General features: G+C 40.3%; 1 protein-coding gene and 2 long non-coding RNA genes across 7 annotated transcripts; 2 read left to right on the plus strand and 1 right to left on the minus strand.

Moving 5' to 3' along the window:
- Nucleotides 1–14,293: 14,293 nt before the first annotated feature.
- LOC131832811 (uncharacterized) lies at nucleotides 14,294–17,793 on the plus strand. Its single transcript, XR_009354180.1, has 3 exons — nucleotides 14,294–14,519; nucleotides 15,539–15,676; nucleotides 17,583–17,793. It is a non-coding gene; the product is annotated as an uncharacterized LOC131832811 (long non-coding RNA).
- A 10,008-nt stretch (nucleotides 17,794–27,801) lies between these two features.
- On the minus strand, nucleotides 27,802–99,505 carry SMAD1 (SMAD family member 1). 5 transcript variants are annotated; one of them, XM_059176131.1, is made up of 9 exons: nucleotides 98,360–99,103; nucleotides 97,890–98,104; nucleotides 95,584–95,638; nucleotides 69,809–70,391; nucleotides 44,598–44,855; nucleotides 41,833–41,949; nucleotides 38,614–38,835; nucleotides 32,862–33,118; nucleotides 27,802–29,149 (listed from the first exon to the last, which is right to left on the minus strand). In XM_059176131.1, the coding sequence occupies exons 4-9, from the start codon at nucleotides 70,206–70,208 to the stop codon at nucleotides 29,006–29,008; spliced, it is 1,398 nt and encodes a 465-aa protein (XP_059032114.1). In that variant the 5' UTR covers nucleotides 70,209–70,391; nucleotides 95,584–95,638; nucleotides 97,890–98,104; nucleotides 98,360–99,103; the 3' UTR covers nucleotides 27,802–29,005. The 5 variants fall into 5 exon arrangements, with proteins under 5 accessions (XP_059032114.1, XP_059032118.1, XP_059032113.1 ...); XM_059176135.1 differs by lacking the exons at nucleotides 95,584–95,638; nucleotides 97,890–98,104; nucleotides 98,360–99,103 and adding an exon at nucleotides 99,490–99,505; XM_059176130.1 differs by lacking the exons at nucleotides 95,584–95,638; nucleotides 97,890–98,104; nucleotides 98,360–99,103 and adding an exon at nucleotides 99,194–99,458.
- A 14,158-nt stretch (nucleotides 99,506–113,663) lies between these two features.
- Nucleotides 113,664–114,513, plus strand: LOC131819975 (uncharacterized). Its single transcript, XR_009349432.1, has 2 exons — nucleotides 113,664–114,051; nucleotides 114,388–114,513. It is a non-coding gene; the product is annotated as an uncharacterized LOC131819975 (long non-coding RNA).
- The last annotated feature ends 29,666 nt before the right edge of the window (nucleotides 114,514–144,179 follow it).

The raw sequence follows: 144,179 nt of genomic DNA on the forward strand, positions 1-144,179 counted from the left end.
ATGCCTGTGACCGGAATGCCAACTTATTGATTGGTTATAAAAATATAACATGTACTTGTCAACCATTCTCTCTAGAGGCCTATTTCCAGTTGAGGCCAGATTTCAATCAGAAGAGGAGCAAGGTGGTTTTAGTAGTCGGTGTCATTGATCTATATCACCTGATATACCAGCTCCGGTTTAGAGTTTTATCTCCTACATTGCTGATCACCAGTTTTGATGGATACATACATTTTTTTTTTCCTTTTTACATATATCCAAACCTTCAGCTGGATGACAGCGGAGTGTTGTTTTTGGGCAAGAGAACTTTTCTTTATCCCCATGGTGAGCTTGTGTTCCTGACGAAATGATGCTTCCTAAGTTTTTTAATGGCTTCCTCCAGAGTTTAGTCATATTTTTCTCTTTTCATATTCTGAGAAGCATCTCAACAATGAACAGAAGCTGCACGAGAACAGAACTCTTGTCTGTCTCGGTCACCAATATACTTCCAGAGTCTAGAACAGTGCCCATAACATAAACACTAATAATAATAGTAATAGAACGAAGGAATAAACACTGTCTTCAGTTATTTTTAATTACACAAATGTTATTAGAAAGAAATAACATGTCCTAACTACCCGTGGATTATTCATCTTTGAGGATTTCAAAGGAAATAGCTCACACAGTACTTGCCTTTGGCCCATCAATTTAAATTAGACCTTCCCATCCTTACCCACCACTTTCTTATTCCCTCTCATCTTTTTTTTTCCTTCAGCACTTACCACAGTCAGTAGCTTTTAGTTTATTTGTGCTTATTTATTTAAGATCTGAATCATAAGTTCTGGAAAGTGAAGACTGTTTGATATATATAGTCTATGTCTGTAGCCTACCTTTATGCTATGGGCTTCATGATATTTAATAAAAATCCCTTGATTTGGGTGCCTGGGTGGCTCAGTTGGTTAAGTATCTGCCTTTGGCTCAGGTCATGATCTCAGGGTCCTGGGATCAAGTCCTACATTGGGCTCCCTGCTCAGCAGGGAGTCTGTTCTCCCTCTGCCCACCCTACTCCTCCTCTCACTCACTCTCTCTCTCTCAAAAATAAATAAAATCTTTTTAAAAAACCTACTTGATCTATCTTGAAGTCATCAGAGGAATAACAAATGACTTGGGGTTTTGGATATCAGGCTAGTTGGATGATGAGCTATTTTGGCAGTAAGTACTGCTCACAGGCAAACCGTGGATCATTGGTGTTCTCCCACCTGTGTATAGAAGGAAAGAGCAAGAAAATAATTTCATGTTCATTTTGTAAATTTGAAGATTAAGATTAATTTATTATATTTTCTAGAAATTGTAGTTGCATACCTAATCATTATGTTCCTAGAAGTTGTTCATCCCAGCTATTATTCTGTTAATGGTGCCCTTTGCCTTGACCATTGAATTTTATATATTGAAGTGATATTTACATCTGTTAATTTTACATGTGTTATTGCATGTTATGATGTCCAAGTGCTTAACGGTCTAAGAGTCATATTGCAATGACAATATCAACATAACAGAGCCACTGTAAACAGTGAACAGGAGTCCAATGCAAATATCGAATGTGAAACCGTGTGTGCTAGAACAAGGGAATCTTGATGAATATGTGAAAATTGGATTTTATCAGACTAGCAATCAATTTGCCTCTAGTTTCTATTGCATTGTCTGTTACAAAACTTTGTTAAGGAATGGCAAGAAGCCACAGAAGCTTTTGCATTGCTTTCAAAGTACCGTGACCTTTCTGATAAACCGATTGAGTTTTTCCTGAACAAGCACAAAATAATGCTTTCTAATATGAAATTGATAAATTTTGTCATTTAAAGGTGAAAAGACCCAACCTAAAGAAACATTATTTGAAATTGTACACCGAAGACCAACCACCACCAACAACAAATAGGAAGCCACATTGTTGCTGAGAAGTTTATAAATCCAGCTGTAAGGCTAATGATAATTACCATGCCCAGGAAGAAACTTAAATTAGCTACTGGGAATTTCATAATCAAAGAGGGCCATTGTATATCATCTAATATTCATGGTATAGAGCACAGAAGGGCAATGTCTATCGTTGAGTGCCTGCTAGTAGACATTTGGCTTACATTTGGGAAGAATCACAGATGTGCAGAGTATCAATCAACACTTGGCAGAAATGTCCAGAAATGTAGAGAAAGGAGGTGCTCGGGGGCTCACTGGTGAGTTTAGTACTCCACACTCGTGCTGGAGGAGATCATCTCAAGCAGTTGGCAATTATTTCGTGAGCCATGGTGCAGGCTGGAAAGAGACTCACAGCACCAGTCCTGTTTTCAACAAGGAAGTACTTGCCTATTGGAGAAATTGTCCCTTTACCTATTGCTTCATCTCAGAACATGATTGGTGAACATAGTTAATGTGTTCAAACTGTGGTTACTGAATGTTTACCTTTGAAGCCTGCTTTGTGAAGAAACTGGCAGTCAGTACAGGCCTACTTTTCCACACAGAAGTAAACTGTTTATCAAGGTGAAAGTGTTTAGACGAGCTTTTGATTGGGGTTGAGATAAAAAAATTTCCTCATGACACTAGTAATGGCAATTTTTTTTTTAAAGTGGTTTTTTCAACTGGTACATTTCAATGCTATATTCTGTGTTTTGCTTTTGTTTTAAATAGCCTCAGGCTATCATGCCAGAGTGTAAATTTTCTCATTTTAAATATTGTTACTATCAGGATTTCCTAAGAAGACCAAACTATAGTTTGGTCTATTAAATGGTCTATTTACTGGTCTATTAAAACCTTTTAATCAGCAAGTTTGATTTTAATCCTTGATTTTTTTCATTCACTGGGAAATCCAGGACAGCATGTGATGACATCCTTAAATGTCATCTTCTCCAAAAATAAGATAATAAAAAAAAAAGCAATCCAAATGTTTTTCCCAAACTAAAAGAACACTTTTTAGAGCCAAAGGAAATCAAAGTGGAGTAGGATTCCATTTATCATAATCTCTAAGGTTGAAGTCAAACATTTCAAGTATTAGATACAGGCCTCCTTTTTTTTTTTTTATGTTTCACATAGCATTTTGTGGGACCTGTGGTCTGGGAAGCACACTTCGGGAAAGGCCACACTACAGAATTGTGATCTTGTGATCTATAAGAAACACGTATGTGGTCTTCATCCCCATTTCTGGCACAGAGTTCCCAAAACTCTTGGAATTTCCTAAGTGATAAGAACAATAAAACAAACCCGTTTCAACCTCACCTGAATTTATGTTAATAAGGTAACTTCCGGAAAGTATCTAAAGCTGGCTGGCTGCCAGGGGAATCAACCAGTTGATAAGAGGGTTGATAAGAGGGTTAAAACTTCCTGTTCAACCTCTCTGACCTTGGAGATGGGTGAGGAACTGGAGGTTGTTGAATCAGTTGCCAATGGCTCATGATTTAAACCAATCATGTCTATATAATGAAACCTCCATAAAAACCACCAAAAGATGGGGTTTGGAGTTTCTGGGTTGCTGAACATTTGCAGGCGCTGGGAGAAAGGCGTGTTCACAGAGGATGGAAGTTCTGCCTTTTCCCCCATACCTAGCCCTATGCATCTTTCCAGCTGGTCCTTGAGTTATATCGTTTTGTAATAAATCAGTGATCTATTAAGTAAAATGGTTCTCTGAGTGCTGTGAGCTGCTCCAGCAAATTAACCAAGCCCTCTGATCTATAGCTGGTGGGTTGGAAGCCCAGGTGACAGTCTGACTTGCATCTGGCATCTGAAACTGTGTGTGGGGGGCAGGGGAGGGATGTCATAGGACTGAATCCTGACCCCATGGGATCTGAGGTGATCTTGTAGATAGTGTCAGAATTGAATTGAACTGAATTGTAGGACACCCAGGTAGTGTTGGAGAATTGCTTGGTAGTAGGGAAAAAACCCACACATTGAAATTGGTGTCAGAATGAAAGGACTTGTTATGGAACCTGGACTGGATCCTGGCAGAAGAACCAAGCAGCTCTCAGAGACTCTGGAGGATGGGAGGTTTATTTAACACCAGCGGGCTCGGTGGTGAGTGCTCTCTAAAGGTCTGAGTCCCAAGCACAAGCAGGGAGGGTAATTTATACTCTAATATCCGCATACTTGATACTTTTGGCACATGCGGGACACGGGGCAGGAAAGAAGAACCCGGAAGGGCTTTGAGACAGGGACTGGAATTCCCTTGCTGGGTTGGTCAGCCAGCTTAGAGTACAGTTTTTCCCTTATCAGAATCATTTATATTACCATTTCTTTGCTTTTCACCCCTGTTTTATGTGATCACTGCAGATTATCTGTGGCTTAGTCACTGTCAAATGATCTTAATGCTTTCTGTTATACAGTATGTTTAAATGACGTTAATCTTTTTTTCTTATTAGAAAAGCAATGCAATCTTATGGAAATCTTATCTGTGTTAGAAAACACAGATCAGCAAAAGGACTAAAACACCCATGATCCCACTATTTGGGAGTCATCTCTATTAACAATTTCTAGGTATCAGTTCAGGCCTCTTCTTATTATAAATATTCACATTTATATACTACAGGAAGACCATTCTGTACACACTTAATTTAAACATCAGTTTCCAGAAGTATGTACAGAATAGTCTTACTGTCCACAGTATCATTTTTAAGTGGCTAAAAAATTCCACATTTATAAATACATAAATATAATATTAAAATGTAGGTCTGAACCATTGGCACAGACTTCATAGATTCAGGAAATACATAAACACCTTCATACATTTTATCTCTTCTGGGTTGCATTATAATGCCTTTTTTTTTTTTTTTTTTTTAGGAATAGCTTTTTTTTTGAAAGATTTTATTCATTTATTTGACAGAGAGAGAGAGATCACAAGCAGGCAGAGAGGCAGAGAGAGAGGAGGAAGCAGGCTCCTCGCCAAGCAGAAAGCCCAATGTGGGGCTCGATCCCAGGAACTTAGATCATGACCCAAGCTGAAGGCAGAGGCTTTAACCCACTGAGTCACCCAGGTGCCCCTTTAATGCCATTTTTAAGGACAGAATCGGTCAGCTTTTCCTGATCCCTCCACAGCTGCATTTGACTAGTTAGGTAGAGCCACAGCTGATCAACGTGATGTGTGTCTCTAACATAATTGCCTATAACCTAGTTCTTAGATGGATCCTGAAAAGTGACCATAAGGTCGAGAGACACCTGTTAGCAATTCACGTATATTTATCTGTGCGTTGGTTGTCCTCCCCTGCATACTCTGGACGACCAATGGTGGTTAGCAATAGAAACGCCAAGTTCAGGGGAGAAAATGGGAAAAATGCAAACCATCTTCCAGCAAAGAAATTTGACTTTTGAATTGAAATCTGTAGAAATCATCATCTTTTCCAAAGATGATGCTCCCTAAGTATTTCCATGTGCCACCCAAAACCTTATGTGTAATTATGTTCCTATTTCAAAGTCCCTTGGAGATCAAAAGAGATTGAAGACTGCCTGCTGCTGGGGGAACCACTGTTTCCAGGAAGGAAAGGCTGTGTTGGTGAAACCAGAGTCTTTTTTAAGGACTCCAGTGTGGGACCTCCCCCGCCCTTGTCATCATGTCTCCTCCTTTCTCACCACCTTAATACTCCCCACAGAAGTCTTGGTACAACAAGGTACTTCTGTTAGTTTAGCTACACTGCAACTGAGTTCTCACTCTGCGAGTAGAGGGACCATTCCTCTGGTTAAATAGCAAATTCTCTTAAATTTGAGGACCCTCTAGGTCACCAGCTTGAAGCTCCCAAAGGCTAGAGGATTTACTCCAAAGTAGGAATCAAGGGGCCCTTGGGTGGCTCAGTTGGTTAAGCATTAAGCTTCTGTCTTCGGCTCAGGTAAGGATCCCAGCAGAGCCCTTGGATGGAGCCCCGCATTTAGCTCCCTGCTCAGGAGCAGTCTTCTTCCCCCTCTCCTCCCCGCTTGTGCTCTCCCTCACTGTCTCTGTCACTATCTGTCTCCCTCTCTCAAATAAGTAAATAAAATCTTAACAAAAACAAACAATGATAATAACAAAAATAAAGTAGGAATTAAAAGTAGGGAACACTATCAGGCATACTTTGAAATTAATTTCAAAGATGGAAGTGTGTATCTTTATTTTTTTAAATATATGGGCAGTTTATTCACTTAGGGATATCATTGTTTCCAAAGCATAAACATTTCTGATCAAGTATAAGAATAAGCACAAACTAATAGAGGATTAAAGATCATGCACTTCAAGAACACAGAACTTGCCTAATTCTAAAATCTCTTTTGGTTTATTGGTCACATGGAAGTATTCTCTTTCAATTTGCCAAATCACTTGGGCCCATTTCTAAGGATGTTTCTATGGACTTAGAAAATAGATCTTGTGGGACGCCTGGGTGGCTCAGTCGGTTAAGCGGCTGCCTTCGGCTCAGGTCATGATCCCAGCATCCTGGGATTGAGTCCCACATCCTTGCTCCGCGGGGAGCCTGCATCTCCCTCTGCCTGCCACTCTGCCTGCCTGTACTCTCTCTGAACAAATAAATAAAATCTTTAAAAAATTTAAAAAAAAAGAAAGAAAGAAAGAAAGTAGATCTTGTGTTTCTGCCAAGGAGTGCTTTTTTTGCCAATAAATAAACTCTATACAAACACACACATGCACATAGACACAAGCTTCCATCTAGTTTCATGAATAATATTTCAAGAGTAGTCGATACTATCATATGTTAATATTTTAGGAACTTTTACAATTTAAAATGAAGCCAGGAGCAAAAGTCCCAAAGGAATACTTAATTAATGCTCAAAAAATAGTTGTTGCTTAAAACTCTGTTCAGTCAACACGTCTCCAAGAAAGAAAATATGTATTTGTAGGGCGCCTAGGTGGCTCAGTGGGTTATGCCTCTGCCTTTGGCTCAGGTCATGTTCTCAGGGTCCTGGGATTGAGCCCTGCATTGGGCTGTCTGCTCAGCAGGGAGTCTGCTTCCCCCCCCCTCTCTGCCTGCCTCTCTGCCTACTTGTGATCTTTGTCTGTCAAATAAATAAATAAAATCCTTAAAAAAATAAGTATTTGTGACATAGAGATATATTTCTACTTTCACTTAAAATGGCTCATCTTACTCACATTTGCTCAGTCGTTCTCTTGTCTCTCTTTACACGCTCATGCAATTAGATAATAAGCACTTGAAAGATATTTCTTGAACAAACGATCCTTAGTATTGCAAAGTACATGTACATGACCCAACCAGAATTATTTCTTAAGTCAAGATACTTAAGGGAGACAAAACTCCTAATAAAATGTACATATTTTGAGAGACTTTTAGATCAGAAAATGACCCAACAGATTGTTTGACCCAACCCCTTTATTTTATAGATAAAAGGACTCCTGCCCTGGGGTAGTGAAATCTAGTTGTCCAAGACCAGAGAGCCATCCATTGACAAAGTTGAAACTCAAAGACTCCGGGACTCTCAGGTCTCCTGACACTTAGGCTGAACACTTTTCACTCCTGCTCTACCATTTCTCACATGGTGTGTGTTTGAGGAAATTCAAATATGCAATAATATAATATACATACATGCTTATAAAATATATACTGGTACATATTGAAAGTTATGCTACTCCTGAGTCAGTTCCTCCCAGAAACCTTCACCTATCCCTCAGTTTTGGTCAGCAAGCCTCCCGTTCACTCTTGTAGACTAATGTCCCAGTCATTCAAAGCACTATCCTGGGCATAATTTTACATTTACTTGTGTGATCACAAGAGTGTTAACTCTGTGAGGACAGGAAGCATAACTGTTTTTGCTCAGTATTATATTGAAAGCATCTAGGACAGCATCTAGCACTAAACAGATGATTTTTTTTTTTTAAAGATTTATTTATCTGAGAGGGAGAGAATGTGTGTGAACAGGGGGAGGGACAGAGGGCAAAAAGAAAGAGAAAGAGAATCTCCAGCAGACTCCCCACTGAGCACAGACCCTGACTCGTGGGCTCCATCTCACAACCCTGAGATCATGAGCTGAGGCGAAATCCGGAGTTGGACACTTAACTGACCGAGCTACCCAGGCTTCCCTAAACAGATGCTCTTAATAAACCATTTATTGAATGAATGGTGGTCTCTAGTGTTAATGACTGAAAAAAATGTGAGTTAAGGTATATAAACACACACAATTATATATCTATATTTATATGTTTATTGTAGGAATTGGTTCACGTATCGTGGAGGTTGAGAAGACAGATGCAAGAGGGAGAATAGGAAAGCCAAGGGTATACTTTGATCTAAATCCAAAAGTCTGAGAACCAGGAGCACCCAAGTTAGGCAGGAGAAGATGGAGATCCTAGCTCAAGCAAAACAAGCAAATTCACCTTCCTCTGCTTTTTTGTTCTATTTTGGTCCTCACTATACTGGATGGTGCCCACCCACATTGGTGAGGATGACCTTCTTTACTCAGTTATTTCAGGGTGTGTTTGTGCAGAAGTTTCCAGAAGAGATTAGCATTCAAGTCTATCTCTATACTTTGAAACATTTTAATCAGGAACGGATGCTGGATTTTGTCAAATGCTTTTTCTGCATCAATTGAGAGGACCATGTGGTTCTTCTCTCTTCTCATATTAATTTATTCTATCGCATTGATTGATTTGCAAATGTTGTAGCGCATCCTTGTAGCCCAGGGATGAATCCCACCTGGTCATGGTGGATAATCTTTTTAATGTGCTGTTGGATCCTGTTTGCTAGGATCTTATTAAGAATCTTAGCATCCATATTCATCAGTGATATTGTTCTGAAATTCTCCTTTTTGGTAGGGTCTTTGCCTGGTTTGGGGATCAGGGTAATGCTTGCTTCATAGAAAGAGTCTAGAAGTTTTCCTTCTGCTTCAATTTTTTGAAACAGCTTCAGAATAGGTGTTATTTCTTTGAAAGTTTGGTAGAATTCCCCAGGAAATCCATCAGGTCCTGGGTTCTTGTTTTTTTGGGAGGTTTTGATCACTGCTTCAATCTTGTTACTAGATATCGGTCTATTCAGGTTGTCAATTTCTTCAGACAAAAGGTTGATATCCAGGATCTATAAAGAACTCCTCAAACTCAACACACACAAAACAGACAATCATATCAAAAAATGGGCAGAAGATATGAACAGACACTTCTCCAATGAAGACATACAAATAGCTATCAGACACATGAAAAAATGTTCATCATCACTAGCCCTCAGGGAGATTCAAATTAAAATCAATTTGAGATATTACCTTAGGGGCGCCTGGGTGGCTCAGTGGGTTAAGCCGCTGCCTTCGGCTCAGGTCATGATCTCAGGGTCCTGGGATCGAGCCCCACATCGGGTTCTCTGCTCAGCAGGGAGCCTGCTTCCTCCTCTCTCTCTGCCTGCCTCTCTGCCTACTTGTGATCTGTCTATCGAATAAATAAAAAATTAAAAAAAAAAAAAAAAAAAGAGATATTACCTTAGACCAGTTAGAATGGCCAACATTAGCAAGACAGGAAACAACATGTGTTGGAGGGGATGTGGAGAAAGGGGAACCCTCTTACACTGTTGGTGGAAATGCAAGTTGGTGCAGCCTCTTTGGAGAACAGTGTGGAGATTCCTCAAGAAATTAAAAATAGAACTTCCCTATGACCCTGCCATTGCACTACTGGGTATTTACCCCAAAGATATAGATGTAGTGAAAAGAAAGGCCATCTGTACACCAATGTTTATAGCAGCAATGGCCATGGTCGCCAAACTGTGGAAAGAATCAAGATGCCCTTCAACGGATGAATTGATAAGGAAGATGTGGTCCATATACACTATGGAGTATTATGCCTCTATCAGAAAGGATGAATACCCAACTTTTGTAGCAACATGGACGGGACTGGAGGAGATTATGCTGAGTGAAATAAGTCAAGCAGAGAGAGTCAATTATCATATGGTCTCACTTATTTGTGGAGCATAGCAGATAGCATGGAGGACATGGGGAGTTAGAGAAGAGAAGGGAGTTGGGGGAAATTGGAAGAGAGGGTGAACCATGAGAGACTATGGACTCTGAAAAACAATCTGAGGCGTTTGAAGTGGCGGGGGGGGGGGTGGGAGGTTGGGGTACCAGGTGGTGGGTATTATGGAGGGCACGGATTGCATGGAGCACTGGGTGTGGTGCAAAAATAATGAATACTGTTATGCTGAAAATAAATAAATAAATTTAAAAAAATCATTACAATGATGCATGTCAACACTGGAGGTGCTTCTGACTGCCTCTGTCATTTATGGACCACTTAAAACTGTCATATATATACATATACATATATATATATATATATAACCTCATGTTATTTTGTCTGTGGTTGTATTTCCTGTCCTTCAAGGCACAATCAAGCCCATCTGCCTCAAGAGGGACTTTTTTGGATTTTCCTTTGACCACATTCTGGCCCACGTTTTTGCTGTTTCAGAATTCCAGAGGAGACCTTATTTAAGATGGCAGTCCAAAGTGCACACATAGAGCTCCATTATCCCTTTAGTATTATATTATACTTAAGTAACTTAAAGTTAAAACAAACAAAAAAACACAAATCTCAGCAATTAAAAAAACTCAAGGGATCCATCGGGCAGGTAAGAGAGCTTAACACATTTCTGGAATTTGTGAAGAGGATGGTGAGTGTTGATGGTGAGGCACACCGGAAGCAGCATCTGACTAGAACATGAGGTGAGAGCTACAGCTGTGGGATGGGACTGGCAATGACAGACATCACAGCACAGAACACAGCACAGCACAGAGAACACAGCACAGGAACACAGCACAGCACAGAGAACAGAAAGACTAATATTTAGAAGCATTCTCTCATCCCCCTCTCTAGCTTTTGCTTGCAGAACTGCTCCAGCCTGGCAATTACTCCAAGACAAAGAAATTGGAGGATTCTTCCCCCGGCAAACTCTCTGCGAAGAACTAGGCAGCCACCATGGGTCTTGGACTCCAAGAATAAAACCCTGCTCCTTTGGCATTTAGGATGCCCCTAACATAATGGCCATGAAGGGACCCCTGCTGGTTGGCAAGCCCCTTGCTGACACTCAAGAAGGTATTAGGCTTCTAAGGGGCCTTTTAATTGCTTGTTTCTTCAGGATGAATGGAGAATAGTAGTTGAACAGACATTTGAGAAAAGCAAGCACCATGATGTAGAAAGTCCAAGATTAAAAATCAACAACAACAACAAAAACCCAGAAAAATCTGTAGCAGAGGAAGAAAAAAAATTAGAAGATATTTCCAAAAATTTCAGGAAAAAAAATTAGAAAATAAAGGATATTTCAAATTCGCTTTGAGATACTCTGTCTGAAAGAAGATATATGCCTATGAAATATATACTATATCCATAAAACAAGAACTGGATCTTGTAGAAGAGAAACAATCCAGTAATAAAAGGTCTTAGAAATGAAATATATATCTGAAATAAAGCAATCAGCTGAAGGGCTGGATGACAAAGATGAGTAAATCTCTTGGGTTTCATATTATTGGTTTCATATTATTGCTATAACAAATTGCCACAAATTCAGTGGCTTAAAACCACACAAATGTATTATCCTACAAGTCTGGAGGTCAGAAGTTTAAAATGGATTGTCTTGGGCTACACTCAAGGGGTGGGCAGGTCTATGTTCCATCTGGAGTTTCTAAAGGAGGATCAAGGAAGTTTCCTTGGGTTTTCCAGCTTCTTAAGGCTTGTCTGCATTCCTTAACTTGTGGCTCCTTCCCTTGCTTTGAAAGCCAGCAGCACCGTGTCTTCCATTTGACCACTCTCTCTCATGTCTCTTTCCTAGTCCCAGTTTCTTCTTTGATTCTGACTCTCCAGCTTCCCTCCCTCCCTTATAATAAGAACATCTGTGATTTCCCTTGGCCCATCTGAAGATCTTCAACTCACATCTACAACGTTCCTTTTACCATGCAAGGTAACATGTTCACAGATTCTAGGGATTAGGCTATCCCTAGCCAAACTGATGACATAATTTTAATAACAGCTAGAACTATAATTGTGACTTTTAACATGACAAAGAAGGAAGAGATCCCACAAGCTTTCCTTGGAAAAAGAGATCCTCTAAAAAAGACTGATAAGCAATCTGGTGGCATCAGCTTCTCACCAACAATCCTAGATAGCAAGGAAAAACTCTTAACAATGCCTTCAAAGCTCTTTGGGGGAAATATTTTCAGCTTGCAATTCTGTTACCCAAATTTTCCATCAAGGGGGAGAGTGAAATGTAAGACATTTTCTCAAAGTTGGCCTTTATTTATTTATTTATTTTTAAGGAAATAACTTTTAGCTGAACTCCCAACAGAATTAGGAAGTAAGACAACAAAGAGGATGATACGGAATCCAGGAACTTTAAGTTCAACCTGGGACAACCATGAAGGGAAGTCCTGAGAAAGCAGCCGTCCAGGTCTGGGTTGACTTACATAGAATGCAGGGCCAGGGAGACAGTTCCAGGAGGAAGGGCTCTGGAAAAAAGGGGAGGGCATTTGGTAGACTAAATAATATTATGAAGACTTTGGTAAAACTTGAAGATGTAACAAAGGACCAGAAATGTTCAAGGAGAAAAGAAATAGAAACAATAGAAGATTGATAGATAATAGATTAGATGTAGGGATAGTTAAATGAGAGAGGGGTCGATAGAGAGAGAGATTTGCTCGCACAACTGTGGGGCCCGGCTCTACAAGTCTGAAATCCATAGGCCAGATTATCAAAAAGGAAGATGACAACAGGTTGAAACCATGGTACAGGGTGAAAGCTGGTGTCCACAGGAGGAATTTCTTCTTTTTCTCTAAGGGAAATTTCAGCCTACCACTTTAATCTCCCTCACTTAGAATCAACTGACTGGGGGCTTCAACTGAATCTTCAAAATCTCTTCATGGCAACACCTAGGTTGGAGTTTGAATGACAATATCAAAAACCTATGACACGCAGGTAAAAGAAAAGAAAAAAATCAGTAACTCTAAGAAAAACAAGACAAAACAAAAAATCCCATCATTAGAAAGTTACGGTCCAGGGGCACCTGGGTGGCTCAGTTGGTTAAGCATCTGCCTGTGGCTCAGGTTATGGTCTCAGGGTTCCGGGATGGAGCCCTGCATTGGGGCTCCCTGCTCAGTGGGGAGTCTGCTTCTCCTGCTCCCTCTGTCCCTTCCTCCACTCCCTATCCCGGCTCATGCGTACTCTCTCTGTCTCTCTCTCTGTCTCAAATAAATAAAATCTTAAAAAAAATAGTTATGGTCCAAATAAAAAGCAAACTGCACTCAAATGTTATTTTGAGTACATGGGAGAACACAGGAAAGGAAAACCCATTTGAAGTTCCCTCCAGAAACATTTCCCTTTGAGGGATCCTGTTGTCCTGTTGTTATTAGAACCATAGAGTTTCTTGCCTCTAGCTGGATGCTACTGACATAGATATGATAATGCCAATGAAGTTTACTAGCCTGGAACATTTAGAATCAACCTGTGGGTGAATCTCAGGAGACTTGACTCTGTTTAGGGAACATGGTGTAAATGTTGTCAACTCCAACTTTGTGCAAATAGAGGTTCAGGTTACAAGGTTGAGAGGAGAAGCTGAGGGCAAAGTGAAGGAAACAAGAATCATGAAACTGCTATACCGAGCGGGAGCCACGGAGGCTAGCGGAGTCGTCTGTCATGGGGAGGGGATCAATAAACAAGGTCTAGAGTCGATAAATCAAGAAACAAAAGCAGGAGTTTATTTAGAGCTCTGGAGATGGCAAGCAAAAGAAAAACAGGGACGGGGTGCCTGGGTGGCTCAGTGGGTTAAGCCTCTGCCTTCTGCTCAGGTCATGATCTCCAGATCCTGGGATCGAGCCTGGCATTGGGCTCTCTGCTCAGCAGGGAGCCTGCTTCTCCGCCTCTCTCTCTCTGCCCGCCTCTCTGCCCACTTGTGATCTCTGTCTGTCAAATAAATAAATAAAAATCTTAAAAAAAAAAAAAGTAAAAAGAAAAACAGTAACAGATGACAGTGGTGGCCTCAGGGCAGCAAAATTAAGAAAGGGGAGAGCAGAGTCTGGCACTGTCGCTTTGCAAGAGTCCCTCTGTGCCGTTCCTTAATGAATCACAGGCATGCTACCTGAATGAAAAATGTGTTTACATTTTGTGTTTGTAAACAAAAATCTCAAACCCAAACAGAAGGCTCTGTGAGAGAAGGAAAAGAAGAAAGTTCGAGAACACTGTAGTAATCACCGTATTTACAGGGGAAATCCAGCATTACCATCCAATCCCGTCTTCCCTCTCTGTCCCCATCCCCATTGAAGTCCCCCGTGATTGGTTTTTGGGAGTCAACATTCAGAACTAGGCACACAGCTGGCCTGGGGTTTGGGGAAGAATGCCACAGGCCAAATGAAGTACCACATAATAACAATGAAACATCCGACCCCTAATCAATATCACAGGGCATTTCTCCAACCGCCAGCTTCTCAGGCCATCTGCCTTTCGGCCACTCCCAGGCACCGTCAGTTCTGATCAAACGGCCACTTGGGAAAGAACCCAGAGAGAGGAGACTGCTCTGCCAGTGACCCCAGTTCTACGAGAGGCTCCCTACACGCTGCAGGTGAGTAAGCCTGTTGTTGGAACAGTGCCAGGCTTGACTTCCTCATGGCCATTTCCCCGCAGCTGTGTTCCAAGGCGAGATGAAATCTTGACTCTTACCAGAAGCCGCTCTCAATAAACATTTGCTGAATAAATGCTTGCATACATGAATGAATGATTAGAAGCTAGAGGAAAAAAGCCTCCAAGACAGGCTTGGAAGGGAAGCAGGGCGGCAAGCGGGCAGTGCTATCTTTGTAGGTGGGACAGCAGGGTGGGCGCGAGGAGAGATGTGGGAGACATGGGGGGAGGGCAGACTGTGGAGAGCTGGCCTTTCTGATCAATCTTCTCTTTGTGCTCTCCAGTCCGAACTCTTCCTTCTCTCCTGCCCTTTGCCGCTTGGCCCCGGGCCATGGCTCTCCTGCCTCTTCCCAGCCACCCCTCCCTTCTGCTCCGCACCTGCAATGGGCAAAACAGTTGTCCCTCCCATGCACCCAATTCTAATGCTTGGCTCCTCCACATTCACAGAATGTTCCTATCCTTTCCCTCCTGGCCTGTCTTCCTCCATACCATCTAGTCTTTTCTAGGCGCTCAGAGAGAGGGAGCCACACACGGACCCCCCCCCCCCCCCCCCGCTGACCGTCTCATGAGAGCGACATACCTCATGGAGTTGTTCTGCAATTGGGCTTGGGCGCTCTCCCCCCGTCTCTGCCCCCACGAGAGCACCTCCGGAGCGAGACTTTTTCAGTCACAGCTCCAAGCTCAAGTAGAACCCCCAGAGGCAACTGCGGCGGAACCCGGAACTGCCGCCCTTCAGTGGTGGTTCAAAGCTGGGAAAATGGCTACGCCGTCGCCGACCGACCTTGCCACTCTCCACGGCCACTACATCGAGGCTGTGATTCTGGAGAGGGGTGCGTTGCATGAGAGAAGAAGAACCTCGTTTTTACCATTCCAGACCAAAGGGCGGTGAGGCTTCTCTTTCTAAAAGCAGAAAAAAGGAGCTGGAACAAGAACGCTCAGGAGAACTTCTGTCATTCCCTATAGAGAAAACGAAGGAGCAAAATGCAGAGTCCCTTCAAAGAAGATACATCGCTTGGCCCAGGTAGACGTAAAGCAAGTCGTCATCGCGTCAGAAACCGAGAGCTTACGAACAGGCACTTTTAAGAGCTCCAGCACAGCTCGGTAATTTTATTACAGATTTTGCGTTCGGACCTGCTGTACACATTTAAGCGAAACTTCGAAGTATCTCCCAAAACCGTGTGTGAGTGAGGGCGGGGAGTTGGGGGAAACCAACCAAAGTCCAAAGAGCGCTCAGTCCTAGTAGTACAGGGACGGAATCTGGTGTCAAGCGGAGATCAAGTGCAAGTCAGCAAGCGGGCACCTTCGCCCCACTTTTAAAGTGGTACCCTCTGATATTATATTCAACCGGTTTAAGAAGCCTTTCATTCTTTCTTTTAAAAAATCTTATTTATTTATTTGACAGAGATCACAAGTAGGCCCAGAGGCAGACAGAGGGAGAGGGGGAGGCAGGCTTCCTGCTGAGCAGAAATTCCCAATGCGGGGCTCGATCCTAGGACCCTGGGATCATGACCCGAGCTGAAGGCAGAGGCTTAACCCACTGAACCACCCAGGCGCCCCTTAAGAAGCCTTTCTAAGAAAACTGCCGGAAGCGTCAGGCTTCCCTGACGGGAAGGCAAGACCCGCGGGCAAGCGGCGGAAAGATCCCTGGAGACTGGCTTCCAGACAGCACGCTGAGGTGCGGCGTGGCCGTGGGACAGCTGCCGCAGCCCGCCGGGACGGAGCTTGCTTCCTCGAGGGAGGGAAGTCAATATGGGGCGAGATCTTAACCTTTTATCAGTCACAGATGGTTTTGAGAATTTAATGGAAGCTGGGGGCTCATTCACTTGCAGGGAAAATACATCTCAATACGAGCACAAAATATTTTACCTGCAGTTTCAGGGACTCATCATATCCCCCCCACCCCCCCACCCCCACCCCACCACGTGGATATCTGAGGGCTTGTGGGCTACCAGCTCTCCCTGGTTCTTCAAGCTCTCTCCTTCTGTGACTGTCTGCTGGGCCACTTCAGCTCAGTACTGCATCAGGCCCGACCACATCCTCCACTCTTGGGAACCCCCCCTGCCCCCCCAATATAGCCTTCCAGTCACAAATGCCTTCCATGAAAGCTTGTTGAATTAAACCTTCGCAAATATTCACCTGGCTTCACGCATCTTCTGTATTTGTACTCAACACTCTTCTGAAGAAGTAGAACATGAGAATCCCAAGGAAAGGCTGCTTAGACTTCCCCATGGAAAAAGCAAATTGTGTTCAAGGGTGAAAGGACAAAAATCATGTTTAGAAAATCAGTTTCCAGGATATCAGTTTACTCCAGTAAAAGAATCTAAGTGTCTAGTAAATACATTTTTTTCACTCAGACAAGCATTCACTGAGTACCTATTGTATTCTGAACCTCGCATAACACTCCAGACCCTAAGATAGATGAGATACAGACCCTAGATAGTGTTCAAACAGCAGCTCCTTGAGTGGAGGACTACGAGGAGACAATTACACTAGGAGTGTCCGTTGCTTACAGTGAGACTATGTCCAGTGTGTTATGATAACATAATGGAGGGGGGTCCAACACTGTCCGAGACAGCTGCAGGGAGGCCCCAAATGCTTCTTGATAATGCGTTGGAATTTTCTGGGCAGAAGGACCTTTCAGACAGAGGCTGTGTGAAGGCAAGTGGTCATCAAGGGTGAGGAGAACAAATTTTCCAGAGTCACTGGAGGTTAGGGCCTATGTGGGGACATACCAAGAGGTGGGAACAGCCAGACTGTGCTCGGCAGGAGGGTGGCCCTTCCTGGTCTCATTATTTTACATGTCATATATGGTGATAAGGACTAAACTGAAGGATTTTCAACGGAGTAGAGTGATAACACTGGTATTTTAGAAAGAGCGTGTAGAGGATGGATTGAAGATAGGGGCGCCTGAAGGCAGGCTCATTAACACTTTTTTTTCTTTTTTTTTTTTTTCTGTTAACACTCTTTACACACATCTCTCTCTCTCTCTTTTTTTTTTTTTTTTAAGATTTTATTTATTTATTGAGAGAGAGACAGTGAGAGAGAGAGCATGAGCAAGGAGAAGGTCAGAGGGAGAAGCAGACTCCACATGAAGCTGGGAGCCCGATGCAGGACTCGATCCCAGGACTCTGGAATCATGACCTGAGCCGAAGGCAGTTGTCCAACCAACTGAGTCACCCAGGCGTCCCTACACACATTTCTCTTTGTATGCTCTCTTAATAAACGTTTTATTCACCTAAGCACTATGCTTATGCCAGTTTTTGACAAATATTTCTCTTTGCTTAATTGGTGCTCAAGGTTTGCTGGGAGACATTTGACCTCATATTCATCCATTGTAATTTTGTTTTTAACCCCAGTTTGAACGAGAAGTCATTTATATGATACTTTATACCCTGTATATGTGGCCGCAAATATATTTTAACTAAGAAATACCACACCTAATTGGAAAAAAGAGCTTGCAAATTGATCGTGAATGTATGTTCAGTTAGCTCTAATTTGTCATCTACAAAATGGTGAGCATGAGTGCCATTGATGCCACCATACTGTTTCAAATGTCTTCACATTTTATTTTGTATTGCAAGCATTTGCAGTTTGTATGTTACAGAACTACGAATGCTATTTGTATGTTACCACCAAGATGCTTTACCTCGCCTCACATTATTCATTCTTCAATCCCACCAACATGTCCTGGGCCCCTACCATATTCCCAGGCAATGTTCTGTGTTCTTTTGTGTAAGGCAGAGAAGATCCCTGAGTAGGTGATGACCACTGGTGATGTGATGGAGGGTGCCTTTGGGGCCACTACTGCCAGAGAGGTCAGCAAGGACCGAAAGAAGTAATACTCAAGGAGGAGCCATCATCCGAACAGCAGGGCAAGAGCCTTAGAGGAAGGGGGAATTAATAGCTGGTGCAGAGGTGCTCAGGTGGGAATAAACCTCATATGTTCAAGAATTTGGACTGGGGTGGGATGAAGCCAGGTAGGAAAGATACTTTAGAACCAGAGCACACAAGACACTAAATCTCGAACCTGAGACCCACTGCCTCTTTAAAAAGAATTGCAGTGCTGCTCCTACTGCTCAAAATAAAATTCCTATATGTGTTAATTTCACCTTCACTGTCTTAAAATTGAACCACGTATCAAGAGGACAAAAGCTATCTAATTCCTCTAGGAAAGATAAGAATGGTATTAGACCATAAATTTCTGCTCCTCTTTGTAGGTGGCCAAGAAATTGACAGACCTCATCTGCAATTTTTCCCGTGAAAGGAGTAAGACGTGTCCAACATGACCCATGTTGATTATTGCTTATTTTGTTATAAGATTGTTATGATAACCATAGTCTATGCATTGGGAAATAATTCATGCTTCACATATCATCTCATCTCTCAATGGATGAATAGAATTAGACCAAAATTTTTGCTGATGAGCCCAAACTGGTATCATCAATCAGCCATTACTTCTTGTTAAGGGAGTAAGTTTAAAAAAGCAATTTATAATGAAATATTTTGTATTTCAACATGTAAATGCTTAGGCATGACTCTGCTAGAAGACACATGTGAGCGCATAACAGCCCAGTTGGGTGGAACTGATGTGCATGTGAAGGGAGGCTGCAATAGTGACTCCAACACAGCCAGTGGCTTCTTCAGCAGGAAGAGGATTTTCTGAAATGGGGGACAGTTCGGGAGAAAATTTGGTACAAAGCACAGCACATCCTTTTCTACTTTGCATTTAATAGATGGTATTGAGTCCGGACCCAGGCTCCGTTAATGATCAATAGGCAGAATGAAGGCCCACCCTGCCACTGTAGGACATCTAGCATTCCTCACCCTGCCCACTAAAGGCCAGTTGCAGCACCAGCTCTCAAACAGAGTGACAATCCCAATGCGCCCATCAAACTCTAATTCTCCCCAGCCATGAGCATCACCGAGGCAGGGCCTCACAGGCCATGGGAAGGAGTGTGGATTTGACTCTAAGCACCTATGGGAACTCAATGAAAGGTTTTGTGCTGGGAAGTAACATAAAATAAACACATTTTTAAAGGATTTCCCTGGGTGCCATGTGGAGAATCAATCGTAGCAAGAGCAAGACTGGTGATAAGGAGATGAGCCAGAAAGTGATGGTTGGAATCCAGGTGAGAAATGATAATGCCTTAGGCTATGATGGAAGGAATAGAAGTGGAAAGAAATGGATAGAAATGTGTTTTGAGGGTCTACTAATGGAATGGATTGGGATAAGAAAAGATCTTTGGCTTTAGCAACTGGAGGAATGATGGTGGTCTTTGCCAAGAAGGGGAAGAGCCCATAGGGGAGCGGCATGGGATCAGGAGCTCAGTTTTGGCTGTGTGAAGTCTGAGATGACACCATGTGCAGATGTCAAGCAGGCAGGTAGATGTCTGAATTCCTGGCGGATGCTCTGGCGGGAGACACACTGTGAGTCAATGGTATATAAAAGGCCACCCCAACCATGGGATTGGAGAGTAGAGGAGGTCACCTTGGGAGAGTGGGGGTATGAAGGAGAGAAATACAGCCAGGACAGAGCCTTGGGGTCCTCCAACACCATTAAATGGGACCTCTATTAATTATTCCATTAAGAGAAACACCGGCGTTTTTACATCAGTCTTAATGGGACTATTTAATGATTAATGATACCAGCTTTGGCTTATGAACAAAAATTTTGGAACTAATTATACTCATTTATCAAAGCCCAAAGATGTACTTCTTCATGAATTTCAAATTATTTCCCAATGCAGAGAGTGTGATTATCCTAAAAATCTTATGATACAAAGGTAGTAATTAATGTTTGAATCAAGGGCAGTCTACATAAGGAAAAACTTGGGCTTGTGTTCTCATGAAAAACTATAGATGAGCCTATTAATCAATATTTATCGGTCCCCTACAGAATAGGCACTGAGATTTTTCAGCTGAAAAATCACTTTTATATTTTCTAAGGGATTTTGATAGATTCTATTTTCTAAATTTAAAAAATCTTTCTTTGGGGAACCTGGGTGGCTCAGAGGATTAAGCCTCTGCCTTCAGCTCAGGTCATGGTCTTAGGGTCCTAGGATCGAGCCTCACATCGGGCTCCCTGCTCAGCAGGAAGCCTGCTTCCCCCTTTCTCTCTGTCTGCCTCTCTGCCTACTTGTGATCTCTCTCTCAGTGTCAAATAAATAAATAAAATCTTAAAAATAAATAAATAAATAAATAAATAAATGATCTTTTTCAGAACTTTATTAAGCTATAACTTTCATACCATACAACCTTTAAAAAAAAAAAAAAAGATTTATTTATTTATTTTGGGGAGAGAGAGACACACACAGACTCCCTACTGACAGCAGAGGGAGTCTGATATGGGGCTCGATCTCATCACCCTGAGATCATGACCTGAGCTGAAGGCAGATGCTTAACCAACTTAGCCGCCCCAGTGTCCCCATACCATACAACTTCGTTTTTGAAACTTGAAGGCAGTTACAATGAACTTTCAAATAGACATATGTAAGTTAATAAATGAGTCACCCTGGAAGCCTAACCAAACACAACAACGGCATCTCTTGTTTCCTGGGCACAACCTCAGGTAGCAGGAGGACAAGCAGACTTCACGTCACCGTCCCTCTTCTTCACAACATTGCTGATGGGTATGCCTCCCATTTTACAGAGAGAAATCCAGGCCCAGTGAGCTGGAGGACTTCACAGAAGTCACCAGAGGTCACCAGGGCCAGGGTTTGGATGCAGGTCTCTGACTCGGACTCTTTCTCTCTCCCTTACTTCCGCCCATGCGCCCAGTCTCCCGGAAGACAGAAGCTCCAGTCTGGAATATATATAGGAACCTCCACCCATTCATTCTAAGGGTAGATCAGTGTCACAACCCATTGAGACTGGCGTCTCAGTGATTCAAATTTTAAAGCGTTTTACTGTCACAGAGGGATTAACTTTAGAGACCTTTCCTAGTGGCGTTACAGTTAATGCCTTATGCTTAAGTAGAATTACATATCCTATAAAGGTTAAATTGGTTTATCTGTCTCCTTCCTCCCAAGAGGCCCTATGCTAATTCCAATTTCTAAATATATTTAGGTGAGTGAGGGGGAGGAGTAGGAAAATTGGTAGGGACGTGAGTTAATGGATTTTACTAGATGCCAGTGAGTTATGAATATGTGATGACTGGTTACCGGTAGAATCTGCTGTGTACTTAGGCAGACACCCAGGGCTCAGTGGCGGCCAATTCACCCAGTTAGGAATCGTGCACTTACAGAAGGAGAATAGAGGCCTCCATGTCCTGAGCAGAGGAGCCAGAATTACACTACCAAAATAAGTCCTTGCCTACGGAGGGATAAACAAGAATCTGGAATGTTGGAACCACACATGAAAAAGAATGGCTAAGGCTGTGGGAAAGGCATCCGCTGGATGTGAATTTCCAGTGGGGTGTCCTTTCATCAGGCAGAGTGGACTCTGGGTAAGAGCTGAAGAGTAGTTTGAATCTTTTGGGGTTAGTTGACACTCTAGGGTGGATGGGTGGGTGGGGGGAGTTATGGTTTCTGTGACCACGTTTGGCAAACATTCAAGGTAGAAACCACCGGGATGGAACCAGGAATAAAGAAATTATTCTAATATTGGAAAACACAAGGGTAAGTGTAAGAGGTGGCCTAACGAGCAGCTAGTTTATAAATCAGGGGTGGCGTCTGGAGTAATGTAAATCAGTATTTGTAAGCGCTCTGAAAACACAGTTCTTTAGTAAATAGAATAAAACTGGCAATATCGTCACATCAAGATTCTAAAGTCAAGAATCCATAGGCGGGATTCTCGTTGGAAGTAGCAGGGAAAAATGGACAAGATTTATGTTTTATTAACATCAGCTGTGCTGTATGCTGGGCACTGCTTTTTTTTTTTTTTTTTCCCCTCCTTTTTCCTAATGCTCATTATTGTTGTGGGGATTTCAGAAATTCTTGCTGGGTTTCAAAGCATCTACCATATCTGAAAGATACTGAGAACACTCAAGTGTTCATTAGGCCTGTATTTATGAAACCCTCTAGGCCATCATTGCCACTGCACCCAAGCCACTATTAAGTGCTTAGTGTGTGCCTGGCTCTGTGCCAAGTCCTTAGTGTACATTGCATCATCACACAACCTACGAGAGTGTGACTATCATTTTTCCACTTACGGATAATGAGACTGAAGCTTGTGCATTCACTCACTTGCCTGAGATGACACGGCTGGAAAGTGATGAAGTCAGAGTTAAAAAAAATAAGTCTAAAATAGCTTAGGAGCCCAGACTCTTTAACTGTTGTATCTCCATGAGAACTGTAATTCCACAGGGTGGAAATACAGTGGCGGTGAATCTGTTTCTTAGTCTTCATCTGACCCAAGCCCAAGGGAAGAAAAAAACATTTCTCTCATGTTCTCACAAGGTACCTAGTCCTAAAGAATAGTGGCAGCTCAATTTCAGTTTTTTTTTTTTTTTTTTTTTTAAGAGAGAGAGTTGGTGGGGAGAGGCAGAAGGAGAGGAGGAGGAACTTCCAGCGGACACCCCACTGAGTACAGAGTCCGACTTGGGGCTCCATCACAGGACCCTATGATCATGATCTGAGATGAAATCCAGAGTCAGACGCCTAATCAACAGAGCCACCCAGACGCCCCTTCCTTTCTTTTCTTTTTTCTTTTTCGAACTTACTCTGTGTTTAGGGACAAAGGCTGTGTTACTTTGATTTACTTGTTTTTCAGATAATGGTGGGGAGAATTTAGAAATTATCAGCTTTTCACCAAGTTTCCCTGAAAGAAGTCATTTCCAAGCTTTTAAATACAACAGGACCCTGCCTTTTATTTATTTATTTATTTATTTAATATCTTGCATTCCCTATGATTTTTTTAAAAAAAGATTTTATTTATTTATTTGACAGAGAAAGATCACAAGCAGGCAGAGAGAGGGGAGGAAGCAGGCTCCCTGCCGAGCAGAGAGTCCGATGCAGGGCTCGATCCCTGGACCCTAAGATCCTGACCTGAGCTGAAGGCAGCGGCTCAACCCACTGAGCCACCCAGGCGCCCCAATAGGACCCTGCCTTTTAAATAGTATATTGTATCTCAGTAAGAATGTATGATGGCTTTTCAGTTGCTAGTGCTGAGCTTCCAGATCTGCTGTGAAGAGGTTTTCTGTTCCAGTGCTCGGAAACTGCAGGTCTCAGAATTCCCTACAGCACCACCCTTAGGGACCACTGCTTAAAAACCACTCAAGAATTATCAGAATTATAGGGGCGCCTAGGTGGCTCAGTGGGTTAAAGCCTCTGCCTTCGGCTCAAGTCATGAGCTCAGGATCCTGGGATCGAGCCCCACATCAGCCTCTCTGCTCAGCAGCGAGCCTGCTTCCTCCTCTCTCTCTCTCTCTGCCTGCCTCTCTGCCTGTCAAATAAATAAAATCTTAAAAAAAAAAAAAAGAATTATCAGAATTATAAAATTACACAGTCAACAGACTCAATTAAAAAAAATGGGATTTTTCAGTAAACTGCCTACCATCCTGATTCTCCCAGAAAAATAAGCAATGTATTTGTAACAAAGAAATCAATGAACACTGAAGCCAGCAGCTCATCCCCCATGCTGGGTGAACCCTGAGTTAGGAGATCTAAATCTGGTACGATACTTTGTGAGGCATCTGGCACCATCCCCTCTGAGGAGTCTTCCCTGCCTCTTCTGGTCCAGTTTATGTTCCCTTCTGCATCCTTTGCTGGCACAGCGCAGGGTTACGGTCTGTCTGCTTGTCTCCCTTCCTCTTCAGAGTGCAGGCTCCTTAGGCAGGGCTGAGGATGTGTTCTCTTTTATCCCTCAGCACAATGGTTGGCACAGGGTTGGTGCCAGTTAACTGCTTAACAAATGGGGCCCGATCATCATCTCTGTGCTAATCAGACTAGCCTTTAGATCTGAATTCCCTACAGCATGCTGAGTATCTCTGTGGCAGCCTGTCATCACCGCTTGCTCAAGGATAAACTAATTACCAACGGTTAGTGCAGGTGACTTTGTTTCTTCTTTCTGTTTCTTTTATACTTCTAAAATCTTTAGTGAACAAGTATTGTTTGGCTAAAAGAAAATTATTTACAAAAATGATCTTTAAAAAAAAAATTTCATTTATTTGTTTTGAGAGACAGGGCACTACAGGGAGCGAGAGAGCACAAGCAGGGAGAGTGGCAGGTAGAGGGAGAAGCAGGCTCCTCGTGGAGCAAGGAGCCTGATGTGGGGCTCGATCCCAGGACCCTGGGATCATGACCTGAGCTGAAGGCAGACATATAACAGAATGATCTACCCAGACACCCCAGAAAGTCAAGTACGTTCATCCTGTATTGCTTAAACCACATACTCTTGCAGGCTGACAAAAACTCAGACTACATGAAGCCAAAGAGGGGATTATCCATAAAGATTCTGGAGACCCAGGAAAACCAAGAGCAGGAATGTGGGAGCGCTTGGGAAGTCCTACACCCCACAACCTGGATGCTATTACCTTCTCTCTCCAGCCCATACCTACAGCCAATAATAGGGCCAATCCCAAGCTTTACCGTAGCTTCAGCCAGGCACAGGAAAACCCTTCCTTACTTCCAGTCCCAGAATTCCCAAAGGAGACATCTTAACCTAGACCATTAAACGGTGGCCAGAGGGATTGTATGATAAATCCCACAGAAACCCCGTGGGTTGGAGGCATGTCTTTAGAAACTGGTGGGCAGATGCTGGTGTCCCAAGTAACAGGAATCTGTCACACACTTTTACTTAGACGGTTCTCTTGCCCAGAAGCTTCTCTAGTTACCAAAATGCTTCCCCTCCTTCGAAGCTCAACCTTAAATACCACTTCCTCCATAAAACCTTTATTGATCTCTACTCACCCAAGTTTGAACTATATCTTCTTTCCTTTGTGCTCCTCTGTGCTTTTCATTCTGCCTTATTTTATGGTAAGTTTACCTGTCTGCAAATTAATAAGAGCAAGGGATGGAACTGGACCATCTTTGGCTGATCCCCTTTGGCTTCATGGAGTCTGAGTCTTTGTGGTTTAAACAATACAGTATGGATATACTTGACTTTGTTGTTGTTGTTGTTAAGGAATTAACTCTACAATTTAAAGTCAGACCTGAATGCTAACTAGCTAGCTGACTTTGGACAAGTTACTTAGCTTCTGAGCTAGTCTCCTCATCTATAAGAAAAATGATGTTGGGTTGAGGCTAGAGTATCATTTCTTACGTTCATCTGAGGATACAGTGGAACCCCCTGCATGGTGCCTGGCAGGGAAGGGGCTCGCAGATGGCCAGTGTTCTTCCTTTGGGTTTCTCTCTCCTCAGCTCCTTGAGGTCAGTCAGGATTTCCCAGTGGGCTTATTATATATTATAAAGGTAAGGAGTCTTCACCCCATGTTTGTTGAACTCCCTTCTGATTAGCTTGCCAGCTAGAGTTAATTGGTCATATTAATCTCTCTAGAGAAGTTCTAAATGCTTTGCATGCACTGGCTTAATTTCCATGGTAACTCCATGAGTTGGGCTTTGGAGCCTCTACTTTACAGACGATGAAGCGGGTGCAGGAAAGTTAGGAAACTTGCTGGAGCTCAAAAACCATGAAGTGATGGAGTGAGGCGGTAGCTATAGGGCCTCCACTTCTAATGATTCCCCCTCCCCTGCCAGCCACCACCACCATTAGTGGTTTCTTAGAGGCAGAAACAGGTCTAGTATGAAACGGTTCCCATTGCTTTCTTCTTGTTTGAACCAGGTTAGCGTAATCCAAACAGTTGCTCTGACTTTTTCATTCCTTTATTTAGAAACTTTCAGGGGACTCGTCAGGCTCCTACTGGTCATAACAATGATCTTCACCAAGATTTTACCAAAAATACAAATAACTGCACTGAGCGTGAAGGGCTGATTTATGCACCATGCTGCAAACTCCTAGGGCCTCCAATTCCAATAGGTTTCAATCTCCTGGATTATTTTGGAGTTTGGCCTGGTCAGTCTCTCCGCGCTGCCTCCAGTGTGCTACAGTCAGTTAATGAGATTTGCATGACTATACCAGCAGGGAGCTGTAGGAAGTTGGGGGAAAGCGGGAAAAGAGGTCTCCGCTAGGAGAAGGGTGAGAAATCCTGATCTGTCCTCTTTATTGTTAGATAATTTTCAGTGATACTTCATTGTTGAAGTTCAATAGCTTTTATTCATCTTCTCTTATGATATTGTGCAAATCACCATCATCAATCCAGGTCACCTGTGCAAGGAATGATTTCGCAGGGAAATGGGGAAACAGAGTCCAGAGGAGGGTTTAGGTAAAGAGTGACACCTGTTCTTATGTGTCAATTATGTTCCCAAGGTATTTTCACACTTCTTTCTTTCAACAGAGCTTCACCTGGACTTTGTGATAAGGAAACAACAACAGCATTATCTTCTTTTTACAGGTAAGGAAATAGGGATTCCTAAAAGTTAGGTAACCCAGCAGACACATATAAACATGTGTTATAGGTATTCTCTCCAGGGCTCTCTCCACTTGCAAATGATGTTTTCTGGATCCAGCAAGATGCAGTAGAAATTTCTGCATAGTCATTGTTTGGGCAATCAGTGGGGCTAGTAAACAACTGTGGGTAAGATAGGATAGAGCCCCATGTCCAGTTCCCTGCTCGTTGGGGAGTCTGCCTCCCCCTCTGCTTGTGCTCTCTCTCTTGCTGTCTCTCTGTCAAATAAATAAATAAAATGTTTAAAATAAACTGAAAATACAAAGGAGAAAGGGTTGCATCATTTTGGCCAGGGAAGACTCTAAGTGTCCTCAAGTCTGTGTCCTTCCTGGGCAGACTGTTGGGACCAGGGCAGGGGATGGGAGAGGGGCTGCATCATTCCCACGGCAAGCATATGGGCAAGTGAACCCCTGTCTTGTGGTTTCAGTTCTCATTCCTTCCCAATATTACACTTGCATTCTTTTGGTTGACAGAGTGTTGTCCATCAATAATTGCTGGTGCTGGAATTCCTCACACAAAGAAGCTCATACAACTAGGTCTAAAATTCCAAATTTTGCTAGTTCTTTTTTCTTAATTTCCAAAGTTCCACATGTCCTTCCTTTTCTGATTTAAAGGGACTCTGCTCTCTTCACTATTCAGTTTCTCTGTCTCTGTGTTAGTAATTTAGTTTGTTACGCTTGGCAAGGAATATTTGAGAAAAATATCTCAGAAGAGTAGTAAATCTTACTAGTCCTAAAATCTAGTGAGTGAACTCAGGACGGAAACAACAAAGTTTTAATCAAAGTAAGCAATAATGACAGGTTTATTTAAAATTTCCAGTAGAGAAAACCCTCTAGTTTTGGAATAAAAGTACTCAATGTACGAGAGCATAAGTGAATATAAAAGATTAGCAGAAGAAAAATAAAACCAAACATAGTACAAAAAATTTAAAAAGTTTGAAATGGATTTAAACAGGGATGTTCTTTAAATCCTCCAAATATTAAACAGTTACTAGGTTTGGCAAACAATTCACTTGAAAATTAAAGCCCATTTCTGTAAACTCCATAAAAACTGATTATTACATTCAAGCACTCCATACAATTGGTATTGAAACATACAGGCAGTCGGTTTCAGAGTAGCAGGAATTACTCATTTGCTCTCACAGTTATATGAATGAAACGGCTGCATAACTGCTTTATGGAGAGGAAGGGATAGAAGACACGAAAAAAAAAAGTAGGATAAAATCTCTAAAAAATTGAAACACAGCAAAATTCAGACATCAGTTTGTTTCTTGAAAGCAACAAACTGACTCTTTACAGTATATTCTACATTTGCAGTTGTCATTTCCCTCTCCCCCACCCCCCTCAAATACTCCTATATCCACTAGTCTAATCAATTCTTAACTTCCAAATATTCTGTACATATATATTTAGCAAAGAGCATATGCCTAACATTATTCTGACAGCAGTATGGTCAGCATACAATTTTAGAAAGATTACCATGTATATCATCAAGACTAAACTTTACTTAAAAAACAAAAACCGTTACTAAACAAATAGTTTTAAAATATTATGAAAACCCATGAAGAGAAGACTCAACATGGGTTCTAAACCTGATAAAAACACACTTCAGAGAGACTATTAATGCTAAACTTTTGCCAAACGATGACCTTAAAGTGCCAAACACAAAAGAATCTCTTAGGACCGTTTCTCCGATAGATAATTTGTCCCTGGCTTGGCCATCTCTCCTTTAACTCTACATGAAGTCCTGCTAAAAGTATGCATTTTAGTTGATTTTACCATAGAATGTTACAATGTAAACTAAACGGGTTCTTGATATCGACAGTATGTTACCAAGGTTTTTTAAATTTCTGAATCCAACAGTTGGTCACAGAGGTCAAGTATTATCAAGGCTCCTTTGTCAGTTCTTGATCGCGTCTGACTCACTCATCCATCCTTCAAGTACATGCAAGGCTCAATAGTTTTCAAGAGGCAGAAGCCTGAGGCCGTTTAAGACACAGATGAAATAGGATTGTGAGGTGAACCCATCTGAGTAAGAACTTTATCCAGCCACTGGAGGGGGCCGTGCAGGTGGATCTCAATCCAGCAGGGGGTGCTAGTAACATCCTGGCGGTGGTACTCTGCTCCCCAGCCCTAGAAGACACATTGGAGGTCATTAACCTGCTTAACACTGTGGTTAAACTTTTAAGTAAGAAGAATTCCCATAACCAGAAACGCTGATTAAAAACACGGATGCTTTCCGTAAGGCAGATGCTTGTGTGCACAAACACCCCCCCCCCACACACACACGCACACACACAATTTGGAAGGCAATTTCAGGGGATGGGTGTGTTCAAGGCTCCCTAAGGTCCCTCCACACATTCCAGGTTAAGAAGTAGTGCTCTTGGGGAATGGAAGTTTCAAAATACCTTATAAGGCTGTTCTAACAAAGGCACTTTTTACCTTTCATATTCATTGCCCACTGTGTTACTGATAGTATTGTAACAGATGTTAAATACTCACTATCACCAAGAAAATAAGGAAAAGTTATGTTAGACAAACTGACATTCTGCTTCTTGCCCACTCAGTCACTGACAGTCCTCCTAGCAACACAAGAGCTCTTGATCTTTCAATCTCGAAGCAAGCTGGCAGAAGCACACACATATCCAAAAAGCTATTACTGACACCTAATCACTGTTTCAAATCAACAGATTCCATTACACATTTGTACAAGAAGGCAGCTTGCCTGACATCTTCAGTATTACTGAATTGGGACACTAAAGTGAAAAAGAGAAAGGTAATCTTGCAATTGTGAAGATCAAAAAAACTTACTGTTGTGGTGGGCAATGGGAAAGCTCTGATAAACCCCTTGTTTCCTGAGGGATGTCAGAGAAGGTTGGGTACCATTTATCTCTGACACCTACTTACTCCAGGACATTCAAGAAATACATATAAATATCAGAACTTTCAGGAAAAAGTTGTGATACATGAACTCCATACATATATACATCCATGCATTTCTACTTCTATCAGTACATTGCTAATCTTAATTTAAAGGTTTGTGTGTATGTTTCTTCCATTAGATAGTAAGTTCTTTGAAGGCAGGGATCATATCTTATTTATCTTTTTTTTTAAGATTATTTATTTATTTATTTGACAGAGAGGGAACAGAAGCAGGGGGAGTGAGAGAAGCAGGCTTCCCACTGAGCAGGGAGCCAGATGTGGGGCTCAAACCCAGGACCCTGGGATCATGATCTGAGCTGAAAGCAGATGTTTAACAACGGAGCCACCCAGGCACCCCAGATCTTATTTATCTTTGATTGCAAACACCTAGCAAGGTGAATGGCATAAAGCAGAGCCCTAGAGATACTTGTTGAGCTGAAATGACTTGGATTTTTCAGAAATATGGGGAGTTTACTGTGCAAATAATTTATAAAACGTGTGCTTTAAAGTCCAAAATGTCAGTCTTCAAAATAACACATGATTGACTATTAATATTAGTAAAATGTTCTGTATCATTTCTCTAAGATGCTAAGTGTGACAAGGGCAAGGTATGCAATCCTTATGATAACAAAGAACAAGACCATAGAAACACTAGGCAATTTTTTTTAAAGGTTTTCTTTATTTATTTATCTATCTATTTATTTATTTATTTGAGAGAGAGCATGAGAGGCGAGAGGGTCAGAGGGAGAAGCAGACTCCCCATGGAGCTGGGGGCCTGATGCGGGACTTGATCCCAGGACTCCGGGACCATGACCTGAGCCGAAGGCAGTTGCTTAACCAACTGAGCCACCCAGGTGCCCCACTAGGCAATTTTTTTGTTGCAAATGTATAAGCAGATGCCCTTTATCATGTCAGCAGGAGTTCTAAAAGAGAATTTGTTTATCCTCAACTCCAAATCCAGCCTCCCAGCAATGTTCATTTTATTATTATTATATATTATATTAATATATCTCATATATATATTATTCTATTGTATTACCCTCCATTCCAGTATATACCACATTATTTTATAATTAAACATATAATAGGCCATTAGCATTGTGAACCAGGTGCTTTTTCATCTTTGCATTAATTCTCTGGAATAGTGCTAAAAATATTTGCTGAATGAATGAAATCTAATACATTTTAATGCATATCCTTATATCATAAACACTCTTTATTAGCGTAAAGTTTGTTCTTTCTTCTGTAAACGTAATTTGAAATGTATAAAAGTAAAACGACATTGGGGAGGGTATGTGCTTTGGTGAGTGCTGTGAAGTGTGTAAACATGGTGATTCACAGACCTGTACCCCTGGGGATAAAAATATATGTTTATAAAAAATAAAAAATTATTTAAAAAAAAGGGGGTAATCAATATGAAATGAGCTTGAGGAGAAAGCCAGCTAAAGCAGTAGAGTCATAAATTCTACATGAGTGGTCCTTCAGTAATAGTAGACTCTCAAGGAACCCCGGTAAAGGTTACCACAGTTCCCAACTCCATCCACCCATTTTAAAGATGATGATCACGAGGACCAGCAAAGGATCCCTGTGCTTTAATCGCACAGTTAAAATGGCAGATAAAACTAGAGTCAGGTCTTTTGACTCTTAACAGGTACTCTTTCCTCCATACCATAAAACAACAAACAAAAAGCACTGGTGGCAAGTTACTGTCCCCATTTTAAAATTCACTTTAGCCAAAATGCAAAGTCAAAAATTATACAGTGAATGTTAGTTGTGGATGAGAAAGATCTTCATAGTCTCACGGGTACACAGCATATTGGTTAACCTCTCTAAAGGGTAAAAAAACCCTTCTTAATACTAAAAAAGCACCAGACTCAGCTACAAAGAACTGCTGAATAATGTTTCGAGAAAATATTAAAAGAACGCTGTCAAAATCTGCTAATATGATTCAAAGAAGTAAGAAAAAAAGATAGTAGAAAGGTATCTTTGATCTAAAGGATGATTAACAAAGTAAAGTTCCAAAATTACCCTCTGTAACACACACATTACAGAACAGGTTTAACAACAAGTTAGGTGAGCTTCTGAAGAGAGGACATAAAAGGTGATTGCCTCACCCAAATATATAATTAGTTCTGTTTCTCAAGGTAACAGAGGATGAAAATTTATCTTTGAGAACTCAGAGACAAGTCAATCACTACAGTAAGTTACAACTCATGAAATCTAATCAGATATTTAATTTTTTTTTACATTTCAATAACATCTTAAAATTTATTTCTCAGAAGCAGAAGCGAAGGCAGAAAAGAGATCAATTATTGTGAACAATGTCTTTAACCTTCTCCGTCCTCAACCCTAACTATAATCTTAGAACTAAGGCATCTACTGATCTGTGGGCAAGGGTCTTATTAATTTTTGAATTATAAGAAAATGATGAGGTTTTACTGAAAACATTTTTTAAAAACCCTGACCAGTCAAAAGTAAACCCCAGTGTGATGAATATTTACAAAAAGATCACTTGTTTATTGCTGAGACAAAAGCAACAAGTGTTTACCACCATCTAAGTACTGAAACAGAATGAAAAGGAAGGGACATGTATTTAACTCAACTGACCTCCTAAGAAAACCATGTGATTAAATTATAAGTGTTAAACACATAGCATAACATTTTCTTATGGTACTACAATAGTTAAAATCATGCCTATTTGAATAGGAAAAAGTTATTCGAGGCTCCTGCACTCTTGACATTTAATACAAACACTCCTGTAATTCTAATTATATCCTCCTAATAACTGACATCCTTGCTCAAGTTCAAAAACGCCTAGGTAATAAGTGGGCTTCTATGGACACATAGCAAGAAGACCCAGATTTATACACCGAGATGAAGTGCAGCAAGTCAAGCCCTAACCAGAGCAACGGAGTTCACTTACCTTTACAAAGCTCATGCGGATAGTGCACATTTTAGTGAGCTCATAGACTGTCTCGAAGCCATGGTTCACAGACTGTGCCAATAACTGAGCGAATTCTTGGTTATTGAAGATTTTCAAACTACACCCACTAGGGATCTTGCAGACAGTAGTGGGGTGAAATCCATGATGGTAGTTGCAGTTCCGACTCTGCACAAAGATGCTGCTGTCGCTGAGGCACTCGGCATACACTTCCCCTCCCACGTAGTAAAGATGTACTCCTGCAGGAAGACAACATGTGCAATGTCTTCATCATCACTTTTCACAGCGGTAAAGCTTCTGTGTATCTTCAGTATATGAATTTGCATGGATTTAAACTTTGGCTAATTAGAGAGATCCGCTCCAAATCTTGGACAACTGATAAAATCTCATTTAACCCTATTAGTTCACAAAATGTTCTTTTGTTAACACGTATGTCTAAGAGGTTTCTAGGAAATAACATAACAAAGACAGGAGAGAAAGGAGGGCCAAGATGAGTGAAAGAACTAGCAAATCTGAGGTGGAGGCAGTACTGCTGAGAGCTGTCAGATGTAAGGTCCGGGAGAAAATAATTATAAAAATAATTCATACTGTGTGCAATCTGATCTCACCGAACTACCATCTGCTCCAAACTTCTTCCTGTGACATCTTAGAGTGTAGGAAATTGATCCTACTCAGCCTTTAAAAAAAAGTAAAGTGTGTGTGGCGGGGGGGGGGGGGGACTTTCTGACAAAGCCCTACGCCAGTAAGGGACATTACTTTATTACAGGCCACGCAGCGAACAGAGTCACATCCCATGTGCTTTAAACACTCTACCTTGCAGGGAACTCGGGAACTCTGGCAGGTCTCAGCCAATCCTTAAACTATTGTCTCTAATACAATCCAAAAAACTGAGTTTTGTGCTTACATGTACACACAATGGCTAAGACTTCTGTAACAATTAAATAGCTACTGGAACAGAAAGAAGCCCATTTTCCTGTGTGATGTAGAGAAAACAATTTAAGAGTGTGTGTGTTTACTTTTTTTGCTGATTATAAAAATGAGCAGCATTCGTTTTTGAGCATTTAGAAAGTAAAACCAAATATAAAGAAGCAGAAAGTATCACTTATTTTGTGACACAGAGGCAGTAACTGTTAATATTTGGACACACTGGATTCCAGGTTTTGAGTCTTACTAAACTTTCTCTGCAAACATTTTAACATAATCTACATGATTATACGGACACAACAATTTACTTTAGCGATTCTCCCAACACGGGACCACAGCACTGATACTAATTTTCTGTTATAACAATGCCAGGATAAATGTCTCTGGATAATTTCTGATTAATATCCTTAGGAGAGATTCCTGGAAGTTAAATTGCCGGATCAAAGGCTCTTGATTCGCTTTGCCAAGTGACTTTCCAGAATGCTTGTATCAATTTACACCCCACCAGCAGTGTAGGAGGGCCCTTCTCATTCTGCCTGTGCCAGGATGGAGTGAGCTTAAGACAAAAACAAATAAAATAAATCACAGCCTAAAAACAGTATTGTTTTAATTTACATGTGAGACTGGATATGCTCTCGTTTGTTTATTAGCCATCTGTGTTTCTCTTATGAACTTACTGTTCATAAGAGTTCTTATTTTTTACCTATTTATTCCACTGGGGTTCTAGTATTTTTATTGTTTTTTTATGAGCTACGTGTAAGATATAAATAATTTATTTCCTATTTGTTTCCCCATCAGTCCTTTGTATTTTTCTTTAATACACAAAGTTTGAAAGCTTTGAGTAGTCAAATCTCTTGTGATCTTTTCTATTGCTTTTTATGCTTAGAAAATTTCTACCTCTCTGATCAAATGTATTTTCTTCTAGCTTCTTAATAGCTTGCCATTAAAGAAAACTCAATTCATTAATCTATTTGCATATATGAAATGAGGTCAGGGTTTCTCTCTACGGCCTCACCTAAAAGCTAACTTTGTTACCGCAGGACCACTAGAAGACTACCGATTTGTTATGCTTCACTTAACATATATTAATTTTGAAATACAATATAGTCCGAGTTTAGTTTATTCTACCCATTTTGTCTAAACCTGATTTAACTGTAGTTAAATATTTAATTAACCTAACATCAAGAATTTTTTCCTTACTCTTCCATTAAAAAATTTAGCTATTTTCACTTGTTTATCCTGCCAGGCGATATCAGAACACATTTTCCAACTTTCAAAAAAATAACACATTGTGATTCTAGCATGGATTGTTTTAAACCACAAACTGAAATTAGGAAGAATAGATGTCCCTAAAATATTCTCTTAATCTTAAGCCTTCTCTTTAAGGAACACTGACCGCTTATTTATATATCTAAATTTTCTTTCTCTCAATAAAATTTGGTTTTCTTTACATAATTCTCATGTACTGCTTATTCAGATTATTTCCAAAAAAACTACATTTTCTGTTGCTATTGGAAATTTCATTTCCTCCTCCACTATATTTTCTAACTGGTTATTCCCAGATTGAAGAAAACTGGCACATAGTTTCTAAAAATAAATTCTTTAGAAGTTTCTAGATAAACAACCATAACTTTTGAATACACACAGTGGCCAAAATTATTACCACAGTCAGTATTACTTATGTCAGTAATACCAATGTGGGTTAAGGAGGAAAGACACTCACAAAACAGACTTATGGTACAAGTGGAAATTAATAAAAGCTTCCTGGAAAATAATTTGGCATAATATATCAAGACCTACTTTTGACCTAATTTTACTTCAAGAATCTACCCCGAGACTACTGTCAATTAGTTAATCATATCATCTGCAATAATGATAATTTTGGCTTATTTCCATTATTGATAATTCTACATTTGAATACACTAGTCAAGGTATCTGAAACAATTCTAAGTAACAGCATTCCTAGAATCCTTATTTTCTTCCTAAAATCTTTCTTTTTTTTTCTTTAAGTAAGAAATGCCAAGCATGGAGCCCAATACAAGGCTTGAACTCACGACCCTAGATCAAGATCAAGAGTCAGACATTTTAACCAACTGAGCCACCCAAATGCCCCTCTTCCTCATTTTTAATAGAAATGTTTCAGAGTACAATGACTTCTTAGTGCTTTGGGGTAATGGTCAACTTTAGAACTTATTGAAAAATACAGTCCTCTATCCCAAATGCATGCAAAATTGTGCTTATGCACAATTTCCAGGGCTTATAGATCATAGATATCTATATGTCATGAACCTAGGTTCTAGCATTTCTTCATCACATGTGGAGTTTAGGGTTTGTTTTTTTCCCCCTCTTAATTGTATTAAGGAACTACCTACTAATTCCTGTTTTAGGAGGTGTTTTTGTTTATGGATCAAGTGTTGAACTTTTATCTCAAATGCCTTTTAAACATTTATTAAATAACCACTTGATTTGGTCCACTGTTCTAAATTTTATAGTAGGTCATTTTAAAAAATGTTTACTATGAAAATAGTTTTAAATGTACTGAAATAGAACAGCCAAGAATAACGAACAAAGAGCACTCATCTAGCCACTATTGTGACAATTTATTCCAGGTGTCTGATAGTTTGCACCCCCTTCCCTCCTATGCTTTCATACATACCCTCAGATACATTCATATATACATGTCCAGAGATATATACATGTATATATGCACCTGTCTGCCTATACTGTGACACAGGGTTAGTTCTGGATGGATAGATATCTTTATGTATACACGTGTGTGTGTTTTTCCTAAGACTAGGGGTATTCTCTTCTATAGCCACAGTACAGTTAGCAAAGCCAGTGCATGGAACATTGGTACAATAGTCGTTGTATCTAATCTATCACTCATGTTCTAACTCTGCCTGCTGACCCCAGTAAGGTCCTCTGTGGTATTTTTCCCCCTTTCTGGGACAGATCGTGTTCAGGGTCAGCTTATTACACAGCTGTCACAGTTCTTTAATCTCTTTTAATGTGGAACATTTCCATACCTTTGCCTTCTGACGTTGATTATTTTGGAAGAATGCAGTTCCTCCTCTCCCTTTTGAGTAGAATTTTCAGTTTGTGTGAACATTCCCCATTGATGAGATTAAGATTTGCATCTCAACTGGATCTCAACAGGAATTCTGCATAGGTGATGCTACCTCGTACTCAGGGCATCACATCTAGTGGCATATGAAATCCATCTTCTTTCACTGGTGATGATAATTTTGATCTCCCAGGCAAGACGCTCTCCAGTGTCTCTACTGTGTAACTAGTGATTTTTTTTTTTAAGATTTTATTTATTCATTTGACAGAGAGAGATCACAAGTAGATGGAGAGGCAAGCAGAGAGAGAGAGAGAGAGAGAGAAGCAGGCTCCCTGCAGAGCAGAGAGCTCGATGCGGGACTCGATCCCAGGACGCTGAGATCATGACCCGAGCCTAAGGCAGTGGCTTAACCCACTGAGCCACCCAGGCGCCCGTAACTAGTGATTTTTATTCTCCCTAGTAACTAATAGGCAGGCTGTGAGGAGACACTGCAAGACCATGCAAATATCCTGATTCTTGCCAAAAGTTCTCTGTGTAGCATCCACTGAGGATTCCTGACTGATGGTTGCAAAATGATGACTTTCTAGCTCTAGCACTCACTCTGCATTTCCCAACCAGCCTTCCCCATTCATTCATTCCTGTAGCGATTTATTATTGGCAGGGACTTACAAATTACTGTTGTCTTTCAGTGGTTTAAAATCCATAGCTGCACTTAATTATTTTGGTACTTAAACTGCCCCAGAATTGGCCAGGGGAAGCCCCTCCAAGTTGGCTCCCGTGACAGGCCCCCATCATTTTCGTGTTTCTTCACGTCTGGTGTAACAAAATGTTCTGGGCTCATCGTTGTCTACCCGGAGTCAGCCCTTTCCCCGATAAGCCCCGGATCCTCGCTCAGTGGGAAATGGTGTTAGAGATGATGGCCTGAGCACCAGATGTACTCCCTTTTCCTGGGTGTCTTTGCCTGTTGGCCCTTCCAGCAGACAGATCAGAGATTATACGCATATTTGAGCGCACCTACATATGCACACACACACATCCACGAGAACCTAACCATGCAGCAGACACAGATACGCACACATATTATTAAATCGTCATTTCACCCTGATACCACCCCAGGGTTTATCTGTTGCCATTCTCCACGCCGGTATGTTTCTCATTCCACAGTGAAAAGCCAGACTTTCTCTTAGCAACACTGCACTCAATCATTTGCTTCACTTTCTGTCTCAAAGTTCTGGAACTGTTTCACCCATACTGCTACTAGATAATCAAGTCTACTAAGAGAGGTTCAGGATTCGTTTGCAAGCACTCTACCGTACCTGGCCCGGACTGTAGATACATGGCCAAACACTATGTTCGTAAGTTATTCTGGATTGGTTCTTTCTTCCTTTTTCCCGTGAGTTACGGTACTCATTCGAAACACATTAGGTTTACTTGTTTTAACCTGCCTTTAGTTTGAGGTTTTAAGTCACTTTCTAACAGCTGCTTTTATTCTGCAGCAAAAGTAAGATAGAATTGTGCTCCCCAAATCACTATTTTAGCTAATTAATATCAACTCCCATGAGGTGGCAGACACAAAAACTGCAGATTTTCTTGGTAATAGAAACTGAAAAAATATTTACAAACTGGAGCCAGTGTTTACTACCTGGTGTTTGCTCTCCGAGTCTGCCCCAGGAACGACTAAGTCAGTTCTGGGGGAATGGGGACACAACAGATAAACATCTGAACGAGGTTCAAGCACACACTCACCTTTTCCAATGTGCCGCCTGGTATTTTCGATAGTGGAATTCCGGTTAACGTTGGACAGCAGCCCGAGGCAGAAACGGTTCTTATTGTTGGAAGGATCGGTGAAACCATCCACCAACACACTTGTGGAGGAGGCGTGGAACGCTTCACCCACACGGTTGTTGAGCTCATAGTAGACAATAGAGCACCAGTGTTTGGGTTCCTCATAAGCAACCGCCTGAACATCTATAAGAAAGAAGAGCTCAGAGTCAACCTCGGTTAGTGCCTCGGGCTCTCAAAACCTGAAACTGTTGTGAAACTGGCTCAGAATCATGGAATGAAGATGCGGAAAAGCAAGCACCATTATAATGTGTACAGTTTCTCTGTGACATCTAACACATCTAACTCCTTGCTAAGTGTGATATTCCCCTTTAATTGGAAAATAATCTCCAACTACTATCAGATCACTGAACGCCAGCTAAGCAAGCACACCAACAGCATTTGCTGACCACTCACAATATGGTACTTGCTCCGCCATATGCCAGAATGGAAGTCACCCCCACCGCAGACACTGGCTCCCCATCTAAAGAAATGCAAGTGGCAAGTGACAAACAAATGGGAAGAGCACAATCGAGGACAGGAAACGTGCCAAAGGTGCTGGCAGAAAAAGGGTGACTTTCAACAAAGCCTTCGTAGGCCGAGCAAATGAAAATCAGTTTCTAATTATTGATAAGAAGTTCCCTTACTTCACATTTAGCTGCCAATAACTATCACGGCCACAGCTCGGCTCCAGTCCTCAAACGCAGGAAGAAATCTTGCCAGCTGGCCATTTTTACAGAATGAATCATATCTCTCTCATCCAGATTTCATGCTAACTTCCTTATATTTGCTTTAAGTCATGCAGAGCAGGTGTGTTTTGTCTCTCCATTCCCAGAATGGGCCAACAATGGAAATTACCCAACTTTACTGACAGGATGCAGCTTGTTAAGTCAAATCTCTTAAGACTAACAAATCTCCAAACAGAACATGCTTCTAAACATTTGCAACTAAAAGGTTCTAAAGATAAGTTCCTTCTGTAGTAAAACCTCTTATGCCACTGCTTCAGAGATTCCAGGAACACAAACCATGCATGCCCAGTATGCCAATACGTAATGGTTTACGAGGTCCTGAGTGTACAGTCGTAAAAAGAGAAAGAACACCCACATTAGAAGCGTAAGCTCTAACTGCTCGGGAAGAAGTACTTCTGTGTTCTTAACATCAACCTCCACAGACATCACAATGCCCTTAATTTTAGAAAAACAAAGAACATGATCATTAAAAAACTCCATGCATATGTTAGCTGTTCTATACGCTTAAGCAAGGGAGCTGAATACAGGCATAGGCTCTCTTCTCTGCCGAGCAACTACCACCGGTCAGTGTGCTGTATTTCAAAGAGCAAGATCTTGAGGATTCACCTAGTGCTAAAGCTTAAAAGAAGGCTGCGACATCACTAAAGAAGGCTTTTATAAGCTATCGAGATTGTTCAAGATGTCATTCATTTAGGTCAGAGGATGACGCACTTTTTTCTGTAGAAGACCAGAAAGATTTTGTGGGCCATCTGGTCTCTACCGTAACTATTCAGCTGTGCCCCAGCAGTGCTAAAGCTGCCACAGATAATATGTAATGGACGGAGCTGTGCTCCCATAAAAATTTATTTACAAAAACAGGCAGCAGGCTGAATTGGTCGTAATGTGCGAACTCCTGCTTTAGGAAAACCACCCAAGGTAAAACACTAGCAGAAAGGCCAACGTTCCTGCCTCATGAAGGTATTAAATGTAAACTTATTCTAGTGGGGAAATTTCATAAAAACTATTTAAAGGAAAATTTTTATAGCAATTTAAAGGCCTGCTTCCTGAAATCAGACATTTTTGGCTTAACTGCAATAGCTGCAGGGTCCCCACGCTCCTCGCCGGCAGCGGTGCTGTGCCCATTCTCTCGTGCTGTTGTGTTCCCGGAACACAAACGCCAAAGATGTGTGAGACAGAGGAGTTCTGTTTTGTTTTGTTTTCCTAAACCAGCATTTTTATTTTTTGGTTGATAATTATGTTTGGGAGATTGTGTGAGAGAGTATGAGGAACCATAAAATACAGAGCCAATAATGAAACAGAGGTAAAAACATTTTACAGATTAAAAAAGGTGTACATTCCATTTTATTACACTGCGCATCTAAGAAATGTTCTTTGAGTTTACCATCAGATTTTAAGAACTTAAAAAATGTCAGCAACTCTGACAATGTCTGAGCTATCTCCCATTTTCATAAAAATGTAGTAAGAATGAAATGAGACATACACCTAGTAATCAGATTGCACTGTAAATTCAATTTGCATAAAATACATACATATTGAAATGGCCCACACCATGGGGCATCAGGGAAGCACTTTCTTCCATGAGAAGTTGTTTGGGAACAGTTTTCTTCGACAACATGGTCATGCCTTCCTAGGGTGCTCTGGGATCCTCCCCACACTCTCTGAGGCGCGTTCTCTGCTCGGCGAGGCCCACTCCACTCACCAGTGCAGCGCGATGGCATTCTCCCCTCAGTCACTGCCGGTGGCAGGACAGGGCTGGAAACGCACCCCCCCCACTCCCAGAAAGGGAAAGAAATGCTCCATCCTGCTCACAGGTTCTGCTTATGCTCTTCAGGTGAGAACAGGAAAAACATGTGCCTTGGCCCCTTTTCCTAACAAGGTTAGAAACAAAAAAAATACAGCAAGAAAGACACAAATGTTACTAGTTTGTTCCAGCTGCAGCTGTATATGGAGGAGAGCTGGAAAATAATGACATTTAGGAATATCTATCCTTACAACAAAAGAACCTTTGGGAAGCCTTGTTCTATGAACTTCTAATTTTGGAAATCGCCAGTGACAACTCCACTTCGGTAATGTTATGCTCATTGTTTTTACTACTACCCCTCTGTCCCTCACTTAAAAATACTCCTTTATCACCAAAATTATTCAAAATTATTATGTCTTGTGCTCTCAACAGACACCTGCACAATTATACTTAAGCCTTCATTAGTTAACTTGGTATGTTTGTTCCTCATATGAAAGACTTATCTGTAATCCAAAAAATTCTATCTAGCTTCTCTTACTGGGCTCTTTCTCTAATAGCTATCTTTCTACAGACTAATAAAATTTGTGAGAGAGAGTAACAATGGACAGACAAACTTTAGACATGAAAAAGGGAATAAAGAGCAATGCATTTTACCTCCTCTGTTGATTTCTGAGGGCAGGGAAGGTGCCATCATATTTGTGTCCATTGGCTGAGAGCCATCCTGGGTCATGGGGTCTTCGGGAGGCAGGTAAGCAGGCGGGGGCGTATCAGCTACAAAGCGTAAAGAAAATGATTTCTTTCTCCTTAAATAAACATACACACTTAAAACATATATCTTGTGAAATTCTTGAGATTGAACTGCCCATTTCAACCTCCCCATCGGAAAACAGCTGCTACAGACACTGAATTTTCTGAAAGTGACTAACACTTTGTGATCTGGTACAACCCTAGCAGAGGTCCAGAGGGAGGAAAAGCACTACCTGCCTGTTCCAGGAGCTGTCTGCCTACCCAGCCTCACACTCTCTGGAAACCAGAAGAGTACTTAAATACACTTTCATACAATCCACTTTGAGAGGATGTCTGCATTTCATAGTTTCACTGGTGGATGGAAAAACTACATAGGATTTCTTAAGTAGAGCTTCAGGGTCTCTTTCATTAAACCCACATTTCATTAAACCCACAGGCTCTCACGAATTTACCAACTTCGTCATTACAGCCAAGTCATTGACTTCAACTGTTCATTTCTCCTGACTTCAGCACTCCGTTAGGAGTACCTTCTTCCTGCCTGCTTTAACAGTTACTAGTTTTAAACCCCGAGTAGCAGAATAATAATCTGTTTATCACAGCTATCTTCTATTTCAGAATTTATATATGTTCTTCTAGAAAGCTCAAGGCCAGCTGACAATAAGAGGCACAGAACATGACTTTTGAAACAAAGAACACTAACAGGGGTCTTGTGTTTTCTTAAATAAAATAAGGGGTTATGGGTTGCCCACACATAATCCTTTGTGATCAAGAAGCTAGCTCCTTACTAGCTATTGGGAGCCCATCTAGCACACCTGACAGAGCAGGGAACAACGCTCTCACTTCAGGCACCATGAATAACCTGGAGGAGGCGCCGACATCACTCAGGGCTGCTCACTGTGGAAGACAGGTGGCCAGCAGACTTGAAGAAGGATGCTCTATACAAAGACTTACTGAACATTGATTAGCATGTCAAGGGGGGGAAATGGGCGGGCAGGCCTGTTTATTAAGCCACTTGAAATGTTTTTCAGTAAATGCGAATTTGACAATAGTGCTGGTATGTCCTCAAAAACTGAAAGTGGTCCATGCTTGATGGTGGCCCACACTGCCGCTCCTTTACAGCTTGTCAGGGACTTCCAAGACGGACCTTCCAGATGACTCTCAACCCCGCAACTCCCACCATCCAGCTGCCAACAAGCAAGGACTCACAGCACAAGGACAGGACTATGGGGACCTTATCTGGATGCCTCTGTCACCCTTTCTCCAGCTTCTTTTAATTCAGCTTCTTCCCTGCAGCTGTAACACCGACTCTGCTTTCCTGCCAGGCAGGAATGAAGACAGAGCATCCTCTCAGACCACATGCAGTAAATTTCTGTCAATGAGCTGGTGAAAATTTCACCAATGGCATCAGCACCACTGGGACAGACCACCAGACAGCAATGGGTGATACTCTAATAGTCCCCCGAGTTCCCACTCCTACCCCTGGCAGCTCTCTCTTGTCCACATTTCCTTCACTTGGCCTGTGGTCTTAAGCCCTCACAGTCGGAGACACAGTGTAAACTCGAGCAGTAATCTTCCAGTTTCTCACCTCTGGGCCCACCCTGACTTTGCCAAGAGCTTCTGAGACTATCTCCTCACCACTTACCTATTCATCAAACCCAGCAAGTCTGGGAGACAGTGGGGTGAACAGGAAATCAACCGATGATACTTAGTTTGATTTTTAAACTCCTCTATATCCCTGCTGCCCTGCCTCATCTTGAACAGTTTTGGACTGAGAAACAAAAAACATGCAAAATAAAAGGTTCAGGACCAAAAGAAGTAATATATATAGAACTAAAAGACAGCACCATCAAGCATGGACCACTTTCAATTTTTGAGGACATATTAGCACTATTGTCAAATTCGCATTTACTGAAAAACATTTCAAGTGGCCTAATAAACAAGCCTGCCCGCCCATTTCCCCCCCTTGACGTGCTAATCGAAGTTCAGTAAGTCTTTGTATAGAGCATCCTTCTTCAAGTCTACTGGCAAGAAATTTGGCACTAATCATTTTTTGTGAGATGCTTGCTTAATAATCTATAATTTGAAAAATATGTCCTAATTAATCACTTATTTTGATAAACATTACACCATCAGTTCAATCTAGCAAAGGATAATTGTTTTTGTCTTTGCTAAGTTAAACAAGCAGATGGTTTCCACTACTGCTGCTGCATTTCCTTTGTTGCTAAAGTATATGTTTCTTGGGATTACATCACCACTTAAATGAATTTAATTAAGTAGGGAGGTGTGATCCCTCAGGAAATAGCTTTTCTAAGGTTGCACTTACAACAGGGTCCCCCCCCACCATGTACAACAAATGTGTGCAACACATTATTTTTCTCTCTCTTTTTTCAGGAGCAAAGACAATTATGCAATTATGCCCCACCCAGAAGGATGCAGCTGTTCCAAACCCTTCAAAATCCAAAATAAAACTTATTCAAGCTTCCGTGCCTGACAACTCAAAGAGGACATTTGCTTCCTTGACCATGAGGTCTCCCTCCAGCCACAGCAGCACCCTAAGTCTGAGAGCAGAGCGCCATGGAGCAGAGGGGAAAGCGCTCTCGGAGTGCAGGTGCACCCGGCTTCCCCCCCGACTCTTGCACCTGACCCGAACATCAAGGAACATTCCAACCCACCTGGCATCTGGAAAGGGCTTCCTGGGTCTGAGCTGGTGGGCGAGTGCGGGTAGGTGCCACTGCTGCTTCCAGGAGAGTTGGGGTAGCTGCTACTGGGGGAGTGAGGGAACGGATGGCTGTTGGGTTGCTGGAAAGAATCCGGAAAAGTGGCGTTGAGTGGCATGTGAGGCTCATTTTGTCCTAAGTTACGGAACTGAGCTAACAGGCTGTGCTGAGGATTATATTCGCTGTGTCTTGGAACCAGCACTGGAGGAAGAACTGGAAAAAGGGAAAGAAAAGCAAGAGACAAACATGAAAATGATGAAAATCTGTAGTAAGGTCACGATAAGCCCTGCCCGCCTGCCAACTTGAGCAAAGCCATTTTTCACTCAGGAATAAATGCGCTAACAGTCTCTTTAGAATGGCTAAGAGACATGCAGCACAGACAAACTGCCCAATTAAAGTCTGCAAAACACCTTTTATGTTAAAAACGTTAGGGTTCCCCCATTCTTAATGTTTTTGTTCACTAAAAACCAAAGTACAATTAAGAACATATACCATCAATGAGAGTTCCACGGTCACACCTCTGGTTGATAAGCTCTTCCATTGAAAGAGTTAATACTTATTGAATAGTATGAATTATTCACCAGAAATATTGTAAACTGACATATCAACTCATTTTAAAACAAAAGGAGGCACGGTAAATAACACTAAGAGGATAAATACAGGGAGCCGCATAAAATCCAAATGCCAACGAAGGTCGTTAGTTAGACAAGATATGTTTTGTGGGACAGACTTCACGTTGTGTCCAAGTCGTCATACTTCACAAAAACATTTTTTCTCTGAGGATATTAATGCATTTAACCGACTTCTCAGTACTCCTCAGCACTACCTAACAGGCAAAGGAAGAAACAGGTTATACAATCCACACTCTGCTAATTGGATACTCAAAGTATAAAGCCCAAAAATGCACACACCATTAGAGGAGGAAAGAAAACAGCTCAAGCCATTCCTAAAAGCTCTGTATGTCAGGAAGCTAAGGAGTTAATAATTAGCATGGTCTGTAACCTCCAGAAACCTCTAGAGGCAAAGCCACTATAAATAAGATGTCAATGGAAGATAGCAAGCCCTAAATGGGTTAGAGCCTCAACTTCTCACCACAGTCTTCAGATAGCTCCTTCCTGGGAACACAGTAGGGGCTCCTTGAACCCCTACTACAACTTTCATGGCCTTGGCTAGAAAAATCACCCATTTGGAAATCTGCACAGAGGAGAGAGGATTTAAAATCTGATACTGTTGTTGGCAGGCAGAACTCAGAATATATTCTCCCAAAGAAACAATATTTAGTGGCATTAGGAATTAAGTAGATTTCTGAGGGCTTTCCAGAGACTTTATCTATAACTTATACCATTTCTGCAGGAAAATGTGTCCTGTGAACACTTAGATTATCACTTATTCATGAGCTAAAGATTGTTTTTTTCTTTTACGTAAAAATAGGTCTTTGAAGGTCTTAAATGGTCTCTGTAGAAATAAATTCCCCACTAACGGACCCCTTAAAAACAAATCTTTTTAGTATCATAAATGTGTTTCCTTTACTGCACAGTGATGGAATCTACCCAAATTAAGTCATCAAAAGCATAATTCTTCCTTCTACCTTTCAAGAGTCACCTGAAATATAAATTATTTTGCTGAAGAAAAAAATCGTCTTAAAGGCTCTCCCAATGTCAACAGAAATCTATATTTCAAATAAACAAAGGCTCCAAAATAGCACAATACCTTTGAATTACCTATCCAATCAACGATTCTTTTTCTTTTGGCTGTTGCAGCGTGAGTTACCACTCTCCAACTTGCCTTTCATGGTCATTTAGCGGTAGTCTCAAGTCTGATTATTAGTGCCTTTAAAAGGGGGTAAACACTGGGCTCTAAACCCTTCCCCCCAAATGCTGCACCAGACAGCTCCTTGAATCCATTCTCCTTCTTGACCCTTCAAAGGACACCCCCCCCCCCACATAAAACATTCTACTTACTAGAGCCCCTATTTCAGCGACTCATATTGCCTATAATCTTAGAACTGGGAATTTGCTGCTTCTCCTTCCTCACACGTGACGGTGGCAGCAGGAGGCAATGTACACCTTGAGTTCATGTTTGGCACATGTGTTCCTGCAGTAACTCTGCTGTGTGCTGCGCTGGTCTGGCCCAGGGCGCAGCGCCATCCTGAGTGCACAGCGCGGATGACATCACCAGCTTCTGCAGATGACCTGGGGAGTGTGCCACCGACTATAGCAAAGCACCACCCTACAGATAAACTTGAGGAGAAAAATAACTTTTTTCTCACCTCTGATTAGTAAGATAAGATGAATTTTGGCACTGCTGACATAGGAACAAGTACCTTTTATTTTTTTAAGTAGGCTCCACGCCCAACATGGGGCTTGAACTCAGGACCCTGAGATCAAGAGTCCCACACCCTACAGGCTGAGCCAGCCAGGCGCCTCAGTACAAGTAGCTTTTAATAAACTTTAAAAAAATGTACTGAGGTGTCACACATCTATAGTAAAATGCACAGGTGTTCATACAAATGGAGTAATATATACTCTTGTATCTGGGGTTCTTCGGTTCAACACTATGTCTTTAGGATTCATCCAATGCTGTGTGTAGCGTCTTATTTTATAGATCATGCTTTGTTTACTCAGTTCCCCCACCTAACTTCCTCAGAGGATGATCAATTTCTTTCTATCCCCTGGTTTATCCTTCCTGTATTTCTTTGTGAAAAAGTCAAACTGATGTGCTTAACTTTTGTGGTTCCTTATTTTGTCTTTACTACTAAACAGGAAAATAGCCTACTCTATATACTCTTTTGCACTTTGCTTTATTCACCTATACCCGACAATTAACCTAGTAGTTTAGAGAGATCTTCCTCATTTGCTTTTACAGGTAATTCAGCACCATAGTTTCTTTGACCAATCTCCCATGTCTGGGCAGTTGACAGTATTTCACCCCTACATGTAACGCTGAAATGAATAACCCTATGCTCATATACTGCTGTTTGTTAAAGGAGTACCTTCCGGGTAAATCCCTGCAAGTGGCCACACTGGGTGAAAATGAAACTATAACTTCATTATCCTCAAGTGCTCCTTCACAGGGGTTGTGCCATTTCACATTGCTACCTTCCACATATGAGACTGACTTTAGCCCCACAGCCCGTAGGACAGAATATTTTGTCAAGATTTTTTTTTTTTGAAGGAATTTCTTTCTCTCTCTTTTTTAAAAAGATTTTATTTATTTTAGAAAGAGCAGGGGGTAGGGGAGAGGGCAATGGGCAAGGGCAGAGAGAGAGAGAGTCTCCAGCAGACTGGTGCTGAGCACAGAGCCCAATGTGGGCCATGACCCTGAGATCCTGACCTGAGCTGAACCAAGAGTTGGACGCTGAACTGAGTCAGCCAGGTGCCCCAAGATTTTGATTTTTTTTTGGATGATCTGATAGGTGAGAAATGGTATTTTAGTGTAATTTTAATTTACATTTCTCTCACGGCAAAAGTTGATCACTTTTTCATGTATTTCAGAGGGCATTTTAATATATTCTTTTGCAAATGGTCTGCTTGTGCCTTTTGCCCATTTTTTGCTATTTTCATTTTTCATTAAAAAATATAAATATATATTAGAGACCTTAGCCTGTGCTATTTTATATGCTACAAATATTTTATTACAACCTGTCACTTGTCCTTTGACTTTATGTGAAAAAGTTTTTGATAATCAAATTTATCAACATTTTCTTTTATTGCATATGGATCTTGAGTCACAGAAAGGCTTCTTCTACACCCAGATTGTAAGGAGGAATTCACCCATCATTCTCCTAGTGCATATAAAGTTTCCTATTTTACTTAGATCTCATCCATTTGTAGCTCAGTTTTATTTATACCATGAGGAATAGGTCTAATTTTATATTTTCCCAAATGGTTGGCCAGTTGCTCCAACACCATTTATGAAAAAGCCCATCTCTGCCTCAGTGATATACCACCTTTTTCATAAGGTTCCATACATGTTAGGGTCTATGTTTAGACATTCCATTCCATTCTATTCTAGTCGGTGCCCCACAACCACGGTGTTAAGTATAGAGGCTTTAAAATGTGTTTTAATAGATGGTAGGGCTAGTCCGCCCCTTCACAGTTCTTCTTATTCAACGTCCTGCTTGCATGCTTACTCCTCCAATATCAACCTTAGTTTCACCTTGTCTACCTCCAGAAAAAAAAGAGATTTTGGTCATTGAACTAGGGTCACAATATATTTATAAATTAATGTAAGAATATCTTGATGGTGTTCAGATGTCCTATTCAAAACCTAGGAAGGTTACTTCAGGTCTACTTTTGCACCTTTTAGGAATGTTCTGCAGTTCCTATCCATGTTCTTCTGCTTGGGCTGCCAAAACAGAACACCACAGATTGAGTGGCTTATACACCGGACATTTATTTATTCAACATTCTGGTGGCTGGAAGTCTAAGCTCAAGGTTTCGGCAGGATGATTTCTCCTGAAGCCTCTCTTCTTGACTTACAGATGGCTACTTTCTTCCTTTAAGTCCTCACATAGCTTATTTCCCTGGAGCCTCTCAGGGTGTCATAAAAGGACACCAGATTGGATTAGGGTCCGTCCCAATGGCCTCACTTTAACTTTTTTTTTTTAATTTAAATTCAATTAGTCAACTTACACTACATCATTAGTTTCATAGAGATCACTTTAACTTTTTAAAGGCTCTGTTTCCAAATATTTGTATTCTGAGGGGTATGATTAGGGCTTAGTCATGGAGGGGGATGAATAATTCAATCTAGAACACTGCATTAGGTTTCATCAATTCCTTCTCACATTTACATTTACTCCTAAGTATTTTATCTTTTCTGTTGCTACATTAAATGTAGTTTTCTCTTCCATTATATCTTCTGAATGGTTAAGTATTTTTATACATGAAGATTATTAATATTTCCTTGCTTTTATATACTGCTACCTGGCTGAATTCTTTAGTTGTCTGTTAGTTTATCATTGATTTCTTACAGAATTCTCCAGATAAATGATCATGTCACTGACAATGGATTTAGTTTTCCTTTCCTTTCCAATTGTTTCCTCTTATCTAGGTGCACTGGCTAATAGGGCCAATAAAAGTACTGGAGACAGTGAACTTCCTTGACTTATTCTTGACCTTGGTGGGAATGCCTCTAGTATTTCCCCTTAAGATGCTGACTTTAGGCCTTTGGTATATATATTACATTAAGAAAATATCCATTCATTCCTATAGTTCAGTGTTGTTATTAGGAACAGGTTTCAAATTTAAAAAAAAAAAATAAAAGATTAATTTATTTAGAGACAGCAAATGTGAGTGGGGAGAGGGAGAATCTCCAGCAAGACTCTCACTGAGCTGGGAGCCTGACTCCAGGCTTGATCTCATGACCTAAGTCAAAACCAAGAGTCAGATGCTTAACTGCCTGAGCCACCCAGGTGTTATATTTTTGTCAGAGAATTTTTCAGCATTTCTGAAGATACTTATTATTTTTCTTCTTAGATCTAATTAATTTGATTAATTATTCTTGCATTCCCAGCATAAAACCTGCTTGGGTGGTGATGTAGAGTCTAGTAACTGATATTTAGGAATTTTAGACCAATATTCATACATGATACTGTTCCAACTTTCTTTGTGTGTGTGATCGTTATCAGGTTTTGATATCAATGTTGTACTTGCTTCATAAATATTTCTGTGCTCAGGAACAGTTCATGTTGCTAACTAGTCTCTAAATGTTAGGTTGACTTTCCTTGTTAAATTATCTGGGCTTGGTACTTTCTTATGGAGTAGTTCCTTAATAATTTTCTTTATTCATTCCACAGAAATAAATTTAAACTTTCTATGATTATTGAGGCTCATTCTGGTTATTTATACTTTTTCCGGAAAATTATCCATTCTACCTAGGTTTTCAAATTTACTTGCATAAAGGTGTGCAAAGTCATCTTACAGTTAATTTTGTACCCTCTTTATCAATAACTGTTTCCCCTCTTATATCTTTGTGCTTTCTCCTCACCTGATCCTCTCTTCTTAATTACCTGATCCTTGGTCTTTTTTTGAAACCAGAATTTGGATTTGTTAATTTGATCTTTTTTTTTTTTAAAGATTTTATTTATTTATTTGACACATAGAGAGAGTGATTACAAGTAAGCAGAGAGGCAGGTAGAGAGAGAGGAGGAAGCAGGCTCTCCGCTGAGCAGAGAGCCCAATGCGGGGCTCAATCAGGACCCTGAGATCATTATCTGAGCCGAAGGCAGAGGCTTAACCCACTGAGCCACTCAGGCACCCTCTTTTTCATCTTTATTCTCTCTTCCCTCATCCTTTCTTTGACTTACTTTGTTCTTTTCCTAGCTTTTTTGACTGAAGCTTTAAAAATAATCTATTTTTATTATTTCATTTTTCTGATAAAGGTATTCAAGGCTATGAATTTTCCTCTGATCAATGGTTTAAGTGTATCCCATAGACTCTGATATGCAGGTTTTTTGGTGATCATTATTTTCCAAATACCATGTAATTTTTGTTTATATATGTCCATTCACCTATGGGTCACTTGCCTTAAATTTCTAGGTTTATAGTATTATGATAAGAATGCTGATTGCATTATTCCCAATTTGTGGAAATTGCTATTTTCTTTGCAACACATTTTTGTGAGTGTTCTTTGCACTTTGAAAGAACATATATTTTCTGTTATCAATGTGCGGTGTTAATAGGGAACTGTAAGAGCTACCTTATTAATAATATTACTTAGGTCTCCTGTATCAGGGGTCAGCAACCTTTTACTGGAAAGGATCAGAGAGTAAGTATTTGTGGTTTGGTGGGCTATATGGCCTCTGTCACAACTATTCAACTCCCCTGTCTTAGCAAGAAAGGCATAGATAATATGTAAAAAATTGGATGTGTTGAGTTAGGAAACTTCACTTATAGAACAGGTAACAGAAGGGATTTGCCTGTGGGCATAATCTGCAAACCTCTTTTGACAGCTTTTATTTGAGAGCAAGAGAAGCACAAGCAGGGGGTGGGGCAGAGAGCAGACTTGCCACTGAGCATAGAGCTGAGCAGGGAGCCTGATATGGATTCAATCCCAGGATCCTGACATCATGACCTGAGCCAAAAGCAGATGCTTAACCAACTGAGCCACCCAGGTGCCATTACTTATCTTTGCTGTCATACCCTATAGTTTCTGCTTTATACAGATTGCTGTGATATTTAGTACATCTATGTTCACTATAAAATGTCCTTTGTGTCAATACTTTTGGTCTGAATTCTATTTTGTCTGATATCAGACCCACAACCCCTACTTCTTATTTTTTAATTATTATTTTTAAAATTATTTTTATTAACATATGATGTATTACTTGACCCAGGGGTTCAGGCCTGTGATACTTCTTGTTTCTATTTGCCAGACAGACCTTTGCTAATTCCTTTACTTTTAACCTTTTAAAGTCACTTTGCTTTTTTATTTTTTTCTTGAAGGGATGGGTCTCTTGACTATAGCACTGAGTTTTGCTTTATGAACTTGAAAATCTCTTTAATTGTTGAGTTAAGCCCATTTAATTTATGGATATGAATGATGGGTTTGGTCTCAACTCCTGTCATGTTATTGTATAATTATTGTCACATATTTATCATATTTCTCTATGGGATGTAATTCTTTATTTTCTATATTTTAAAGGAAATTCTGAAGATAGCTTTGTATTTCTGTTGCATGATTATTTTGTATTTGTACTTTTAGCATCTTCTTTGTTCATTCCTTAACTGTATTTCCCAGTTGCTAAGTTTTAAATGGTAGCATCTGACTCTGATCTATTATCTAAACAACCAATTATCTTACTCTACTTTCCTCTTTTTCTGTTCTTCTATTCCTTTTTTTTTTTTTTTTTTTAGATTTTATTTATTTATTTGAGAGAGAGACAGTGAGAGAGAGCATGAGCGAGGAGAAGGTCAGAGAGCGAAGCAGACTCCCCATGGAGCTGGGAGCCTGATGTGGGACTCGATCCCGGGACTCCGGGATCATGACCTGAGCCGAAGGCAGTCGTCCAACCAACTGAGCCACCCAGGCGTCCCAATGTTCTTCTATTCCATTTTTAAATGTGCATTCTTTCTACTCTTGTCAGAACATCTAGGGTTTACATTTTATTTTCCACCCATATTAGCATTCTTACTTTTGCCTTATCTCTACAACTTCACCACCAAATTTTCCTCAGTCACCTCTTAAATGAATAAAGAATAAAGGTACCCCACCATATTTCTCAAGAAGAGCTCAGTGTAACAGTATTCACACATATATTTAAAACGTTCTGTAGTCTTGATACTGAAAGATAGCTTGCCTTGCCTTTGATTTCCTTAAGCTTCCTGAAACGCTTTTTCACCGTTGCCAATTTCTGTATGATGCTTTCAAAAAGTCTGATTTCAGCATGTTCTTGCCTGTACAAACTATATGTATTCTTCTTGCCTGGAGGCCTTCAGGATCTCTGACTTCTGTCTTGCAAATCTAATATAGCTTTACTAGGTTTGTCTCAAAGTTTATCCCTATAGGTGAATCCTCCCACGTAGTTGGTGGGTCCTTGCAATATGTAGATTTAGGCTTTCTCTAACTTCTGTTCCACGATCTCTAAGAACTTAGGAGCTCCAACTATACATATGTTAGATCTTCTTTGTTGTCCATTCCAACTGCTTTCTCTCAGACCCCTTTTTCCCTCTTTCCAAGTCTCCCACTCATTTTTAGTTGATGGCTGCATAGTATTCCATTGTGTATATATACCACATCTTCTTTATCCATTCATCTGTTTTTAGTTGTTTTTTTCTTTGCCTTCCTCAGTAAATCTTCTATTTTATTAAGAATCTATTCTCCTGTTGGCACACTGTAATTTACTCTTTATTTATGAAGTGGCTTCGTCTTAACATTTATTTTCTGAGTTCTATCACTCTCACTGATTTTCTTCCAATTTCTGTCCATTTATGTACTTAATTTCTGAATTTCTGACTTTTCCCCCAAATGTTTGTTTGAGGATATTTATTTTGAAGTGTTGTCTTACACTGACACATTCAAGCCATAGACTCAAAGAAAATACTTGCAAATCACATAGATGACAAAGGATTGTATCCTGAATAAAGAACCTCAAAACTCATTAATAAAAAACAAGCAAAACAATTAAAAATTAGGCAAAAGATATGAGCAGACTCTATGCTAAAGAAGATGGACCTTAAAATCATTGTATTCAGTGAAATAGGTCAGACACAAATGAACAAAGATTTTAATTCTATTTATATGAAGGACTTAGAATAGACAAATTCATAGCTATAAAAGTCGAACAGAGGTTAGTTATCAGGGGCTGGAAGAAAGAAGAAAAAAGTAGTTATTGTTTAATGAGTACAGAATTTTTGTTGGGTGATGAGAAAGTTTCAAAATGTTGAAAATAGAACTGCCCTATGACCCAGCAATTGCACTACTGGGTATTTACCCTAAAGATACAAACGTGGTGATCCAAAGGGGCACGTGCACCCGAATGTTTATAGCAGCAATGTCCACAATAGCCAAACCGTGGAAAGAACCTAGATGTCCATCAACAGATGAATGGATAAAGAAGATGTGGTATATATACACAATGGAATACTATGCAGCCATCAAAAGAAATGAAATCTTGCCATTTGTGACAACATGGATGGAACTAGAGTGTATTATGCTTAGCAAAATAAGTCAAGCGGAGAAAGACAACTATCATATGATCTCCCTGATATGAGGAAGTGGTGATGCAACATGGGGGCTTAAGTGGGTAGGAGAAGAATCAATGAAACAAGATGGGATTGGGAGGGAGACAAACCATAAGTGACTCTTAATCTCACAAAACAAACTGAGGGTTGCTGGGGGGAGGGAGGTTGGGAGAAGGGGGGTGGGGTTATGGACACTGGGGAGGGTATGTGCTTTGGTGAGTGCTGTGAAGTGTGTAAACCTGGCGATTCACAGACCTGTACCCCTGGGGATAAAAATATGTTTATAAAAAATAAAAAATTAAAAGATAATAGTGATAATGACAGTGATAATAGTTAAACAACACTGAATTTATTTAATGCCATGGAATTGTACATTTACGAATGGTCAAAGTAATAAGTACTACGTTACATATATTTTACCACAATAAATTTTTTATTATTAGGATTGACCATACCAAGTGTTGGCAATAGAGATTCTCATATATTGCTGGCTGTAATGTAGAGTGGCACAACCACTCTGGGTAACATTTTGGCAGTTTCTCATAAAATTAAACGTATCTACCACATGTCCCAGCCATTTTCCTTCGAAGAAATGCAAATCCTCCCATGCAAAATGAAAACATATCCATATAGATGTGTGTGTCTTATCTGTGATAGCCAAAAACTGGAAACAAATATCCACTGAAAACCAAACGAGTAAATTATGGTATATCACTACAGTAAACTACTACTCAGCAATAAAAAGTTATGAAATAGTGATTCATACAACAACATGGATGAATCTCAAAATATGCTGAGAGAAGTCAGACAGAAAAAGAGTATAGGGACACCTGGGTGGCTCAGTGGGTTGAGCATCTGTCTTTGGCTCATGTTATGATCCCAGGGTCCTGGGATTGAGCCCCATATCAGGTTCGGGGAGCCTGCTTCTCCCTCTCCCTCTGTCCTTCCCCTGGTTCATGCTTGCTCTTGCTCTCTCTCAAATAAATAAAATCCTTAAAAAAGAAAAAGAGTGTATATTGTTAATTCCATGCATATAAAATCTAGAATATGCAAACCAATGTATGGTGACAGAACTCAGAGCAGTAGTTGCCTGGGGATGATAGTAAGGGCTGGAGAGAGAGAGTCTTTTATCAATTTTTAAACATGCCTAAAATGTTTTATTATCGATTCCTTTTTTGAATCCCATCTTCAAAGTTTTGGAGCCATTACGCTGAGCTCAATAGTATATTAATACCCAACTAAAACAGCTTTATCCTACTATATCTACTTCTGGCACTATATAATGCGTAGCTCCCCATGCAGAATCCCTAACCATGAAAGGAATTCCAGTTGGTTATCAGACATACCAGCTCCTAGGGTGAAAACCAACTGAAGATATCAGAAGTAAAGAATTGCAAGAAAGCTCCATGTTAAAGCAGCAATAACATTTAAGATATGCAATGTTTCGAATGGGCCATTAAAAGTTAGTAAGCAGAACTCCAAGGTAAATATTCTATGCACCTTTTTTTTTTCAAGCAGGCTCCATGCTCAGTGTGGAGCCCAAGACGGGCCTTGAACTCACAACCCTGAGATCAGGACCTGAGTTGAGATCAAGAGTCAGATGCTTAACTGACAGCCACCTAGGTACCCTTCCACTTGAAAGAGGACTTTTCTAAAAAAATAAAAAATAAAATGGCTGCCACCAGTGTTCTCACATTAGCCTCAGAATCTGAAAGATGTTTCTGTGTGTTTTTCAACATTTTTCACCATAGTAAACACCAGTGACAGAAAGTGAACTCATGTGGGATCCCAGCAGCTCCACTGGAATTGTGAAATTACACTGAAATTTTTCTTCACCTAACCAAATTCATACATATTTTATGCCCTACACCTTATTACTTATCAAACACAAAGGTGATATTTTAAATAACTTGTAATCAAGTAAAATTGATACTCCAAGGAGACATGCCAAGTTACCTATGGCTCTGAGTACCCGGAATGGCACTATGCTGGGGTGGGTGGTGGTACCCCAAAGTCTGAATACATGGATTTCCTACTGACTCAGTGTCACAGTTCTTAACCAGTTATTAGTATCTCAGAAAACTACAGCATAAAAGTGACCAGGGACGGTAAGAAGGGAGACAAATAAATACAGAACAGACTCTAAGAGCATTTACGTAGAAAGAGACACTCATCAAGTCAATTTTAGGTGATCATCAATATTCCACAAAATTTATAGTAACACACCACAGTCACCGCAGATGTTTGCTCTAAGCCCAGACCCACGCTGAGCATGTTGTATCACTTTGGAAAGAAGAGCGCTTACAGGGTGACTGACCTAAGGTCACAGAAGAAGTGTCAAGAATTAGGAAGGCATGGAGCACTCTCAACCACGATGTTCTACTGCTTCAGCGACTCTAAGTTTCTAAGAATGTTAAATTATATCCTCGACAGTTTAAGGGATGGATACGTAGAATAAATTTCAGAAGTTTTCTGGACAAAAATAAAGTTATGGCCAGCCAATTTAAAGGAAAAAACTCTAGTTCAATTTAGCAAGTTCAGTTATGCGATCCTTCTAACTCCCTGATGATACATAATACATGATTATCAAATCTGATTTGCGTTGTTTGAAGACTTAGAAGTATGGTATCTGTATGTTCTGGCTTGCCTGGGACAGTCCCAATTTGTAGGTGCCGTCCGGTGGGATTGTTAGTAGGTGACCCATGCTACTCTCAAAAGTGTCCTGGTGTGGACAACAAATTATATGGCATCCAAACTAGAAACAGTAACTATTTAAATTCAGAAGAGGAAAGATCTGGGTCTGGGATCTGGAACAGCTGCTAGCCCCAGAGAGAAGTGTTAGTGTGGCAGACAGACATGGGGCTTAGTGAGGCAGGGCTGTGCTCTACAAGCACAGCTGCTCTAAGATGACCGGCCCAGGCCCCTCTGGCCCGTGTGGGCCCTAAAGGTGCCGCTCCCTCCCAGATATCTCTTCATCTCGCCACCCCCAGACCTTGTTTCCTTCATTCAATAATATTTCAGTTAAGGAATGATTAAGAGAGCTGTTTTGTACTGGGGGAAAAGGAAAAAATGAACATCCAGATGAATAATCCAAGTTTAAATGCATCTTCTACGTACAATTCTTATTTCCTAGGCAAGAGTTGGATGAACTAGCTGAAAAAAACAGGATTTGCAAACTCTAGGCCTGACTCAGGTCAGGAACAGGAAGGCAGAGAGAATGAGAAACATCTTTCTTCTAATATTTCTTTCCATGTTTCAGGCTACTTCTATTTTATGGAGAACAGATAATGGAAGCACAGACTCTTCTGGGGAACCAAGTTTTCTTTGGTGCACTGAAAAGCTTACTCCTACTTGGCAATTTCAAACAATGACTCAAGTTTGTGGCTTCTCTTTCCAGGGCTGCTCCTGGTTAATTTGAATTGCAAGAATCTCTTTGGAAAGAGAAGCCCAATGGTAAAACACATTTCTTTATACACACAAACTTCTTTTTTATGTCAATCATTTAAAAATCAGACTGTGTTGGGTCATTCCTATATTCTAAGAGTCCCAACCCTGGTAAGAACCCTGACTGGCTTCACACCACCTCCTGAGGTGTATTTGGGGGAAGGGGGGAGGACTCCTAGGCAATTTCACAATGCCTCCTTCCACCCACGTAAAAATCGCTAATTGCTGTATGTCTTTGAAAGGAGGACGCTCTCTTCCCTTTTCTTCCCAACGAAGCAAGAGAGGAGAAAAGTCAGATGGCTTCCTCCTCCCAGAGATGGACCTCTGCTTTTCTAAGTTTTTAGACGTCTCTTTCAGTTAAAAAAAATAAATAAATAAAATCCCTTTCTCAGTCTACAGGAAAACCAAACTAAGAAAGTTTCAGGAAGTGAGTTTCAGGAGACATTTGTAATTCTGCTATTGGACTCTGTTTTCCTGTGTTGCCAGGCACAAGGAAAAGGCATGAAGAAGAAACGGCTAAAATTGGACAGAGGAGCTGAGCTCTGGAAAGCATTCATGCACACCCTCTAGGTTTGTGAGCTTTTTCAAGATTTTGAAGCCCTGCTTGAAATTCTATCCCCAAGTCAGTGGTAGCCTAGTAATGAGACGAAGGCTGACAAATCTCTACCTAAACTGTGACCCATCAGATGCTGGTGAACAAGTTTTGTTTTGTTTTTTAAACACGCATGAGAGTTTTGGTAACAAAGAGGCCAGACCCTTGCCTACATTTGCCCACATGCACATGATGACCAACAAGCTAGATGCTACTCAGTGGTACATAAAGGCTTTTGAGTTCTGATGACTTGGAAAAGGCATTTAAGCAATAGAACATCTGAGTTCAGCCCTGGCCAGGATAATAACTACTTTTCTGACTTTGGGCAAATCATTTAATTTTTCAGAGTCTCAACTTCTTCACTCAAAAAAGCAAGGAACTTGAATTCTAAAGGACCTTCTTGCCCTACATTCCACAGGTCTTCTGACTGATGATAGAGCTGCTCTATGTGTATCTGGGGCTTCCCGTGTATAAAATTCAGCACCAGACCCCATCTCAGTTGGGTCTCAGGATGCCTCGGGGAGGTCACCTAAAGAGCAGGAAGGTGACCCAGGGCTAACCGAAGAATGGCCCAAGAAGCAGGCCAGTGCTGCCCTTCCCCCACGAAAACAAGGGACGGTGATGCTGCCGGAGCAGCTGTCCCCTGTACAGTATCTGTACTAGACAGATGCCCCTAGATACGGTGTGTGCTCAGTGGCTCGGTGACCTTCTAAACAGAAACATTTCAAGTAGAGTAGTGGCGAGGGGAAGACCATTGAAAAGTTCACAGTTCATTTACTAAATGAAATTCCTCACTTCAGAAGGTGTCAGGGAAACTTCATGCTGAAGATTCTCAGAACCTTTAATCAAGGTTAAATTTTAGTAAAACATATAGCCCCAAATCCCTGAGTGCTGGCATTTTCTCTGTTTGCTTAGTGGTGGTGAGGCAACAATAAGACAATAAGGTGAAATAGTATGAATGTTCACTAAGCAGTACATACACGCCCATCAAATACCGACTATAGGCAAGGCCTTGTGCAGGGCACGGCCAGTGCGGAAGTCAGCGGGACAGCCACTATCCCTGCCTACACGGAGTTCATGAGACCACTGAATCTTCCCAACTGACAAGGAAGCGGGCTCGGCCTGGGTCAGTAACACACCCAAGGTCACCACAGCTGCTGTGGTGAGAGCCAGGCTTTGAATCAAGGCCTGCTCATCACCACCACACCGCACTGCTCAGCCTGTAAAACTAGAAGGAGATTCTGGAAGTCATCATTAAAATTCTCTTTCCGGTACTCCGTTTAGTTTTTTGGGAGAACATCTTTTTAAAAGTTAAGACAGTTCTGCCTAAAGTGAGTAACTTCACAGTACCTATTTTCTAGGAACGTATCAATTAGTCTTCAGTACAAATACCTTAATACAAAACAAATAGGTGAACACAGTTTGACTACAGGCAGAGAAATGAATTATCATCAGTAACAGTATCTTCAAGCTTAAAAAGAAAAAAAATGTTAAATTTACTTAAAAGTAGCCTATATCTAACTCAACTTTGAGAACTCAACTTCGTAGATAATTCCAAGCCAGGGCTCTTTTTGGTATACTACAGCTGATTTCCTTGAAAGACATCTTATCTGTAAGATTATGCACCCATGGTACATCTTCTGTGACTTCATGACACAGCTCAGATTCCCATGCCAACCTATCTTTGGGGGTAAGTGTCCTCCCGCCCTCTCTCCGCCCAGCCATTCCAGGCTTCTTGCAGTTTTTCTGCTAGTTTCATACTTCTGTACCTTTGCTCACCTGACCCTATTTCCAAGTCTCAGTTCTAAATGTTATCTGCTTTATTCTGCCTTTCTTGTTTTTTAATACTCACCCCCAGTAAAAATGAATTCCTCTTTGTGCCCCACTGTTGTTTAAAGAGACCTCCACCATAGCATCTGTTACATTTTATTGCTAATTTGACTTTACCTCACCCAAACCCTAAGCCCCTAGAGGACAGATGTGAGGTTGGTTTTTTTTCCTGCTGTATCATTCAGTGTATAGCATATAATAGATTTTTATTTTTTCAATTAATGTATGTGAATTATATTACTATTCCTTAACTATTTATTATAAGGCAATTAATATAGACCAATCTTTCTCAAAGTCCTCAGACTATCTGCATTTGGATTAGCAAGATACTTGTTTAAAAAGGCAGACTAGGGCGCCTGGGTGGCTCAGTGGGTTGAGCCTCTGCATTCGGCTCTGGTCATGATCTCAGAGTCCTGGGATCGAGCCCCGCAGGGAGCCTGCTTCCCCATCTTTCTCTGCCTGCCTCTCTGCCTACTTGTGATCTCTCAAGTAGATTAATTAAAAATCTTATAAACATTAAAAAGGCAGATTATTGTGCCTCATCCCAGAGACATTAAGTCAGACTGCCTGGGAGCTGGGATGCAGGGCAATGAGGAGTGGCTGTGGGCATTTTCTCACCCTATGTCTCTAGTGGCTGTGAAACCTGGAACTTCAATTTGATCACCTTACATCAAATTTCTACACATCATTCGTCCAACCCCTAAAATACTATATAGTACCAGTTCTAATTCTCAGGTACACAGACTAAAATGAGAAGGATACAGAAGAGACCAGCAGGGCCTTACACAAACCTAACAAGAAAATTTATCAAGTGTCCACACTTTGGTCAGGTGGCAAGGTATCATGCGTTAGCTTTGGATCAAGACTGCCACGAGTGCCAGCTGTCTGAACTGGGCAGTATAAGTTCTCCCCCGTTTCTGTAGGGAGAACGACCCAAGCCCCCAACAGCTCCGTGCAGCCCCACTCTCAAATGCTGCCTCCCTCCCTGACTCCTCTCTCCCTACTCAGCCCAGGTTCCTTCCCTCTGCCAAATGTTTATTTGCTTAACTACCACAGAATGAAGGTGCTATGTTATTAGAGCTTCAGAATTTGTGAGAGGAAGAACTTCAGAGTGTAAGCTAAAAATACCAGGAGGAAAAAAATCCTTCAGAAGGTATAGATGAAATAGAACAACAATTAGAGGCCGGTTTTAGTTTTTGGCTTCCGAAATTGGAATTCCTGCTCAATTCTTTACTAGCCAATTATCAGAACCTCACTTCCTTACAAGTAAAATGGAAATAACAGCTCTTCTCCCAGATTTTCATGTTTAACATTTACACACTGCTTCTCTATGAAAGTGCTGTACGAAGCACTCCTTTCACTGTCATTACCTCTACTTTATAAAAATAGATACTGAGGTACGGAGATTAACTTGCCTGCACGAATATAACCCGCAACCTGTGGAGACAGGATTCAAACCTAGGCATCTGGCTCCGGAATCTCGGCTCCTAACCACCGTGTGTTGCACAGGCAGGCTCCTGCGCCACGACGGCACTCTGTGAGGGGCAGTTACCACTGCGCAGGCAGCGCTGGCGGCCTAGTGTGCCTAATCATCTATTAGACCCTATTGATATGTAAATGACCATCCCCAGGGTTCGCACCAGGCAATGCGGCTTAATTTGTAATTGCCGCTGAATGTAATTAGTTCTCCTTCCGAGTTCAAATTTGATCCCATTAAGTATATTCCATGAAACAGATACTTGTTATCTAATGATGATTAGATAACATAAAGGGGGAAATAAACACAAATAAAGCCTCCATAAACATCTGAAGCCACGAGTGGACCCACTCTACTGCTCCGGACCCTGACTTCAGGCAGCCCGCATACAGTTCAGACCACTTGCTCTGCTACGAAGAGCAGGTGATGCTCTGCTCCTTCGTCAAAAAGAGAAAGCTAATTAAAGGGTGGGGGGGAAGCTACCTCTTTTGGCAAGCAGTACAATGTAGTGGTTAGCAGGATGAATTCTGGAGTTAGACTTCAATTTGAATCCCAGCTGGCCTGTTACAAGTTGTGTAAGTGCATCTCTGTGGCCCATTTGGTCCCTTTACCTCTTGCAGTTGTGGTCAGTATTAAATGAGAATACATGGGATGTGACAAGCACAGTGCCTGGCATGCGACAAGCACAGTGCCTGGCATGCAGCAAGCATAAAAAGTAACTATTTTAATCTTCACTGTTACTATTATTAACATTGCAACTATTGTCATTAGTTTTCCAAAAATTTCTTTAGTGGAAGTTTACTTACAGTATGAATTTCATTTTACTCTGCAGCTGTATACAGAAGTTATGTTCCTTACTTCAGCCATGTTATGCTTCAAGAAGGTATATAGAGCCTTTTCACATGCATTACTTGATTCAGTCCTTGCCACTACCCTGGAAAGTAGATTTAATCGCACCCTGTCTCACAGGTTAGCCAACACAGATTCAAAGAGGACGAGTAAGTGGCCCAAGTTTGAAAATACCAAGTGCTCAAATTTTAGTCCAGACCTTCAGATCCAAGACTCCTCTTAACCATGTTCTAAACTGACACCTAAAGAGATATAAATATCTGCTTTAAATTGTCTCATTTGTCCTGAATATGCTAAAGAACTCCACTCCACACTCACCACAGTCAGCGACTGGCACCTACCATGAAGAAGAGCCCTTCCCCTTTCTCTCCATTTATTTATCTCCAGGATTCCTGTTTTTATCCCTAAATGGTTTATAATTATTTTCTGTCCATAATTATTTTGTTGATCAAATTTTCTCTGATGAAGCCACGGGCAGCCCCCTTCAGGCTGACTCCTGTGTCCTTGTGACACGCTCCCATCAATTTTTTTTTTCTACATAGCTCATTTTAAAATTAGCGTTTCCTTTTCCTATTTAAAAGCTATAGGTTGTATTGTTTCAAAAGCACTTACCCAAAACTGTTTCCTACCTTGATCACCATACTTAACTGTCTGGCACACTACCATGTGCTAAACTTTTTCCATACTCAAGGAAAGACATTGTCACAGAATATTGCTATATCTGCTACAGAGCTAGCTAGACATAACTGTAAGGGAAATGACAGGGAAACATGAAGGAAAAAACACCCAAGACAATTCCGCCCTGTTGTCTTATATATGTTTCCTTTTACTTTACAAAAAGCTGCCCCAAAACCACTTACAGAAATCACAGGCTCTCCTTTTGCCTTACTGTGACTGAATATCCCATAAAGGCAAGCAGGCAGGTGGTCGGGGGAAGGTGATGTGACTCTAGACGTCAAACCACTACTTGGATAAGAATTGCTTCCTTCGCGCAAAAAGGTTCAGAACTAAGAACAGCAGTGTATCTTGGGGAGCCGTGCTAGAACTGATAGTAGTGATGGAGGATGTAAACCCAATCTTCCCTGGTAAGGTCTGCTGGAGATTCCAGAGCATAAAGCTGATGATACAAAGAACTGGAGGAAAATCTGCCCAACAGTCCTTGTTTGCCCTGAATCTTCTTATTTAAACATGGCCCATGTTTTCTAGACTCTAGATCTTTTTTCAAGGAATTTACAATTACTTCCAGTTATATAGCTCCTGTCACTCACAGCAGATTTATGAAGAGCAGACCCGGAAGAGAGTATCAAGGGCTTTGGTGCTAAGGGCACAGGAATGGAGAAATCCTGTCGAGGGCACTGATAATGAGGAAAGTGGAAAGGGTAAGCAGCATGCTAAGTGTTTATCTGCCCACCTCCCACACATGGGGAAGAATCGCTGTTGACACAGTGGAAACCCATGCCAGACTAAACTCAGGGGGAAACAGAAGTCTGCAGCCTTTCAAATCGGTCCTAACACCAATATCTAAAAATGACACTAATCCCCAGCCATGCTGGCAAATTAACAAAATCGGGTTTTTTTTTTTTTTTCTTTCTTAGCTCTCCTATTTTTCAGGGCCTCTGAGATTTTTAATGTAGTGCTCGTGGCACCCTACGGCTGCCCAAAGTACCTAAGCTCTGCTCTTTGAAATAAACATCCTCTCTTTCCTTCCTCATCTCTTCCCCAAAGAAATATTTTTCCAACAATCGACAGAGATCTGATCATTTGGCTAATTCAAGATTATAAGGCATGGTGCTGAGTTTTTCAGAACATTTGTATTTTGAAGTAGAAAAAGACAAAGGAATGAGATATACATTTTGGGGAAAGAAATCTCCAGTCTGGTTTAAGCCTTTTGATATCTAGTACCAAGGAGGCTACACACTGAGATACTTACTCAGCCTAAGAGCATTACATAAGCCAACCTTCCCTTCTGTTTCTCTCACTTCTGCAAGTATCCATTAAGAGCACAAGGCACTTCAACATGTGGGCAATCACAGGTCACTCCCCTCCCCCAACCACATAAAACATTCCCAACCCTACAAAAAAAAAAAAAAAAAAAAAAAAAAAATCATTGTATGAGGATGTTCTACATGCGGGGACAATAAGCCAAAAAGCACAACTCACAGGTCTCATTATTTCATCCAACTCTAGTCTTGGAAGCCAAGTTTTCCCTTTTAATTTATTATTTTTATACAATTGCAATCATTATATACACTATTTCTTTCATTTATTATGAAGAACTTTTTTATGGTTTTTGAAACTGTTTTTCTTCATCAGCCATGGTTGTTTGTGTTTTGTTTATGACAACTGCTGGCCAGTGGTCCTTCGGCCCTAATAAACTAGAAGTGGTGGAGGGAAGAGTGTCGAATTTTGAATGAATCAGAAAGACCTGAAAATACCTTCTCTTGCCCACCTAATGTTGCAGAGGTAGGTAAAGAATGAAATGGAAGATAATGGTCAGGGAAGCAAAATGATGAAAAAAATACTTTGTATAATCTGTATATTCTTAATATTTCAAATTGGAGTATATCTACCAACAGAAAAATCCCATCCAGAAACAAATCACATAATTTTCCAGATATTTGCCTCAATTTATGTCTTTTACAACTTCTGTAAAAAGCAACATATAGTAACTATTATAACTTTTCATCATATGTTCATCAAATAATAAACAGCACAAAACCAATGCCCCAAATAATGCACTAAAAACAGTTGCTCAGGAAAAAGAAAAAAAATCAGAATTAACTTCACATTTGAACTTTAAGAATACAGAATCTGCTAAATGATTTGAGTATGAAATCCTACTCACAATTCTATTACCTCATCTATTTCTAGTAATATGGTAGATGACAATGATGAAATTATCAAACACAAGCCAAAGGCCAACGACAGTTGGTTGGAAAAAAACTCAGCATCCAAACTCCATGTCCACTTGGTGTGTGTTGAACTTGTAGAGAAGGAGGATTAGTGATCAAACAGAATGGAGCCCTGGGCAGACTCTGGAAGGGCAGCAACAATGGCAGGGACATTCTTGCCCCAGGGTATCCCAGCTGCAGCTGACCTCTGCAAAGGGCCTCAAAGTTTCTCCCCACCACCCACCCTTCACAGGTTAGAAAGTACCTCTTACAGCTTTCAAAGCATTCTTCCTCCATCTAAATATTGTTCACATCTCTCTCCCTCCGGAAGAATTAGAGAACCACCCAGACTATAACAGGAACATACAGTAACTATATATAGCTGTGTATCTATCATAGTAACCCTCATGGAATGAATGCATTATGTGCTGATTTTCCTCTTAGTCTTGACCTTCCATTTCAATTTGTTTTCCCTGGTCTACTTTATTCAGAATACTTTCTACCTTCTGTGTGTGTCCTTACAAATGGATTTAAATCCTGTGTACAATGAAATATACATATATATCCGTACCACCACATAGACTGGAACACTACGTCCAGGTGTGTTAGAGTCCACTGAGCCTTTTTGTGGCCACTCTCAGGCTTTTAAGAGTCAGCTGCAACCCCTGTCCAGACTTCTACTGTTGGATTTAGCGAATTGTGCTGTAATCATACACCAGCGCTTCTTGGGCAAAACACGGTTCTCGAGGAGGTGTGTATGTGTCGTAAATGTTTAAATGAAGAGAAATTTAGATGCAGAAATTATGAGGTATGATGGTTAATTTTATATGTCAGCTTGCCTGGGCTACAGGATGCCCAGATAGCTGGTAAGACATCTTTTTTTTTCCAGCTGTGTCTGTGAGGATGTCCCCAGAGGAGATTAGCAATTCAATCAGCAGACAGAGTAAAGATGATTACTCTCATTAAAGCAAGGTGGGTATCATCCAATCTGCTCAATACCTGAAGAACAAAGAGGTAGGGGAGGGGCAGATGTGCTTTTTTTTGTTCACTTCAGCCGGGACACCCATCTGCCCTCAGAGATCAATGCTCCCGGTTCTCGGGCCTTTGGACTAGAACTGGGACTTAGGCCACCAGCTTCTTGATTCTCCAGCTTTTCAACAGCAGATCATGTGACTTTCTGGTCTCTATACTGGTGTTAGTCAATTCCTATAATAAATCTCTTCTATCTATATCTATCTAAATATATATCTAGGTAGATATATATATATATATAAATCCAATTTGTTCTGTTTCTCTGGAGAACCCTAATACACAAGTCAAAATGCATTATTTAAATTTTTATAGTTAATATTATTAACTAATTAATTCCAAATCTTCAGAACACTAATTAAGATGTGTTTATGTAGCTTACAACTTCAGTTATCAGACTCCTATGAATCACCACTCAGATAAACCTGAAGGAAAAGTCAGTACTTCTCCTCCATTCCTCCAAATGAGTATACTAACACAGCCTAAAAAAAAAAACTTTACTTGGAACTAAGTTTTTGTTATCATTGGCTCATGTGAAAACACATTTGCAGTATGAAGAAACATTTTTTAAAAAAAGACTTTCATTTCTGGTTTTTTAAAATATCAATTTTATTAAATCTCAGTCCCCAAGTATATGTCTTTTTAGTAACCTGTGTAGAAAATAACCCATGTGCATAGAGCACCTCTCCTGCATTCACTGAAATACAATGGTTTTCTTAAGGAAAACCTCTAGCATGATTTGAGTCATGAGCTGAAGAAGGGGCTTTTGTGCAGATCCCTATTTTTTAAATTAAGGTAACTGTAGATTCGTTCACATGCAGCTATAAGAAATAATAGAGAAATCCTGTTGACCCTTTACCTAGTTTCCTCGAATGATGACATCCTGCAAAACTACAGGACATCACAATCAGAGTATCAACATTGATATAGTCAAGACACAAAAAAGACTTTCTAAGATAACATTTTGCAAGCCACGAATTTCATGGTGACTGAGGCAGCCAAAGAGTCAAAACTCTCGGCCAACAGGTGAAGAGGATTTTAGGTGTATTTGAATTTTAACAGCTGGGAGCCATTACGCTGAAAATAAAAGCACAGGAAACTAATTCTAGGGTGTTACTTTAAAGATTAAAATTGAAATCTCAGAATTTCAAGCTCAGGTTTGTTACGGCCTTTCAAGTTGATTAAGTTTACGTTTAAAGTACAGAAGATAGTTTTCAAGAGCCATGTGAAAAACATAAAAAATATATAAGGCCAAATGACAGGAAGTCTCCATAAAAGCACGTTAATATCAACAGCTAGCAACTGAATGGTCTAGGCACCACAGTTAGATGACTTACTTTACCACTGTCAGCATTTACTTTGGTAAAGAAAAAGAAAACCTATACTTAACACAACCACTAATAAGCAGCCTTGATTCTAAAGGCTACTAAAAGTCCGGGGAAACAGTAACCTGTTACATCATCAACAGGGTCACAGTCAGAAGCTGCACGAACTTTCTTTCCTGTAACTGTCCATGCATTTTTAGAAAAAAAATCCTGAACACTTTTTACTTTCCCACAGATACATTTTCAGTAATGGTCAAAGTAGCACCTCTCACCAAAAGGAAGGTAGTTCCCCTTTCACCCTCTTTACCACTGTTAATTATGATGGACGCAAGTTGCCACAAAGAACACAGACCTGTTCCCCTGAAACAAATAATACATTATATGTTCACTAAAAAAAAAAAATACAGAAATCACAAAAAAATAATGTTGAATGAATACAAGTGTAGAAGGATGTTTCAGTATCAATACTTCTAAACATATTATTACATGTTGTCATGGATTCGTACAAGCAAGTATGTATGTATACATACAAAACAGCAGTATAAAACATGCATGGGAATGACATCAAATTCTACCCCCAAAATCCAGAATAGTTACTGAAGGGAAAAAAAAAAAACAGAACCAGAGAGGCATAAACTAGAGTTTCAGTTTTATTTGTAATCGTTTATGTCTTAAATTGACTATATACATAGATGTTTATTATATTATTCCCTCGTCTTTAAATTTTTTGTAGGTCTTAAATATTCCATAAAAAAAAAAACAAAAAACAAAAAAAAAACAGAATGCCTTTTATTTGAGAACCACATTAGCACATGATCTGGCACAGGAATTTCCTAACACCAGCCCAACAGCTACTAGACACCATCTGAAGTATTTGTTAAAAACACAGGCCATCAGCCTGTGCCAGAATCAAAATTTCTGGGAGGCGAGCCATGTGATTCTAACGCACAGCCTCATTTGGGAACCCTTGGTAACCACAATCTATTAATAATTAATCCATCAACAAAATGGGTTCCAATCTGACAATCAGATATTTCAGTGCTTAAGATTGCCTAATCACTTTCCACTTGATACAATGGTCTAGAATGTGGACTCTAATTTGAGGGCAGAACCATACAAATTTTAATGTACATCCTTTACTATATATGACCAAAAGGTCACACAGGTAAAAACTATGAATATTCTATAAGGTAAAAGCATCCACTGAGTCCACAATAATAATAGTATAATAATAGTCAATGAGTTCACAGCAGAACAAAATTCCTTCATATCCTCTGCAGGGAGCAAAATTCCACCACAGGTGATAAAAAGATGCTCCCCTTAAAAATAAAGTGGTATAAGTCATTGGCAATTGCACTAAAGATGTATTTCCCTCAAGTATGTAGATGGCAACCCCATGTTTGTTTCTTTTCTTAATTTTCTTCCATTGTAATAAAATCACAGCTAAGTTTTTCTAGAGAAATGCACAGAGCCAATGAGAAACAAAAAATAAATTTAGAAAGAAAGCTGTCTATTTATATTTAGAGGTGTTAGTACTGCTACGACAATTTTGCCCTGCTCTTAAGAAATAAAATGAACTACAGAGAACTGAGTTATTAGAATGTACAAAACCTTCAAGGGCTGACATATTTTCCCCTGATACTTAAAAATCACAACTAAAAATACAGAAAGAGATGATTTTTTAAAATTTTAAACAACACAAATCTGCTAAGCACATCAATATAAAAGGGCTCCTGCATATGTGGACCATAAGCAATAGCACAGAGGACCACAGAGGAAGGGAAGGAAAACTGAATGGGAAGAAATCAGAGAGGGAGACAAACCATGAGAGACTCTGGACTCCGGGGAAACAAACTGAGGGTTACAGAGGGGAGGGGGATGGGGGGATGGAATAACCAGGTGGTGGGTGTGAAGGAGGGCACGTGCGGTAATGCTTACTGGGTGTTACATGCAATTTATGAATCACTGAACACTACATCACAAAATAATGCTGTACTGTATGTTGGCTAACTGAACATAAACAAACAAAAAAACCACACTTACCAGGGCTTTCTACTCGCTTATAGTGGTAGGGATTGATGCACACCTCCTTCTGCTTGGAACCAAAAGGAAACTCACAGCATTCCAGTGGTTTTAGTTCATGGTGGCTCTGGAGATCGGGCCAGCGCCACACGCGGCAATAAATGACATGAGGCAGTCCCTTCCGGTGGGAAACTTGCAGCCTGCCATCCAGAGAGCGGGGAATGGTGACACAGTTACTTGGCTGCCCCGGGCAGCTCAAGGCCTTTTCCAGTTCCTCCATGGCACCTTTCTTTTTTTTCAGTTTTTTCACCAAAGCGTCAACAGCTTTCTCTGCCCATTTTTCTTCTTCATCACCTTGTTTCCACCCAAGGAGTCTCTTCACAGCTGGACTTGTGAAGGAAAATAAACTTGTCACATTCATAATGACTGCACTAGTTATAGACTCCTTGAGTATGGTGAAATAAAGAAGTCTTCAAATGCAAAAGGACAACAGAAGAGCTTTCACTTTATTTACATAGGGATTCTCTTTAGCTTCTTGGTTCTGAGGTCCCGAAAAGTAGAAATTACCATTCCTAGTGTTTCAGAAGTAATCCAAAGTCAGCACCTAGAGAAGAAAAAAGGGGGAAAAATGTTTAAAATAATCCCTACAGCAAAACTACCATTCATTAAACAACTTCTATGCCCCATATACTATTTTAAGTAATTTTCTGTATGATGATATTCTAGGGACTGAATTATGTCTACCTTAAAACTCACATTGAAGCCGTAACCGCCCATGTGACTGTATTTGGAGATGAGGTTATGCAAGTGGGGCCATAATCTGGTAAGACTGGTGGTGCTATAAGAGGAAGGGCCCCCATCATGCACACATACTGAGGAAGGGCTAGGTGAGGACCCAGAGAGAAGGCAGCCTACAAGCCTGGGACAGAGCTCTCACCAGAAACCAAACCAGCGGGAATACCGATCTTGGACTTCCAGCCTTCAGAACTGCGAAAATAAATTTCTGTTGTTTAAGCCACCCAGTCTGAGTTATTTTGTTGTGACAGCCCAAGCTAACATGTAGTATTTAGTTTACTTAAATAGTTTTTTTTTGTGAAGTAATACAATTATTCACCTTTTACAGAAGAATAAACTGAGGCACAGTTTAAAAAGTAGTATGTTAACTGTTCTGAGATAGAAACCGTAGACACCTCAGTGCACAGAAGTCCGAGTTCTCAACAGATTATTTATAGGCTCTAAAAATGTATTTCAAAACACACCTCAGTCAAAAAAAAACTGAAAACAACAGGAAAAAATATATAATAGTCTTAGCATCTGTTTTTGGTTTGTTCCTCAAGTATCTCTTATGCTAAAAGAAAAGTAGTTATAGTTCTATTATGTAAACATTACAACATTTTAGGGTATTTATTCAGTAAACAAGCCTGTGCCTATGGGATAAAGGACAAGTAAGATAAGAAATTTATCAATTTTCATGAATATGAAAGGAATGAAGCACATGAACACATACTACACCAAATTCTTTAGTCCGGTTGTCTCCTTTCAACCTTCCACTTACTCCTCCCCTGACAAAAACAGGGGTGATGAGAGACCTTTAAGAGGGGATAACTGCACAAACTCCAGCTAAGATGCAGTAGAGCATGTCTCCCATCAACCTCTTCCACAAAATCACTATAAAAGCTAATGAAATAAAAACAAACCAAAAAGCCCTACTTTAATTTTAAAGACATCAAAGAGCAACCAAGGTCCTCAGGACAGGAGAGGCAAAGATGCTGACGACAGAAAAGCAATGAAGTGAGCTGAACATTCGTTCCTGCTCCTCTTCTCAAGGCACTTACCAAAGCTTGTGCTATAAGTAGCAAAAGATTGGCAGCCAAGCTGAAGGAAGCTCAGGAAGACAGGAGAGATTCCAGTGGCCTCATGGAGTGAAGACAAAACAAACAAACTATAGTGGAGGGCCCACAAAGAAAGAGGCTCTGGTGAATACACGAGGCTTTCAGTTGGGACCCTCAAGGGGTATGCTCTAGTTTAAGGGCAAAAATGAAATGAACCAGTTTTTATATTGAAACACAGCCTGATATCCTTTTTTTTTTTTTTTAATCATCTTAATACTAGACTGGATCAAGGTGATGGGAGAAGAGGAGGAAAAAAAACTGTTGCACAGGCAATATTTGTAGATACTGGTCAAGGATTTTCCAAAACTAACAATAAACATCTAGACACAGATCCAGGAAGCTCTACAAATCCCAAGAAGGAAAAATACAAAGAAATCCACAAGGTTTGATGTGTCCTCTTACACTAAAGCTGCTGAAAACCTATGAGGAAAATCTTTAAAAAGACATATTATTCTCAAATAAGTACAATAAGGCTGACAGCTGACATTCCAACAGAAACAATGGAAACAAGAAGACAATCCTCAGTGTACAAAATGTAAACAAATAACTGGTAACTCAGAATTAGTGGAAAAATCATGCAAAACTGATCGTAAAATAAATGTGTTTTCCGACATATGGAATCTGAGAGAACTGATTCAGTAGGCATTTGTAAGGCTAAAAGAAAAAGATCCCAGAATGAAGCAAGGAGTGGCAGAAAAGAATGAAGAGCTCTAGAAGGGTAAATAAAGGTAAATCTAAATGAATACTGATTTTACAAAATAATAACAGGAATCTCTAACGGTTATTTTAAAAAGAAGAATTAAAATCCAGGACCAAAAAAAAAAAGCAGAAAGAGGCAAATGAAATTAGTGTTCTAAGTTCCCTGTATTACCCAGGCTGTGATAAAGCACTAAATTATTAATAAAGTCTTATCATAATAAAAAAAAAATACTGAAAGAGGGGTGCCTGGGTGGCTCAGTCGGTTAAGCTTCTGACTCTTGATTTGGCTTAGGTCATGATCTCAAGATGATGAGATCAAGCCCTGCAGCAGTCAGGCTCTGAGCTCAGCAGGAAATCTGCTTCTCTCTCTCTTTTTTTCCCTCTGCCCCTCCCCCCACTCACATGTGTGCATTCTAAAATAGATAAACCTTTAAAAAAAATAATAAAAAGGCAATAGAGAAGCTAAAAAACATGGAATTATTTTTTTGAATATGATTAATCCAAAGAATGTAAGAAGAGAGAAAAAAGAGAAAATAGCTGGGACAAATAGGATACAGTAAGATTTAGATCTAATCCCAAAAGTAACATTAATTATTTAAATATAAACATTAAATATGCAAGTAAAAGATGGGTAGGGATGGATGCAGAGTACCACTTAACTGTACTATACTTAAGAGAGACACATATTAAATACAGAGGCCAGAGAAAGTCTGAAAGAAAAAGAGATACTATGCATACTCTAACCAAAAAAGCTGCCATAACTATCTAATCAAACAAAACAGACTTCAAAAGAAGTATCACCAGAGATTAAAAAAGGGACATTTTATAATTTTAAGAGTGGATCCACCATGAATACAGCATAATCCCAAATTTTCAGGTAAGTGTCAAAATATATAAAGCAGAAACTGACAAGTAAAATGGCAAACAGATAAACCCACAATCTTAGTGGGAGATTAAAATAGTAACTGGTACAAGTCAACAAGAATCAAGAGATATAGAAGATTAACAACATATTTTAAAGAAATTTGATCCAATTCATGTACATAGATCACTGTACCCAATGACTACAGAATACATAATACTTTCAAGTACATGCAGAAGACTTACCCAAACTGACCATATAAAGATCCATAAAGCAAATCTCTACATATATCAAAACCATACAGAATATGTCTTTTGATTACAGTATAGAAATCAATAACAAAAATATTGCCCTTGAAAATAACTGTACTTAAATATCTCACGGGTCAAAGAAGAAACTACAGTGAAAATTAAAAAACACTTTTAACTTAATGATTATAAAAATACAATACATCAAAACTTGCGGGATGTGGCTTAAGCCATGCTTAGAGGAAAAGTTATAGTCTTAATGCATATATTAGGAAAGAAAGAAAGAGATGAAAACTAATGTTCTCTGTTTCACGAACAAACAAAGGAATGAACAAATAAACAAAAAGCCCCCAGTAAATTAAAGCCGAAGAAAGTGGGAAGAAATGAGAGCAGAAACTGGGGGGCCCGGGTTGGGGGGGAAACATAAACAGAAAACCTACAATATCAAATTTGCTTCTCTGAAAATACTAATAAAATTGGCTAACCCTCTAGCAAAACTGGTCAATAAAGCAGAAGGCACAAATTACCAACAACAGGAATAAAAGAGGAAAATCATCACTGATCCTCAGAAGTTAAAAAGGAAAGGATTATGAATAAATGTCACAGCAAAATGTGCATCGCTGCAGTGACTCTGTGCTAAGTCCGCATATCTGTGTTTCCCACTACAGGAAAGTGGCTGAGGAATTCCATCTTACTTCTCTTCCTATCTTTAGAGCTCAGCATTATACCTGGCACACAGCAGATCCTCAATAAATGTTTGTATAATTTAGCTCCCTGAAGAAATCAGAAGGTCAAGGGTGGAACTTCAACTTTATTCAATAAAATATGAATAAAAAAATTACTAAATATACATATCATTCAATGCGCTGTAAGGAGTTCATTGTTTCCTTGCTTAAAGAGTTTTACCCAAATTTACCACTCCTTTCAAAGCTGGCATTACTTTCATTTAACAGAAAAGGAAAGAGAAAATAAACCCATGCCACTATAAAAGTCACACTTGGTCAGAGTGTACCTTTTGAAGTAATCATTTACTTTTAGGTTAACTTTGCAAAAGAACAAGACGATGACTTCTTTCTAGTCCTCTAGTACCAAATTACAAAGGGAATCCATTTCTTTGTATTCTATATGGCCTTTTCTTCTAATAACTACTTTTTTATATTTTAGCCAATAATTTTCAAATAGTAGGGAATGAGTGTCTATCAAAATCACCCGGGGCTCTTTCAATCTCTGTCAGAGATGGGTTAGTTGTACAAGGCAAATATGCTGAGGGGAGGGGGACGGCCGTGGGGGGAGATTAAGAACCACCATTTCAGACCCTCGTTTTCACTGTTCAAATTGACATTCATTCAACAAAGCTGTAGTGAGTGCTTGCTAAGTGCTTAGTTGCTGTACACAGGAGACAAGGGCAAAAATGTCTATATCCTGAAGGACAAGCTAAGGGAAGAGCCCGTGAGCAAACAAGTAACTCTCACTGGGGCAAGCTGGTGTTCCTGCATGCTACCGCTAAAGGCTGGGGCGGGCTGAGAAGTGTTAGGCCATCTCCAGGGCCTTGTCCAGAAGGAATGTGTGACTGTACCAAGGTCGACCACGAGCACAGGAATAGAAGAAGAGGTCCATGTACTGTGCATTTGCCCACCACGAACTAACAACAACACTGTATGATAAAAGCTCTAAAGCAAGTATAAACAATAATATATACAAGGGAGAGGAAAAGAGAACAACGAATTCCACAGATTTCAGGAAGTTTTCCCAAAAAGGTAATATTGGACAGGTTTTACAGGATGATCAGAATTGTATGAAACAATGGACCTAACATTTTGAAGTATCACCACATGACAGACACTGCTCCAAGCGCCTTCTGTCTCCTAACTAGTTTAACCTTTGCAACAAACTCTCTGAATAAACACTATCATTTCCCTCACTCTACAGGTCAGGAAAGTGGAATATGGAAAAGTTCAATCGTCTGTCCAAAGCTGACATACACAGCCGTGTGTCAGAGTCAGGGCTGGAACCCACGTTGTCTGGCTCTAGAGCCTCCATTTTTCAACCACTTGTTTCAATTGTTAGTTCTCCCAGACACAAGACAAAAATGCAGGGGTTCGAGGTGGCTGTGATGACACAAGGCTGCTAAGAAGGGCAGGGGCAAAACCATGAAGGGCCTGTGACGCATCTTATCCTGCAGACAAGCAGAAGGTTTAGCATCAGAGCACTGCTGCGGTTAGCTCTATGATTCAGAAACAGTTACGGTGACAGCCTCAATACAGGAAACCCTCTCCAACAAGAGAACAAAAACACTAAACACTGTATGAGCCAGCTGGAGGATGCATGTCCTGATGCCACTCACAAAAATCAGTGGCGAGATCACAAACCTTTACGTATAAATGTGCGTAGATCAAACAAAATGAGGACCGATGACTAATTTCTGCCTACTTGAGTTAAGCAATTTTTTAAATATACAAGTCAAACAAGCCACCTACCTCCCCATCAGGAACTCAAATGAGTCCATGATACTATGGCCTTGGCAAGACAACTCATTTTCTGCTGCCCCTTTTTGTACTTCCTGCTTTAGTTTATGTCAAAAGCTAAGTGGCCTTATCAGTTTAAAGTGCAAAATAAAAACATGAGTCAGCAAACAGAGATTTCCTTCCCTCTTCTCCAAATACAAACATTTCACACTGACACACACAGACACACACACAAACAGCATTCATCTAGTAACCCTCCAGAAGCCTTAAAAATACTATCTTTTTCCAACAACTTCACTTTTATAAACTTATTCTAAGGAAAGATTCTGAACTAGAATGGTAAAAGATTTTTGCACAAAGATTTTCATCAAAGCATTATCTATTTTAGGGGGAAGAGAGAAATATCCAGTAACTGGAAAACAGGTGAGCCATGATACAATCCACTCAATAGATTTATTATGTAGCCCTTACAAAATTATGTTCATAAAAGCTTTGTAATAACTTGTAAAAAACCTTAAGCACAACACAAAATGGTATACACAGCATGAACAACAACGTAAATATACCCAAATACCAACAGTGGCTGGGTTTGGAAGGTTAGTACTGTCTATCCTCCCCCCACACACACACACACACTTTTCTAAACTTTTCAAACATAATGGAAAAACTTTAACTTCTGAATTTTAAAAAAGCCTCTATATGCAAATATTTGCAAATTACAAAAAACAAAAATCAATTTCATGAGGTCAAGCTATACAATCTCTAATTCTAAACACTTAGAGCATGATCTGATTTTGGAAGTAATAAAAATACAGTTTAAAGCAGGGTTCTAAATTCGAAACTTTTTCCTATGGGAAAATCCTTCCCTATGGGAAGGATTTCCATTAGCATTGCCAGAGGCCAAGTGAGAAAAATACTCTTATAATATTCCATTTGACTGAGCTATTTAATTTTGCAACCTATGTGCTATTCCTTAATGTTAAAAGGAAAAAAGCAAAAAAATTTAAAATACCTTTAACTGCTGTGAACTTGCTTTATATTTAAAGGAAACGTAATTAGTCAATTGCATAACAATGGACATTTTCTTCATCCTGGCCGCATCTAGTAAAGAAATCTGTAATTATCCAACTGTGTGAATAAAAACAAAATACACTATCTGGTGTTCAATACCTTTTAGATCCCAGATTCCCACAGAGAATTTTATAAAAGAATTATTCTAATTTCCATCTGAAAATACATTTTAAAAAAGGGCAGAGAGAGGGTAGCTGCCAAGTAGTACAAACCAAGTACCTTTATAAATGTATGAAAGAGAAAGGAGACAGATCAGGACCAAATTAAATGCCCTCTGTAGCTTCAGACCAGTAAGGCTTGTAATTGTTGCACTGGCATGAAATTCAATGAAATAGAGAAAATAAATGACTCCATTAAATATTGAGGGAATAATTAAATTATTCAATAAAATAAATATAAAATATAGGCTCCAAAAAGTGACTGGGGGAAAAAAAAATCAAAGACTCCTGGTACCTTAAAAAAGTAACTGACAGAAGATAAATGGTCTATTCTCAATGAAGCAAGCAAGTCGCTTTTTTTTTCACTTGTTCTTTGGTTCATTACTCTGTCTTAACTCTAACAGTAAAACAGCATGGCATAAAGATCAAAAGACTTAAGGAACTAAAAGCACAGGGTATTGATTAACTTCACTTTGGAACTGTTTAACAGTTGGTTAAGTTAAGAAAAAAGACAATTCTACAAAAATTAATCTTCCCATAAAAATGTTTGAACCATTTTTTAGGAATTAAGTATTTCCAAAGTAACAAAATAAACTGTGCATATTTCCTAACATATGCCACCAGCTTTCTTCTTCAACAGATGATCTTTGTGAATAAGCAGGAAAAGTTAAGACTTGAGCTCCCAAAGGTAGAGCTATACTGGGGCTTCAAATACTTCAAAGAAATCTTAAGCCAACTATATGATTTTTGCAGTGCAATCGTTTTTGTATCTAAAATGTTTCAACATATACCAACATATACCATGGAGATGTAAAATGTGTTGTATAAAGTAACTGGTGGCAGTATTAGTACTATGTAAAGGTATCTGTCATCTATTCCATTTTAAATAGGATTCAATGCCTGGTAAGAACTCTTGCCTCCACTGAGATGCCTGGCTAAATTAAAATATCAAAAAGGGCCAAAAAGTGAATGTGACTGTGGATCTGTAATGTAACTTTGCATTACTTCATTTTGTTTTTTAGCCTACTTGATTTCATCTGGGTACCCAAGTCAACTGTATACTTTTACCAAAGGCCAAAACAGATCATGATTCTCAAGAAGAATAAAACAAAGATAACCTAAAAATTCCTGACACTCAGAGAAACCACAGAATGAAAAGAAGAGCAGACATTACAGATTAAGGTTAAAAATGCTTAAAAAGATGAAGGTTGCAAAGAAAAATATCCCAGAGATTCAATGCCAATAAATATTCTAAAACATAAAGAGCAATCCATCATTAAGCCAGGAATTACAATGAGCTTTGCTGGTTAAGCAAGATGGAGAATTCACAAAATGGCAGGAGAAAGGGGAGTAAAGGGAGGGTATCATAACCATACTCATTAGACCTAGTAAAATTAGGCTATGGGGTCAAAAGTCCTGAAGAAAAGGGATCTTCTAAACTTTTGATAAAACTAAATTACTTCGAAGTGGAACAGCAGACAACCCACATACTGGCTTAGGAGCGCTGAAATACACTCATATTTCTGGATGGAACACAATCCTATGAACAGTACCTGTGAAAAACAGTAATAAACACAAGTGAAGAGAGTATTCTGGAACAAGCAAAACACAGCCCTAAGGGGGATCAACTCTAAACAGTTCCTAACAAAAGCATGAAAGACTATCAGACAGTTCCTTAAGGAAAATAATACAGCTTTATCCACTCTTAAGGCAGACAGGAAAAAAAAATGTTTAAATTTGCCATTACAATGAGTATCAGAAGAGGGGTTTTCTCTAGCAATATTAGTCTCAGACAAATACCTCAAAGTTATAATGCTCTGTGATCTGGTTTCAACAAATAGTCTGTTCAAATGTTTCATTTCTCCAGCTTCTCCAACTAGGAACTAACTTCATTTTGAGATATTTGAACTGTAGGAGAAAACAGGTGAAGCGTCTCTGCATTTCTTTTTCCTGTTTTAAAATAGCAGTTAGCCCTCGACTTTCAACTTCAAACAGTCAAATGTAGCTAAATAAAACCACTAACCAAAACAAGGGGGGAAAAATCCTAGAAGAAGAAAATGAGGTTGAATAACTCTCTCCAACTTCCACAGATTCAAAAGTACTTTTTAAGCCACCGCTTTCACTGCTGGGAAGTCCGGCTAAAAGGAACTCTACTGCAAATGGGTCCTCAGAAAAAGAAAATGTACCTAAATTCCTGCACAAGAAAGTGATATGAAGATCCACTGCAGATCACAGAAGAAATCTGCCGGTCTTAGATCAAAGCAGCAGCAAAGTCCCGCCAGTACAAACACCCAGAAGTCAAATTTCACGTTCCTCAGCCTCTTATTATTAAGCCTTGCTTTGGTTACTTGTAAACATTTCCCGACTTTCTAAACGTGTAATTAATGACATGGACTAGTTTGCCATTTTTTCAGAGATTAATTTCCAGATCAGGAGGAGGAGTGAAGACGGCAGGGAGGATAAGCTCTTGAAAGCCTATTTTTAGTAGTAATGCAATTATCCAGGTACTACACCACCTTAAAAACACATGCGCTAACAGCCAGTTTCCCGGTCTCTCAGGTGTGACTTAACAGACCTGCCAGCAAGAGCTGCCATGTGGTATCTCCACAGTGTTAACTGAGTGGAAACTCTGCAATCAAAAAGGAAGGTAGTAACACATAGACTTTGAATAGCAGCTTCCCACTTCCCACTGGTAAGTTCATTGCAAGCTGCGATTTCGGCCAGGTAATTTCAAAAGTAGCATCCCCTTGATGAAAATGAAGCAAAGTATTTACAGATGTCACAATGACATGAGACTCTGAAGAGGACAGGGCTCTAGTTTACATACTCAGGTGTGCCAAGTATACTATTCAGTACATCTCCACTGTGTTAGAAAATTCTTGAAGGTAAGAATGCTCTCTGGTTCTGTTCTGCATACACAAGTCCTTCCCTCCTGACAAACCTGGGCTGCTTATAGGACAACTGGTCAATTATCCTTAGTAACAGAGACTCTCCAGAGGATAACAAGTGTTGGCTCTGTTTTGTTTCATCAGATCATTACTTGTTAAGTAGGCTGAAGGCACTTAGAAGTTTTCTGACTGTCCTCAACTTCAACAAACAAATTTGGCTTGTTTGTACCTCTCCTTGTCACTTATTTAATCCCACGGAGTCCCTGTTGTCAAATTCATGCTTGTAACGGAAGACTGTTCTTCGGTTCATGGTTGTCTTTCAGGATACCCAGATCCTAATTACCCCCACCCTGATAAATTTCATCTGCATCCACTCAGCTCAAAGGCTGGACAGTCACTTGGCCTGCAAGGGCTCACCCCTTAAACACAGGAGACTAAAAACCAGAAGAAAAACTCTACCATAGTCGTCTCTTGGAAAAAAGAAAAATACTCTCTTTGAGTCACTGTTAACACAGAACAGCAATTTCACGGCTTGCAAAGAATGCTAAATGTGGTAAATTCCCACAAGTGGTCAGTTATGCATGATTCATCACTAACAAATGAGCAAAATTATTCTAATTGTATTATTACCTTATGGAAGCACTATACTGAGTTTTGTTTTTTTTTTTTACAAAAATCTTGATTTCTACAGCAATCCTTTAAGCTATATAGCATTACCTCAATTTTATTAATAAGCCTGAGAATCAGAAGTAACTTTCTCGACACCATATTCTAGTAAGTGGTAGATCTATATTTTAAACAGATAACTATGCAGAACAGGTGCTAGAGTCCATTAATTCAGGTTTTAAAAAAAAGTAATTCAAGTGCCAAATTTACAGATAACAATGGAGAAGGCTAGAGAGGAGGAAAAAAAAAAAACTTCCCTGTTTTTTAAAAAAAAAAAAATGCTGCTGTATTTCATTTTTTGGAACATATTTCTCCTTCCCCACTGATCTCACAGGTGCTGTTTATGACAACACACACATCTGTAGGGGTGAACTGACATACACAAGTAGGACAGCCTGAACCCTCTCCCTATATTTAGATCCTTCTGCTCAGCTCTTAATTGAATAATTTAATCAGGACCCTCTAGAAGGGAAACACATCCATATTCATCACAGGCATCAAAGGAAACATCTTTACAAGTTATATCCTTTTACAAACCAACATATGGTCTCACGCCATTCTCCCAATTGTTGAACTCCTCCTCTGGGAAGAGCATGGAATTTTATTTCTTTTTATCACTTGAAAAAATCATTTCCCTCCTAATTCAGTAAAACTGGGTGGAGGCCACTTCCTCCACAGGTGAGAGAAATAAAACTTGTTGATCTGTCATTGTCAGGAATTTTAAAGTTAACTATTTATTCTATGTACTTTCAAAATAGAAACAAAAGGCAGACTAAGTCCAAAATAAGAAATCAGGGCACATGTCCCACACTTTTAAATAAAACCCCTACAATTTTTCTGTCACCGTAAGAGGTTTCTAAATGAGAAAACAAGAGCCCTTCACTTGGAGTGAAGAGAGGTAGGCTGGAAAGGCAGCTCGCGCTTAGAAGCCATACTCTGAAAAAAACACCTCTCTGAGCTTCAGTGTGCTTTTCCACAAAATTCTGATTCCACCACCTATTCTGCCGGGGTGTTACAAGGCGCACATATGAACATGCAAAACTGATCTGAAAATTACAACATGCTGAAAAATGTAATATATTTTATTAATACAACAGTTTCACAAATAAGGAACTTAATTTGAATACTATGTACATACAAAAAAATCAGAAGTTTCTGCCCTAGTTTTGTCTGTTCCATCAAGTTCTAACTTTATAAGAAAGAGAGAGAGGGGGAGGTGGGAGCAGGGACAGAAAAGCACTAGGGACATGGCACTGAACAAGAGAGACAAAAGGCAGATTTTTAAAAGTCTGTACCTTCATGAGACCTACATTCCAGTGGTCAGAGAAGGCCATACGAAGAGGGTGACATTTGAAGAGAGGCCTAGAAAGGCTGAGCCACAGGAACAAGTGAGGCAGCTCACTGCGCAAGGGGACGGAGGCAAGGGGCAAGTGTGAGAGCGGAAGTGGACCAGGTAACGGGAGCAGACACACGGAGAGCCTACACGGGGAGCCAACCCAGGGACGTCCCAGCCTGCACTGTGAACAGAGCTGGGGACCACAGGGGAGATGTGAGCAGAGCTTGACAGGATGACTATGGGTCACCCCCTGAAAGAATGGAACCTGGAAGTAGCGGGAGTGGTGATAGTTGTAGTAGTGGCACCAGCCAGAACAAGGGGGACCAATTAGGAAGCTACGGCAATTGCGGTTTGAGAGGGTCAGTGGGGCAGAATAGATCCTGGATATATTCTGAAGGTATGGCCATGAACAAATACACTTTATTGCTAAAGTAAACAAAGAAAACAACCATAAAATTGTAGAAATCGGTTTAATTTTTAGACATGCAAAATCCCATGTTATAGAACTCTGAGGGGAAGTGTCTGAGGTGAGGTGGAATGAAAGGTCACTGGAGAAGCAGTCCAAGAACTATCACAGGAACAGCAGGGAATGAGTAACGACTGGAAACTAAAATCTCTAGGAAATGAAGGTAGATAGATGATGGGGACCGGGGCAGTAAAGCACTGATAAGGAAGGAAAGTGAGAGGTGCAAAGTGACATGATATTCAAAGCTGGGTGTTTCTTTCTTTTTTTTTTTTTCTTTTTTAAAAGATTTTATTTATTCATTTGACACAGATAGAGGTCACAAGTAGGCAGAGCAGCAGGCAGGGACAGAGGGGGAAGCAGGCTCCTGCCAAGCAGAGAGCCCAATGCGGGGCTCAATCCCAGTACCCTGAGATCATGACCCGAGCCGAAGGCAGAGGCCCAACCCACTGTGCCACCCAGGCTCCCCAAAGCTGGGTGTTTCTATGGAGGACTGAAGAAGAGTGTGGTGGTGGCAATGAACAGGGCCCTTCCAGGCACCATGGTACGAAGGCTGGGAGAGAGAACAGCCACGCCTTGAGACAGCTGCAAGGGAAGCAACATCCTCAGAAGAACATACACAAACATATTCCTGTTCTAAATAACCCAGATGTCTAACAATAATGGAATAATTAAATAAATTATGATACATCTGGCAATGATATAACTGTTAAAAAAGAAAAAAAGATAGACTTCCATGTCTAACAGTTCCAGAAAGAAAAACCATACCGTTAACTGTTCAGTTAGAAAAAAGTTGCAGACCAATATATACAGTATGGTTCCATTTCAAAAATACAAATAGAAACAAAAACTGTACAGGTATAACATGGGTATATTTTGAAAGGCTGGAAGGAAATGCACAAAACCAAGTAAGTGGTTCCCTCTAGAGCTGAGCTGGAAGGAGGGGAGTGCAGAAGATTGTTACTTAAAACTAATTATAATGTTTTCAATTTTAAAACCCCAATAATAAAAATAAATAAAAACTAAAGAGGGTAACATTATTCTACATTGCTCTGTAAGACAGTATTATGACCAAGAGGTGGCAACATATATCTTTTAATAAAGGAAAACATAATTGAAAGTGTTTCTGCACAGAGTGGAAATATCATTGCACTGGGATTTTTAAGAGAAATCTATTCCTGTGTACAGAGTTGGAATATATGACTTAAGTCCAGGTGAACAGGATATGGATGGGAATGCGCTTTCTTATTAAGCAATTCAGCCATATGATCAAAAACTTCAATTTTACAAAATGCATATTATAACAAAAAATAATTTTTCTCCCATTCTAGTCCCTTAGTCCCCTTTCCATTAATAATTCAAATATCCTTCAAACTTTTTAATGCATGAATTTCTTAGCCCCCCAAAAAATTTTGTATTACTCAAATATCTTCAAAAGCAATTTGGTCCTGTCACTTTTCCAGTACATAAATCTATTACTTGGAAGGATGAAATAATTTATAAAAATCAAAGTTTACACAATCACTGAAACAAACATTGACATTAACCAGATTTCACTCTCCTCCACATGACAATCAAAGACAGCCTGTTTTCGACCTGCCAAAAACTAGATTGGACTTAGAAAGTCTGCTTGGTCACCTTGGAGAAAAAACTGAACAAAACAGTAGCAGCCCTCTTCCAGAATAGGACAAGCTCCCTCCTGCTAAGAGCTAAAAGAAGCAAATGCAACATCTCCCACTGCGTTAGAGGGAAAATGCTTTAGATATAAGCAAGCATAACCTACAGAAATTGATGAGCGCTGTACAATAAGTGCCGCTTTCTCTGCCTCAGTCACATGTTCAGTCCAGTCCTATCGTGAACTTTTCCACAGGGACTTAGTTACTAGTCAGAATGGAAACACCTAGTCAAGCTCTCAGAAGGCTTCAGAACCCAAATTCTCCTCCTTTAGACATTCAACTACTAAGAGAATTTTAGTTTTCACGAATTCACAACTTAATTGAATAAATTCTTTAAGTGCTTACCACCAACAGAGACCTGCAGTAGAAAGAAAATGAGAAAATGAGTATGGTACATTTCCCACCACCACCAAGCTTAGAGTTAGGAAGTATGTCAGAGAGAGAAGGGAGAATCATCCTACAAGGACGACTGCGTTAAGAGTCACATAACGTTTATCTAAGGGGCAATACACATACAGGGAGAATGGCCAACAAATGTATGCTTTTTTTTTTTTTTTTTTGCTACGACTACATCTCGCATGCATCCTGGGCTTTGTTACCTACTATGCAATAAAAATACAAATTGAGTTCAACTGACTGTCAAGCAGTCACATCAGTAGGAACAATAAAATGGATAATCCAAAGCAGCCTTAATAGAAATTAACCTCTGTAGACATTTTTCCAAAGAAGACATACAGATGGCCAACGGGCACATGAAAAGATGCTCAACATCACTAAGCATCAAGGAAATGCAAATCTAACCACAATGAGGTATCACCTAACACCAGTTAGAATGGCTTTTATCAAATTGTCAAGACGGCAAGAAACAACAATTTTTGGTGAGGACATGGAGAAAAAGGAACGCATGTCCACAATTGATGGGAATGTAAACTGGTGTAGCCCCTATGGAAAAGAGCATGGAGTTTCCTCAAAAAATTAAAAATAAAAATACCATGTCTTCCAGCAATTCTATTACGGAGTACCTACCTGAAGAAAATGAAGACACTAATTCAAAAAGATATATGCATCCCTACGTGCACTGAAGCATTATTTACAATAGCCGAGATATGGAAGCAACCGGTGTCCAATTACAGATGAATGGAAAGAGGATGTGGTACACACATACACACATGCACACACACATGCAAACACACACAGAAATACTACACAGCCATAAGAAAAGAATGAAATCTTGCCATTTGTGACACACAGACAGCCCTTCAGGATATTATCCCAAGTGAAATAAGCCAGCTGGAGAAAGACAAATACCACAAGATGTCACTTATGTGCAGAATTCTAAAAACAAACAAACAAACAAACAAAACAAAACCCAGACTCACAGACATACAGAATAGACTGGTAATTGCCAAAAGGGAGAAAGGTTGGGGGAAGGGAGCAAAATGGATGAAAGGCTCTAAGAAGTCCAGACTTGCACTTATAAAACAAATAAATCAGTCAATAATATAGTATTAACTTTGTAAGGTGACAGATGATAACCAGGCTTATTGTGGTGATCATTCACAATGTATACAAATGTCAAATCACTATATCGTATACATGAAGCTAACATAATATTGTACATCAATTATATCGCAATGAATTTTTAAAAAATTAACCTGTTTTTGGAATGTATGATGTTCTTTCAAAGAAAGATTTTACGTCCGTATCAGTTTGTTTACAATATTAAATACTGATATTGTTTACACTAGTATTTTATACCCTGACATGCCTGTTCAAGATTCAAATACTGCTGTGGAAAGATCTCTAAGTAGTTGATACAGTCAGTTATCTAGAATGGTTTTATTATATTATAAACACAAAAGCAAACAAATTTTATCATATAAATCTCTCCTCCTCTTGAAATTCTTACTGTAAACGAAAAACAGCCTTCATTGAACATCCGAAACACACCAATTTGAAGACTCAACAAACTCTCATCACCATCACGACCAACTTCAAAGACAGGGAGTTGTCACACACGTGGGTCAATGGGTGCCATCATAGGAGCACATCTATGGTCTCCACCAATTTTCAGCAGAGCTCAGGTATTCAAAAAGAATCAAAAATCATCCTCATGATATACCACCATCACCACCACCACTCGCAGTGAAACACCAACTGCTGCTCTGACACCTTATACCTATTGACTCCTGTAATCCTTACAAGAATCCTGAAAGGACTATTTCAGAGATGATGAAGCAGAGGTATAGAAAGGCTAAGGAGTTTGCCAAGGCAACCAGTCCACCACCCTGCCCCTCCTAAATAACCTCCTCCTGTGTCTCATGCATAAAAGCAGAAAGACAGGTAAGCAGGGATTTGTTCATAATTTTATTTTAATCCCTCCAATCCTTCCCTTCCCAACTTATTTTTATTTTCATGTTCTTTCCTTCTTGATAACTTTCCACTTTCCTAGAATATGGGGAAAACCAAGAATTTTATCAGGGCAGCAATGACAAAATTAAGTTCATTTTAACCTAAAGAGGCCAAAATAAGGACAAGAAGTCATAAGCTATAACAAGACATAAGGAAATTGTACCATGGCTTCACACCAACAGACCATATATGTGTTCAACTCTTAATATTCTTTTAAGTCAGTGGAACATTAAAATTAAGCTCCTTTTAAGAAATGCCTTTTCTTTGTATTTCCACGGATTATTCTTAGGGTTCTTCACCAAAAACATAAACAGATCAAAACAAAATTACTGGCTTATTTTTTTAAGGTAATACTTTTCCACTCAAGCAAATGTAGAGGTGGAGAATATTTTAAGTATCCGTAAAATATTAAAATATTCCTTCTAATGGTTAATACACAGCTGACAGTCACAATGTTATCTACACATAACGACAAAAAGTAATAGTCTGAACTCTGGGCTCAGTGGGTGAGGGAATGAGCAGCAGGGAGAAGATAAAGCCAACCGTGTACTGGTAGGGCAGAAACATCGGCTGGGGGTACCATGGCTTCAAATTTTACCTGCCTTCTAAACCCCCTCTTCATGCTCTTCGGCAGGGTCTCTCAGTCTCAGCATCATGGACTGTCAATGGGATCGATGCCCTCTACCTACTGGAGGCTGGTAGAATCACTCTTGCCCTGCCTCCCCTTCTTGTGACAACCCAAAATTTCTCCAGACCTTGGCAGATAAACTGCTGCTCTACTCCTCTACACTTTCCTCCCCTTTTCTCCTTGTAGACTAAGTGCTTCAGGCCTCAACCCCTCTTTTTAGCTCCACTTCTAGACACTAGGAAACAAGGAATTACTGATCTCTTCAAGGACGGGCAAGAAATGAGGTCAAGCACACATATCCTTTTTTCTTCTCTCTTCTTCTCCTCAAACAAAAAAAAGCAGAAACAGGAGAGCCTGGGCGGCTCAGTTGGTGGAGTGTCTGACCCTTGATTTCAGCCTGGGTTATAATCTCAGGGTCCTGGGATTGAGCCATGGCCGTGTTCAGCAGGGAGTCTCCTTGAGATTCTCTCTCTCCCTCTGCCCCTGTCCCGACTTGTGCATGCACACTCTAATATAAATAAATAAATCTTTAAAAAAAAAAAAAAAAAAAGGGCAGGAACAAAACAATCAATTATCAGAATTAACCAGTATGACTTGAGCACCTACGACAGGTATCATACATGGCCAAGTGCTGCTAGGTATAAAAGACATAGTTCATACCCACAATGAACTTTAATCAAAATGAAAAAATTCACTCATCAAGTACCTACTGTGTGTCAGGCCAGAAGTTCTTAATGCTGGTGGACATTAAACTTGCTTGTAATAATTGTATAAAAGCTCTTCACCATAACCCTTGAATAGAATCCCCTAGCGGCAGGCCCATGGATTTCTGCAGTGATTGTTCAAGGGATTTTGATGGACAGGCCAGGGAGGACAATCGTGCAATCATAAAGACACTGCCGCTTAACCCCAAATAACTCAGTCTAAAGGGGTAATAAGATAACCATAATAAAGGCTATTAAAACAAAAGCTAGACTAGACAAGCTGATTTGTACTGATCATCAAAGTTACAAGATTTTTAGTGCAAGTCTAACATTTACGGCCACTGGTTCAACCTTGTCAACTGTAGAGGACATGCCTTATGAAGTAAACACACGTCCAAACCACAGAAGGGCAGGAAGCAAGAGCTCTATCAACTGCATCAGCTTTCTTTCTCAATCCCTCGATTTTAAAGTCTATCCCAGTTATAAAAGAAACACCTTCAAACTAGGAATATATAACATTAGTAATGCTGCTTGTTATTTAACTTTTCTTATTGTGGTCTCCTTTTACTGATAAGATTGCTTCTTGGAGGCAGAAACTGAAGTATACATTTCTCTGTCCCTCCCCCAGATAGAGCAGACACCCAGCGAGGTGTACAAGTCACTAGCTGAAATGATTCATTCGGGCTTAACACAAAGCAGAACCCCACAGTGAGGATGTACCTTCTTAAAGGAGCCCTTCCCAAAATACAATCAACTCAGCCTGCCCAATTTGACAAAACTCTTCAGTGTTTAAATGCAAATAAATGCTACAAATACAGTTTGTGTGCCAATCATTTTGGATGTTAATCAAGTTAATTTTGTTCACAGTTAACAGGAAAACATTTAAAACCAATCAAACATTCCCTCAAGCCTGAACAGACTAAATGGAAATCCTGAGCACACAAACAAGAACACAAGGAAAATAAAGACAGTGTTATTAATCATGCCAGACTGCAAAGCCAGCAATGGACAAGAAGCAAAACAGGAAGCTGTAACAGATGAGACGGCAGGCCATATACAATCTGCCACCCTGGGTTCCAGCAGGGGCTAAATGCTAACGCAACATGTGCTGCCTTATTATTCCCCTTCACAAAAATCTAGTCTCTGATAAAATTAAGACCCATTTTCCAGCGGGGAGCAGTCACCTTCCCTCTCCTGTTCAGCTTTTAGAGTCTGAGGCTGACCAAGGCATATCAGCTCAGGGTTCCTACTCATACTCACTCAGAAAAACGAGGGAATGGGTACCGGGCCAAGTGGTATCTGTAAGTGACATTTCAAAAAGTTTTCCCCCACCAACTCTGAAATGTTCGCAGATCACCTAAGGGGTGCCTGGCCAGCTCAGTCATAGAGCATGAGATTCTTAATATTGGGATTGTGAGTTCGAGCCCCACAATGGGTGTAGAGATGACTTAAAAAAAAATTAAAAATCTAAAAGAAAGGAGATGGTGAAGCAGAAAATGGTGACAAATAATTTTACTCTGTCTAGCAGCTCAGTAAAAACTCCCTTAATGCCGAGGTAAGACTGAGTATGCTTCAGTCAGGTATGGACCTCAGCCACAAGCAGCAGATGCCTCCCTTATGGACAGTGCATGAGAAGCCTTTTTTTACACCCATGATCACTGTTATCCTTAAGAGAAAATCTGGGAAAGTAAATGCTAATGCCTTTTTAAATTATTTTCATTGTCTAAGAATTTCTACTACACAAGAGGACTTTTCTCACTTTGACACCTTACAAACTATTCCATTTCAATAATCAAAACCATATTCCAAGACCACCATCGTGTCTATGAATAAGAAAATGCCACTGTAAACAGAGTCTAATGCTGCAACCCAGGCAGGAGAGAAAGAGGCCCATTTTGTCATACTCTATGAAGTACTGGTGCCTCTCGGGTTCATCAATCACTTCAGTTGACTGAGAAACTGCATATAAATGATAATCCCTAACAGGCTGGGAACACCTCACCTTCTTCCCAGACTCTGACCCCCAAATCATGTCATGGAGAGCAGAGTATGATCAAGGAAATAAGATGGAGAAGCCCTGTCTCTTGTGACTGTGGCTTATATATACCATGTACCTCCCAGTAACTTCGGCTTTGCTTAGGCACAGCTGGGAAATTCTAGCTTCAGTGACAAAAACCTAACTTAACACAATAAAGTAAAAGATATCATCCCTATTCCAGTGAGGAATCTGACCAGGACACAGGAGAACATTTTTTATTAGTAGCTAGCATTTCATGTATTTTAAATTGTCTGTTCATGTCCTTTACCAATCTTGTTTTTCTGGGGTGTTATTTTCCTATTGATTTTAGAAGTTTCTTACATAGAAAAATAACTTGCTGCAAAGATGTTACCTAAAAGGTCGTTACTTTTAAGTCCATGTTTAGCTATCTGCGTGCATTTGGCCACATAAATGCTGTCAAATATATAAAATTTTCCTTTACGGTTTCTGCCTTCCACATTTAAAAGAGCTCTACAGCTGGCTATTAATTACCCCTCCTGTCTCTTGATGAAATGGCACAAATCAATCTCCCCCTTTCCTTCTGACACTATGACAAGGATCCATGCCAGAATCTTTCTACACTGAGTGTGTATTACTCCACTGGAGGAAAAAAAAAAGTAACACTAATGAATACTATAAAAAAAGCCTCAGATAAATTTGAATACTTATCGTTAAAAGCTCTGGACAATTTAAGCAACTTCTTTAAATCATTAAAGGGCATCCTTCTTAGCTCAATTACTGTATTTTTCTCAAAAACCTTTATCTACAATTGTCAGGGAAATGCTCCATCTACAAATTCCCAAACTTGATATTTCACAATTTCATTACCAGGATTCCCATTGCTTAACTGTTCTCAATTCATTTAAGTCCATTAGACTTCTTATAACCTACGACCCTTTATCTAGATTAGATTTCATACTGCTCTCATTAACATTCTAGACTCTACAGCACATTGATTTTTATAAACAGCTAGCATTTTCTGCATGTTTACTATGCACCAAATCCTATACTGAGCATAAAATGCACCTACCCTCTCCCGGACTTGAACACCTCTGAAACCAGGAACTTTACAATCGGTGGTAAGTCCTATCTAATTGATGTTTGTTTGTTTGTTTGTTTCCCCTCAAGTAGCACATGAAATAGTGCACTGAAATAATCAGCATCTTAACTAGATGAAATATAAAAGTAAAACCCATTTCATCTTACTATCAGTCCTGAGGCTAATACTATTATCTCTATTTTTCAGACAAAGAAAAGCGAGATACCAAAGCCAATGGTAGCTTCCCCCAAAGTTATAAAAAGCAAGTAAGTGGTGGGGCTTAGACTTCAACCCAAGCAATCTGACTCTAGAGCCTCATCTCTTAACTGATTTCTATGCCTAGGCCAGAATCATCATTACCAACAACATTTCTCTCCAATTTTACTATCAGGCCATGAAGCTATCCCAGAAAGTAACAATTACCTAATCCACAGCCACATCAAATTTCCCACCAGGCTTTGCCCTTGCTGGTTAGACTCTGAATTCTCCGTAGACTCCCTGGCACACTACCAACAATGGTTCTTTCAAAACTTCTTCACTGTTCTTAAACTTCCTACCATTTGCCGAGTCACCCACGTCACCATCCCAGTAAGGGACTCATCTCCCACACTAATGGGAAAGGCAGCGCAAGCTGGCACAAGTTCTGCCATCTCCTTTCTTCTAATGGACCCCATTCTGCTTCTCTCTCGGACAACTCTCCCTCCTTTTCAAGGTTAATGTTTTGTCACCTGTGCTCTAGGTCACTAACTCCATCATCTTGAATTGCTCTGTCCATTAACTTCTTTCCTTCAACCTTTGGAATCAAAGAGATCGCATCTACCTTTGAAATATAAGTCACTCAAGGACATGAGAATCTAGTTCTCATTTCTTCTTCTTTTTTTTTTTAAGATTTTATTTATTTGACAGAGAGAAATCACAAGTAGGCAGAGGGGCAAGCAGAGAGAGAGAAAGAGAGGGAGAAGGAAGCAGGCTCCCTGCCTAGCAGAGAGCCTGATGCAGTACTGGATCCCAGGACCCTAAGATCATGACCTGAGCTGAAGGCAGAGGCTTAACCCACTGAGCCACCCAGGCAGCCCCTCTAGTTCTCATTTCTTAATATGCTCTGTGTCTCTTCATATCTGTATTCACCTGATTATTCTCCTTCATCATCCAACATTTTCCCACTCTGAACCTACTTCTACAATCTCTCTTGCCCATGATTTCTGGTTTCACTTCTCCTCTGACCCCACATTCTTCCAATTTCTTCTTCCATCCACTTTAAATATGCCTCTTCTTGGGGCGCATCAAAATTATCAAATTAATGGTATATGTAATATCCCTCTTCCATTAAAAAGACATGTTTTCTTTCAATCTAAACAAACAGAAGATCACGCATTTACCTAACGACCTAATTATAATACTTGAAAGATAATTAGTTCCCCCTTTTTTTTTTCTTGTGGTGTTTGTAACTGAAAGAAAAAAAAAACCTTAAAGGTCTGAAATACTTCCACTTTGCATAAGCACACCGCAAAGAAACCACAAAAGATAGACAAGGAAAGGAAAATGAATGAACAGTTTGAGTAACCATACCCTAACCATCTGAGATTATAGCAAAAAAATATCTATAGTACAGCTACCCTAAAATTAAGGAGAAACTACAAGTAAAGCATTTAAAAATTATGTATATAAATATATTTTTGAATCAATAGCTAGACCCCTCTATCCTCCTCTTTGCAAATACGACATAGTAAATATTTATTTATATTCTGAGCTCAATAGCATCTAGATGCATAAGTAACTGCCATGTGTGTATGTATTCTTTCTTTAAATTCAAGGGCATGTCTCAAGAAAATTAGTTAAGAAACCAATTCACCACACCTTAGATCTGGGTTTTTGTTTTTTTTTTTTTAAAGATTTTATTTATTTATTTGACAGAGATCACAAGTAAGCCGAGAAGCAGGCAGAGGGAGAGGAGGGAAGCAGGCTCTCTGCTGAGCAGAGAGACCGATGTGGGACTCGATCCCAGGACCTTGAGATCATGACCTGAGCTGAAGGCAGCAGCTTAACCCACTGAGCCACCCAGGCACCCAGATCTGGGTTCTTAATGAAGGAACATAGAACTGAGCAGAGATTTGGGGGAAATGGCCAGGTATGGATTCCCTCAAACCTTCAAAAGCTGGATGTTTTATTTCCAAGAGGGAGTCTTGATTTGAGTTCTGAATGGAGCTTATAACAAAAACTACAAAGACATAAAACCACTCAAACACTGCAGTTCCTAGTATCTTCCTAAAACTCTGATGTGATCACTGGAGTTAAACTATTTATGAAAATCTTGGATTTGTTCTGAAAAACAGCCTCTCTTACATAAATGAATGTTCTACAGAGCCTGTTCCTTTCTGCAAATCGGGCAGCAATAGTTGTAAAATGTTACTTTTTTACGTGATAGGACTTGTTGTACATCTCTAAAATTGACTCCATCTTAATAATGCATACCAAAATAAAGATTTTAACTTAGATTTTAAGTAATTACATTCATGCTACTGGCTCTGCCTTTTTTTTTTTTTTTTTTTTTTTTTGGAAGTTACTCCAGAGTAAGTGTTAAAAATTCTTCAGGTATTTTTGCTGCCAGTCAGAGGACAGATCACCACTATTTGCACTACCAAGTAATAGCAGAAAAGGAATATAAAGAGCCAAGAGATTTCAGTTTGGAAGGAAAAGGCAATACCCTTATTTGTTATCAAAGTATCCCTGCTAATCTTGGCACAAAAAGTAAAACCAGAGCTTCCAAGTTGTTAGAACACATCGATGTGCTAGGAGAGTGGCAAACCTGAAAAGGAAGTGGAAGCTCGGCACTCCTTCCCCTATGCACTTCTGCTTTCTGCTATTCCTGAGCTGAATCCTTTATAAGAAACCGGCAGTCTGGTATAGAAAGAGAGGAGAATAGAAAGAAAGAATGAACAGTAAAACCACATATAGAAGTAGCATTACAGAGAGCACCTCATCAACCTCATTTTGTGACTTAATATCAAATTCCTCTACCTCTTTGTAGGAAAATTATCCTTCTTGTCCTCAGACCTTTCCAATTCTCTCCTTAATACCCCCAGCTCCTTCCTTAAATACTCCAAACTTTAGCTTTCAGTTAAGAATATGATTTGCTTTTGAGAGGAGAGAAAATCTGTATAGCAGAATTGCCTGATTTAATTTGATCTTGATACAATCTTGGATCTCCCATTTTCTACCAAGGTCCCATTGATTAAATGAGACACAGAGCTTTTTCTTTTCCATCTCTAAGATTTAAAAAAAAAAAAAAAAAAAATCAATTTCAATCTGTAAAAAAACATCTCTCTGAGGTTATCAGACTTGATTCCTATTCAGCTAAATGTTAGGTACAAAGAAGTTGATGCCATGCCAAAAATTCTCCTTTCCTCCCCTCATGAAATTACACTGGATATGCTCAGAGCAAAACCTTAGGAACACAACGAAAGTAGCAGGAGAGGATAAACAAATGAGAACTCAACAGCTCTAAGAGTGCTCCAGGTTCTGGCTTTCCCTCTTCTAGTCTCTTTGGTGGGTGGCTCTAGGCAAGTTGGCTATCTTCTCTGGGCCTCAGACCACACAGTTTGAAATGAACCAATAGGATCAGAAAATCTTCAAAACAGCTTTTAACACTAAATATCTCTATTCTCTACGAAGGAAATTACACATCTTAATGTTTATGAACGTACTTGGCAAGGCTGTCCCATGGATGTCCTTCACCTGAAATATCATGCAATTTGGGTACTTGTGTATACAAGCTCACCAGGGCATATAAACGTTTTTGGATTGGAGCATCTTTGGATTGGAGGATGGGAATGAGCTGATATTGGATCCATGGTTCCTTCAGATTCTTCAACAGCCCGACCCAATAAATAAATAAATTAATTAATGTTTAAAAAGGGGTTTAGGATAACTGCAAGACTATACAAAAGTAGATATTAAATGTGGAAAAAAATTTCCAAGATTTGCCCTGAACTATTTTCATCTCAAAGCACAGTATCTAACAACTAAGAGAAGACTAATATTGATGAGATAAACTGAACTGCTAGAACTTTGCTCTTTGCTACCACCAGCCTGTGATAGTACAAGAAAAACACAAGGTGAAAGGAGCAGGGATTGTCCAGAAAAGCAGAGAGGAAAATAATTCAGCACTGAAATGCATTATTTTTTTGTCAGATTTACTCTTCTAATCATATTCTGCTTAAATATGTATAATGTAAACATTATGTTTCTTCTAAAGCACTCAAAAGAAGACAGCACCAGAAAACAGCCCAGAAGAGCACAACAGAGGGCAAATCTGTCTAAAAGTCTAAAAAGTAAGTCGTCATGTCCATACTGGAATAGTAAAACTCAGCAGAACAATGCTTATTTGAATATTCTCAACAGAAAAAGTTTATGTATAAATTAACCTACATATACATAGTTATGTATGTTTTTATATATATATATATATATATATATATATATAGTTAAAAGGTGCTAGAGTCAGATTGCCTGTTCATATCCCAGCTAAGATTATAAATCATAATCACTTACTAGTTATGTAGCCTGAGGCAAGACACTGAATCACTCTGAACTCAAGTTTCTTTGCCTGTAAAATGTGGTAACAATAGTACTTAGGTAAGTTTTGGGGCATAAATAAGGTATGACTATTTAAAATAAGCATATAAGAAAAACACAGAAAAATATTAACGACATTCTAAATCAAATTAGGGTCTATGATAAATATGATCCAGAGAAGAATCAATCTCATTTGATCTAGTACTTCCAATTATCACTTCCAAACTGTTTTTTATTTTATCAAGAGCAACTAGTAGGTGGGGGAAAAAAATAATGAAACACCCCTTTCTTTTCCTGACCCCACAAAGTCATTAGAAGTGGTAAGCAGAGACGTAGCTGAAAGAGGAGTAGAAATGAAAAGCAGAAGTAAAGGTCCTAGAGTGGCACTGCCCAGCACATCCTTCTGTGATGATGGAAATACACACTGTCCAACATGGTAGCCCCTAGCCACATGTGGCTAGTGCTACTGAGAAGATGAAAGTCAGTTTCACTCACATTAAAATCCCCCTATGTAGCTATTGCTACCTTATTGGACAGTACTTCCCGAGATGACCCATAAACTGAATAAAGATTGCAGAAATTTCAGCAAGAAACAAGAGTCTTCTTTTCCAAAGCTTATCATATATTCAATTCAAATTTCTTTGCTTTCAGTGGAGACCTGGTAACCGTGACTTGTTAAAGAAATAAAATGCCAGCTGATCCATCAATACAGTGCAACTCAGTGCTAATGAAAGGATCAGAGATAAGAAGCATGTGGTCTTCTGATATTCTAGAAGGTCCCTAAGGCCACGTTAATTTCAAGCTCACATGCAGCCTGATTCAGTACACTGGATCAGAGCTGTAAAGGTCCTTATCAGACCCCCATTGCATCTGTCTCTCTACTGCCAAATAGATAGTTCCTTAGACAATGCAGACTGAACATCCTTTTGTTTATCTTCAGTTTCTTCAAAAATTCAGAGTTCTGTAAGCCTTTCCCTCTTTAGAAACACTAGCGTTCCTGGGCAGCTCAGCCTTTCCACTATAAACAAAATCCATGTACCACCCATATCTGAAGTATAACGCCAGACTCCTGCTTAGCTGCCCCAGTAATATGGTTTAATTATGATGACTGAACTAATAGGCTGACATCATAGACTTTTACAGGCTGACCCCATGTCATCCTGATGTATCATTTTGCACCAGTTCAGTGCTGTAAATCAATTTAAGATCTCAAGCAGGTTGAAAAGGCTGGTAATGATGCTTTCTCTGCTGTCTCTGGAGACTCTACATTATACACAACTTACATTATTTATAAAGCCTCAATGATGCCTCCATTAGCCTTGTAAGACTACACAAATGAGATCTCTTATACACACACAACTTGGCCTTGATTATGTAGGCGACTACAGCTTAAATATAGTCATCTAATTACACCTCAGTTTCTTCTTTTTCCTATCTAACCGAGACATTAAATTTTATCTCTAACCCAGAATTACTATAAATCAAAATCACAATCTGAAATTTAGTTTTTAACATTTATTGTTAAATGATTAACTTAATGCTTTAATGAACTTAGTAGGAAAAAATTACTTAAATTGGTTAAGTAAGAGGTTAACATTTTTAATTGCCTAAAAATGGTCATTTCTCTAAAATGCAAAGGTCACCAGTTCTTCAAGGGTATAAAACCAATGGATGCTGCAAAAAGGAAAAATGTATTTAGTTACACACCTATGGTTGGAGGGGTCAAAACTAAATCAAGGACAAATCCCTACCCTCAGAAGAAACACGATCCTGCCTGTATTCTCCAGAGGCTCGCGCATCACCCACCTCTAGAAAATCATCTCTCATGACCCTGGTTACAGTTTCTTAAGAACTGCAGTATCACACAAATGTACACCACCTGCAGGGAAATATCAAATAACTGCAAATGGGAAAGAGGGAGGGAGAGAGGAGCACAAACTCCTTAAGCAGTCCAGTGTACTCAGGCCTGGCACCTACATCAGAATAACAATGATGCAAAATATTTCTACTACTTGAAAATGCTGGGGTCCTGGACATGGGTCCTGCCTTGATTTTTTTTTTTTTTTAAATAGTGGTTCCAATACAGCTCAGCTACCTCCCATAAAACGTAAAGTGGTCATTATAAACGAGATGAAAAGTCAACATGGGCAGAGAACAGTTTTCTCATTGTGTTACTGAAAGTAGGCATGCTATCCACCACAGGCTATTAGAGCAAGAAATGTTCTGAAAGGAAGGCATTCTGTGGTTTAGGTGCCTAGAGTTCCAGCAACAGGATGACATACCGAAATCATGCAACTTCTGTACCACTGCACATACTTTGGAACTTGAGATGCACTGGAAAGAAGAGACCAGGAGGAGAAAGGAAAAGGCCGGCTTGCCCCAGCACTCACGAAAACGATGCTTTCTCAAGGAGATGGTGCTGAGACGCGCTTCGGTGTCCAGAAGGGAAGCGTCTCACTATCTTGTCTCACTATCTTGCACCGCAGACTGGAAAATCCTAAGCGCCTCGGAATAAACAAAAGCCGCAGCTACTGTAGCTGCGAGATCCGGCAGGCATTCGTTCCTCCTCCCTTCCCAAGTACATCAAGGAAACGTCCTCCCTTCCAGCCTACATGTATATTAAGCAACTAGAAAAACAAGCCCACGTTTGTCTCTCTCACACCCACTCCCCCCACCTTCCCGCGGCGGCCACCCCGAGAAGCACTAACAAAGACAGCGGAGTAAATGAACAGTTGTTCAACAGCGAACTCACAAATACACATGCAGTGAGGCAATCGAATCCGGTAAAGGGAAAGGAATGAGACGACACTTGGGAGACGCACGGGGTGTAGGCGGAAGAGAGAGAAAAAAAAAAATCACGCGCCGCCGCCGCCAAGCCTTTGAATAAATTAGAGGGAATTTCGGTGCCGAACTTTCCCTGACCTCGACCCCCAAGGGGCTCGTGGGGGCCGAGAAAGAATCCCGTCTGGGATGCGGCGGGGCGCAGGGCACCGGTGTCCGCCTCGTGCCGGACCCGCACCGCGAGGCGCCGACCGCGGAGAGGGCAGCGCCCGCCGCTGTCCTCCCAACTCCCGCAAGGGTCGCCCGGGCCGGCGCTGGACACAATGGGCCGGCGAGCAGCGCGGACGGGCCTCGGCCCGGCTGCGGAAAGGGAAAGAGAAACGGGGAACGGGCGGAGGGGGAGGGACAGAGGGAGGGGAGGTCCCGCCGCAGCCAGGGCGGGGGGCGAGGCTCGGGGCCGAGGAGCGCGGCTTCCCCGCCGCAGACCCAACAAAGACGCAAGGGGAACCCCGGCCGAAACCTGCCGGGCCGGCTGGCCGCCAGAGCAGGAGGAGGTGGCAGGTTCGCTCCTCGGAGCGGCAGGGAGGCGCCATCATGAGGGAGGGGGGTCCCCCGGTCCGCCCCACGCGGGGAAGAGCTCCCTCCCCACCGCGGCCCGCGTCACCGGCCCCGCACCACCGCGGCAGCCCCGCGGGCCCGCGCTTGCCCCACAGGAGGCGGCGGCGGCGCTAGGAAGCCCTAGGCGCCGAGGGAGGGCGGGGACGCGGCAAAGGAGAAAGTTGGGTTCGGGTCTGTTTCGTTTTACCGGGTTGGCGGCGCGCCCGTCCGCGCGGGCGCACGAGTGGCCGGACGAGCGGGGTCCCGCGGCCCCGGTCCGGCCGGCGGGGCGCTGCGCTCGCAGAGTGCCTCCCCGCGCCTCGGCCCCGGCTGAGCCGCTCGGCCTCTCCTTCCTCCTCCCGCCCGCCCGCTCGCTCCCGGAGCCTGGATTGATCTGGTCGCGCTGGCGTCAGGGAGTCGGAGCCGCCCAGCCTCCACTGCTCGGCTGCCAATACCCGGCGCACTCGCCCGCCCGCACGCTCACTCGCTCGCACACACGCGCACCCGCGCGCCGCCGCCGCCGCCGCCGCGCGACCAGGGATCCTCTCCAAATTCCCGGCCGGCTAGCGCGAGCGAGCGCGGGGCCCGAGCCAGTCACCTCCCCCGCCACCCCCCCCCCGCCCGCCTCGGCCCCATGCCCCGTTTATTCCGGGGAGAAAAAAACAGATTTCCTCCCCTGCTTCCTTTAGTCCGGCTGGAGCGGGCTTGGTGCATTATCCTCAAATGAAGTTCGGGGTGCAGTATCTATTTTCCGAACAGCTCATCACCCGTCTACCGCGCCCTCCGGATCGTTAAACGCGGAGTGCGTTTTTGACAATTATTTTTCGAGGTTCTCCTTTCTATACCTAGTTTCCGTTGCTCTTCACTAACTTTCTGATGTTTTGCGAGCCCCAGAAGTTGCACGGACCCAGAATTGGGGAGTTTAGTACTATTGCATGTCCTTATACCAAAACCCGAATCAATATTATGTGTTTTGTGTCAGTTCAGTATCTAATGATTCAAGTAGGTAACCTAGTTGTTCCAAATAATGACAGATGCCACAACGGAACTCAATTTTTGATCCCATTTCTACAATCTTTTATATGACACCAACCCCTGAAAATAAAAACAAACTGGCTCTCATCTAAGCTAATCTGCATAGACATTGAACATATCTTTTGGTAAGAATTAATTTTTCCCTTGGCTAGATATCTGGAAGCTGGCATGAAATCTTGGATAATTACCATAATGGTGAGTTATGTTTAGAGAGGAATAATTACTCTGAGGAATAAATTTCTCAAAGAATCATTACCATCCGTATAAAGAAAATATCAAACACTGAGGTAAGTTAATAGTACTCTCCAATTGTTCATGGACCTTTACATGTCCACATTCTATTTTAAATTTTTATTTCCTTTTTTTTTTTTTAAGACTTTATATATTTGACAGAGATCACAAGTAGGCAGAGAGAGAGAGGAGGAAGCAGGCTCTCCATTGAGCAGAGAGCCAAATATGAGGCTGGATCCCAGGAGCCTGGGATCATGACCCTGAGTTCATGGCCTGAGCCGAAGGTAGAGGCTTTAACCCACTGAGCCACCCAGGTGCCCCAATTCTTATTTCTTAATATTTCTGCATTCCATGTTTAATGATTCAAAGGAAATACAAGTCCCATAAAACACAGAAAATACTATTTGTAAATTATAGACTGGAGTATTTCAGTTTCTCTGTTAAACTATTTGAGCACTTCCTGGTCAAATCCTGGACCTCATCTTATTTTCCCTAAAAGCAGCATTTGACACAATTCGTCATTCTCTGCTCCTTGGAATAACAGCTGGAGTGAGCCTTGTGAAATGCCACTTAGATCAGGTCACTCCTCTGCTCAAAACCCTTCCCTGGTGACTAGAATGTGCTATATGCACAATGGAATTGTGAAATGCCACTTAGATCAGGTCACTCCTCTGCTCAAAACCCTTCCCTGGTAACTAGAATGTGCTATATGCACAATGGAACATTATTCAGTCATTAAAAAGAATGAAATACTGGCAGAGGCTGCATGAATGAACCTTGAACAAAGACCACATATTGGATGCTTCCATTTCTACAAATTTCCAGAATAGACCTGTCTTTAGAGCCAGAAAGTAAAATGGTGGTTATCTATGTTTGGGAGAGTAGGAAAGTTGGGGAGGAGTGGTAGCTAAGGGTTACAGAGTTGCTTTTGGGGGGTTAAAAATATAGTGTTCTAAAATTAGTCTCTGATGGTATTTACGTAACTCTGTGGATATCCTAAAAGCCATTGAATCGTATACTTTAAATGGTAAATTATATAGTCTGTGAATTTTGTTTCAATAAAGCTGTTTAAAAAGACATGACAACTAAACCCAGTGTGTGATCCTTGATTGAATCCAGGATTGCAGGGGAAGCTATAAAATGACATGATAGCCTTTACTTTTTATGTTATAAAAATTACAAAATTATTACATTTTAACCTACACATGACCTTTCTGAGTGCAATCCTAGTAGCCACAAATGATAATTATGAACACTACATATGCTTTGCAATTTTATTTTGCCCTTTGTGCAAGTTATTTCTTTAAATGGCAATAAAAACTTGGATACTTTTTGGGGCGCCTGGGTGGCTCAGTCATTAAGTGTCTGCCTTTGGCTTAGGTCATGATCTCAGGGTCCTGGGATCAAGCCCCGCATCAGGCTTCCTGCTTGGCTGAAAGCCGGCTTTTCCCTCTCCGCTTCGTCTGCTTGTATTTCCTCTCTGGGCCTCTTTTACTCTCTCTCTCTGTCAAAATCTTTAAAAAAAAAAATCATGGCTACTTTTTTTAAAATGACAGTATTGGGATAATTGTCAAAGCTTGAATGTGGCATGTGTATTAATATCATTATATGAAAAAAAATCTTCCCTTGGCTCCCCATTTCATTCAAAATAAGAGTTCTTACAATGCACAAAACTCTCACTTACATGCCCTCCTGACTCTTCCTTTCCCATTCTCGCCTGGTCTCCTCCTCTCTTCCTAGCCTACTTCCTCAAGTCGTCCTGGCCTTTCAACAAGTCCTGGGGCAACCTGGGCACAGTCCCACCTCAGGGTCTTCACACTAGCTGTGTCCTCCCCCTCTCCCTGATCAGGTCTTCATCCAAGTGTTCCCCTCTCAGTGAGGCCCACCCTGGCCACTCTACCTAAAATTCTTCCCACCCCTCCCAAACGAACGTATCTTGTAATCCTATCACTACCTAACTACTTACTTGGCCAGAAGAGCGGGACTTTGGTTCTGTTCTGTTCTGTTCATTGCTATTCCCTCAGAGCCTAGGGTAGTATCCAGCACTATGTGGGAGCTTATTAAACACCTGTTGAAGGAAGGAAGGAAAGAAGGAAGGAAGGAAGGAAGGACTGTTCTAATTACTGGGAGGCATATAACAGCAAACTTCACCAATAAAAATCCCTGCTCTCATCAAAGAAGAATAAATACACAAATATGCTAGGTGGTGGGTGGTACATGGGATGGAAGAGGCCAGGTAGAAGGGACTGGGAATGGGGGAGGTTGCTATTTCTATAGGGTTAGGGTAAAGCTTCCTAATAAGAAGTCTTGGAGGAAGAGAGGGGCATGCCATTGATCTAGGGGGAAGGTCTCCAAACTCCCAAGCAGAGTAAAGAGCAAGTGCAAAGCCCCTGAACCTGCAACTACTTGGCGCATTCAGGGAAGAGCTAGGAGGCCAGAGCATTGATGCAAAGAGAAGCTAGACACAGGAGGGAAGACAGTGCGTGGGCCCAGATGCACCTGGCTGGTGGCTGCAGGGCAGGAACATAGGGAAGTTCTCGTCCACTGCTTCTCTTCTCTTAGTGAAATAGCCACAGACCCTACTTCTTGAGAGTGGTGAGGGTGGGAGAGGCGATGGAGGTTGGGAAGGAGAGAAGCAGATATGAAAGAGTTATCTTCTGGGAGAGTTTGAGAGCAAATGAACTACGCAAATGTGGTTGGATTGCCGGGCAGTGCTACTAAGTGCCCATTTGAGGTTAGTGGTCATGAATTTAAAGCAAGACCAGTCAGCAGGGCTGTGGAGTTTTCTCCAGCCCTGTGGGACTAAGGGGATGGCGCTAGGGTTTTGCAGGTGGATGTGATGGAGGGAAAGAGGGTCAGAGAGCAGAGGGTGTGGGCAGCGGAGTAACTGTGGTGGGCCGTGGGAGAGGGGAGGGAGGAAGTAAAGGAGTAGAAGACAAAGGAAAGGTGTAGGATCAATGGATTGAAGGTCCTAGCGGAGTCTAATAATTGCTGGAGTTGGGACCCACTCCCAAATGCTGGGAACAGTCTGAGAATGGGATGCTTGGAATTGTGGAGCTGGGGGGGGGGATGCCAAAATCTAGCGGTGTGACTAGAGAAAGTGGGTGGCTAAGGCAGGGAGAAGGGCAAGCTCCTCAAAGAGGAGGAGGTATCAAGGAACGGAAGGCAAACTAATTATGTGATTGAGCTAGCTTGCTCAAAAACAAAACATAACCACTAATGTATAATAAGGTGAGCCCTTAAAAGTGGCTGCAAATATTAAATATGCAAAATATGAACCCAGACATTTTTTAAGAGATGGCTCTATTCAACAGAAAAAATATATGTAATGTAGGATTTGTGTAGCAGCTCCTTAAGTGAATTTAAATGAGTCAATTACCCTGGAATGAGCCCACTAAGGATCACTGGTGTGGTATTCTACCCATTAAACAGGAATGTTCCAGTGATAAGTAAAGTTGGGGGAAAAGAGCAAATTATGAATTTTTGATGCTGAAATGCCTCTGTTCTCTCATCGCACCTTTTCCTCCAGAGAGTCTTTGGCTGCTTGTGATCAGGAATGTGTTTAGGCATGCTGTTTTGTATCTCCATGGGAAGACCCTACCGACCTTCTAAGGAATATGAGGGTGGGAGCTGTGTCTAGTTGTTTCCCTGCTGCATGCCCAACGTTTACACAGACCCATCACAGGAAACCCTCAAATATTTGCTGAAGGAATAAATATCTAATTGAACTGCAGTGAAAACTCCAATCGGTGTCTTTCTTAAACTGGGGCATACTTCACAGGAAGAATTCTTTCTCATGATTGCTTTCACTCTGAAGTCTGAATTTCTAATTTATCATTTATTAAAATGTATTTAAACCCCTAATTTAACATTTCTAATTACAAATGCTAGGAATTTGCCCAAAAAGTTGTTAGCCCCCTTTCTAAGGATTTCTTAACAGTCTATAGCACTACAAGTTCTGTGTGAACATTTTACAGTAATTATCATCATGACAGAATTTTATAGGAATTCCCCCAGTTTCTGAAGTTTGTGGGGCACTCTATAATCTTTGCTTAGCAAAATTGTTCTCTGGGACCTCATTTCCAGGCAGGGGTCAGGCAGGAGATTGTTTACAGCATCTAGACACAGGCCTTGGAAGGCTATTTCTTCCTGCATCTTCCTGCCACACACAACTTGAATGTTGTTATTCCCCAAAGCCTCCCAGTGAATGTTAATGCTACTGAACTCCTAAAATATAATACAGCAACAGCATTTCTGCTTATCTGTTCCTTTATTAATTTGATTATTAACAAATTTATGAATTTACTACCTGTTGTTCAAACTGTTGTTTCTAACAAATGTTCAGACCTACGTACGTGCCCCCACACTAAACTGCTGACTTGTCACATCTACTCCCTGCCAGTTAAATCATATGGGGAGAAGTTTCCATGGGTTCCTTTCCTAAGATGTTCACGTCTTTCTCCAAACGCTCTCATGTCCTTCCTTTCCCATTGCCCCCAGGTGCCTGGATCTCGTGCCTAGACCTCTGTGGTGGCCCTTGGGCTGTCCTCCTTGCTTCCAGTGACCCTTGTATCATTCTAATTGCTGAATAATCTCCCACAAGGAGTTGTTTGTCCAAGTCATTCCCCTGACCCAAAAGTTCAATGGGTCAGCAGTACCTCCCAATAGACTTCCAACTCTGAGGCCTGGTACCCAAGGTACCCAAGGTCCCTTGAAATATGACCTGGACCCACTTTTCCCTGCCTAGTCTCCTTCATCCTCCCACACAAACATGGGCAAATTGACAATGCACTCCAAAGCACTTAAATATGATATTTTTTGTTCATACTTCCATATGATCCCAGGGTCTCCAGTTTTCAAAATTCTACCTGTTCTTTAAGGTCCAATATCATCTCCTGCCATTAAACAAACAAACAAAAATACTTCCCAAACCTGGGATGGATGGGTTTATTGAGATCAAAATCAAAATCCTCATTTTAACCAATGAAGGAGATGAAGTCTAATGAAGTTCTATAATTTGCCCAAGGTCAGATAACTAGTAAATGGCAGAATCAGGTCCAATTCTCAGCCTCTTAATCCAAAGTAATCTCTTCTCCTTACCAAAGCCTCATCCCTAAGGCCTCCTCTGCTCACTTCCCCGTGCTGTGCCCCAGGTTCTCTGTCGCTGTGTTGCATGTCATATATCACTCATCCTTTGACTCATTAACTACGTATCATGAGGCCCCACAGGTACATTGTAGAGATGGATGAATAATGACTAGCCTTTTCTCCCACAAAGAGCTAGGTTTTTTTCCTTCACTGACACAATATTTTGACACAAATCTCATGGAAAGGGTCACATTCCATTGCTGTTATATATCAAATTCGTAATAGCTCGAGTTTACTGGGCATTTACCTGGAACAATGTAAACACCTGAGAGGCATCATCTTACAGTCTGAGAACCTCCCTATGAGATAGATAACACCCTCCTCATCCGCTGGTAGTCTCAGCGCCTACTGAAGACGGTGTGTGGGGAACACTAGTGATAAAGATAATAACTAATACTGGCTTTGTGTTTACAATTTTCTACAATTGTTTCGAGCACCTTACATATATGTTATTAAGTCCCTTATCCTTCAAAACAACCTGATGATATAGTTAAAGCATCGTCTCCTTTTTACAGATGAAGAAAATGAAGCACCGGGATGTGAAGCGACTTGCCTAAGGTCACACAGCATTTAATGGGCATTTAATGGGTATCTCATATATTATACCTGTTCAATTAAAGTAGTCAGTTCTCTTTTCACTGAATGTTCTTAGCCCCTACCGTGTGCTGGACACAATTTCTGCCTCTGAAGTCAAGTGTTTTAGTTAGCCTCGTACCAGCAAAATATTTAGTAGACTGGTCAGTTTTTTAGGTTTTAACGACTACCTGATGTAAAAAAAAAAAAAAAAAAAAAAAAAAAAAAAAAAAAAAAAAAAAATCTAAATAACTTTGTCTCTGGTAGCAATTTTTCTTCTCTAAACCTACAACTGCTGGCAAGTTTGCCCAAGTTCAAAGACGAGTTTTGGCTGTCTTTAACACAAAAACTAAATGACAGTAGCTTAAGCAATAAAGACATTGACGTTATCTCTTCCAAAAAGGAGATCAGAAATAAGAATTCCGGGGGTGGTGAGGAACACAAAGATGTCAGGGCTGAGATCGCTGTGATTTCCTTGTCCCCACCCTCGTTGTTGATTATTAAGCGGCTCTGTAGCTCTAGTCATCATGTCTGCATTCCAGGCTGGGGGAAAAAAAAAAAAAAAAAAGGACAAGGACAAAAGGGGTAAACTGAGTCTGGAGCCTGTTTAAGGAACACGTGCTACCACCACCACCTGGGGTAAGCTGTCACTACTACCGTGACATCTGCCTACTTCTCATTAGTAAATATTGTCATACGACCTCCTCTACTTGCAAAGAAGACTGGGAAATGTCATTTTTTGTTTAATCCTAGAAAACTGCCACAACAGATGGTATTTCTGCTAGTGATGAAGAAGGAGAAGGATGAATGCAGTGATGTGCTCCACATGGTTCATACTGGCTTATGAGAGCCAGTGGTTAAATTTTCAGATTTTTTTACAACCAGTAGCCTTTTTTACAACACCTCAGTAGCCTGAAATTGGTCACAGTGGGAGTCTTTACACCACAAAAATTGGTGAACACCACAAATTAAGGCCTTCAAAAAAAAAAAAAAAGCCAGTTGTCAAACATTTACCAGCATGCCACTAAATATTGGATAGGTGATTAGGAGTCCCAGAAAGTTTTTTATTTTGCCTTATTATATTTGCCATTTACTTCTGACTAGAATGGCTAAGACTCGTGGACACTAAGGCAGGCAATCTTTTGAAGTTCTTGGTATATTAATAATCGCCCACTCTTTATTCCATAGAAATGTTAGGCATAGGCACTGACATTGTGTCTTAGTATTTCCTCAGAGAACGTACAAGTTATTCTTTGGTAGTCAGTCAGGGATGTCATGAAAATATTGTAAATGTCTATTCAGGAACTTGAAAAGGTTTTGTGTTAAAAATAGTCTGTTCTTGGGGCACCTGGGTGGCTCAGTTGTTAAGCATCTGCCTTTGGCTCAGGTCATGATCCCAGCATCTTGGGATCGAGCCCCACATCGGGCTCCCTGCTCTGCTGGAAAGCCTGTTTCTCCCACTTCCCCTGCCTGTGTTCCCTCTCTTGCTGTCTCTCTCTATATCAAATAAATAAATAAAAATCTTGAAAAAAAAAATAGCGTGTTCTGGTAACTAAAACAGCCTCTCTGTATTTGAAGCAATTTTTCTATTAGGGCCTGCCTAAGACAGAGCAGCTTTGCTAAGCTAAGGTATAACTTCACTGAGGTATAAAAAAATCCTTTAAAATAATTTCTTCTTCTACAATGTGTTCCTGAGGAAAGAGTAAAGTGGAACATTTTCTCCTGCTGGTTATGAGGAGGAATCTGTAGTTTCTCACTCTTAAGGAGGAAACTCCCCAGGTAGGTCTTTTTTGCTTTTCTTTTGAACACACACAGGCACTTAAAAACACAGCACTGATAGGGACAAAGACTGCCTTCCCTTCGGTTTGAAGGAGGCAATAAGAAGAATGGTTTCCGGAGTGGAGCCAAAAAGGAGCGGAGAATCTCAAGGGCTTGTGAACATGACCTTGCCCTAGGGGTCTTGCCTCTAAAATAGAATTTAGGTTATTTAGAAATAAGCACCAGTAACAAAGTCACATACAAATTAGAGTTGCAAAAGATACATTAGATTTTTCTTTTTCTATTACTGTGATAAATGGACGAGAAGAAGCCTTTGAGATTTTGCATTGAAGTTTCCCTTAAATTTTGATTTCTTTGGATACTATATTTTAGGCCAAAAATTTTTTTTTTTTTTATAATTTTTTTATTTTTTATAAACATATATTTTTATCCCCAGGGGTACAGGTCTGTGAATCACCAGGTTTACACACTTCACAGCACTCACCAAATCACATACCCTCCCCAATGTCCATAATCCCACCCCCTTCTCCCCAACCCCCTCCCCCCGGCAACCCTCAGTTTGTTTTGTGAGATTAAGAGTCACTTATGGTTTGTCTCCCTCCCAATCCCATCTTGTTTCATTTATTCTTCTTCTACCCACTTAAGCCTCCATGTTGCATCACCACTTCCTCATATCAGGGAGATCATATGATAGTTGTCTTTCTCTGCTTGACTTATTTCGCTAAGCATGATACGCTCTAGTTCCATCCATGTTGTTGCAAATGGCAAGATTTCATTTCTTTTGATGGCTGCATAGTATTCCATTGTGTATATATACCACATCTTCTTGATCCATTCATCTGTTGATGGACATCTAGGTTCTTTCCATAGTTTGGCTATTGTGGACATTGCTGCTATAAACATTCGGGTGCATGTGCTCCTTTGGATCACTACATTTGTATCTTTAGGGTAAATACCCAATAGTGCAATTGCTGGGTCATAGGGCAGTTCTATTTTCAACATTTTGAGGAACCTCCATGCTGTTTTCCAGAGTGGCTGCACCAGCTTGCATTCCCACCAACAGTGTAGGAGGGTTCCCCTTTCTCCGCATCCTCGCCAGCATCTGTCATTTCCTGACTTGTTGATTTTAGCCATTCTGACTGGTGTGAGGTGATATCTCATTGTGGTTTTGATTTGTATTTCCCTGATGCCGAGTGATATGGAGCACTTTTTCATGTGTCTGTTCGCCATCTGGATGTCTTCTTTGCAGAAATGTCTGTTCATGTCCTCTGCCCATTTCTTGATTGGATTATTTGTTCTTTGGGTGTTGAGTTTGCTAAGTTCTTTATAGATTCTGGACACTAGTCCTTTATCTGATATGTCGTTTGCAAATATCTTCTCCCATTCTGTCAGTTGTCTTTTGATTTTGTTAACTGTTTCCTTTGCTGTGCAAAAGCTTTTGATCTTGATGAAATCCCAGTAGTTCATTTTTTCCCTTGCTTCCCTTGCCTTTTGCGTTGTTCCTAGGAAGATGTTGCTGCGGCAGAGGTCGAAGAGGTTGCTGCCCGTGTTCTCCTCAAGGATTTTGATGGATTCCTTTCGTACATTGAGGTCCTTCATCCATTTTGAGTCTATTTTTGTGTGTGGTGTAAGGAAATGGTCCAATTTCATTTTTCTGCATGTGGCTGTCCAATTTTCCCAGCACCATTTATTGAAAAGGCTGTCTTTTTTCCATTGGACATTCTTTCCTGCTTTGTCGAAGATTAGTTGACCATAGATTTGAGGGTCTATTTCTGGGCTCTCTATTCTGTTCCATTGATCTATGTGTCTGTTTTTGTGCCAGTACCATGCTGTCTTGATGATGACAGCTTTGTAATAGAGCCTGAAGTCCGGAATTGTGATGCCACCAACGTTGGCTTTCTTTTTCAATATCCCTTTGGCTATTCGAGGTCTTTTCTGGTTCCATATAAATTTTAGCATTATTTGTTCCATTTCTTTGAAAAAGATGGATGGTACTTTGATAGGAATTGCATTAAATGTGTAGATTGCTTTAGGTAGCATAGACATTTTCACAATATTTATTCTTCCAATCCAGGAGCATGGCACATTTTTCCATTTCTTTGTGTCTTCCTCAATTTCTTTCATGAGTACTTTATAGTTTTCTGAGTATAGATTCTGTGTCTCTTTGGTTAGGTTTATTCCTAGGTATCTTATGGTTTTGGATGCAATTGTAAATGGGATTGACTCCTTAATATCTCTTTCTTCTGTCTTGCTGTCGGTGTAGAGAAATGCAACTGATTTCTGTGCATTGATTTTATATCCTGACACTTTACTGAATTCCTGTATAAGTTCTAGCAGTTTTGGAGTGGAGTCTTTTGGGTTTTCCACATATAGTATCATATCATCTGCAAAGAGTGATAATTTGACTTCTTCTTTGCCGATTTGGATGCCTTTAATTTCCTTTTGTTGTCTGATTGCTGAGGCTAGGACCTCTAGTACGATGTTGAATAGCAGTGGTGATAATGGACATCCCTGCCGTGTTCCTGACCTTAGCGGAAAAGCTTTCAGTTTTTCTCCATTGAGAATGATATTTGCGGTGGGTTTTTCATAGATGGCTTTGATGATATTGAGGTATGCGCCCTCTATCCCTACACTTTGAAGAGTTTTGATCAGGAAGGGATGTTGTACTTTGTCAAATGCTTTTTCAGCATCTATTGAGAGTATCATATGGTTCTTGTTCTTTCTTTTATTGATGTGTTGTATCACATTGACTGATTTGCGGATGTTGAACCAACCTTGCAGCCCTGGAATAAATCCCACTTGGTCGTGGTGAATAATCCTTTTAATGTACTGTTGAATCCTATTGGCTAGTATTTTGTTGAGTATTTTCGCATCTGTGTTCATCAAGGATATTGGTCTATAGCTCTCTTTTTTGGTGGGATCCTTGTCTGGTTTTGGGATCAAGGTGATGCTGGCCTCATAAAATGAGTTTGGAAGTTTTCCTTCCATTTCTATTTTTTGGAACAGTTTCAGGAGAATAGGAATTAGTTCTTCTTTAAATGTTTGGTAGAATTCCCCCGGGAAGCCGTCTGGCCCTGGGCTTTTGTTTGTTTGGAGATTTTTAATGACTGTTTCAATCTCCTTACTGGTTATGGGTCTGTTCAGGCTTTCTATTTCTTCCTGGCTCAGTTGTGGTAGTTTATATGTTTCTAGGAATGCATCCATTTCTTCCAGATTGTCAAATTTATTGCCGTAGAGTTGCTCATAGTATGTTCTTATAATAGTTTGTATTTCTTTGGTGTTAGTTGTGATCTCTCCTCTTTCATTCATGATTTTATTTATTTGGGTCCTTTCTCTTTTCTTTTTGATAAGTCGGGCCAGGGGTTTATCAATTTTATTAATTCTTTCAAAGAACCAGCTCCTAGTTTCGTTGATTTGTTCTATTGTTTTTTTGGTTTCTATTTCATTGATTTCTGCTCTGATCTTTATGATTTCTCTTCTCCTGCTGGGCTTAGGGTTTCTTTCTTGTTCTTTCTCCAGCTCCTTTAGGTGTAGGGTTAGGTTGTGTACCTGAGACCTTTCTTGTTTCTTGAGAAAGGCTTGTACTGCTATATATTTTCCTCTCAGGACTGCCTTTGTTGTGTCCCACAGATTTTGAACCGTTGTATTTTCATTATCATTTGTTTCCATGATTTTTTTCAATTCTTCTTTAATTTCCCGGTTGACCCATTCATTCTTTAGAAGGATACTGTTTAGTCTCCATGTATTTGGGTTCTTTCCAAACTTCCTTTTGTGGTTGAGTTCTAGCTTTAGAGCATTGTGGTCTGAAAATATGCAGGGAATGATCCCAATCTTTTGATACCGGTTGAGTCCTGATTTAGGACCGAGGATGTGATCTATTCTGGAGAATGTTCCATGTGCACTAGAGAAGAATGTGTATTCTGTTGCTTTGGGATGAAATGTTCTGAATATATCTGTGATGTCCATCTGGTCCAGTGTGTCGTTTAAGGCCTTTATTTCCTTGCTGATCTTTTGCTTGGATGACCTGTCCATTTCAGTGAGGGGAGTGTTAAAGTCCCCTACTATTATTGTATTATTGTTGATGTGTTTTTTTGATTTTGTTATTAATTGGTTTATATAGTTGGCTGCTCCCACATTGGGGGCATAGATATTTAAAATTGTTAAATCTTCTTGTTGGACAGACCCTTTGAGTATGATATAGTGTCCTTCCTCATCTCTTATTATAGTCTTTGGCTTAAAATCTAATTGATCTGATATAAGGATTGCCACTCCTGCTTTCTTCTGATGTCCATTAGCATGGTAAATTCTTTTCCACCCCCTCACTTTAAATCTGGAGGTGTCTTCGAGCTTAAAATGTGTTTCTTGGAGGCAACATATAGATGGGCTTTGTTTTTTTATCCATTCTGATACCCTGTGTCTTTTGACAGGGGCATTTAGCCCATTCACATTCAGGGTAACTATTGAGAGATATGAATTTAGTGCCATTGTATTGCCTGTAAGGTGACTGTTACTGTATATGGTCTCTGTTCCTTTCTGATCTACCACTTGTAGGCTCTCTCTTTGCTTAGAGGACCCCTTTCAATATTTCCTGTAGAGCTGGTTTGGTATTTGCAAATTCTTTCAGTTGTTGTTTGTCCTGGAAGCTTTTAATCTCTCCTTCTATTTTCAATGATAGCCTAGCTGGATATAGTATTCTTGGCTGCATGTTTTTCTCGTTTAGTGCTCTGAAAATATCATGCCAGCTCTTTCTGGCCTGCCAGGTCTCTGTGGATAAGTCAGCTGCCAATCTAATATTTTTACCATTGTATGTTACAGACTTCTTTTCCCGGGCTGCTTTTAGGATTTTCTCTTTGTCATTGAGACTTGTAAATTTTACTATTAGGTGACAGGGTGTGGGCCTATTCTTATTGATTTTGAGGGGCGTTCTCTGAACCTCCTGAATTTTGATGCTCGTTCCCTTTGCCATATTGGGGAAATTCTCCCCAATAATTCTCTCCAGTATACCTTCTGCTCCCCTCTCACTTTCTTCTTCTTCTGGAATCCCAATTATTCTAATGTTGTTTCGTCTTATGGTGTCACTTATCTCTCGAATTCTCCCCTCGTGGTCCAGTAGCTGTTTGTCCCTCTTTTGCTCAGCTTCTTTATTCTCTGTCATTTGGTCTTCTATATCACTAATTCTTTCTTCTGCCTCATTTATCCTAGCAGTTAGAGCCTCCATTTTTGATTGCACCTCATTAATAGCTTTTTTGATTTCACCTTGGTTAGATTTTAGTTCTTTTATTTCTCCAGAAAGGGCTTTTATATCTCTCGAGAGGGTTTCTCTAATATCTTCCATGCCTTTTTCGAGCCCGGCTAGAACCTTGAGAATTGTCATTCTGAACTCTAGATCTGACATATTACCGATGTCTGTATTGATTAGGTCCCTAGCCTTCGGTACTGCCTCTTGTTCTTTTTTTTGTGTTGAATTTTTATGTCTTGTCATTTTGTCCAGATAAGAGTAAATGAAGGGGCAAGTAAAATACTAAAAGGGTGGCAACAACCCCAGGAAAATATGCTTTAACCAAATTAGAAGAGATCCAAAATCGTGAGTGGGGAGAAAGGGGATAAAAAGAGGTTCAAAAAGGAAGAAAGAAAAAAAAACAGAAAAGAAAAAAAAAAAGAAAAGAAAAGAAAAGAATTTTTAAAAAAAGAAAACACCTAAGAAAAATGTAAAAAAGAAAAAATATATATATTAGATAAACTAGTAAAAAATCGTTAAAAAAGAAAAAGGTAACAGTTAAAAAAAAAAAAATTTTACCCGAAGGCGAGAAAAAAAAAAAAAATGAAAAAGAAAAAATCAAATTAACTGCAAGACTAAAAAAAATCCCAGGAAAAAAGCCATGAGTTCCGTGTTTGGCTTTCTCCTCCTCTGGAATTCTGCTGCTCTCCTTGGTATTGAAACCGCACTCCTTGGTAGGTGAACTTGGTCTCGGCTGGATTTCTTGTTGATCTTCTGGGGGAGGGGCCTGGTGTAGTGATTCTCAAGTGTCTTTGCCCCAGGCGGAATTACACCGCCCTTACCCGGGGCCGGGGTGAGTAATCCGCTCGGGTTTGCTTTCAGGAGCTTTTGTTCCCTGAGCGCTTTCGGTAGAGTTCCAGAGGACGGGAATACAAATGGCGGCCTCCTGGTCTCCGGCCCGGAGGAGCCGAGAGCCCAGGGCCGCACTCCTCAGTGCGCCCTCAGAGAACAGCGCCCAGTTACTCCCGTCTGCCTGACCTCCGGCCGCGCTCCGAGCTCACCGAGCCTGCGACCGGTTCAAGGTAACACCGAGCTGCGAGCTTACTGTCGGCTCTGTCTCTGTAGCCGGCTTTCCCGTTCCAATACCCGCAAGCTCTGCGACACTCAGACACCCCCGATCCTTCTGTGACCCTGCGGGACCTGAGGCCACGCTGACCCCGCGTGGGCTTCGCCCCAGTTTAGCCTCTGGAGCGATGTCCCTCAGCGGAACAGACTTTTAAAAGTCCTGATTTTGTGCGCGGTTGCTCCGCCGCTTGCCGGGAGCCGGCCCCTCCCCCCGGGGTCTATCTTCCCGTCGCTTTGGATTCACTTCTCCGCCGGTCCTACCTTTCAGAAAGTGGTTGTTTTTCTGTTTCCAGAATTGCTGTTCTTCTTCTCTTCGATCTGCCGATGGATTTTCAGGTGTTTGCAATCTTTAGATAAGCTATCTAGCTGATCTCCGGCTAGCTGAAGCAGTCTCAGCTTGCTACTTCTCCACCATCTTCTAATATTTCTAGGCCAAAAATTTTTAACGTTGTTTCGTCACCTTTAAAGTCTGTTATATAATTGAAGGTAGTAAGAGGGTTTTTGTTGTTGTTGTTGTTTAAAAGGTTTTTCCTCAAAAATCTTGCTTTGTAGGATTTGTTATAGCTAACATTATCCAACTGCCGCAGTTGCGAGGAAGATCCTTATTGGAAAAAAGAAACACTGATCAATAATGATCAATCTAGAAGGCTCGGGTAGCCAACTGAACCAACCACATTTGAGCTCCGTCCAGGATTTTTTGGAGGTCGCTCAATAAATAACACCTGCTTCCTGTCCTGAGTATGGAGACAAACCAGAACCAAACCCAGAAGTCAGACAGATGGAACTCGAAATATGATCTTTATTAATTATAAAGTGTATTGCAACATTTAGCCAGGGATCTGTAGCCAAATTGGCTTGCTAATATTCTACCTCCAAATTGGAAAGCCTCAGGCATTCGCAGAGTGGAACAGCCCATGGGCTGCAATTTACTTGCACAGCTGTGGATCAGAAAGGTCATTCCCTCACAGAATGCTCTTCTTCTAGACTCTTAGAGGATTCTTTATACCCAGATAGCTCATCCTTCAAAGAAAGCCAAATGTTGCCCTTTTCCACCTGAGACAAGGTGATCAGGATTTTTTTTTTTTCCTATTTCTTTGTTTTCTTTTTCTTTTTTTTCAGTTAACAGAAACGCTCCACTCTGCAGAAACAAAGTCCCCTAAAGTGTGCATTTTATTTTTAAGGAGTTCGAACTCAGATTTTATTCATTTTAAAGTTTTCGCAGTTGGATGGACCTCCAAAGCTATAACTGCTGAGTTAAAATGCCTTGTGCACAACCTAGGGAGAGAAAATAATAGGTAAAACATGGGAAGAGGACTCTAGAGGGTCCTGGCCAAAGCCAAAGAATGCTACTGATTCAGTTGGGCAATGTTCATTCAGTACAGTTTCAGACATTAGAGTTCCTCTGGAGAACAGCAGCTTTTATTCTTGTTTGGCACATATTTTAATTGGGGAGACACATGATGAACAGGGAAGACTAGATAAATTAAGATGTGGTCATTTAAGCTGTGAGGACCTAAAACAGGGCAACATGACAGTGGCTTCGCGAAGTGGGCAGGATTCTACCTTTTTTTTTTTTTTTTTTAAATTTTGAGATTTTATTTATTTATTGTCAGAGAGAGACAGAGAAAGAGAGAGAGAACAAAAGCACGGGGAGCGGCAGGCAGAGGGAGAAACAGGCTCCCCGCTGAGCAAGGACCCTGTTTTGGGACAAGATTCCAGGACTTTGGGATCATGACCTGAGATGAAGGCAAACGCTTAACTGACTGAGCCACCCAGGCGTCCCAGGGTTCTACTTTAGATGGGGTGGCCAGAGAGGGCCTACATGAGGGGAGAACTTTGAGCTGAGGCGTGGACAACAAGAAGGAAGCTGAAGAAGTTATAGGTTCTTCGGAGCCCCTCATAAGGGGCTCTCTGGGTTTTATACCAAGTGCAACGGGAAGTTGTTGAATAGTTTTAAGCAGGAAAGACACAGGATTTGGGTTACATTTTCCTGACTTCTCTGAAGAAAAGTGCAAACAACAGAAAAATCAAAAGTGAAATCAGGTAGACCAGGAAGGAAGCTACTGCCGTGGTCACAAGAGAAAGTGGTAGGTTGTACTGGGGATTAATGATGGTGATGGACCAAAGAGGGGAGAATGCTGTAAGTGAAGATAAACACTTCTTTTACTATAAACTTCAAGAGACCAAAGATTGGGGCAAGGAGAGTTATCCTTTCGTGATGACTTGAGTTCCTGTAAGTTTCAGGATATATAGCTAGCTAGCTGCTAGCTAGAGATACATAGATATAAATTATAGATAGAGATAGATATGGTTATTGCATGTCACACATTTTTATTTTCCAACCATACTCTAAACAACCTCACGTCTTCTCGTCAAAAATAAAGAATTATAGAATTTCTCCACCAGCAACTCCTTTTTATCCCCCTCTTGTGTTAACTTTTCCTCTTTATGGCTCCTTCCTCCAAACAATAAATGTGCTCTCATATCTTCCCTCCTAGAAATGCTATATATCTATACAAACATTCACAAACATACAAAAAAGAGCCACTAAAACAAAATCCCTCTTATCCCCAAATATTTTAAAATTTATTTCTCTATATATTCTGTGTCTCTTCTCATCCAAACTTTCTGAGAGAGCGGTTTATACTTCCTGCCATTTCTGTTTTTTTAGATTCCGTTCACCCTTTGACCCTCTATTACCTGATTTCAGGTTGTACCAGGGCATTGAAACTATTCTTGCTAAGCTAGAGCCACTGCATACTGCTGGTAAGTTGTGTATACACAACCTAGCCCTGGTTAAGAGTTCCTTGACCTTCATACTGCCAAATCCAATGAATGTTCATCTGTCTTCTGCTGGATGCTTCAGATTCACTGGACACTATTCATCATTTGTTCCCTCTCAAAAGCTCTGGCTTTGTGAAAGCTGGCCACCATTCCTAGAAAACTGGTTGAATTAACATTCTGGAGTACTTTGGAACTGTAATAAGGAATTAGGGTTATTTTCTATATGCTCCATGAATGTATCTGCAGGGTATATTTTAAGTGACCAAAGTAAGGGGGAGTAAAGTATGTATCGTTTTCATCTATGTGGTATGTTATCATTTGCTTTAAGAAAATGGAGGAGTAATGGACATTGGGTTATGGACATTGGGGAAGGTATGTGCTACGGTGAGTGCTGTGAAGTGTGTAAGCCTGATGATTCACAGACCTGTACCCTTTGGGCTAATAATACATTATATGTTAATTTTTTTTAAGTAAAAAAAAAAAAAAAGAAAAGAAAATGGAGGGATATGAATGTATATCTCTATATGTTTGCTAATAACAAAACAAAAATGAAAAGACAAACCAAAACTTCAAAAAAAAGTTATACATTGGGGAGAGAGAATAAAGTGAAGAAAATGAGGAGAAACTAGATTTCACTGAATATACCATGTTTTTAGATTTGACTTTGGAACCATGGAAGTGTTTTGCCTAATTATAAAGCAAAGATAATTTTTAAAAAGAAACAGTAAAAAAAAAACCCTAAACTCAAAATGAACAAATGAGCCTAACTGTGAATCAATCCAGTGGCATAAAGAGAAGGAATATTTCAAATGACAACAAATACAGTAATCTGGTATAAATACTTAGTGAGATATAATCTAAAGACAAAAAGAACTAAAGAAAAAAAACAGAACTATTTTCAGAAGTCATAATTGTTAGTGATGATATTTGGCATTTTTATTTTGAAATTATAATAAATATATATAATAAAAATAATTATTTTAACACTGTTGCAAACCAAGACTTTCAGCATAAGGCAAAATCAATACAAATACATATTCAAATGACTTAACTACAAGTGCTTTGATTTTTTTTTTTTAAAGGATTTTTATTTATTTATTTGACAGAGAGATCACAAGTAGGCAGAGAGGCAGGCGGGGAGTGGGGGGAAGCAGACTCCCTGCTGAACAGAGAGCCCGATGCGGGGCTCCGTCCCAGGACCCCGAGATCATGACTTGAGCTGAGGACAGAGGCTTTAACCCACTGAGCCACCCAGGTGCCCCTGATCTTATTTTTGAATTGGGAACATTGGTATGAACTTATGAAATATTTTGTCTAAAAATACATATTGCTTGGCTCTTTGGAGGAAAAAATTCTAGAAATAATTAGCACTGTAATAGCAATGAGCACCTTTGGCTCCCAAACTGCAGTCTCTGGTTACCATGTCGCATTAAAGAAACTCAAACATTTTTGAGAAATAACTGATTCCAGATCTGGAGTAAGAAATGTGTAAGATAGATTGTGAGTCATCTTGTCATACCAGAAAGCAAGGAAGCTAGCAATTGCTCCTGGAATTATTTCAGAAAGCTCAAGGATGAATTTAAAGAAACTCCTATAGGCCAAAGATGGGATAATTTGTATATCAACAAAATACTTGCAATAGATTGAAATACACAAAAATACTTAAATTAATGACTTTATGACAATACTTTGAAAACATTCCTTATTTGATCACATTAGATGCTAGGGAACCAACTTATATTGAAATCTGCTAAATAAAAAGAAAGAGTGATGCATTTATCCTGCCTTTCTTATATGACTATTCCTCCAGATAACCAAATAGATGATATGGGAAAGTTTCTCTTTATAAAAGTAATCCCATTAACAAATGAAAATGGGATGCATGAAAAGAATGATGGGATTCTAATACTATTATATTGTAATTTCCAATCAAATAATGGAGCTAGATGAGAATCATCAATGGCTGCTCTATCATCCAAACAAAGATACCGGAAGTGCACAGTACCTCCTGTGAAGGTATTCTTGCCAAAAAATGGAACCTAAATTGGTCAAGCCCTGCCTCTAGATCTAAATTACCAATATACAGGAAGTGCAGTAGATATACAAGAATATATTCAATGACACATGGAGATGTTCAGCAAAGTCCAGAATGTGGGAAATTCTAAAGGCCCAGTTTCTTCAATAAATAACTAGCCAACAAAAGTAAAAGGCTGGGGTGGGGTGGGGGACTGTCGGTTAAAAGAGATCTAAGAAACACATTAACTAACTGCATTGTGCAGATCTTCTCTGGCTCCTTCTTCAACCAAAAAATTATGAGATAATTAGGAAAATTTGGATACTAAAATTTTAATGATATTATGGAATTGTTACCTTTTTTGCTGAGATAATGATATTGTTAATGATATTTTTTCAAAAGAGCTCTTATCTTCTGGAGATGTCTACTGAAATATTTGCTAATGAATCAGTATGAGACCTACTTTGTTTCCAAAATAATACAGTTTAGTTGGCAGGAGGGAGTGGGCAGAGATATAAGTATAATAGTATTGAAAAAAAATAAGTAAAATAAGACTGGTCATGAGTTGACCATTGCTGATGGCTCTATGGGAAATCATTATACTATTCTTTCTACTCCTTGTGTTTTAAGTTTTACATAATAAAAAGCAAAACAAGTGAATAAAAATCCTTGGCTCCTGAAGCACTGAACTCACCAGTTCTCTTCTACCTCTCTGACCATTTCCTTTTCCCTCTTTTTGCATGCTCCTTCTTTGCCCGTCCCATAAAATTTGGTGTTTCATTTTCAGCTCGTTGCTCTTCTAGCCCTATCTACTCCCCTTGAGCGATTTCATTCAGGAATCTCATGGCTTTGACTACTACCTATCAAGTTATGAGAGGGGTTCCAGACCCTCTGTCTCTGGCCCAGAGCTCTCTCTGATCTTCCAATTCCCACATCCATCCATCTAATGCTTATACTCTCCCAGAAATCTCGCATATCTTTTACTTGCTACATAATCCCAAACTGATCACCATCCTCACCCCAAATATGCCCTTGACTCTAGAGTATCTGCAGCTGTCAATGGCACCACTCAGAGTCACCCAAACTCGAAATCTGGGCTTCTGTTCTTGTGCTTTCTATCTCATCTCCCATATCATCAGGCACTGTTGATTTTCTCTCCTGTATATTTCCTGAGTCTATTACTCATTTGTTTATTCAGTGAGGGTTTATTGAGCCCTATCCCATGCCAGGCACTAGTCTAGGTGTTGGAAATATAAAATTAAACAAAACAGACAAAATCTCTGCTCTCACAGAGTTTATATTTTAGTTCTAGATTTGACTTTAGATGTTCCTTTTCTCTTTCCTAAATTAGTGATACAGCCTCCTAAGTAGTGTCCAGCCTAGGCTCCTTCAGGAACATCCTACACAATCGTGGTTCTCAAAATGTGGTTTCTGCAGCCACAGAAGATCTCCTGGAACTTGCTAGGAATGCAAATCCTCAGGTCTCATACCAGGCCTCCTGAGTGAGACACTCAGGGAGTGGGGCCCAGAAATCTGTTTTAAAGGCCCTTAGGGTGATCCTGACGCACATGCTAACATTTGAAATCCACTCTTCCTACAAAACCATCGGAGAGATTTGTCTAGAATGCAAGTCTGACCATGCTGTCTCCCATTTAAGACCTTGCAAAAGAATTGTGCTGAATGCAGGAAAGAGCCCAAACTCCGTGGAAAGATACACAGGGCTCTTCATGATTGGCTCCAGCCTGCCCCATCTCAACCATCAACTGAACACACCGTCTTCTCTTTGGGCTTAATTCTGGCCTGACTTCCTCTAAGATTTCCCTCGTTGTTATCTCCCACCCAGTCAAAAGCTTTACTTGTGTGTGTTTATAATCCTGCATCTTTGGTCATCATTTTATATAGCACATATAAGCAGAAGAATGTGTCCAGGGCTCTGGAACCAGATAAGTAGTGTGAGTTTGGGCAAGAAACTCATGGTCTTCACTTCTCCATCTACAAAATGGATTAATAGGCCCTAAATCTTAAGATTGTGAGAATTGTGTATAGTGCTGGCTGGCACTTGGTAAGAGCTCTGTGTTACCTATTTTAATAAATTACCTTTAAATTCTTTTTTTTTTTTAAGATTTAAAGATTTTATTTATTTATTTTGACAGAGAGGCAGCATAGATGAGTGGGGGGATGGGCAGAGGGAGAAGGAGAGAGACTACCAAGCAGACTCGTGCTGAGTGTGGAGCCCTATGTGGGGCTCGATCCCACGACCCTGATGAGATCATGACCTGCGCAAAATCAAGAGTCAGTTGCTTAACCGATTGAGCCACCCCAGGGGCCCCATGATTTATCTTTGTGCGTGCATCTCCTCACTAGATTATGAACTGCTTGAGGGCAAGTGCCTGGGTGTTATTCAGCGATGTGTTCAAAACACCTAGCATAGGCTCTGCCACAAAACAGGTGCTTAACACATATTTGTAAATAAGTTAATTTCCCAGATATTCATTTCAATTCAGTTAGAAGATTCAATGAGTGGGTTCTGTTTCAGTCTCTGTTGTTAAGTGATCATTATTTTGTTTATGGTGAAACGTTTATTAATAGAGAGTACACTGAATTAAATCTGAAAAGTATGACAAATAAATGTTATAATTTACTCGACTTTACTCCATATAGGTTTTTAAAATGTCAATAATGCTAATTGTGTGGAACAATCTCGCTACCATTTTATTCTTTTGACCAAATTGCTTTCACACATTTAAGTGGTCCTTTTCCTAACAAGGAAATGTGTATAAATGATAAAAGATTATTGGCTGCTGAGTTTTACCACTACTTTCACAGTAGTGGGAATCCAGCCTGAATAAGCCCTAAATGTGTTTGTTTTCCCTGCTCAAGTTTTCTGAAGCCTGTTGTTCTTCCAGTCTTTCCAAGTCCTATGCTTTGCCATTCCCAATTCTGCAGATCTGAATGAGATATAAGCTTTTCAGGCCAGAGAGATCCTGTGCCTTTGCAATATTCTACCTTGAGAAACTCTTCCCAGACCAAAAGCAGCAAGATATGGTTGATTTTCTAGGTCATTCTCAATATTAGCATAAAGGAAAAAAATATTGTACGAAGTCCCAGAAAAAATGCAGCAATGGAGTTTTCTGACAGTGTAACCAGATTTTCATCAAAGATAAAACATTCTTCTTTCCCGGGAAGTAGAGGCTACCCTGACCCTTTCCATGACTCCTCGGGGAAATCAACTATTATGAGTATATGCTCGGCCACAAGAATTCTTGGGTAAGGTATGTCTTATCGTCTTCTCAGTTCTTCTCACTGAGTCTGGGCACTGCAGTCAGCCTTAGACCTCAAGCCTCCTTGACCCTGTGGCTCCTCAAATTATAGAGAAAGAAACTTCTTTCCCCATATCCTCTATTACTTCCCGGACACACATGATTCAACGCTGGCTAACCCTCAGAGGGAGGGAAATACACAGTTTGGGATAGGTCTTAAGGTGTTGTCCCTTTTGTTTGTCATCTCTTCTGGGTTAGAATATCTGGCATCAAGCCCAGAAAGGCAGGATTTACTTCCACTTCTCTGAAGCTGTTTCCCCTAGGTAGGGACCCTGTTCAGTAAGCAAATGTGCTTTGGCTCCGTTTGCCTTAAAGGGACCTAGACTGAAGCCCTCCATCACACAGGTTTCTCCCTTGTGTACTTGTATTAATGTGTTCCTTCCTCTCTCCAGTCCTCTCCCAGAAAACGTCTCCGTTCCGAGTAGTGTTTTCAATGGACAAAAATGAATCCTCGTCAATCTTTAACCTTGTGTTGTAGTGCTTGGATATTTTCACGTTCAGCTTACTCGTTCATGTTTGTTCAATGAGTACTCCCTGAGAATCTACCAGGCCCTCTCACAGGTCAATGAGCAATACAGAACTCTTGGTGTCATGGAGGGGTCATCCTCACAGATGCTGCAAATGTCCTGTGAGTTGGCTTCACGTTGGCAGCATGTTGGTGCGTAAGAAAAGGCATAACGTATCAGACCAGCAGACCAGCGCATGCGGATTTCCTGTTCTCAAAGCTCTCATCAGTACCCTGTGGGGCCATTTTTCTCATAGATAAGCTGCATGCTTTACTTCTTATATTCCCAGAAACACTGGGCTTAACTGCAGGTGTTGTGGGAATACATTTAAGAAATTTTAAGAAAGACCCGAAGGGAAATGACTCATTTTGCAGAAACCCATGTCAGGTAGTGTATCTGGAATGATCCTTTTTATTAGCTGGGAGTTCAAACACAACTGCCTCACTTTTATTTATTCAATTTATTGCCAGAGGACCCACCTGCCCTCTGTGACAGGAAGTTCATTTCTTTCCCAAGGCCTCCCCCCAGCACCTTACTTAGGCAGGAACACGAAGGACTTGCTCAGTTCAAAGGAGACGGCCCCCGCTGTGAAAAGCCAGGAAGGAGAAAACCGGAAAGTGCGACTCGTCTACTCATGCCAGGGCTTGGGTCTCTGCCACGGGAGGTCACAGGTGAGTCCTGCACATTCCCACGTCAGGAAACTTGTTCACGGTTGCTACGATATGCCTATTGATTCAGCTCCTCTCTTTCCATCACCCAGCAGTGCCCCTGCCTGAGCTCCGAGGCCACGTCTCTTAGATCACACAAACTCAGCCATTTCCCCCAATGCTGACTTAGCACAGTACCATGTGGGCTGTGGTTGGGTAGCCTCAGCCTGCTGTCACACTGGAAAAAAATCTTCCCCAAGAAGCCTTGTTCAGTCTTCTGTGCCATCTTCCCTGCCATGGGACCCTTGCAGCACATCCCAGCAAGGGCTCTCCCCGTTGCTCACAAAAGAGAGAGACAGGTGTGTTAAACAACAAAAACATGTGCATTTTATACACCAACTCTCACAGGCAAGGATTGCCTGTTTGCCTTAAATTTCCATAACTTGGAGGGTCTTGGGAAGCATTCGTTACCATGAAGCAATATCCTCCGGGGTACTGTTCTTGGCCATACAGCAGAAGGGGCACCCCATTACAACACTAACTTTTCATAAAGAAGTCTGCTTCTAGGATGATGGCTCCTGAGAGGGTCCCAGGGCCCCAGATGGCACATTGAGCCCCACTGCTAAGCCCTTCTCTCTCACTGCTCCTCAACCAAACCTCATATTCCCATTAAACTGGACTCTTCTTCATCCCCAGAACAGGTTGGGACTTGGGACTCAGAAGTTACTTCGTGTTATGGCCTATCTCTTTACTCTCCAAGGACAGGGACTTTGTCTCCTCGGGCTCTGTACTAAACTTTGAACACCACAGGACACAACACCAAATATTTGTCTTTCCTCCTTGTGACAGTATTTGGAAAGTCTTAAATTCTTTAAATTATTTTTTTAAAAAGTTTAGGCACACTAAGAAATTCTAAAGTAGAAATATATAGAGTGACCAGCGAGAGATACTTGCTTTTTTTTTTCCCCTATTCTCCAGGGACAGATAGTTTAAAATTGTGACTGTGGCACAGATTCTTAAAAATTACGAGCATTTTTAATTATAAAAGAGATACAGGCCCATGATCTTAAAAACTGAAAACTCTCCAATTATACGGCAGAATAAATAAGAAAATAAAATCTCCCTAAGTCCCCCTTTTCGGACTAAACTGCTCTTGAAAGTTTAATATTTTAACACCTCCAGAAAGGTTTCTAAGCCTAGAAGCTTTTTGTGTTTTGGTTTTGTTTTTGAATGGTTTCCTGGTACACTGCACTGTGACCCTGACCTCCCCCAGTTCAGGTGTTACTAGACTTCTGTCTTTGACCTTGTTACCCATTCTTCTTTTCCCACTCCAGCCAATCTCATTTTTTAGACACCACCTACTCCTGTCCCTCTTTTTGACTCTAACAGGGCATTTATCTGGGATTTCTGTTCTTTCTCCAAATACCTTCACGCCCAGAGAATTTGTCCATTCCTTCCTGTTTCTATCCCCAGTGACTCCCCTAACCTTCAGACTCCAGAACCCCATATTTAGAACATGGAGACTGCTGACCTGTATTGATGTGTAGTTTTTTTATATTTTATTTGCCAAAATCAGCATTTAAGGAAAGGATCCTATCTCATTCATCTCCTTATCCCTGGCACATGTGTAGGCATTGTGTTTTCAATGAACATTTATTAGTGATGAATTTGTATATTCATGCTGTGTTACTATTAGCATGCATATTTGGGAGTAGACTGTGAATAGTAATTGAATTCTCAGCGGCCCAAGGTTACTACATTCATATTTTATAGTATAATAGATAGAAATGTATCTTGATGGATAATAATAACAATACTATTTATAGAGTGCCAACCATATACCTGGCTTCCTGTTAAATACTTGATGTGCGGCATGGTTGTTAATCCCCATGAAACTTTACCTGGCGAATACGATAGTTATCCCTAACATTTAAGGTTGAGTGATTTGCCTAAGACTACACAACGTGAAAGAGAGCAGGACTCACACCTAAGCATTCCGGCACCAGAGCACACGTCCCTAACCACTTCGCTATAAAGTGCTTTTTGTCTCAACAATGGTTTCAGATGTGTGGTCCACCCTTAGTGCCTCCTTTCCATCATCATTTGGTTTTTCCTTCTAAAATTGGGGGTCCCCAATAACCCCCCTTTTCTTACCAGTTCTGGTGGCCTTATGCAGTTTGACTTCAAGGTTAACATGTAAGAGCGTAAAGTCATACCACCTTAAAAAAAAGTCCTCTTCCTCACTTATTTCTGTTTAATGGTACCTATGACCACTCACCTAGGGAACATCTTGGTCATTTTCCTCTTTCCTGCCTTGGAGTCCCCTCATTTGCTTCTCCCACAAATTCTACTATTGAATCTTAAAAAAAATAAAAAATAAAAAAAATTCATTTATTTATTTTAGAAAGAGAAGGAGAGAGAGCAGGCACATGCACATGCACAAGGGCAAACATGGGGTAGGGGCGGGGAGAGGGAGGGGTTAGGGAAGGGGGAGAGGCAGAGGGAAAAATCTCAAGCAGAGTTTCCCCAACCCCCAGTGTGGAGTGCAGAGCCCACTCTGGGCTTGATGTCATGCCCCTGAGATCCTCACCTGGCCAAAACCAAGAGTCAGGCACAACCAACAAAGTCACCCAGGCACCCCTACTGCTGAATCTTTAAACTTGCTTCTCCCTTTCTGGTCCTACCATCTCATGGCTTCTCAACTGCACTTGCACAGCCTTCTGATTGTTTTAGAACAATCCCTTCCGACCCTCCCAACCCCCACGCCTCCCCCAACCCCCACCTCTTTGCTCTCTTTCTTCCCACCAGTTGCCAGGCGAAGTCTTTCCCAAAGTCTGACTTGAATCCTGTGCTTCTTGGCTCAGAATTCCTCAGGGACAAGCCACTACATGTGACTGAAAGACAAATTCTTCAATGAAGTTTCAGAAACCCTCCGTAACAATGATTTTCAAACATTTTTGTTTTAGGATTCCTTCCCATTCTTAAAAATTATTGAAGACCCCAAAGAGCTGTCATTATATGGGCTATATCACTATTTACTTAAATTAAGACTAATGAAATTTTAAAATATTCCTAATTTTTAAATGGCAACAAGAAGCTCTTAACAGGTTAATATAAATACTACATTTTGTGAAAAATAACTGTTTTTTAGAAGACAAAAATTAGAGAGTGACATTGTTTCACATTTTGGTAAATCTCTCAAATGTCTGACTTAATAGAAGACAGCTGTATTCTCTCTACTTTTACAGTCAGTCTGTTGTGATATCACAGGTCATGTAGCCTCTGGAAAATTCCATTGTATACCTAGGAGAGTGAAAAGGCAAATAACATCTCAGTACGAATGGGGAAATAGCTTTGACCTCACAGACCCTTTGAAAGGGTCCCAGGTCCCCAGATTGTTCTCTGAGAACCATTGCGTCGTGCTTCTCTCTCTCATTGCTCTTCAACTAAACTCACGTTCCCATTAAACCAGACTATTCTTTATCCTCTAAACACAGTCCCATTTCCATGGTTATTCTCTGAAATATGATTAAACAATGTGTTTGTTGGGAGTATTGAATGGTTCCCAGGGCACAGGGATTTAGTGAGAAAAATCTCAAGGGATCTTTCATCTGATTTACTGGAAAGCACTCCAGATTAAGAATCAAGGAACTTATGTGCTAGTGACAATTCTGTAACTAATATTTTATGTCACCTTGGACAAGTCCTTTAACTCTGCTAACTTCGTGGTTCTCAGTTCTTGCATTTATAGACAAGAAATAGATAAGATGAACTGTGGGAATTGTTCCAGTTCTTGACTCATCTGTCATTTGGAATTAAGTTACCTTAAGTCTATTCTGAGAAAGTAGGAAACACCGACCACTTCCAATATCTCATGTACTTCTCCCTCTTTTGCTCTCAGCTACAAGTTGTTGTCTTACTGTGAGTACATTAAAAAATCTGGTTCTCTGTGTTTGCGGTTTCTAATGACTGGAAAGTTTTCAAGAAAGAACCCCTTGGAAGCTTTATTTTTTTTTTTAATTGAGATATAGTTGACATGTGACATTATATTAGTTTCAGGGGTATAACATAATGATTTAATATTTGTATATATTGCAAATAATCGCACAAGAAGTCTGGTTAACATCTACCACCACACAGAGTTATGATTTTCTTTCCTGTGAGAACTTTTAAGATGTACTCTCTTAGCAATTTTCGAATACACAGTACATTATTAACTATAGTCATCATGCTGTAAATTCCATCCCCGGCACTCGTTTATTTTGTAACTGGAAGTTTATACTTTTTTTTTAAAATTGTATTTATTTGAGAGAGAGCATGAGCAGGAGGAGGAGCAGAGGGAGAGGGAGAAGCAGACTCCACACTGAGCAGGGAGCCCAACGAGGGGCTCGATCCCAGGACCCTGGGCTCATGACCTGAGCTGAAGGCAATCGTTTAACCCATGGAGCCCCCCAGGTATCCCTGGAAGTTTATACTTCTTGAAACCCTTTTTGTGCCCTCTGCTGCCCGCCAGGCCCTGGCAACCCCCGATCTGCTCTATGTATCTATGAGCTTGTGTTTTATTTGTCTTTTTTTTTAGATTCCATATATAAGTGGTATCATACAGTGCTTGTCTTTCTTTGTCTAACTTATTTCATTCACTTAGCATGATACCCTTAAGTTTCATTCATGTTGTCACAAATGACATGATTTCCTTCTTTTTTATGGCTGAATAAAATAGTGTATGTGTGTGTGTGCTATATTTTCTTTATCCATTCATCCACTGATGGATATTTAGTGAGTGTCTTGAATGGCTGGTAGTTTTAATTAAATTTGGAAAAAATTTCCAATATATTTCATAAAATCTGGAACAACTGCAGTCATTATTTCTTCCTTTTTATGTTCCCTTTTCTGCCTCTCCTCTCTTGTAGGGACTTCAATTATACATTGTCACACACCCATAATGTTTTGTCCTCTTTCTGTTGTTTTTTTTTCCCCCTTCCTTTTCTTTGTTTCATTTTGAATAGTTTCTATTGCTCTGTCTTCAAAGATCTTCAACTTTGCCAGTCTTTTCCTAAAACAGTGTCTACTCTGTTAATCCCAGCTAGTGAATTTTTCATCTCAGACACTGTATTTTTATCTCTAGTAGTTTTATTTGGTCTTTTAAAAAAATCTCTTTCATGTCTCTTCTTAACACGCTCATGTTTTCCTCTACCTTCTGGAATGTATGGAGTATATTTATGATAGTTATTTTAACATCCTTATCCAAGAATTCTATAAGTCATTTCATTGGGTTTGTTTTTTTGGTTAATTGATTTTTCTCCTCATCATAGATCATATTTTCCTTCTTCTTTGACATATTATTTTTCTTCTCTGAATGCCTGGAAATTTCAACTGGATGCCAGATATTGTGAATTTCATATTGTGCAGGCTAGATGTCTTTATTCCTTTAAGAAGTCTTGAACTTTGTTCTGGGATGCAGTTAAGCTACTTGGAAACAGTTTGGTTTTTTTCAAAGCATGCTTTTAGGCTTATTTACGTGGGACCAGAGCAGCTTTTAGTCTTGGGCTAATTCGGCTCCATTCCTGAAGCAATACCTTTCCGAGTATTCCATTGGTCTGTGTAGTCCGAGGTTTTTCCACTCTGGCTGCATTACCCTTGTGTGATCTCTGGGGGTTATTCTAACTACTCCTTTTTGGTGATTCTTTCCCTGACTCTCAGCATAAGCATGAGTGAATCAATAATCAGCTGAAGATTCAAGGGAAACCTCTGCAAATTTTTAGACCTCTCTTTATATGGGTCTTTGCTTTCTTTGTAGCAATCTTTCTAGTATTTAGTTCCATTCTCTCAGGGATTGCTGTCCTGTGCTTCTTGGTGTCCAGTGTCTGAAAACTATTGCTCTGTGTCTTATGTTCACTTTCAGTAAGTTTCAAAATTTTGTCCTTCGCATTTAAGTCCTTGATCAATCTGGAATAGATTTTTTTTTTATAATGGCATATTTTTAGTGTTCCGGACTAAGTTCAGTCCCCTTCAAATTCATAGGTTAAAGTCCTAACCCCTCAATGTGACTGTACTTGGAGATAGAGCCTTGAGGGAAGTAATTAAGGTTAAATGAAGTCATAAGGTGGAACCCTAGTCCATTAGAATTAAAGCCCTTGTAAGAAAAAGGTGCATAGGAAAGTATGCACGCACAGAAGGGCCATATGAGAACCCAGGGAGGAGGCACCATCTGCAAGCCAAGGAGGGTGCTCTTATCAGAAACCCACTGTGCTGGAGCCCCTGGATGGCTTAGTTGGTTAAGTGTCCGCCTTCGACTCAGGTCAGGATTTCAGGGTACTGGGATCGAGTCCCACATCAGGCTCCCTGCTCAGTGGGGAGTCTGCTTCTCGCTCTCCCTCTGCTCCTCCCTGTTGTTCACGCTCTCTCAAATAAATAAATAAATAAATAAATAATCTTTTAAAACAAAATAGAAACCCACTCTGCCAACACCTTGATCTTGAACTTCCAGAACCGTAAGGAAGGGAACTCTTTTGCTTAAGCCACTTAGTTTGTGGTATTTTTTTATGGTTGGCCTGGCAGACCAATCCAGTAGAAGATGGCCTGTTCTGCTGACGCATCTACTGGGGATCTCATCCTTTCCCCGCCGAACTGTGGCCAGCCTCTGCCATACAACACATAAGTCTTCTTCCTTCTGAACCCTCTACCCTAACTACTCGCCAACTTGTCTGTCCTTGCACCAACACAATACTGTCTTAACTCTTAGAGTTTCAAATTATTTTAATTTCTGACAAGCAAGGACACCCACCTTATTTCTCTTCGTCAGGAGTACCAGTGATTCCCAGCACATACACATTTTAGAATCATTTTGGCATGTTCCACCAAAAGCAATGTAGGGATTCCAATTGTGCTGCTTTAGAACTGTCTATCAGCTTGGGGACTACTAATATATTTAGAGTATCGACTGTTCTTATTCATGAATAGAAGATCTTTCTTATTTATTCCATACTTTAATGCCTTTCAACATAGTTTTTGTTGCTTATCCATAAGGGTCTTGCACATTTTTTGGTGAGATTTGTTCCTAAGTATTTTGTTGCTATTGTTGCTGTTACAAGTGAAAATTGTGGAGTCTGTTTGCTCTCTGTGGCTTATCCATATAAAAGCAACTGATTTTTGTGTATTGATCTTTTGGCCAACCACCCTAACAAACTGCGATAACTTGCGTGTAGTATCATTCGGATATTTTATGTATGTTTCATCTGTGGGAAATGGCTGTTTTCCCCGCCTCCTTCACATGCCTTGTATTTCTTATCTCGTTCCCTAGACTTACTGCGCAGGCGTAGGACCTCTCATGCGATGTTCAATAGCAGCAGATCTTTTGGTATGGTTCCTGATTTAAAAGGGAGAATTTTTGATGTTCCCCATCAAAAATGATAGTTTATATAACTGGTTGGTAGTTATTCTTCATCAGGATGAGAAAATTCTCTTCTGTTTCTAATTTGGTAGGGATTTTTTCAATTTGACAGGTGTTTTTTTTTTTTTTTTTATTAAAACCGGTTGCTGTATTTATATCATTTTAATTCTACATCTGCTGCAATGATCCCATGATTTTTCTCCTTTACTATATGTGATAACTGATATATACAGATTTTCTAATATTAAACCACCCTTAAATTCTTGGGATAAACACAATTTAGTTATGGTGTGATTTGCTTTTCTGTACATGCTAGATCCGTTTGCTAATATTTTATTGAACATTTTTGCGTTACGCTCTTAAATCAGATTGGCCTAAATTTTCTTTTCTGTACCATTCTTTTCTAGTTTTAGAATCAGAGTTAAAATGCCTCAGAAAATGCATTCCTGAGTTTTTCCTCTTTTTACATTTTTATGAAAGTTTATATGAGGCTGGAATTACTCATTTCATAATGGTTGGTAAAATTTGCCCATTACATATATACAATCGATACATATTTCTTTTGAGTCCATTTTGGGGTAGATCTTCCTAAGAATTTGTGCATTCTGTCTTTATTTTCAAGTTTACGTTGTCCATAATAGTTTCAATATTAAAACTACAGAAACAATAGAGGTTTTACCTCCCTTTTCAGTTCTAGGATTGATCCCTTGCACTCCCTTTCTCTTCCTTGATCAATCTTACAAGAAAGAGGTTGACTTTTCGATAAGTATTTTCAAGAACCTACTTTGGTTTTATTGCTTTTCTCTTTTGTAATTGGCTTTCTAATTCATTAAGTTTTGCTTCAAACTTTATTCTCTTTCCTACAGGATTACACTTCTTAGTTGGATACTTAACACATTAATTTTCAATCCCTATTCTTCTCTTTCTAATTATTTTTATTAACATATAATGTATTATTTGCCCCAGGGGTACAGGTCTGTGATTTGTCATTCTTACACATTTCACAGCACTCACCATAGCACATACCCTCCCCAATGTCCATTACCCAACCAATCCCTATTCTTTTCTACAACACTCTTTCAATGTGCCATTTACACCTCATTCCACAAGTCTTGGTATATTCAGGTTTTATTCCTCGCTGTTTTTATTTTTGTATTTCATGGGAGGGATGTACATGGAGGGTAGGGAGGAGTAGAGAGGGAGGGAGAGAGAGGATCTTAAGCAGGCTCCATGCCCAGCACAGAGCCAGAGATCTCACGACCCTGAGATCATGACCTGAGCCGAAATCAAAAGTCGGACGCCTGACTGAGCCACCCAGGTACTCCAATTTCTCAGTGTTTTTGTATGTGACTTTTTTTTTGAATCATGAGTTAGTAGTCTATTTTTAATTTCTAAATTTATGTGGATTTTTTTTCATTATTGATGCTGTCTCACAGTTTTAGAATTGTTGCCTAACTTGGAAAAAACCTCAGTCCAGTTTCTTTTACGTATGGGTTCTAAGATTTCAGAACATTTTAGATTTTCTAGTGCAGGACTAATTTTAAATGGTCTTTGAACTGACAACACTCAATAGTTTGTAGCGGAAGACTGATGTACTTGTTTAGCAGAACATTATAAATTTATGTTACCTTGGATGACATCAAAATTTTGTTTAATCAGCAAGGATTTATATTTTTCTTATGTATTTGAATGCATCACTCTCTCCATTAAAATCACTACTAAGCAAAGAAACTATTCATTATTTCTGTTTGAAATGGATTTATTTTCCTTAATGACTTAAGGTTTTTGGTAGGACCTGAAAGGGGGGTTTTGGGGGGCTTTTTGTTATAATTTGCTTTACATCAAAATAATTCCTATTGATTTCATCAATCATTGTTATCACATTCACATTCTAGTAATTTTAATTGAGTTTCCTTCTGCTGTTGAATATATAAAGTTAAAGATGACAAAAGAAAATACCCTTTTATGTATGTTCAGAATGGGCATCATTAATGTTCCAAATATCTGTACAAATTGCAATTAAAATGGCGTAATTTGGCGCGCCTGGGTGGCTCAGTCATTAAGCTGCTGCCTTCGACTCAGGTCATGATCCCAAGGGTCTGGGATTGAGCCCTGTGTCGGGCTCCCTGCTCTGCAGGAAGCCTGCTTCTCCCTCTGCCCACTCCCCCTGCTTGTATTCCCTCTCTCGCTGTCCCTCTCTCTCTCTCAAATAAATAAATAAAAGCTTTAAAAAAAAAAAAGGCGCTATTTAAAAAAATAAATAAATAAAACAAAACGGCATAATTTGTTGTATCTGTTTTTTGAAGAAACATCTTTCAGAAATGAAAATGGATTTGGATTTGGGTCCTTCTTTCAAATTTTTGAAAACACAGATTATCCTTAAAATACAAGACCTGAACAGATTTATACAAGGCAGAACCTGTGGCTACATTTACTTTCTTCAAAGAAAAATCCAAGTTAGACCATGTGTTAGTTTGCTAGGGCTGCCATTACAAAATACCACAGATCAGGTAGCTTAAGCAACAGACGTTTGTTTCCTCGCCGTTCTAGAGTCCAACAGCAGGGTGTTGGCATGTTGGTTTCTTCCAAGCCCTGCCTCTTGGACTTGCATATGGCTGCCTTCTCTCTGTGTCCTTGCATGATCTCCCACCTGTGCATACCCTCTGATCTCTCTTCACATGCTAATCTCTTCTTGTAGGACACCAGGCAGTTGGATTAAGGCCCATCCTAACTAACAGCCTCATTTTGACTTCATCACCTCCTTACAGGCCCAATCTCTAAATGGGACTTCAAAGTCCCATTTTGAGGTCCTGGGGGTTAGGGTTTTAGCACATGAATTTTGGGGGCCCACAGAGCAGCCCACAACAGTCTACATACTTAAAACAATCCATCCATGGGCAAACTGGAAAGACACATAACTTTGTAAAACTCAGATAAGGTGGAAGGAGTGGCCCTTACACAGCACATGGGCAAACTCATTCCTGTTTTCAGTCATGCATGCACTCCTTTTTCCTCACGATCACACAGAACCGTTGTCCCAGGATTGACCACAGCTGTTATTCACTGGCAGCTTATAACCATCCAGAGCTTCACTTTGCTGAATCAAGTAACAGAAAGATGAAAGATGATTTTGGGTTGGAAAAAAATTTTTAAAATAGCTCTTGGGATTTCCTATGTCACAGAATAATTACCAACTGATTAGTACTCGTTACATCTGGTGCAGCATCAACAGGAACAGAATAGTATCTGCTGTCTGGTTAAACATATTGTTTCACAGTGTGATTATTTTCCTATTATTTTTATTAATTTTTCATGAACTGTTTTGGATAAATAAGTCACATTGAGTTTCTTATTTTGGCATATATCCATGTACCTGTAGGGAAAAAAAGAGGTCAGATTCAGCAATTGGTTTGATATTGTCCAAGAAATTTCCATTGTTTGAAGTGCACCATATTATATTGTGATCTTTGAAAGACAAATTTCTTTCATTTAAAATTAAATAACCATGACTACTCTTTTTACTTAAAAAACAAAACAAAACAAACAAACTGGATATCCTCCTGGTCTACTCATCTGTCCAGTGCATCTTTATTAGATTTGTGTATAATTCAAATAAACTCGGTTGCTTTTGCTCTGTGGGACCCAAATGGCTTTTGAGGGGGTTCTGAATATGACATTCAGTCAGAAAATACACCTGCTATAAGTTCATCCACTTCACTGAAAAAAGTTTGCAAACAAAACAAGTAACTTCCAGCCTTAGAGTAAGCCAGCCTCTCAAGACAGTTTTTCCACTTCCAAAATTTTTCAAATACCACTTGAGAAAGCACCCCTTTTGTTCATTGTGTGTTCTATTTGATTGTCTGTAAATTTGGGGGGATCTTGATTTAAAAAAAAAACAACAACACCAGAACAACCTTCTCATTGATCAATAGTGAATACAATTATTGCTTACTATATCACCATAATGAAATAATTGTTTACTATATTATATACCATTATAATATTGCTTACTATCTCCAGACCTTTCTTTCTGGGGCAAACGCAGAAGTGAGAGGTTAGTAAGAGGAATGACAGCCTCCATTGATGCAGGGTGACATGAGGCTACCACTGTTTTAAGTTGTGTAAGTTATACTGGTAAGTGCATCACTAACAGAAGGGAACTTCGGTTTTGACTAGGCATTGATTAGACATAAATCTCCTGCTTAAAATATTTAAACTTTTAAAAATTACATAAAATATATATAAAGAAGAATGCATATATTTTAAGTATACTACATTTTCCATACCAAACATAGGTAGATTATATTTATAACTTTAAATGTTTGACGACTGGAAGAATTTTTCAGACGAGCTCCTGGTTTTACACAATTCATACTTGTTTCTTCTCCAGTATCTAATACAAATGATGCTGAGTGTAAAGTAATGCCAAGTCTTCCTGCCATGGTTCTCAGTGAAATGGCCCATCCAACAGTAATAAAATTCCTGAAAGCCATTCTTACACTGGGATGGATAGTAATAACCTGCCCATCCGTGAAAGTAACAACAAGCCATATAAATATGTCTCATTCCACCCAAAATGAAAGTATCATCAACTCAACTTCCCCTTACCAGATCCTAAAAGGCAGCTACTCCATCATCACCTAAAGACAGGAGACATGTGATAGAGAAGTTAGCACAGAAAGAGAGAATGGTCTGATTACAGATAAAATATCTTCATTTTGAAACATTTACAAAAACATTTGGCTATGTGAATACATTGTTCCCGGGTCCGTGTAAGGGGAACCTACCAGTGAGGGACCCTGAAACTTAAGTTTCAATAACTTCATAGCCTCAACCCACCTCTGAGAAGCAGGCAATAGAAAATCCCTCTTCTGGCTCTTTACCACCCCTGTACCTAGAGTGTTTCGCTCAGGGGGGTATACCACCTTCCAAGTTACAGCAGGCAAAATTCTACAAAATGTTTTGTCACGATATGAAAGAGGTCACCAGCTTTCCAGACTGAAATATCTATGTTCTGACCCCTCACAACCTCCCTGTGAAGCCAATGCAACATAATTTTAGTTTTTCGTCTTTGGTGGCACAACACTCCCCATACTCTGGGTACCAATTTTCTATAAGAACAGGCTAAGCTGCTGTGACAAGAGATTTGACAACGTGCCTTAAAGAACAAAGAAGTTTATTTCTCTTCTCTGTACCAATTTCAAGGTGAAGCATTAGAGCTCGTGGGCATCATTGTTCTACCCAATTATTTAGAGGCCCCGGCTGACACTGGCTCTGTCGTCTTTAACATCTGGCTTCCTAAGTCAATCTAGTCATTGCCAGTTCAGGCAGTACAAAAGGCATTAAAGTGGGTACCCTGGACCAGGGGTTTTCTCCTAAGTAAATGGGTGAAAGTTGCCCAGGGGGCACCCATTCACATGGACAAGAGCTTTGTCGCATAGTCACAACTCACTGAAAGATGCTGAGAGATGTAGTTTAGTTGTATGTCCAGGAAGAAAGGATGGGATGGATTTTAACAGCATACCTAGTAGTCTCTGCCTCAGGGTTTAAACTAAAGACATTTCCTCCCTAGTGGCCCTGCCCACCCTCCTACCTTGTTGGTGGCCATTAGGCTCAGGATCACCATAGCCATGCCGCCGTCATCACGTGTCCTCTATGCAAGCCAGCCTCTCTCCAGCCCCAGTCCCTGAAGCTCTACCTCAATTCACTTCTCTCTTTTTGAGGGTGAACTCTGAAACCAGTGATGCTTCAGAGAAAATGTGCCATGGAGGACAGTGGTTCTGCACTGGAAATTTCCCCAGAATTCTGCTAAGCACAAAGCCTCATTAATTTCCGCCCACTCCAGGCTGGGTTGTCTTGACTAGCTCACTGCAAATGCTCTTACCAAGGTCCCCAGTGACCTTCATGCTCTCCACCCTGATAGAGACCTTTGAGTCCACCTCCTTCTTATTTCAGCTATTTCAATGAGTTGACCTGCCTTCTTAAAATCTCTTCCTTTGGGCTTTCTTCCTATCTCAGGCCATGCTTTCTCAAATTCCTTCCTTGAATTTCTTTCTTCTGCATGACCTCTATGTATTGTTCATCTGAGCTCAGACTAAACCTCCCCTGGGTTTCAAAATCCTTCCAAATCTTCCTCTGCCTTTCTGTTACACTGCATTTCTCATGTCAACCCCAAATGCACCCTTCACATTGAATGTCTCGGTCCAGACTGCCCACACTGTGCCAATTCCCACTTCGGAAACTTGGCTCAACATTCTGTTTCCTGGAATGTCAACATTTCCCTCTTCTAACTTTTCATACAATCTATCCTGTAAAGAACATGAGACCTCCCAGCCCTTGATTGAGGCTTCCCCCCGATGTTTTAGGGCACACCAGAATCTACTTCCTTTCTCCAAACTGCCTTCACAGTTAGTATGAGCTTCTTTCTACTTACTCATTCTATATATTTTTTTTGAGTGTGTTGGTCTTAGCTCATTGAGGGCAACAACCAGATCTTACTTTTTCTGTGCCCCCAATCTCCACAGCCCATGAGAGCCTGTTATCAAGGATTCCAGTAATTGCTCTAGACTTTGAAGGAATGTTTCTCACACTTTTCTGATCGGAAGATTTAATGAGGAAGCTTGTTAAATACAGATCCTTGGAACCCCAACATATTTTCTGAAACTCTCCAGAAGAGAAAAGTAGGAATCTTGTTATGATGTTGTGGTTGACCTTTGGGAACAGAAGGTTCAGCTAATCTCTGGTCTAGGCAAGGTCCCACTCTTGCTATTTATCCTTATGCACATACCGCATTTCCCTTCCTCTCCTGCCTCTGTTTTAACATTTGTGGTGTTTTACCTCTTTGTTTGTATGTATTCTTACATTATGATATGGTTTTTTCCCATGAAATATGATGTGGGTCCATCAATGTTGCTATGTATACATTTAAGTTACTGTCTCTCACCCCTGCCCAATACTTCTTGGAGTAAATTCTCCACCCAGCAGTAGATCTCGGGTTACCTCCCTATCCCCACTGCTACAAATACCCCCACAACTGACAACCCAATTCTCTTCCTGGAATCCTAAATTATCTTACTCACTTGGTGAGCTTATTATTTATTTAGTGAAGGTTGAATAAACAAGTACAGAAGGAAGAGGGGGAAATCTCGTGCTTTCCAAATAGCTGTTGGACTCTAGCCCTGAAGGAAGGCTAGAAATCCAATTATTTTTTAACCAAGGATGGTAACACTACAACACAATATTTTTTTTTCAGGATACAGACTTTAGTAAAATCGGTAGTCCCAACAAATCCTGGGTGATTTATAACAATGCTTGTAAAAAGGCTGAAGGTTCTTAGCATTAAGCTTCCATTTATTTGGAGTGAATTATGGGAACACGCTGGTTATATTCTTGAAATAACCTCAACTCAAAAGAAAGTTTTGTAAACAAGAGTGGTCTCCCCGAAACACTTCTGAGGATAGTCTACCTTGACTGTCAAGCAGGCCCAGTTTGGAGTCATCAAGGGCACTCTAGCAGAAGCCAGTTGCCATCCACTGCAGTGCAAGTATTTTTAAAAGCTGAGCACAGCAGAGGCTTCCCCCATCAATTCTGGCTGGTCTCAATTTGTTGCCCTGAGCTATATTGCAGAACCTCTGATGTATTGCCAGAGGGGTCACTGGAGGATTGTGCATTTGCTCAAAGGTACTCTAACCCTCTTGTCTTTGCCTCTAAGTCATAGCACTAAAATGTGTGTATTGGCAAAAACTACTCCAGCTGCCCAGGGCTGCTTATGACAAGCCTTTCAGATCTTCTGCCATCATATCTAACAATACATGGAAAAAACCCAGAGATACTTCTATCTACTGAAATACTACGCATAGCACCAGGCCTGGGGAATCTGAAGGAAATCCAAGAGGTTCATAAGAAGTCAGAGCAACAACTTGAGGCAGGAGGGTTTCACATCTACAAGAGTATCCCTTTCCTACCATCTCAAAGAAGTAGGACAACTTATTATTAGAAAATGTAAGGGGCAAAGAAGGAGAATAAACCACAGCTTCCTTGTGTAGATTGTGCCACTGGGGTACCAATGGAATCCAATTTCAGCCTCCCTTCTGCTCAGCCCATGGCTGTAAGAGAAAGGGCACATTTTTCTAATTAGTCTAACCCAAGCAGCACCTTTTTCTAATGGGTCAGACAAAAGGGGACTCATTTTTGTAGAGCCCCACTCAGAGGGATTTGGATGAGATTTCCATCTCGTCTGTTTTTAAAAGGCACTTTATGTTCTAGCCACAGCTCCTTGGGGAGGGACACTGTGCCATTCATATTTTAACCTTCAGTGACAGGTGCAGTGAATGACATGGTGATCGGCAATAAAATACAAGTCTGTTGAACGGAATGTTTGTCAAACTGGGATTTGTGGCTTTAAAATGCTGGCATCTACCTCCAAGAGCATACTCACAATAAAGCTGATAAATCCATTTTACCTGCCTACCCAACTAGACGGGTAGTTGGCTTTTTAAGGATGGGAATCAGGTGTCTACTTCCTTTATGATCTCCCAAATGGCATGTATAGTGTTATGCCCAAAGTAGATATTCAGTAAACTTTGGTGAATGGTTCATACAAATAGGGAGTTTGTTTTAAAAATCTGTATTGTTAGGTCTATGCCATTTGAGAACTACCAGAGCTGATTTGCTAAGATGTTCCCCTTTAATGTAACTTTTGACACAGAACTTTGGAACCCTAAAGGCATATTTTAATTTATACAAGTGTTCAAAAGAGACTACCCTGAAGGTATACAGGTGTTTCTTAACACCGGAGAGTCAAGCCTGGCAATGGGAACAAAATAGTTTCTGAATTTCTTAAAGGGGCAGTACTCATTAAAGGCAAAGAAGTAGAGTCCTTTTTTTCTTTCCTAGTGCTTAACTAAAACATAGACTTATCACATTTACAGGCAAATTATAGGGTCTAATTGGTTTCCAATTCCATCTCACCTTTCATAGAAAGAGTGAAACCAAGCATTCACAAACAGAAACTACAATAACATGCTAAACAACGTGCTATTTCTGTGACCCCTCCCCCCCATTTGCTAAGAGAAATTATTCGCAAAAGGTTAATACTGGCTCTCTTGGATAGCAAAACACTTACATTCTTGTATTCACTGTCTAAAATTTCCATGATTTTTATAAATGACATATTTTAATGGAATAAATGCTTTGTTAAAAAAAAAATAACACGGTAACCAGCTCTCCCTGGGCACATGGGTGGGCATATGATCCAGTCTGGGCTGATTAGCACCTTTAGAAATTTTCCAGTTGGAACTAGAGCAGAAGGGGATCTTATCTCTAGGGCCACATAGCTGAAAAGATGTGAAAAGGTAGCTGCTTGGAAACATCCCTGATACATGGAGAAAGCCTGGCTATATAAAGAAGACTAAAGATCAAGCATACATACACAGAGAGAATCCAGAAGTTAGTCAGGCAACAGCTAAATATGTCCTTCCAATGTCTTGTGCATTTTACTTTGCTCAGGATCCACTGCTTGTTAAGCAGTTATGTACTGTGTGATGGATACTTAAGTATGCAAAGGTGAGTAGGCATAATTGCAACTGTTTACATATCCATTTTCAGTACACTTTTGCTACTTTGGAATAATAAAGCAAATATATACACTTTTGGGGAGGCATTGTGCAGTCCTGCCCTAACACTACACCAGTTCCATTGTGTTTTAAAGGTACAGCGTTAGGAGCACCGGGTGGCTCAGTCGGTTGAGCATCCAGCTCTTGGTTCAGCTCAGGTCCTAAGCTCATGGCTCGTGAGATGCAGCCCTCACTGGGCTCCATGCTCAACCAGAGTCTCCTTGGATGATCTCCCTCTGCTCCTCCCCCCACCTCGCATGCTCACTCTCTAAAATAAATAATAAGTCTTAAAAAAAAAAAAAGGTACTTTGTTATAGCAGGTTGCCCCCTAAAGTGTATATATTGGCTTTATTATTCCAAAGTAACAAAACACAATGAAACTGGGTTTCTCTTCTCAGCCACAATGAAGAAACAGGGACCAAATTTAACTTCCCTTTGGAAACGACAACAAACAATAAATAAGATACATGAAATAATGATTTTCAAAACACCGGAGATGATCCTTAAGACATGGGACACAAAAAGGTAAGCTCTACAATTGCCACAGTTTACTGATCTGAGAGAAATTCTGGGCTGAAGTTCAGGGAGGGCAAACCCATGTGGAGCCCCAGACTCAGAGTTGAGGAGATGGAAGTTGAGAATTCAGACAGATCGAGATGGTTAGCATTCTAGAGAACCAGAGAAGAGAGAACACTACAGAAAGAAAACTCCAAAAACCTGCCTGAATACATATGAGGAAATCATCCAAGGCTGGAAAAAGAACCACTTGACAAGCTGAGAGGCAACATGGCCTGGGGGTCACATGAGACTGGGAAAGTGCCTGTTCTCACCAGCCAGGCTGGAAAATTTCAAAATTCATGGGCTGAAAAGGGCTCAGCTGAAAGGTGAGGAGTAATTACCCCTGGACAGAACACTGCTCTGGACATGTCATAAATCTTAAAAGCAAAACCTCTCCCCTGCAAAACAAACTAATGTCACTGCATGCCAGAAAAAAGATCAAGTATACCTATAGAAAAATTTAAAATATCCAGCACCCAACAAGGTTAAAGTTCCATTGCCTGGCATTCAACCAAAAATTACCAGACTAGCAAAGAAGTGCAAAATATGACCCACAATGAGGAGAAAAGTTAACCAATTAAAACCAATCCAGGATTGACATAAATGTTAGGATCAACAAACACATTAAAATAGCTATTCTAACTGTATCCCATAATTTTAAAAATTGGACGAGAGACAAGAATTTTTTTTTAAGTTGAACTTCCAGAGATGAAAACTACAATGTTTGAAATGAAAATAGGATTAATTACCAACTGGATATTACAGAAGAAAAGAATAGTCAACTTGAAGATATAACAATAGGAACTATCTAAAATGAAAAAGCACAAAGAATAACAAGAAAATAAACAGCACCAGTGCCTATGGGACAACTTCAAATGACCTAATGCAGGGATAACCAGAGTTCCTGAAAAAGGAGGGGCAGAAAAAGTATTTGAAGAAATAATAACTGAAAACTTTCCAAATTTACTGAAAACTATAAAGCCACAGATCTAACAACAACAAAAAAATCCCGGGCACCTGGGTGGCTCAGTGGGTTAAGCCACTGCCTTCGGCTCAGGTCATGATCTCAGGGTCCTGGGATCAAGGCCCGCATCAGGCTCTCTGCTCAGCAGGGAGCCTGCTTCCCTCTCTCTCTCTCTGCCTGCCTCTCTGTCTACTTGTCAAATAAATAAATAAAATCTTTAAAAAAAAAAAATCCCAAGCACAAGAAACATGAAGAAGAGAACACCAAGGCATATCAGATGGAGAGAAGGCACAAATTACCCATATCAGGAACAAGAGTAATATCCCTTCAGATTCTATAGATATTAAAAGGATAATAAGAGAATATTATGAGCAAAGTTAAACCAATAAATTGACAAGTCCAAGGAGTAGACAAATTCCTTAAAAGATACAATCTACCAAAGCACATTTAAGAAGGCACAGATTCTTTTAAAAAGGCATAGACGATCCAAACAGCCCTATAACTAGTGAAGAAATTGAATTTGTTTTTTTTTTTTTTTTTTTTTTAAAGATTTTATTTATTTATTTGACAGAGAGATCACAAGTCGGCGGAGAGTCAGGCAGAGAGAGAGAGAGAGAAGCAGGCTCCCGCTGAGCAAAGAGCCCGATGCGGGGCTCGATCCCAGGACACTGAGATCATGACCTGAGCCGAAGGCAGCGGCTTAATCCACTGAGCCACCCAGGCGCCCCTTGAATTTGTTTTTAATTCCCTCCCCTGCTAAAGAAAACTCCAAGCTTCACTGAGAATACTTATTCTACACATACTTTTCCAGGAAATTGAACAAAAGAGAACACTTTCCAACTCACTCTAGGAAGCCAGTTTTATCCTGACACCAAAACCAAAGACCAGCAAGAAAAGAAAATTATAGATCTATACCCCTCCTGAACCTAAATGCAAGAATTCTAAACAAAATGTTATTAAATTGAATCCAACAGTATATAAAAAGGATAATGCATCATGACAAAATAAAGTTGTCTCAATAATGTAAGTTGGTTTGGGCACCAGGGTGGCTCAGTAGGTTAAGCATCTGCCCTCTGCTCAGGTCATAATCCCAGGGTTCTGGGATTGAGTCTTGCATTCAGGTTCCCTGCTTGGTGAAGAGTTTGCTTTGCCCTCTACCCCTTCCCCATGCTTGTGATCTCTCACCTCTCTCTCAAATAAATAAGTAAAATCTTAAAAAAAAATGCAAGTTGGTTTAATATTAATCAATCAAATTAATTTACCACATTAAAGAAACTAAAGATAAAAATATGTGATCATCTCAATAAGCACATAAAAAAACATTTGACAAATCCAAACTCTATTTCTGATAAAAGCTCTTAGCAAACTAGAAATGGAAATGAATTTTCTTAATCTGATAGGAACACTTAGGAAAAGCTTACAACTAATATATTTTTTTTTAGAGAGAGAGTGTGCAAGTGTGGGGGGAGGGGCAGTGGGAGAGAGAGACTCTTAAGCATGCTCCACATACAGTGCAGAACCTGACACAGGGCTCAATCCCACACCCCTGAGATTGTGACCTGAGCAAAATCAAGTGTTAGATGCTTAACCGACTGAGCCACTAAGCGCTCCCTAATATAATTCCTTTTTAAAAAAATTAACATGTAATATATTGTTTCAGGGATACAGATCTGTGATTCATCAGTCTTACACAATTCACAGTGCTCACTATAGCAATAACCTCCCCAATGTCTATCAGTCAGCCATCCCTTCCCTTCCACCCACCCTCCACTCCAGCAACCCTCAGTTTGTTTCCTGAGATTAAGAGTCTTTTATGGTTTGTCCCTCTCTGGTTTGGTTTTGTTTCTTTTTTCCCTCCCTTACCCTATGATCCTCTGTCTTATTTCTGAAATTCCTCATATCAGTGAGATCATATGATAATTGTCTTTCTCTGCTTGACTTATTTCATTTAGCATAATACCATTTAGTTCCATCCATATCATTGCAGATGGCAAGATTTCATTTTTTGATGGCTACATAATATTCCATTGTGTGTATGTATTTGTTTGTGTGTGTATATCTATATCTATATGTATATGTATATCTATATCTATATAAAACATCTTCTCTATCCATGCATCTGCTGATGGACATCTGGACTCTTACCATAGTTTGGCTATTGTGGACATTGCTGCTATAAACATTGGCATACATGCTCCCCTTCAGATCACTACATTTATATCTTTGGGGTAAATACCCAGTAGTGCAATTGCTGGATCATAAGATAACTCTATTTTCAACCTTTTGAG

Source organism: Mustela lutreola, chromosome 1 (genome assembly GCF_030435805.1).
Source record: "Mustela lutreola isolate mMusLut2 chromosome 1, mMusLut2.pri, whole genome shotgun sequence".
NCBI lineage: Eukaryota > Metazoa > Chordata > Mammalia > Carnivora > Mustelidae > Mustela > Mustela lutreola.

What these genes read in the sequence shown, in the direction of transcription:
- SMAD1 (XM_059176135.1), bottom strand. Translation starts at nt 70,208, where the DNA reads ATGAATGTGACAAGTTTATTTTCCTTCACAAGTCCAGCTGTGAAGAGA. An exon ending in AAGCCCTTTCCAGATGCCAG is followed by an intron (nt 41,950 to 44,597) that starts GTGGGTTGGAAT and finishes TACGCTTTGTAG; the next exon opens with CTGATACGCCCCCGCCTGCT. An exon ending in CAGGCGGCACATTGGAAAAG is followed by an intron (nt 33,119 to 38,613) that starts GTGAGTGTGTGC and finishes GTCTTCCTGCAG; the next exon opens with GAGTACATCTTTACTACGTG.